Source organism: Eleutherodactylus coqui, chromosome 13 (assembly GCF_035609145.1).
Source record: "Eleutherodactylus coqui strain aEleCoq1 chromosome 13, aEleCoq1.hap1, whole genome shotgun sequence".
Taxonomy (NCBI): Eukaryota; Metazoa; Chordata; class Amphibia; order Anura; family Eleutherodactylidae; genus Eleutherodactylus; species Eleutherodactylus coqui.
This window is the reverse complement of record NC_089849.1, coordinates 34,466,141-34,610,319: the sequence shown is the minus strand read 5'-3', so window position 1 is coordinate 34,610,319 and position 144,179 is coordinate 34,466,141. Positions and strand designations below refer to the sequence as shown.

Sequence of the window (144,179 nt, the reverse complement as noted above, 5' to 3'; positions counted from 1 at the left end):
TAGCTCTGCTAAGCTGTCTCTCCCTTCCCTTCCCCTCACCTTCTCTCGGCAAGGGGAGGAGTGTGCTAAGCTCCACCCCCCCCCCTTTTCGCTCCTTGTCGCAGTCACGCTGCTAAACTCCCTCCCTACTCTGGCAGCTGTCATAAGCTCCCATAGGAGTCTATGCAGCCGCCGCCGACATAAAAGCACCTGGCTGAAATGCACTATGTTGGCCGGCACTTTTACGCCGTGAAAATACGCCCATGTGCACTGATGCATTGTAAACCAATGCATCAGAGGAGCAGCGTATATCAGCCGGGCGTGAAAACCAGGCTGTTATATGTCCATGGGAATCCGGCCTTAGGGCTTATTCACAGGAGCGTATATCGGCTGCTGTTTTCACTGCCGGCCGGTGCACGCTACCATCTGAGCTGTCTTCCCCCTTCCCTCACCCTTGCCGACTCTCTGCCTCTCTCCCCCCCCCCCCCCCCCCTCTGCTTGTTTGCAATGGGAGGCGCCCATTGTCCACAGCCAGCAATAGGAGGGGGTGGTACGGGGCAGAACTTAGCACTGCTCCATCCCGTCCCCACCCATTGCAAACAGAATGAGGGGAGGAGAGCGGCAGAGAGCTGCTTAGGGGCAGAGAGCCGCTGAGGGGCAGAGACTGGGTAAGACAGCTCAGATGGTAGCGCATATCGCTCCTGTCAATAAGCCCTTAAAACTAGAACTCCTGCAAAGCACAAGGTGTCACACAGCTGCATTGGTGAAAAAATAAAAAAGTTATGACAACTGGAACAAAAATGCGAAACAACTTACTAGTTCTTAAGGTTAAAATAAGGTATGTTACTAAGGGGTTAAAAATGCACCTAAGACGATTAAGGACAGTTTCTCATTTGCATCAGAACCTTCAGCCAAAGCTTCCGCTGCAGATCCGGCTGAAAATATCGGAAGAAAAAGCCCTTTTTCTTTTGTCCCAAACCCAAGCAGAAAGCAGGCAGTCCCCATTCTAGTCAATAGGGGTCCGCCCATCTTCCATCCAGCTGCCCAGGCTTTTGGACCCCCTGCACACTGGTGGAAATTCTGCGGCTGCTTTTCCCACAGAATTTCCGCCCCTGCCCGCCTGCATAGGATTGCATTACAATACGCAATCCTATGCAGACGGACGCAATTTGTCTCGCAGAGCCCCGCACAGAAATGTCACTCCCGGGCCGCCGGCTTCGCTCTGCGCATGCGCCGGCTGGCCGGCAGCCGGCACATCAGAGAGTTGGAGCCGCGGGAGAGGTGAGAGCCACAACTGGTCCCTGCAGGGCCTCGGGTCTGGTCCCGCTGCGAGAATTCTCGCAGTGGGATCCGACCCGGCCGTCTGCAGGCGGCCTCAGATGGAAGAAAAAGTGCTGCTCCTCTGAACGGTGCAGGGAAGCGGAATCCCTTCTGCAGACGTGAAACCACCCTCAGGTCTGCGCCAAATATATTAACATGAGACATAGATTCAACATCTACAATAAAAAGAAAGACCTTTGCAGGCGGGTTTTTCCATTTTTAATGTGACTGTTAGGGGTTAATAATATTTCCTCTCTGGGTCATAATTAATAATAGTGAGATGATAAAATGTGTCTTCACACAAGTTCAGTTGTTCCTATCAACGAGGCTGAAATCAATTTTTTGTCGGATTTTTTTAATTATACTAATTACTTTTATAGACGAGCACTAACGAGGCTGAACTGGATGGATATGTGTCTTATTTCGCCTTACATACTATGTTACTATCTAGTGTCTTTTTAAAGGGGTTGTCCCGAGGCAGCAAGTGGGTCTATACACTTCTGCATGGCCATAATAATGCACTTTGTAATGTACATTGTGCATTAATTATGAGCCATACAGAAGTTATAAAAAGTTTTATACTTACCTGCTCCGTTGCTGGCGTCCTCGTCTCCATGGTGCCGACTAATTTTCGCCCTCCGATGGCCAAATTAGCCGCGCTTGCGCAGTCCGGGTCTTCTTCTTTTCTGAATGGGGCTCCGTGTAGCTCCGCCCCGTCACGTGCCGATTCCAGCCAATCAGGAGGCTGGAATCGGCAATGGACCGCACAGAAGCCCTGCGGTCCATGAAGACAGAGGATCCCGGCGGCCATCTTCAGCAGGTGAGTATGAAGACGCCGGACCGCCGGGATTCAGGTAAGCGCTGTGCGGGTGGTTTTTTTAACCCCTGCATCGGGGTTGTCTCGCGCCGAACGGGGGGGGGGGGTTTAAAAAAAAAAAAAACCCGTTTCGGCGCGGGACATCTCCTTTAAGTACTTCATGGGTAAATTTCCCCTTTTTGACGCTGATCTTGTTTCTGTAATGCTTTTCAGATATACAGTCCATGGTTTCCTCTCCTCGAAGAGCAGCGTGTTCACGTCCCGCTGTAGTTACATTAATGTTATTATTACCCTTCTTTCATATACTAACCCGTATAATGTATCGGCTATACATGGCTAGATTATGTATCTAACAGAGATGAACATGCTGATAGTAATACAGCAGAGTGCTGTAAAGGTCGGGGCTCAAACCTGAGTTGACCTTATGAAACAAGTCCTCACCCCTCTGACACCGATGACTCCCTGTTTAATGCTATCAGTGTTATGTTAAGCCCTGCCTAGTGCTAATGGCTCTCATAGAGCAAATGACTTGTGAAGGGCGGAGGTGACTGATTGCTATTCTTCAGGGTGGAGAGAGGAAGCTGCTGGGATTTTATTTACATTTTCCTACAAAACCTTCTTCCTTCTTGTGTCTTTATCACTGCAGTCAGCCCCTTCAAGCTCAATGACTTAAGGCCAGGACCGGCTTCCTCCACTCCCTTCTTTTGTGGGACTTTGATTAAACACTTCTGTAAATGACAGAGTAACCCTTTGAGTGCAACAAACCTCCAACAGAACTTTTAAAGGAGTCAAACACTTTTATTTGAGCACCTCAGATGTATCAGCTTTCGCTACAGTCAGTAGAGATGCATTTGCAAATACAGGTTTCTGAGCAATTTCTAAGCAGTTAGGCTAATATTAATCTAAATTTACGATTCAGGGCTGGAGACTTTGCTCCGTCCACTCAGTTCTTAGTGAGTTAGCTGCTTTGGGTCTTTAACTGAACTACGAGTTAGCTAGCAACTGCAGGTCATTTTACCATTGAGCATTGTCTCTATTCCTCTGTTAGGAGCATAGGGAACCATTTACTCTTCAATTAGATCGATGGTTGATTATTGGTGCTTCTTACAAAATTTTTTTCCCTACTAGTTATTGATAAGCAATAGTTTACTTTTGAGCATTGACTCAATCTCTCTAAGTACATTGAAAGGGTTATCATTCCACTTGTTAAAGGGGTTGTCCGGCCATAAACATTAGGTCTCATTACTTCTGTTTGCCCATTTCCATGCACTTTGTAATATACATTGTGCATGGAAAATGATGCAAACAGAAGTTATTGACTTACCTGAAGGGATGCCCCCCCCTGTGTTGCTCCTCCGTCGTCCCTGGTTACCACAAGAATCTTTTCTTCTTGTCGGCCCAGCTCTTGTCGGCGCGGGAACGAGCCCCTTCTCATCCGCGCATGCGCAGTTCTTCTCTCTGCAGCCGGGACCGATATACGATCTCCTTGTGTGCAGGGGGGGAGGATGGAAGAGCCTCAGAGCAGGAACTGAGCTCCCGCCCCCTCTCTGCCTCCTCTCCGCCCCTCTGCACTATTTGCAATGGGGAGAGCCGAGACGGGGGCGGGGCTAATTCTCGGACCTTAGCCCCGCCCCCCATCCCGCATCTCCTCATTGAAAGTAGTGCAGAGGGGCGGAGAAGAGGCAGAGAGGGGGCGGGAGCTCAGTTCCTGCTCTGAGGCTCTTCCATCCTCCCCCCTGCACACAAGGAGATCGTATATCGGTCTGGCTGCAGAGAGAAGAACTGCGCATGCGCGGATGAGAAGGGGCTCGTTCCCGCGCCGACAAGAGCTGCTGCGGCCCGACAAGAAGAAAAGATTCTTGTGGTAACCAGGGACGACGGAGGAGCAACACAGGGGGGGGGGTATCCCTTCAGGTAAGTCCAAAACTTCTGTTTGCTTCATTTTCCATGCACAATGTATATTACAAAGTGCATGGAAATTGGCAAACAGAAGTAATGAGACCTAATGTTTATGGCCGGACAACCCCTTTAATTCAGCCCATTCATCAGAGGCTGGGACAGTGGGATAACCTTTCCAAAGAACCTCTGTATATATCAGGGTATTTCGGGTCCCTGTTCATGTTCTCTTTTATTGGTTTAATGCCTTTTGTCCTATAGACGTTACCAATACTCCAGGGTATCGATCGCCCACAGTTTTGTGGACGCTGTGTTAAGGAATCACAACTGTATACATCGCTTTGGTTGTCTTCTTATATTTTTACAAAAAGCACTCCTTACGGGGTTTATGTAACTCATTATCCTCCTGGATACTTTAGCCAGGCCTTTATTTTCTATATGGGTCCCTGATGAGTTATTTATCTAACGGAAACGCGTCGGACCGATTATCATCTCAGATATTTGTATTTCATCATCAATACCTGCGAGTTACTCCTTTTTGTAGGATATTTAGTTATTTCCCACTACTTTCTGCTTATCATTAGAGTTCACTAGTGGTAATGCTGGGTACTGTTTCTTCAGCCACCATGTTTGTGTAACCAGCAGTGTACATATGAAGTAATAGAAAGTACACTGGAGGTCTCGTCCTCTCAATTTAGGCCAAGTGTACTTTAAAACGTATTGGTCATTTGCTCCACGCTATTAGGTGGAGGATATTGCTCCTTATCACAACACTTCAACAAGACTTTGAAACGTTGAATCATCAAATTCCGTCCAGAAGTAGTTGTGAATTACTTTGAGACTGGTGGTTATTTGATATCACATCATCCCAGCATCTTTTTCTGACCCTTTTGGGTCCCACGTTTTGTGCGTTGTTTGTCTCACTTATTGTTTGGAGGCCTCATTTATTTTAATTAGTTATCAATAAAGGTTATATTTTAAAAGGAACAACCCAATAAAATTATTTTCGGATCTTTTCTCTGATCCTTCTGCCTCAGTGACATTATGATTCAAATCTGTATTATCTACTAAAAAGGAATCTGACCTTAAGCTGGGTTCACATCTGTGCTGGAACATCCAGCGAAGCAGAAACCAAATGGACCCTATTATAGTCAATGGGGTCCGTTCAGCGGACAGAAACGTTTGGCCAGGGGATTCCCTGCTTCTTGAACAGAGCAGGAAAATGGAACCTCCACCACAGATGTGAAAGCAGCCTTAAGGCCTCCATCACACAGGCAACATGGCATCGCTGCGAGAAAATCACAGCGATATCGCATTACTGGTCCGTGTGATATTGCTGCGTCTTCTTGCGGCAACACCACAATTTTGTAGCGCTACAAAGTAGCATGACTTTGTAGCACCACATGCGAGGATTTTCAGGGGAGGGGGCTTGAAATATAGGCCCTACCCTGGAAATAAGCCCTAACTACAGAAAAAAAAGTATACTTCACCTAGAAGCGCTGTCCATGGCTCTGCTGCAGCTTCTTCCTGGTCCCTGCTACTGGTCTTCTTCATTTCTTCTGGCTGGGGATTAAAAAATCACCGCCTCCTGGAAGCGCTGGCTGTGATTGGCTGACGCTTAGCCAATAAGAGCCAGCGCTCGATGAATGGCAGTGATTGGTTCATCGAGCCCTGGCTGTGATTGGCTAAGCTTCGGACCAATCACGCAGCCGGCAGTGCACTGATAGACTGCACTTGTGACACCAATCACAACTGCAGTCTCACAGTGGAAGGGAGGAGTGCGCTGGGGAAGTCTGCAGCCTGAAATTTGCTGCTGGCTCACCCGGTAACGGCCTTCCCCTTCTTAAATGCAACCCACAGCTGGCCTGGCAGGGCGCCCACAGGCCAGGGCAGTGATACTTGATCTGGCAGGGGGCCCGCAGGCCCCTGTTTGCTAAGGGGATAGTTTACAATTACGACCCTTAGCCAGTACACCAGTGGGACCCATCCAATAAGGTTCGCCTGAATGTGGCACGTGGGCCTACATGTTTTGAGCAAAATGTGAGCTAAGAAACTTATATTTTTATGCAGCTAGTATATACATATACAAAAAAAAAGGATTTTTGCTCACTTCATCTCTTCCCACGATTACCACAGCATGATTTCACTTTTAGGCTTTTATTTTATTGTGCCATACTAACAGTGAAAACTTAAGGACGCGTTTCAGCTCCTTTGCGGAGTCTTGGTCACCTTTGAACAATACCAGTTTTTGTTTCCTCCTATATACATACATAATTAAAAGCAAGTGGTGTACGCCTGATAGTTAACCCTTTATGTTCTAAGGAGCTGTGTTATCTACATTTCTTTTTATGTTTACTTGTCCGTCTGATATTCTTTCTCATAACATCCTGCATGCACTTCCCAAAAATCTAGAATTTAAGCTGGGAGATTCTTTAAAGTAGCAGAGAATTACAGAGAGAGCACATAGCAATGCATTGTTAGATGATCGTGTGTGTGTGTGTGTATATATATATATATATATATTGGAGGCAGTTAAAGGGTGAAGTGGTAGATGGCGTATATCTCCCTCCCAGGCTCTTAGTCTGGACAGGGTGGCGGTCCAGTCCACAACTCCACCCTAGTTCTCAGGAAGCTCAGCTGTAGGCAATGACCCCGTTACTGGAGCATAAAAGACTGCAGCTCCAGGGAGTCAGTGTCCGACAAGCTGAGGAGAGAGCAACATCCTGCTGTGTGGACCTGAGCACCCTGCGTGGTGCACCTTTTTGTTTATTATGTTGAAATTGACTTTTTCTGTTTGTCTTCTGAAATTAACTGAAGTAAGTTTATCAACTGTCTAGTCCAGAGTGTCTGTGCCGCCCCCACCCCCTGAAGGACTGTCTCACACTATATATAAAGCATCTATGGTTTGAGAAATATCATAAAATCTTAATATTCTTTTCTTATCTCTGGATAGTTATACTCAAAATAAGATTTCATTAATATTAACTTAGGCTATAATGCAGCATTGTCTAGGGATGCATAAACATTCACCTTATGGAGTATATACCTGAAGACTTCATTATTGGGAACTCATATGTGCATTCATCACCTGTAATTTGGGAAGCTTTATGCACTCTTGCATACATTCTTTTTATTAAATTAATCACCAATTCAAGTTCCATTTGTGTTTTTTCGTTTATGTTCTCGACTTCCTCCATTTGTATATAATCCATAACTGATTAAAAATATGTAAGCACATAAACAGCAAAAAAAAAGGGGGGGGGGGGGGTTGGCTGTAAATATGTCTACACACCTGTACAAACCAATATCTGATAAATATACAATAAATCACTTCTTATATTCAAACCTTTGGGAAATCTTGTGTCTAGATCCAGCATCAAGTTAAAATCCAGTATGCTTTGTGTCTCAATACCGCATCCTGATTGATTTAAAATTTCCTTGTATTTGTTAAGGCTGATTTAGACACAACAATTTTCACTCACAATGAGCCTTATCAGGGATTCACAGCGGGATGCAGCTGATACTATTGTTTCAGCTGTATCCCGCTCACTGTGTTCTGCATACCCCGCTCAGAGTGCTTGGCTGTATAACAGCTGGGCACTCTGAGCAGAGAACAGCTGGATGCAGGAGACAAGCGGCCCCGCTTGTCTTCTGCATCCCCCGCTTGGAGCACTCAGCTGTATAACAGCTGGGCGCTCCAAGCAGAGAACAGCTAGATGCAGAAGACAAGCAGCCCCACTTGTCTTCTGCATCCTCCGCTCAGAGCGCTCAGCTATATAACAGCCGGGCGCTCTGAGCAGAAAACAGCTAGAAGCAGAAGACAAGCTGAGCACTCTGAGCAGAAAACAGCTGGATGCAGAAGACAAGCTGCCCTACTTTGATTTTAAATTTCCTTGTATTTGTTAAGGCCCATTTAGACACAACGATTTTCACTCAAAGCCGTCTTTTGACCGATAATCGTTGTGTGTAACTGCACTGACATGATGCAGTTTTCGTTAAGGAATCACCGATCATTCTCTTTCAGCATGCTGAAAGACAACGATGAGTCTTATCAGGGATTCACAGCGGGATACAGCTGGTACTATTGTTTCAGCTGTATCCCACTCACTGTGTTCTGCATACCCCGCTCAGAGTGCTTGGCTGTATAACAGCTGGGCACTCTGAGCAGAGAACAGCTGGATGCAGGAGACAAGCGGCCCCGCTTGTCTTCTGCATCCCCCGCTTGGAGCACTCAGCTGTATAACAGCTGGGCGCTCCAAGCAGAGAACAGCTAGATGCAGAAGACAAGCAGCCCCACTTGTCTTCTGCATCCTCCGCTCAGAGCGCTCAGCTATATAACAGCCGGGCGCTCTGAGCAGAAAACAGCTAGAAGCAGAAGACAAGCTGAGCACTCTGAGCAGAAAACAGCTGGATGCAGAAGACAAGCTGCCCTACTTTGATTTTAAATTTCCTTGTATTTGTTAAGGCCCATTTAGACACAACGATTTTCACTCAAAGCCGTCTTTTGACCGATAATCGTTGTGTGTAACTGCACTGACATCATGCAGTTTTCGTTAAGGAATCACCGATCATTCTCTTTCAGCATGCTGAAAGACAACGATGAGTCTTATCAGGGATTCAATGCGGGATACAGCTGATACTATTGTTTCAGCTGTATCCCGCTCACTGTGTTCTGCATCCTCCACTCGGAGCGCTCAGCTATATAACAGCCGGGCGCTCCGAGCAGAGAACAGCTGGATGCAGAAGACGAACGGCCCTGCTTGTCTTCTACATTCCCCGCTCGGAGCGCAAAATGATCGCTTAACGTTTTAACCATCACCTTGCGCTTAAAGGGCACACAACGATTATCGTTTAAAAGACATCTTTTGAGCAATAATCGTTGTGTCTACACCAGGCTTTACCTTTCTATCCCATAAACCATCAGGCTGTCGTTACTTCCTTCATGCTTTTCAACAAAATGCTTGGCTGCACCTGAACTACCAGGGTTAGCATTCTTAATGCGTCTCAAATGTTCTCCTCTCCGTGCTTTTAGCTTCCTAGTGGTTCATCCCACATTTTGTACAAGTGATGATAAAAGTAACATTACAGGTTTGACAGCTGATGTAATTTTTAAAGTGTAACTTTTTGTACCTTCACTGTTATTAAAGTCATTCTTCTTTTTGCCCAAATTACACACTCCACAGCGCTGTTTGCCGCATTTGAATAATCCCTTATAATCTAACCATTGTGATTTATTTCCTTCAGATGTCATTAAGGCTGGAGATAATATATCTCCTAAGCTTTTGTTCCTCCTAGCTACACAAGGTGCCCCTTCTTCCATAATGCGATGTAAACCATCCTCCTGTCTCAGTATGGGCAGGAATTCATAAAACAACTTTTTAATACCATAACAATCATCACCGAGGGGCGTGGAAGATACAATTCTAGCATTTTTGATGTTTCTGTCCAAGTTAACCTTATCTACTAATAGATCTTGTCTCTGGCGGCTATCCACTTTTCTTATTGCTTTATCCAAAGTGAATTTCTTGTGGCCCCGTTTTTTTCAACCTCTTAAAGATAGTTTCTTTAGATGCTGAAAATGTGTGTTCTTTTTTTTTTTTGCTGTTTATGTGCTTACATGTTTTTATTCTTTTATGGATTATATACAAATGGAGGAAGCTGAGAACATAAACGAAAAAAACACAAATGGAACTTGAATTGGTGATTAATTTAATAAAAAGAATGTATGTAAGACAGCATAAAGCTTCCCAAATTACAGGTCTGAGGATAATGTATCTGGCTGCTTGGTTTAGCCTGGAAGTTTATTTCAATGAAAAGATGGCAGCTTATCTGCTTAAAGATCAGAAAAATGGAAATTCAGCAAAAACGAGCTTGACAAAGACGGCAGCAGCCGTCGAAACATCGCCATGCTGTTTTACTTCTGTATTCACCAATAAAGGATGATATATCAGCAATACCTTCTGTCTCTTGACTGATCTTCCCTGGAACAGTGCTGCCTTCCAAAAACAACTTGCTTCCAGGGACTTACAGTATGTATAGATGTGGAGACCTAAACATTGTTTTGTTGAGCACATTTCCTCAGGTGTGGCATGATTATGCTGGCTGGGTGTGGTGTTCTCCAGCCAGCCAATCCCCTCTAGTCTGCTGCACTTAAATACTAGCCTCATTCCCCCTTGTATTTGCTTTCATACTTGGTGTTCTGTGGGTGTGAGCTGCTAGCTCTCCTGTGTGTCTCTCTGCTGGTTGCCAGATATGTGGTGTGAACTGTGTCCCGCGCTGCTTGGCTCTTTACCATCTAGGATGAATTAGGTCCTTAGGTTCCAGTGTGGGTCCGTCCCTATCAGGACGATCACCCTGCATGCAGGCAGGATTCATGGGGGTTAGTTGTCTCATTAGAGTAGGGACACTTGAAGTGGGCTTGTGGGCTTAAGTGACTTGGCCAATCCACGAACCAATTACTTGTAACTAAGTTATTCCATCTGGCTATGCGTGCAGGTATGCTTGGTGTGTGTCTTTCAGCATTTGTTAGTTTTGGTTTATGTCTGTATTCCGTCCTATGTCTGATCCACCTGTCCACAGGTTGGTGGACGCTCAGTTCTTCTTTGTTTGTCCTACCTGTCTGTTGTTGGGCGGACACCTGAGACTTATAGCGTCCCCTTCATCTGTTGGTAGCCGGATGCTAGGGCCTGTTTGTCTGGCTGTGCCTGCATCTAGCCACACGTAAAGCAAGCTGGCTCCTCCGCCCTGACTACATTAGTATGATGTGATCCCAGAGTCCTGTTGGCAGTTCAAGACGAACATAACATCTGCTGTATGAAATGTCTTAGGCATTTATTTGGGCTCCTTTTATCAAATGCTGGAGCAGATATTTCAAGGTCTGTGCTACTAGTTATATACTGCAGAACCAATAAAGCGGTTTCCAGCTTTAAAATATTGATGACCTATCTTTTGGACAGGCCATCAATAGTGAGATCTGTAGAGATCTGTTGCCTGGGACCTCTGCCAAACAGCTGTTTGCCAAGCTGGTGTACTCATGTATGGAGTTGGTTTCTGCAGGAAGAGGACAGCTCCGTTTCCACTGCATGGCACGGCTTGGTCTTACAGCCAAGGTTCCCATTGAAAGGAATAGCCTGCAATACCAAGTCTGACTATTGTAGTGAGAATAGAACTGTCTGCTTCCTGCAGAAATCAGCTCCATGCACAAGTTCACCAAAATGGTGAACCTTTGATCAGATGGGCCTCAGGTGATGGACTTCCGCCAATCTACAGTTGGTGAACTATCCTGAGGATAGGCCTTCAGTAGTTTAAAGCGGGACAACCGCTTTAAGGATCTTTATATTTAAAGGGGTTGTCCCGCGACAGCAAGTGGGGTTATACACTTCTGTATGGCCATATTAATGCACTTTGTAATATACATCGTGCATTAAATATGAGCCATACAGAAGTTATACACTTACCCCCTCCGGTGCTGGCGTCCCCATCTCCATGGCGACGATGAAGCATCTTCTCTGGTCGCACGAACAGTCGCGCTTGCTCAGAGTGAAATCCTCCGCTGGATGTGTCCGGGCTCACGAGCTGTGTCCTGGCTCCTCCCTCTTCTCCGCGTCATCATAGCTCCGCCTCTGTCACGTGGTGCCGATCAGCCAATGAGGTGGCTGTAATCGGCAGTGGAACGCAAGACTGGAGAAGAACATCCACGGTGCACCATGGGAGAAGACCCGCGGTGCACCGTGGGAGAAGACCAGTGGCGCCATCTTTGAAAGAAAAATCTTTAAAGCTGCAGAACGGGGATCCAGGTAAGCGAATTTTTATTTTTTTTTTAAATAACAAATGGATTCGTTTTTACTGTGCACAATGTGGGGGTCTGTTTAAAAAAAAAATTTAGGTTTCTGCGCGGGACAACCCCTTTAAGGTTTATAGACTTGTATCTTGATATCAGATATATCTTATGTCTGGCAGCAGCTGTATCTTCATACCTGACCCTCATAGTTTACAATAGTCATTGTTTACAATAGTCATTTTTGGTGTCTATGTGTCTTTCTTCCCCCACACATTAAGTTCTGATGGTTTTAACAGCTAAGTGGGTCACTGGGTTAAGAGCAGCAGTTATTATAATCCTTTATGTCACCTTCTGAGGCATAACCACTGTAAACAGCAATTGGCATTCATACTCACACATAGACTTATTCACTCTCATGCGATACTATGTGAGGACTGTCGATAACACTATATGAGGGTCTTGTGACAAGGATACCAAGCCACCAAGAAAAATAATTATTTATAGTTGTCCCACCATGTTGGGAATGATGCATATTCCAGACACTCTTACATGTAACGACCAGCGGGTGTGGACCCATTGTGCCAAATAACTGGTTTAGCTTTGGGCTAAACCTGAGAGCATTATCCTGGCAGTTTCCCAGTATTCAGCCTTTAATCCCTTACAGGGATCTGGCCTTTGCTGAGGGGAACCGGCCAGACGTCTACCTCGTGGAGAAGTCCCAGTGTAGTTGGCGGCTAACCCACGGGAGTCGGCGACACTGGTGCAACAGGTCAAAGTGCAGAGTCTGGATACGGACCTTTTGTTGGATCAGGCGGTATACAAATGAAATCCACGTCCAAAGTCCGAGGGTCAAGACAGGTGGAGCTCAAGCAAGTCCAGGTCACAATTCTAAGGGTCAAGGCAGGCAGAGTTCAGGCAAGTCCAGTAAACAGGTCAAACTGTCAATACATGGTAGATCATGATCTAAATAGCTAGCTGGGAACAGGATGCAAACAACACCAATACTTTGGCAAGGAGAAAGTTCCCCAGCTCAGCTTAAATACCGCGTTTCCCCGAAAATAAGACCCTTTTTATGTAGTGTAGCTAGGGCTTATTTTCAATGTAAGTCTTATTTTTGGAGAAATAGGGTAGGAGAGTAATTGCCCATTCACCCTGCAGCTGGGCAGAGAGCATGGAGAAGGTTTAACTCCTGCAGTGCTGGTGGAAAGCACACAGCAATGTGGAGGATTCGCTCCAGCAGTGCTGATAGAAAGTAAAAGAGCTATTCACGTAGAAGAAGCAGAACACAATAGCAGGAGGCCGACAGACCCGGGCAGCTGACCTAACACTACCTGATTGTGAAAAGGCTTTTACATGAACTGATAGTCTGTATAACTAAGATCCAATTTCCCAGAAGACAGTCACCCATTCAAGTCAATGGATACATGAAACAAATTGCACATGGTGTGTTCATTTTTTCACAGATCATTGCTAAGCAATGCTAGAAAAAAACTGCCTCCTTTAAAAAAAAAAAAAAAAAATGATGACACATTTAAGTAAAAATGGAACGCATAACACAGAGGTGCAAAAAGAACATTCACGTGGATTAAAATCCATCTATTCTTCGGATGCACTCATATGAAGAAACCCAGATAGATTACACTGTAGTTTGGATTTTCCGTGATGAAACCATGCTTGAAAATCTGCTGAAAATCATCCCATCTAACTGGTCAATCTATTGATTAACTTGTTCATATATGCTGGGAATACTGTCACGGCCCGACAGGGTCGTAGTATACTGGCCACGAGGCAGAATCGGACTGGTGGTACTAGGTCAATCTGAGCTACGTTATGATACTTTTCTGGTTTACGTTTGTTATCCCCTTGGGTTCCCCCATCATGGTTAAAAGTTCATTGGAGTCGTATGTTAAAATTCAACTAGGTGGTTAGTGTTTGCTTGGACAGGCCAATCTCTTTGAGAAGGGGCTTATATATTTCAACCCCTGCTCTCACTATTGGATGATTATTCACCTTTTATGGGTGAAGTTGATCTAGTCATTTTTCCTTGTTGCTGCCATCCGGATTAAACTAAGTAGTTGGTGCTACGTTCATCCTGGATTGCCAACAGAAACCTGAGGTTTCTTGGTGGAAGAGCAGCCAGAATGGACGTGTAAGTTTGCTATACTGGTGGCTAGACGCAGGATGAACAGGAATGAGAGGGAATGAACAGAGCAGGGCACTCTGAACCCTTCAGACTGAACCCACCTCACAGTGGAGCACTCATTCTGAAAGGGAAGATCCCACTTCTTCTATGAGAACAGGTCGGGGGTCCAAGGGGAACCAGAGTACTGACAACCAAGGAACCAACAATAACTAATAGATAAGAAGAACAGAATACCAGACAAACAGACACAAACAGAGAACAAACCCGAACACAGTAGCCAGACACACAGGAGCACTGAGCAGGATGACTGCACAGGGAACACTGAAAATAACCAGCAACTTCCAGCCAGGGAGAGCTGGATTATATAGGGAAAAGGGAGAAGCGGACTGGTTCGGAGAACTGTCAATCACCAGCCACATCTTAACAGCTGCAGGACTAATTAAGCTGAACAAGTAAGCACAGGAGATGTTAACCCTAACTAGTAAGGTTAGAACCCACAGAAACAAAGATGTGCTGGCAAAGACTTGACCATGTGCTGGCTGTAACGTGACAGCTGGTATATTATTTGTGTCTTTGAGTTGCTTCTGTCATTGCTCCTACTGCCATTAGATGTTACCACCTTATTATTAACCTTTTTCTTTATCTTCCCAGGGTCAGTATAGTAAACCTGGGTTCGAGACATGGGGTTGTCCTTATCGAGACGATTGCCCCACTTTGGGGAAGGACATTTTTCTCACTTTGGCTGGTAGGGCTTGATTCCCCATCTTTTCCCCTTGTTTGTGTTGGGTGGTGGTTTTAGTGTTTTACATGGGAATTTCCGGAGTTTATTTATCCCACGTGAACACTGTCTTGCGTCCTTGCTGGGCATGGTGTGTAAACACTCAGCACAGACATAACAGATATCTCTTACTTAAAAGGAACCTGTCATCAACTATAAGCATTATAAACTGATTTATGATGCTTATAATTTAGGAAATGTGGAGTCCGGGGAGCCTCTCTTCATACTTATCCGGTCCTTCGTTCCTGCGGTGTCCCCTGGCAGAGTCAACAAATGCACAGCCAGCATGACTCTCTTCAGAAAGCTGCGCAGGCATACTTCCATAGAGATGAATGGGAGCGTGCGCACAGCTGAAAAGAGTCAAGCTGATGTGCGCATGCTGACTTTCCTGGGAGACACTGCAAGGAATGGGAGTCCAAGTGAGTATGAAATGAAGCTCCACGTCACCTAAACTAAGAGCATCATAACCTACTTTTTGGTACTTATAGTTGATGACAAGTTCCCATTAAAATGGCATTCACACGGTACCAATATAACATCTGGTGTCGGATAATTAAGTACATAAGTGTTTTGAAGAAATGCCATGATTGTTTACTACAGTAGGCCAGATTCTTAGAAAAACTGTAACCAGGCAACAATTATTTGTTAATACATACTTTATCAATTAAAGTAGATTTCCACCCAGAATGTAGACTTGGCGAAATATTAGCAAATCACACGTTAGAGCAGTTGTAATAGTTTGGTAATGTTTTATTTACTTAGAGAAATATAGGCAAGTTTTATGTTGTTCTAGCAGCCATTTTTATAAAGATAACATCAAGAATTGCAGCCATATTAGTTGTCACATTTGACAATGATCAAACATGAGCCCTGAGCCCATTTAATTAATCAAATGTGATGCTTTCTCTTTAATTCCTTAATGTGCTGCCCCTTTTTTTTTCATTTTTGGTGTTTCCTCCCCAATTTAAAGAAATGCTACCACTTTCATTTTACTATTGACGTAGTTGACTTGTTTTTGCAGGATGAGTTGTGCTTTTCAATGGTGCTAGTTAATGTACCAATGAGAAAAAAACGCAATTCCACCATCTTTGGGGAAGGTCTTACTTTTCATAGCATACACGTTGCAGCAAAAATGACATTATGCTGATACCAAATTTATATAATTTCTGTACTACTTTTAAAGAATAAAATATCTTTGGAAAAAACTTTATTTTTTCTTCGCTATAGTTGTGTGAGGGCTCCTGCTTTGTGGGGCTTTGAATTGGAGTATGTGAGTTTTTGATCGTTTTTTTGTAAATTTTTTTTTTCTTGGAGACGGGGTGACTAAAGAAAAAACGCAATTCCGGCTTTGTGTATTTTATTTATGGATGCGGTAATACATGCTTTTTTATTTTTATTTTGTTGTTTATTAGAAATATGTGAGGTTTTTTTTTAAACTTTATCTTTTATTCTAACAATCAATAATACTTTTTAAAACTCATTTAGACTTTTTTTTAAGTTCCCATATTACTGTAGCCTCTGCCAGGACTTATTTCAGCAGCATTAATATAGCAGTTGCCATCCCTCTACAGATAGACATGAGAGCGCCAAGACTTTAAATGAGGGCAGAATCTCGTGGGGTGGCCACATCCTACGGGGATGATATCTGTGCCCCGATCAGGTAAGGATGGGGTAGGAGGATGCCGACAAGCATTACTCTGGGAAAAGGTTAACAGATTTTCTTTACTGAACATTCTTTGTAACATTACAACATTCTTGCGACTAAACTACAAATACATAAAACCCCAAACAGGTGGACTGCATGCGTAGTACAATTTCTAAGGGTCCAATCTACGGTGCAGATTTTGTTCTTGCTGTTCCCGGTGTCACCTAGTCCAGTGTACAGGGTCTTTGTCTCAGGTGTCTCCATTTGTATATGTATTTTTATGTGTGTTATGCTCTGGTACGCCTCATTCTCTCTCTTTATTTCATTTCAGGGATAAAAAGACTTTTCAAAACAGAACTTTGACTCTAAAAACAAAATTCAAGAGATTCGTAATGCATGACTTGGTGAGTCCGTTATGTACTTCATGCATTGACCAAATTCTTTGTGATATTAAATGGTCTACATCATAATAATGGCAGGAACTCCCATTTTTTTTATAGGAATGCATATTTTTAATTGATGATATAATATCTATTGTTAGGGAAGAATTTCAGTCCTCCATGATAGAAAAAGCCTGTGTTGCCTATACTAGCAGCTCCCCCAATGAAACATACCAGAACTAGACAAATTTCATCTTCTGACTCCAAAATCCAGTCTCTGGTTGATTCAGATAAGAGTAATACAGTAAACTGTATTATCTAAACCTGAGGATGATGATATAAATAGTATACTTAAAGTGATCTATAGCTGTGGAAGAGGTTAAGAAATCAAGATCCATCTAGGAGGAGACGTTTGATGGTCTTGGAGCAAAGAAAAGGAGAGCTTCCTGTTCATTCCAATTTAAAAAAAACTCATTTTGGAAGAATGGAGGAATGCCAAAAAGTGACTTGAGGGTTTCTAGGAAATTTAAAAACAGATTAAGGGAAAAGACATTAAGCTGTGGAAAGAAACTCCAGAAATAGATATACAAGTGGCAAAAGTGGTCAAGTGTGCTACAATCCTGTTTGAGGATTCATTTCAGTTGTGCAACCCATTGGATAATAAGGTAGATAAACTTCTTAAGAAGGCCTAGGAAACTTCCTCTAATCAAATCAGGACTAATGTTGCAGCTACGCCCTTCGTAACTTCCATAGTAATATGAATAATCCAGTTAGAAATCAATTTGAAGAAAAAACTTTAAAGGAACAGATAATTGAATCCATTTTCCCTACTTCCCTACTGCCAGGTTTTCTGGCAGATGCCTTGTGAAATCATTGAGATTTTCTACAAGAAGTGGTGTCTTCTGAAATTCCACTCAAAGAGCCCTATGGTGAAAGTTGTGGTCCGGTGACACTGTCAAAGAATAAGCTTTGCTCCCTTCCGTTCCAGGGCCAACACATCTTTGGGCCCGAGCTCGATAAAATTCTGGAAAGGGTGGAAGATGAGAAGAAATGTTTTCCAGAAAACCAACAAATAATAAACAGAAATTGTTTCATAAGAATATAGAGGAAAAAGAAAAACTGGCTGCTGGAGTTACCCCACTGTCACGATCTGGTGCCAGACTGGTGTCACTTCTTGTAGCCACCATGCATGGGAAGTGTGGTCAAGGAGGCAGCTGGGGTCTGGTACACAAGATGGACGATGCAGCACTTTTACAGCGCAGCACTAAATGCTGTGCAACGCTCCCATTCATTTCAATGGGGCTGCCTACACAAGCGTCAAAACGCAGCGTCAAAACGCTGCACTTTGACAACGATGCATGTTCTATCTTTGTCCGTTTTCGGCTCTGTGTTGCCCATTAAAATGAATGGGCAGTGGTTTCAGTGCTGCCGAAAACGTGGCACAACTTGGTACCGCATTTTTGGCAGCGCTAAACGCCCTAGCTACACTACCTGAGGGGTAAAAAATGCATACTCACCTAGCAGGTGCCGTTGGGGTCCCCACCTGTGTTCTTCGCAGTTTCAGGCTGGCTGCTGGGCACTTGTCAAGCCGGTAAAGCATCTATTGCTAGTGACGGGGATTGAAATCCTCTCCTCCCAGCGAGATATTGCTCTAATTGGCTAAGCCGGCTGAGTGACAGCCGACTTAGCCAATCACAGCCATTCAATGAATAGCCGTGATTGGTGCATCCAGCGCTGGCTGTGACTGGCTGAGACGGCTGTCACTTAGCCAACTCAGCTTATCAGAGCGATCTCTTGCTGGAGGCGGGGTCTTCAAACCTGGTCATTAGCAAAAGATCCTCTGTCGGCTTGACAAGTGCCCGGCAGTTGGCGCGTAACGATGGAGAACAGTGGCAGGGATCCCGACAGTACCTGGTAGGTGAGTATGGATTTTTTTGTTTTCAGCATCCTTGGCTGCATCTTCAGCTGTGCTGAAAACGCAGCCAAAACACGGGCATAATGCAAGCCAGCGCTGCTGAAACAGCAGTAAACGCAGCGTTGAAAAATGCTGCGTTTCTGCAAAAGCCTGTGTGAGGGAGGCCTAAGTGATTTTCAGAAAGCTTCTGCAGAGATTAGGCTGGATTGTAAATCTTGAAAATTCAGATCTTCATTTATCAAAACATAAGATCTTTCTAGGAGTGCTTCCAGATTCAAATCTTCAGATCTCTTGCCTTCCAGAGGAGGGGAAATAAAAACTAATAACAAAGATTTATTCCACTCAACAGAAAAACTTTGCCTTAATCAGGGAATGCATGAAATTTCTGGGCCTAATGGCTTCTTATATTCAGTCTGCGGCTTGGAGCCAGGCACATTCAGAACATCTAAAAAATGTATCCTAAATTTATTGGGACAAGAGTCCTCTTTCCCTAAACAGGAAAATAAAGATCTTCTAGAAAAGGAAAATATTTTTCACCCATGGTGAAGTGCCCATACCTCTCTCGAAGTGGATCCAAGAACCCTTAAGAATTCTAAAAGCAGATGCAAGTGAAACCAGCTGGAGTGCCCGCCTAGCAGACTTCTCTGTTCAGGGACTTTGAACTCAAGAGATCAGCAACATGTCTTTAAACTAAAAGGAATTTAGGGCAGTATGGGAAGCTTGAACTATGGTAGAGGATTGGATCAGAGGCATCTACATAAAATTTTCTCAGATAATGTGAAAACTGTCACCCTTCTGCCATCCCCAGGATGGAAACAGAGACGTTGTTAATCCGGGTTTACAGGCAGGTTGGAACTATTAGGGGTTGATGCAGGGAACAGTCTGATAGCCATTAGGGAGTTGGGAAGGAATTTTTTCCCCAAAAGGACTAATTGGCTCCTGCTCTTGGTTTTTTTTTGCCTTCCTCTGGATCAACAACACAGGAGGATAGACAGGCTGGACTAAATGGACATTGTCTTCATTCGGCCTTACGAACTATGTTACTATGGTTGGCAGAAGGCTTAGTCATCCATTTAAAAGGTTTGGAGAACTTTGCAGCAGATTTTCTGAGCCATCAGAAGATAGAGCCCATTCTTCTGGCTCAAAATGGGTAGAGCTTCTAACTACTGGCAACTAAATGGGTATCGTAATTTGCTTCCCGGAAGAATGCAAAGTCATGTCTCTTTGAACATGCATTTCCTCTATTTCCATTAATCCCTCACATACTTAAACAGGAAGATAATATTATTAGTAGTCCCAATCGGGCTCAAATGAAATTGGTTTCCTCTGGTAAAGGAGGTGCTCCACTTATCCTCTCAAATACCTTCTACATCAGGGTCCAGTTCTATACCCTGATATGAAAATTGATAGCTTTAGACTTTCATCTTAAAGAAGGAAGAGTGACTCAGATAATTAACGTCAACCATTCAGCAGTGCACAAAGAAAGTCAACCCAGCAATTTATCAAATATATTGCTCCTGGTATTATCAGAATATGCATACGTAGATAACCCTAATATCATCTATCCCAGTGGCTCTCAACATAGGCGGTATTCTCTCCTGGGGGGCATTTTTATTTCTCATGGGGTTGGTGGAATGAAAAGGAGTGGCAGGGGGGCATTGGAACATAAAGTGGGCAGTAGGGGGGGCATTCTATGTTTGCTTTGTTGATTTTTTTTTTTTTTTGTCTAATAACATTTTTCTAAAAATTAGTAGTGATACCTCAGTTTTTGTTGATAATCCGTCCAAAAACAATAAGTGAAATCCAAAACTGACGAAAACGGAGGCAATTATTTCCATATGAATCATTTACATGTAATGGGGGTTGTGTGCAGCCTGCATGCAACTATCACATAATGTATGACTTTTATAACTCCATGTCTCCACTACAGATCAATCACACTTCATAACACTGGATAACCTACAGCACAACCTAACCCGTTGTATTCCGTAATGCCGCTGATTGGCTGGAACCGCTTCAAACTTTCACTTGCGTGGGTCTCTGGGAGTTGTACTCTTAGTCGACGCCAAGTGTCTTTTCAGAACACTGATGTAAACTACAACCCCCAGAGACCCACACAATTGAAAGCTCCAGCCAATCAGCAGCATTATGGAATGCAGCGGGTTAGGTTGTTCCTTAGGTTATCCAGTGTGATTGATCTGTAGCGGAGTCATGGAGTTATAAAAGCCATACATCATTATATGATAAGGCGACATAAGCAGTGTATTCTTGAAGCATAGTTTAGAAAAATGGCTGAGAAGAAATGCCATCAATATTCAAGTGAACAGTTGAAATACAGATTTATCCCTTCTCCTACAAACGGACAGCTTGCCTTGTGCTTCATTTGTGAAAAGTCATTTTCGAATGTAGCTATGAAGCCTTTGAGAATGAGTGATCACCTTGCAAAAATGCATTCAGACAAAGTGGGTAAACCTATTTCATTTTTCCAAGGTTTAAAGTCAAAGTTTGAGAACCGCAGCACTGTAGGCAAGCTGTTTGGAAAATCTGCTCTCAATGCTGTCAAAGGCTTCATTGCTTCCTATAAAGTCTCTTTATTAATATTGCAATGTGGCAAATCACATACTATTGGGGGGGGGGGTGATTGTTCTCAGTGAGAGAATCCAAGTAATCTTGTAGATATGATACCTTTTAATGTCTAACAAAAATACATGATGTTACAGCAAGCTTTCGGGGATATCTTGCCCGCTTCATTAGGCTATTGAATGAAACTAGTTTGGATAGAACATAATTATAACATACAGATGCAGAGGGGAGTGGGGACACACTCCTGTTGATCTAAATAAATGTTCACACACAAAAATTTGAGACTTAAAAAAACACAAGACAGTCTGAGCAGAGAGACAAACACTAAATCAGTTCACTAAGCTGAGGAATGCGACAGTTTTATGATGTCTCTTATCACTTATGCACACATAAGAAGATAGACTCTTGGACTTGATACTGGAGAATCCCAGGGTCGGAGTATTCTATATGCTTCCCAAACTACACAAAGCAGGCAGCCCAGGGAGGCCAATTATCTAAGGTGTGGGAACCCTCACGGAAAAAATTTCATAATGGGTGGAAGGTGTCCTCAAACCACTGGTGAGGAACACAACTAGCTACTTGCAGGACACCACGGACCTATTGAACAAACTGTCAACCATAGGTCTCCTCCTGATGGCGCAATCCTGGCCACCATGGATGTGGAGTCCTTATACTCCAACATCCCACACGAAGATGGACTGACCGCCTGCCAGGCGCACCTTCAGGCCAATGGGTTTGCCTCTGAATCCATGTTACAACTCACAAGGTTCATCCCCACACACAATTATTTCTCCTTTGGTAAAAAGATATTCCTGCAATTCACTGGAACTGCGATGGACAGTAAAATGGCACCGCAATATGCCAACCTTTTGCTGGCAAATCTGGAGAGTGACTTTCTGGCCTCCTGCTCCAGCAAACCATTGGCCTACTTCCGCTACATTGATGACATCATAATCATCTGGATCAACACCGAACAAGATTTAATAAAATTCCATGAAAGATTCAATGCATTCCATCCCACCATAAACCTGGCATTAAGCTACTCGTATACCGAAATCAGCTTTTTGAACACCACCATAAAAATTTCAAACAACTCAATACAGACATCGCTATACCGAAAACTGATTGATCGGCCTACATACCTCAGATGGGGCAGTTTCCATCCTAAACACATCAAAAAGTCCATAATCCACAGCCAGGCCATCAGATACAACCAGATCTGCTCCAACCCAACAGACAGAGGAGCATCTATACCATTTTAAAAGGACATTTTTAAATCAGGGCTACCATCCCACCTCAATTGATGAGCAAATCAACAGAGCCACCAGGATACCCAGGAATCAACTACTCCGATACACAGAGCAGGAAAGAAACAATTGTGTACCTCTAGTAGTGACCCACAATCCGCAACTAGAGATACTAACGAAAACTGCAAAGAAACTCCACCATACCCTACACAAGGATGGCTGTCTGAAAACCATCCCAGACCCTCCGCTTCTGTGTTACAGGCAACCTCCAAATTTGAGGAACCTTATAATGAGGAGTGCATTGCCCTCTGACACACAAAAAGGAACTTCTCCCTGTTATGTAAGGAGCTGCAAGACCTGCTCACATGTACTGACTGAGGACAGGATCCCCAACACGCAGCAGTGAAGAAAATGAAGACCCGGGCGGGTAAGTAGAAGTCCCGCAGTGTCCTTGGCTGTGAGCAGGATCGGATTCTGCGGCCTTCTGCATGTGGAATCCGATCTGCCAGTGGACATGAGGCCTTAGGAGTCATACTTTTTTTATGTTGATGAAACTGCATCAGGGCTTGTTTTTAACAGGATGAGTTGTATTTTTCAATGGCATCTTTTTGCAGTGCAGGTATTTTTCGGGTGACTAGAACCCTTTTGTTACGTTTAACATATGCTCTGGGAGCTATGCCAGTGTATATGTGCAATGTAAAGCCTGCATACAATTTGCATTGAGCCTAAAATATGACATTTACCGATACGCGTTAAACTACTGATATGCTGTTATGAATAGAGGCCTTTTTGGGGGGGGAACATTCAATTTTTATTGAAAAAGTTCTTTTCAACACAGTTACAGAATTTAACAGTAAACACATACAATAACCTCATTGGTTTGATCATCGAAGAATCTCTTTCAAGGAAGTTGTAATATGAAATTTAAACTAAAACTTGTGGATCAAGTCATCCAACTAATACTAAAATTGAGCAGTTAAAGCTGGTAGGATTTTGGCATGTGGCAAAAATTACTTTGTATCCAAACTTCCCAATTTTTCATAAATTTTCCCTTTTTTTATTTGAAGCAAAGAATGCATGTATTCAAGCCAGCTGTTGCTATTCACAGCTTTGATTATATTGGTTATGGAAGGAATAGAATTCCCATTCCAGAACTGAGCGATAGAAATTCTGGTAGCTATCAGAATATGCAACAAGAGGATACGAATATTGTAGGGTAAGAGGACAGAGTCTAGGTTTAATTGGGCTGAGGCTGGATTCAGGGTTATCTGTATATCACATACCATGGACATTAATTGGAAAGTCTAGGTCTACAAACTCGAAATATATGGACAATTCCACCACAGATTTACTAAAGTTCCTTCTGGTGAACCACATCTCCAACAGCTTTCAGAATAACGAGGAGATATTTTGTTGTTTCTGGGGAGTGAGATACCATCGGTAAAGTAGCTTACATAGATTTTCCATATAGTTTGTGCATCCGGATATGGGTGAGATGGAGAAAAACTATTTAGCCATTGTTCGTCCGATATTAGGATTTGCAAATCTACTTCCCATTTCTCTTTTATAGGTGCTAACGCTCTTGTGTGTAAGCAGTTAGAATTTGGTAGCATACCGAAATTCCTTTATTGGATCCTTGAGTGGAATGCAACCAGGCCTCTAATTTCGATGGAACATTAACTCTCTTGGGGAAGGGAGTTTTTGTAATAGGTGACGAATTTGAAAGTATTTGAATAAATCTGTTCTAGGGATTTTGAAGATAGATACAAGATCTGGAAAGTAAATGAAACCTTGGTCTGTTGAAAAATGATGAATCTGGGGAATTCCCAGTCTTTTCTAGTTGGAGAGGTCAAGGTCTTCAATTGCAATAGAGAGAATATCAGTACTTGAATTATGCATGGGGAATGCGATTAGTCCTTTTTTGACAGTTATCATATTCCAAGCATTTGTAACAGCCTGGAATGTGGACAAGCAGAAGAATCACCCAAATCCTGGCATTTTCAAGTGGAAGCCATAGAGATCTGAGTTGCTCTAGGATAGAAGCTTGATAATATTGTATGATTTGAAGGAAGACTAAGTCCCCCCTTTCTTTGGTGCTTGAATAGAATATCCGATTTAGTTTTAAGTTTTTTATTTCTTCAGATAAAAGATTGAATGAGGGTCTGAATTTTTTTTAAAGAAGGAGATTGGTAAATGGAGTGGAACATTGCAGAAAAAATAAAGGATTTTGGGAAGAATTATCATTTTAACTGTAGCAATTCTACCCCGGCCAGGAAATGCCGTGTGTTTTTAGTTTTTCTAAATCCTCTTTGATTGAGGGAATTGAAGGTTTAAAATTAGCTTTGAACAATTTTGATGTGGAGGAGGTTACCTAGGTACGATATGGAGGTTTTAGTCCAGGTAAATGTATGTGTTTGTAAGATGGGTAATTAAAGACCTTTTGATTCCCAGGTTGAGTATTTGTGATTTTGAAGTATGAAATTCTGGAGAAATTGTCAATTATTTTAGAGACAGTAGGTAGGGAGGTGGCTGGGTTTGAGAGCGCTAGTATCACATCATCTGCAAAAGGCCTATTCTTAGATCCTTTTCTCTGCTTTGATTCAGTTTATATTTTGTGATAATCTAATATGGGCTGCAAATGGTAATGGAGACATGGGGCATCCCTTGTCTAGTACCGTTGCTCATTATGAATGGTTTAGATAGGAAACCTGAGGAGTATACTGAAGCGTTGGGAGATGAGTAGAGGGACATGACTGCAGATCTAAAATTGCCTTTAAATCCTAATTTTTTAAGGACAGAATGTAAATACCCCCAGTGGATTTTATCCAATGCTTTTTCAGCATCTAGAGATTGCAGCATATTCAATTAGGTTGATGGTCTGGTGGCATTGGATATTTCTCTATTTTTGATAAAACCCACCTAATCATTTAAAATTAACGATGGGAGAATATTTTGCATTCTGGAAGCTAAAATTTTCGCAAAGATTTTTTACATCTCTGTTTAATAGAGAGATGGGTCTATAGTTAGAGGGAGAATTAAGGGGTTTTATGGAGGCAATTTTTTGTGTGTGCTTGAGATATATTGGTTGTAATCCAAGCTGTGCGGTACGCTTAATACCCATTTACACAGCCCAATTATCAAGCATAAATCTTTTGTTAGGGCTCTGGGTGTAAACCCACTGTGCTAACCAACCAAACCTGGCTTTTAGACCAGACCTGGTATGGCTGGCAGCTGACCCCAGTGGTCGGAGGTATTGAAGCAGGGAAAACTCAGATGGGTAACTTGCCCTTAGCTAAGCAGGAAGATGGGAAGAGTTCTGCTTATAAGCAGGGTAAGGTGTCCTGATAAGAACGTTCCCACGCTGGAACCTTGGGGCTGACTATCTCTGACAGGAAACAGGGACATTGTACACACAGCACAGAACAGGACTGACTACCACAAAAAGCTGAATGATGCACAGACTGGACAGAAATGGACAGACGCACACAGGCTAAAGCATAAGGCAAAGAACATACAAAATAAACAGACGCCAGTCTTAAGACAGGTGACCTAGATGTGCTGGGTGTCTGAAGCAAACACACATCAATTCTGAGGCAAGGAAGGCGAGTTCCCAGCTCACATAAATAGAGTATTTGCTATTAAGCTGCAGCTGTGCTGTAAACATTGAGAGGGGTTAACTCCCTCATTGCTGGTAGAAAACAGAACAAACAGTACATTCAAACCAGAATAGTAAGAGAGCATCGAACACAGGTAGCAAACCTAGCAGCATTCACCAAAACATTTGCCATTATCAGGTCATGTAAAAGGTACAACGATCAGCTGACAAAAGGGCAAACACTGTAATTCCTTTTTAGCAAGCACAAAAATGCTCTCTGGTCAGCTGAACATCTTCCCATGCTATTGGACACCTATACAGCCAATCACTGACAGCTCTATGGGAAAAAAACGATTGTAGTGATAATTGTTTGTCACCATACTAGCCATTCTCGACCCGTATAAAAGAGATCTAAGTAAGGGCTGATGAACAGGCTTTGTCAATTGGCATTCATTACCCCGAGCTGCTGCCCATGTAACAGGATCATTAGTATTTGAATATTAATGGTTGAGTAGAAATTTTAAAAAACTATGTAATAAAGATGTTGGGAGTATAGGGGAATAATAGAAAGGGTCACACCATAGTAAACAGATACAACAATGAATGGGGTTGCTCAGGAGTGTTATATATTGATAAGCTATTGGTGAAAATCTAATGTAGATGGGTGCTGTCACAATGAAAGAATAGGAAAATGAATGTAAAGTACAGTATTAAAGGGGAGTAACTTGAGTTCAGGAAACTGAAGCTCAACAGTAAGGTCGGTGTGGGGGGATGTTGTGATGGTTGTATTGGGTAGGTCAAGCAGATGCTGAGTTAGAAGCTTCCTGTTTCCATTCCTGGTGCATGTGGATATTGGATACTCTTTCATTGTAGAATCCTCTTTTCCCACCCCTTGCTGACACAACAGCAGGATGAAGATGGGTCAACTCTTTGTCATTGATGTCAAATACCCACAATTTACCGCTGTCATATAGTTTCTGAAGCCTAAACATGTTGGTTTTTTATATGTACTCAAGAAGAGCGAGTAACCTGGAGAAATGTACTTATATGTTCAGTGAATTTGGTTATCAGTGGATATTTAATTCTAACCCCTTCGGAACATATGCCGTATATAGGTGACAGATGTGCACAGGGCTTGTCCATACAAGTGGAGTCGGAGGCCTACAACATACCTAGTGGGTGCCGGCTGTGTTATACAACTGATGCTCAGCTGTAACGACTGGGACTGGCGATAACTCCAATCCTGGCCATTAAACTCCTTAAGGTACTTTTACATGGGCCTTTTACTTCACCCGAATAATTGCTGAAATGAACCATTTTGGGTGACTGTTGGCTTGTGTACACATGGCAGCAGACAGGGCACTGAGCGAGAAGCTGCTCACTTGTCGCTAGTCGTTCCTTTTCAGCTCACTGACTGCTGAGCGGCTTCTTTTTAGAAGTCACTCAATGTTTGAACAACTATTGCTTCTGTGTAAAGAACAGGAGTTATAGTCGCTGGATTGGCTGTTAGGTGCTTATGTTTCTGATAGTCGTCCAGAGTAAAGGGGGCTATAGATGGTACTTTCAGTGCAGCATCTAAGTGGTTAGCAGAAGGAGGGGACTGACTCCGCTGTTCGGCTGCCTCATAATCACAGGGTACCAAATGGGTGGCACAGCACTCGGAGGCTTAAGGAAGACCTCCAGACCTGCCATGGTAGTCCAAGGCACAATATAGTCAAGGCATAGTACAGTGCAATAAAGAAGTTTTGCACAGTTTTGTACAAGCAATCAAGAAAGCGCATGTCCTACACACGAAAAACAATACATAATCATCAGTATATAAACATAAAATCAGATCTAAGCATAAGACCATGTGGAAATCTGCTTTTAACTGCATGATCCAATAAACCATTTTTTAAACCAATCTCCACCTCTTGTGGGAGGAACACCCTTTCAATGCCGGTGACTTTAAATGAGGATATATATTCCCTTGGTGGATTTCCAAAAAATGTCGGGATGCTGCAGACAGGGAACGCCTCAATATACCCGAGGAGAGATCAGAGCCAGATATATGCTCAGCAATACGTGATGCATATCTGACGTATTACTTAGAACAGATAGTACATTCAGTAACATAAATGACAGGAGTGGCGGTACAATGTATAAATGAATTAATGTAAAAAGTCTGGGATGTCATAGAGGAAGAAAACGTGTATTTTTGCTTTAATAAACAGCACAGACCACGCCTTGATTGGACACATCTGAAAAACCTTTAGGTCGGATTTACACGGACGAGAAAATCACGCGAGATTTGTGCGTTGCGAGGTACACAAAAATGAACCCCATTCTTTTGAATGGGGTCATACACATTGCGGACCGTCGTATTTTTGTGCGTGCTCTTGCAATTCCCATTGTTTTTAATGGGGCCACTTGCTGGGTTTACGCAGTGCGATGCAAGGTTTCCCCATTGAAAGCAATGGGAGAAACTCAGTGATCCTCAAAGTAGAATTGTTGTATAAAGGCGGCTTCACACAAGGCTGTGCGCAAAAACATTCACGGCAGAGCAGCGTATTTGTGCAGGAACGAGGTTTGAAGGGGTACACCACCTGTGTGTTGCGGGCATGTCTGTGCAGAGTGCTGTACTTTTGCTAGTTCACCTGTGTACGTGCCCCCCCCCTTTTCTGTGGATTTAATGGCTACTTAAAGACTAATGAAGTCCAGATGTTTTTTTTCCCCTGCGTTTTGCGCATTGTCACACCCTGCCCCTGGCGTATTTTTGTACTCCTCATAGACTTCTTCAGGATTTTAGGTACATAAAGTAGAGCAGGTCCTACATTTTTTGTGCAAGTGAAATGAGTGCGCAAAATGTGGTTATTAGAATTAACCCATTGAAATCAATGGTTTCCATTCTCTGTGTTTTTATACAGGCTATATGCTATGGTTGAGGACTCATTCACACAAGCATAGCGATTTTTGGTCGGCTGTGTCACGGTCACAGCGCGACTGAAAATCCCGTGAGCAGGCGCATAAATCTGCCGTTTATGCACCTGTTCAGACGGCCCGGGTCTGGCGCATATACGCCGAGCCCGGATTGCTGTTGGGCGGGTAGAGACAGTATAGCTCTGCTAAGCTCCCACCTCCTCTCCGCCTCTGTCGGCTAACAGCAATGGGAGGGGGCGGGACGGGGCAGGAGCTTGGCAACTAGCTCCCTTTCCACCTCCTGCCATCGCAGACAAACGACAAGGGGCGGAGAAAATAGGTAAAATATGGATATATTCTTTTTTTAAGCGCTGGTGCGATGTACATCGTTTTTTCCACATTGCCAGAATTTTCTTTTCACCTCAGTTCCACTAAAAAAATGTAATAAATGGAGAAGTAAAAAAAAGTTTTGGGTATCAGAATAGTGTGAGACCGAGCAATTTCATTATGTTTTTTTTTAATTTATAAAAGTAGTAAAATACAATAAAACGTGCGTAAATTTGGTCTCACCGTGATCATACTAATCTTAAAGCTAAAGTTAATATGTAACTGTTATAGCATAGTGAAAAACAAAACCTAAAGAACAATGGTTCAATTTTTTTCTATTCAACCTTCCTTAAAACTTCTCAAAAAATTATATAGTACATTAAATTGTAATGTACCATGAACAATATGATTCATCCCACAAAAAACAAGCCCTCTTACAGCCATCTTAACCCCTTAAGGACCAGGCTGTTTTTGTACCTAAAGGACCAGACACTTTTTAGGGATTTTACCCATGTGGCGGTTTTACTGCCCTATTTTTTTCCTTTAGCTACCAAAATTATTTTTCCGTGACATATAGGGCTATTTTCACTGACTTTTTTTGTCCCGTTTTTTAGTAATATTGGTAAATAGCGAAAAAAAAAAAGATTTTTCTAACATTTCTAGTTGTTTTAATTTGTATATTTACACTAAAATAAAGTACGGGAATGGGTTCCTCATTTTGTTTTGGACGTTTTGATATATAATATGTATGGTTTTGGTTTACAGGGCCCATATGGCGACGGTTTTGGTTGGCGTCGGCTTTGGGTTATTTTCTTTTTTATGTAGATATTGTTGTTTTATTCTGTATTCTGTTTTATTTGTGTATGTAATCATGTTTTTTTACTATCTATGTCCTTCATGACGTCATATAAGACCTCTGGGGGACATTCACATGTTTTGTTTTTTATTTGATATTTTTCCACTGTAGCTGGGGTATCCATAGGAGCCCTAGTTACAGGGGAAAGCAACCCCTGTGCTGACATTAGTCCCTGGCAGAGCTGATCAGGGTCTACTACGACCCTACAGCTCTGCTATAGCAGGGAAACCCCGGCAGTCACGTGACCCCACGGCTCCCGTAGGGGAAGTTACAATGTAACTTTTTAGTACACAGCGCTCATTGAGCGCTGTGTACTCGGGCAAGGAGAGGGCAGAAAGGGTTAAAAAACCCTCCTGCTTTCTCCTCTGGGTTATCAGCTGTTAGTGACAGCTGACAACCCGTCCTGCTTTTGATCAATTACAGAAGCAGGAGGCTTCAATCCTCGCCATAATTTTACATACGGCTGGGCTTAAAGCCCAGAACCAGGAGCTGTATATTTACAGTGCTTGGTCCTAAACGGGTTAAAGGGAAAATAAAGTAACACGGAAGGTGGAGATAAAAAAATGTGTCCTAAAAAGTTAATTGAAAGCTTATTTTATTCCATATGCCCCATATTTTAATGTTGCCTTTTCATTCACATTGTATGAGGTGTCATTAGTTTATTTTATCCCATCACATCATAATCTTACTCCGTCAGATAGCGTTTATTGGATCAAGTATGAATCTTAGGCCAGTGTCACACAGACGTAAGCGCATCTGGACAATGGGCGTTGCGTGTTTGCATGCGCATCTACATCTCTTACTGTACTTTTTGCACGCACAAATCTTGCGCATTTGTGCGTGCAGAAAAAAAAAAGAACCACACAACCATGCTCCCATTCATTGAAATGCGCAATTAGTGTAACTCGTTTAATATGTGCTCTTTCCCTGTGCAAATGAACAGGAAAATAGAGCATGCTGCGTATTCTTTTGCACGAACGACGCAAAATACGCTTATGTGAACGAACCCATTGAAATCACCGGGTTCTAATCACAGTGTATTGCATGCACAAAGTTTGTGTGCGCAAAACGCTGCACCAATACGTTCGAGGGACACGGGCCCTAATGGTAAATTCTACGTGCGAATGGACCCTTGTCTCACAGATCTGGTTCTACCTGTCACACATTAATCAGCCTGTTATCCTCCATAAGCATATATATATGTATGTATATATATGTGTGTAGGGGGTGAAGGTTACGTTTGCCCTAATAATCATTTTCTTCTGCAATTTCTCTATCTGCAGGCTATTTGTGACAAAGCAGCGAGCGGCAGGAAGTTCTGTGCAATGTCCCAGACACATCTGGTAGGTGAAGGAAATGTAAATATTTGGAGGAACTTGGGGGTCATTGATGGGTAAAAAGGTAAGAAAGAAGCGTCCAGTTTAACGATAAATTATTAGATATTGCACATATCCGCAATGCAAATCCGCCCGTGTGCAGGAGGCCTAAATAAAAGGGTGCTGTGGCTGAAATATCCAAAAGTATTATGGTCTCAGTGTATTAATTGGTGGGCATACAGTGATATAGTGGGATGGGGCACAGCGGATGTGACCCTAGCATACCCGGGTCATGTTTACTTCCGCTCCGGTGCCCAGCATTTTACCGATATAAAAGGCGCTGCGCGGACCGCAGGTTCCAACGCAGATGTGAAAGCAGATTTATACGGAACAATTATCGTTCAGTTAATTGATGAATCGTGTGAAACTGAACGATACTTTGTTCGCTTATTGTTCGTCGGACCCTTGTTCTACATTCCTGATCCCTTCATCTCACAGGATCCCCCACACCCCATAATGCACTTCATATCTGTATATATACCAGCTGGTTACGGGCTCACATAGCTTTATATATATTACCCTATTCAGTTAAAGCAACCCTCCGGATAAAAGTCAGTCCTGGGACTGGAGGAGGGGGTATATTACCTGCAGTTGTTCTTCTCTGTTACCCCTCCGATCCACATGTTCCAAGCCCCAGGCAACAATTTACTAACTACCTAATGTACACTGTGCACCGCTCTCCAATTGGCCAGTACTGATCACGTGAGCACCTCTGGCCAATCAGAGAGCAGATACATTGGTAGTCTAGCATTAGTGAGGGCATTAGGTAGTCAGAAGATTGCATAGAGCGTCTTAGAAAATGTGACCTGGAATTGGCGGATTGCATGGAGTGCAGAGAGTCATCCATGCAATGTCGGGATGGGCTGGGTCCTCCAGCGCTAGTGATGCTTTTTTAGCTCGACAACAATTGTTAATACGAAAAGAATTATTGAAATGTTTGTTGGAGCTGTGAATTTACAGAGGAAATATACCATGAAAGAGGTAATGTGGCTGTATATACCGGTAACTGGCCACAACAGGGTTAATTTCTTGAGTAAAGCCAATAAACCTATGGAATTAGCCAGAGCATTCAGAATATTCCGTGTAGTTCTACATGTACCTGGCCAGGGATTAAAGCAGGGATCTGGGGCTTAGGGGCTGTCACTTGGAGAAGACGTAGTGGCACCTCCTAATACCCAGGCCAGGTCTGTGCAGACATCAAAAGATGGGCAAATTCATATTTTTCCATCCCAGGCTATGGAATCATAGTCAGGAGAATAAAAGGACAACTATCTTCTTTGTTATAAAGTAAACAGTTTTACTGGAATTCACACTATATAGCAAAATAAAACCCTCCTTCTTAAGGGCTCATGTCCACGGGCAAAATGTGATTTAAAATCCGCAGCGGATCTCCCGCGCGCGGATCCGCACCCCATAGGGATGCATTGACCACCCGCGGGTAGATAAATACCCGCGGATCGTCAATAAAAGGCATTTAAAAAAAAATGGAGCATGAAAAAATCTGGACCATGCTCCATTTTCGTGCGGGTCTCCCGCGGGGACGGCTCCCGCGGGCTTCTATTGAAGCCTATGGAAGCCGTCCGGATCCGCGGGAGACCTAAAATAGGAATTTAAAGCATTTACTCACCCGCAGCGGGCCGCGAAGCTCTGCTCTTCCTCACGGCCGCATCTCCCTTGCTTCGGCACGGCGGATGTGCCCGGCGCATGCGCGCGGCACGTCGACGACGTGCCGGCGACGTGCCGCCGGCGTCAGGAATTCATCCGCCGGCCGAAGATCCGGCCGTGAGGAACAGCTGACCTTCGCCGCCCGCTACGGATAGGTAAATGCTTTTAAATTTCTATTTTCAGCGCTCATGTCCGCGGGGCAGGAGGGACCCGCTGCAGATTCTACATGTAGAATCTGCAGCGGATCTGATTTTCCCCGTGGACATGAGGCCTTATGTAACGAGATTTTCTGTGCAATTACTGTTAAACTTTCACTATGCACTGCATAATCCTGGGCCAAGTAGTCCCATTCTACGCATAGAACAGAAATGTTTCCCTGTAAATAAGCCCTACACCGATAATAAGTCCTACCTGATAATTAGCCCTACCCCGATTTTCAGGGGGAGGCTTGAAATATAAGCCTCCCACCAAAAATAAGCCCTAGCTAAACTAAATGAAAAAAACCCACAATACTCACCTAGCTGGCGGTGTCCGAGTTCCTCGCGCTGGTCTCCGGCGCTGCGGCAGGCTGCCATGTCCTCAGTGTTGACACAGCCAGGGTAAATGGTTTACCATGGCCAGGGAGAAATAGCTTCACAGATGCTGTGTGAAAATAGGAGTCTCAACTGAAATAACTTAGTCTTGCAGGAACTTCGGTTAATGAAATGACTCAGTTTGCTAACTGAAATATGAAGTCACTGTCCCCTAAACAAATTATTAGCACAGTACCTTTGGGGAGGTTGTACAGTGATGATGTCAAAATAATCAATTTTACTGGTGATAAGCCTTGGTGATGATACTCACGATTACACATCACTGAAACCTGAATACCTGGACACTCGCTGTCAATCTGTCTGCTCTCACTGGCTGTCTCTTTCCTGGTCATGGCTCAGCACTTGCAGTCGGTAATTGCAGCTGACATTTCCTTGGACGATCAGCAGACCTCTCGCTGTCACTCACATTGCAACAGCTGGGTAATGCCACTCCAGGAATCTAAGTTGCATGCTCTCTGGTACAAAAAAAACAGCTCTCCAGTAGCACTGGGGCTGCTCATTCCTCACAAGGCTCTCTGCAAAAATCCTGGGACCAACACCTATATTTTATACCTACCCCTTCAACAAATCAACGAGCATCTCAGGTCCTATTAATCCACAGCAGCAAAGTTACAGAAAAAAATTGTCATGTGACCTCTCTAAAGGTCCTAGAAGGAATATATATATAAAGTTCAACAATAATATACATAGATATATATGCACAGATTTTGAAATCCTTACAGTACTACCCGCCCACAACTGCAAAAATGAAGGGGAACAAGGAAAGCAACAAAACAATGTAATGGCGGATTCACACGGGCAAGCCAGAGTCGCCGCCGACTTGCATCTCACAGGGCATGGACACTCCATCCGAAAACCGCACATATGCATGTTCTATTCTCACGCAAGACGGAAATAGAACAGGCAGCGGTTGTTCCGTTTCGCAGCATCGCTGCAAGAGAAAAATCGCCCATGTAAATAGACCCATTGAAAAGAATGGATTCTGTTTTCATGCGAATTTTGCACATCTTGCAATGCACAAAACTTTTGTGATTTTATCATCCCCGTGTGAGCGTAGCTGAGAAAAGCAGCGGAATACGCTTTTAAATGTAAAAATTCAATTTTTCTTTCATATTCTAGTATTCTGAAGTTCCCTCTCTTTCCCGATGGCAATCAGTATTGCAGTTTATAGTTTCTTTGAACTCCATTTCAGCACTGAAGAGTTATTACCTTTAAGCGAATGGAATGGGGCAGAAGGTCACTTCAGGGTTTAAGAATGAAAGTCAATATCAATTTAGGAAGAGAGAAAAAAAAAACGTGCCCTGAACAACTTTCTTACTGACCCAATGAAAAGCTGTCCATGCACTTTCTCACAGCCCGCGCCAGGCTTTTACCTGCAGCCCAGCTTTATATCATTATGGCTTCCTATCATTTTGATTATGTTGATGCAAAGCCCCCAAACCAGATGTGGAAGCCTCCTGCGCCAGATGTGTGTTCTTAGGCCGGATCTGCTTGGTGCTGCTGATGAGTGGTGTAAAGGTCTGGTTTGACTTGGCTATCCTTCAAACAGGTTTTCATTTCGCACATGTGCCTCCTCCCTATAGACACCCCTAATCTATTTCCTGCTGCTATTGGGTGACTCTTTCTGTTGAGGCTTATGTGTATTAATGCAACAAAACGTGCAAGAAAGCCTCTTTTTAAGTGCTCTCTCTGTATAATTTATATGTTTCTTTTCGGAGGTGAGAGAGAAAAAGGGTTGAAATTGAGCCTAAAGTCTGATAAAACAGCACTCACAAAACAAATGAGGGATCTTTATGTGGATACAAGCTCAAATGCATTTTTTGGCCCGTACTTCAGATTTGCAAACCCAATACTCTTCAGTATGATAAACACATAAAATGTTGAGAGTCCCACTGATATATGTCATGAAAGTAATCATAAACTTAGTGATGCATATCATACATAGCCTTTTTTTATTAAATCATACACTATTGTGAGGTCATCATTTCAGACTTGACCAGTGCAGCATCTGCATAGGACTCAGGGGCGTAACTATAGGGGATGCAGCGGATGCGGTTGCACCCGGGCCCAGGACCCTTGGGGGGCCCATAAGGCCTCTCTTCTCCATGTAGGGAGCCCAGTACTATGAATAAAGCATTATAGTTTGGGGGCCCTGTTACAGGTTTTGCATTGGGGCCCTGAATCTTCAAGTTACGACTCTGGGTATGGGTACAGAAGGAGGGAGTGGGGCCCAGCTTAACTTTTGCACCCGGGCCCCTGAGCCTTTAGTTACGCCCCTGATAGGACTCCTTGGAGTGTTCTCGTTTCCACCCCCTACTCTTAAAATATGCTAAACTGTATTGATTGATTAGTTATCTTAAAGTCTTATTTGGTCTTGCCATAACACGCTCTACTCCCAAATGCCTGTAAACCACCCCCTAGGATCTGTGGGTCAGTAATCTGCAGTGGCCCAGGTTGTTGCCATAACACTTTAATTAAACTGGATGGGTAGATGATAATGCAGTCACGGGTCATTATGTAGATGTCTCAGGGTGTTCCATAGCCTCATTTGGCCCAGCTCACGGGATACATCAGCCAACCACCAAAGTCCAACAGGACCCTGAACAACTGCATTACCAGTTCCTGCTATGGTGGAGCAGTGGTGGCAATCAGGAGGAAGTATTTTGCTGTAGAGCACTCCATTCCTCCTTCACCCCATTCGGTATGATGCCTGCCCCATAGGAGCTCCATCCTTTCAGACACACAGGACACTAGAAACGCCAGAAGCGCCATTTGTTGTTCGCACCCTCCCACTGCGATCACTACTGCTACTACACTGTGGTCTTAGGCTACAGCTCTTATAACCTCCGCCTATGTGGCACACACACCTTGCAACGCAGGAAATGGCATTGCAAACTGTCAAGGACTGGGTCTGGGCAGTGGGCAATCCCTAGTTCTACCCGCAACCCTTGTCCCTACCTACTTGCCCCCCTGGGCTATCTCCCAGGGCGACAGTAAGGCTGCGGACCCTACACTGGCTAGGGAAGCGTGGCACAGGGACAGGAACGGACAAACACTAAGACAAAACAAACACAGAGGAGAGTCAGATGGTCTGAGTCGGCAACAAGCGGGTACACGGTACAAAAGGGTCAGGCAGAGGCAAAGTCCGTGACTAGAAAAAGTTAATACTGGGAAAACAGGCAAATTCCAAGAGATGCGAGTATAGCTGATAACAAACTAACACTGGCACAGTGAACAGACACACAGGAGTTTAAAAGCTGTCAGAGCTCCCGCCCCAGCAGCTGATAGGAGCGGGGAGACTGACAGCCACAGCATGTAATCACTGAGACGCTGGGGAACCCGCCCCCAGCCCTGCGGGACAGGCGGAGACCCGGGACGTGCACCTGGTTGCCATGGAAAGAAGGACGTGGCACGGGGCGGCACCCGTTGCGTCCTTAGCACCCCGGCGGCGAGGACGAACGCGGCAGCCAGGGGAGGTTGCCAGGACTGGAGCTCCAACAGGAGGCTGGTTGGCAGGATCGGCGGCACGGAAACCCTGTGCACTGCTGGTTCTGACACAAACGCTTAAAAGGGACAACACTTACAAAACTTTATAAAAATTAAACATAATAGTACAAGCATGCTCAACACTCCGCAGTCTTTGTAATGAGGGTGCAGTCACCCCCATTATATGCCTACGGACATTCGCACTCGACTCAACACTACCTATGCTAGATTTCTCATTTTCCAAGATTATATTTACCTTCTTCCTTATGATTTCTTAAAGGTACCTTTAGACAGGACGACTGTCATGTGCATAAGTGCCCAACAACTGTCCAATCGTCTATCGCCTCTGTGCTTTCACATAGGAGCAATAGTCATTCATTAACTATTGCAGATGGGGCGCGCCGGAGATCTCTTCTGGCCACCGGCTTCCATTTACAGTGAACAGTCATCCATGGATTGAACGACTTCTGATCCTTTACCACATGTGAATGGCAACAATGAGTGCTGATCGGCAGGCTTTTTGTGCTACACTCATTAAACAGGCAATCGGGCTGTATAAAAGGGCCCTTACTTAACTTCGTTAAAGGTGTTACACTAAGGGCCCATTTACACATGACGATCATCGTTCAGAGTTGTTCAAATCCCCGCGCTCCCGCAGGTTTTGTATGATAGTCATCCCATGTAAATGCATACAAAAACCTGAACGACTAGCCGTTCAGTGTAAACAGCAGTCATTCAGTACTGAACGACTGCTTGCTTACCCTGATTGGAGGTGGGCGGGGGGAGAGCACGCTCCGGCCACCGCGCCTCCATGCCGGCAGTGCTTTCAGTCATGCTCGCTCCTGTGTAACTGCAGGCCTCCCTCACACAGGCGTTTTTGTACAGTGTTAGCGCTGCCTTTGACAGCGATATATGTTCTATCTTTGGCCATTTTCAGCCCTGCATCGCCCACTGAAATGAATGGGCAGCTGTTTCAGCACTGTTGAAAACATGGCACATCTTGGTGCTGCGTTTTTAACAGTGCTAAACGCATGCGCTAGCTGCACTACCTAAAAAAAAATCACTACTCACCTAGCTGGCGCCGTCCGGGTCCCTGCCGCTGCTCTCCAGAGCTCCAGGCACTTGTCATCGCCGACAGAGCATCTTTTGCTAGTGGCAGGATTTGAAGACCCCACCTCCAGCAAGAGATTGCTCTGGTTGGCTGAGCTAGCACAGCCAGCGCTGAATGCATTAATCACAGCATAAATGGCTGTGATTGCTGCATCCAGCGCTGGCTGTTATTGGCTGAGCCATATGACTTAGCCAATCAGAGCAATCTCTTGCTGAAGGCGAGGTCTGTCAAGGCTGACAAGTGCCAGGAGCTCCGAAGAGCAGCAGCAGGGACCTGGACGGCGCCAGCTAGGTGAATATTGTTTTTTTTTTTTCGTTCAGCTTCCTTGGCTGCATTTTCAGCTGTGTTGAAAACGCAGACAAAATGTTGTCAAAAACGTACGACAACGCGGCTGAAATCACAGTAAACGCAGCATTGAAAAACGTTTCTGCAAATGCCTGTGTGAGGGAGGCGTTCGTGAAGCATGCCCAATAGTTCATCCCATGTAAATGAGGCTTAAATTCTTATGTTATACCCTATCCACAGGATAGGGAATAACTTTATGATTGGTGAGGATCCAACTGCTGGGACCCCTGCTGATCCTGGCAATCGGTCCGGTTGGTCCTGAGTGATTGGAGCAGAGGTCACGCAGGCACATTGCTGCTCCATTCACTTCAATAGCAGTGCCAGAGATTGCTGCAGTGCTTGAACTCGGTAATCTCTGGCTCTGTTATTTCAGTGTAGTGGCAGCACCCTATGTACAACCTTTGCTCCACTCACTGGTGGACTGACTGAACCCCCTCTCTCGGAATTGATGGGGGAGTTGGACCTTTACCGTTCATGATGTTAGCTGATGGCCTTCGGATAGGGATAACATAATAACTTAGCACAACCCCTTTTAATGTAGTAAGCCTTTTCACATTGTTTGGGTTTGACAAGATGAAATGAACGAATAGGCGACTTTACTTGTAGGGTGGGCTTTAAAGTAGTCTCGAAAGTACTACCCAAATTAGCTTGTGTAGTATCTGCTCCTAAGGTCTTGCAAAAGTTCTTGCTAAACATTCCCAAAAACATAAACATAAGAAGAACAAATAAGTACAGTATAAAAACATTGATACAAAACTGAGTACTTACACAAATTTGTAATCTGGAATATAGTAGGTAAGGCCGTGACGGACTCCGCCAGTGAAATATCGCAGCGTGAACCCAGCCTTACTGTCTATGACATATCAAGAAGTGTATCAAGACTATCTTCTCCTACATATGAATGCATGAAGGACGCCTGGTTAAAGAGATTGACATCTGTTCGTTTTATACATAACCAAAATTGAATGATAGTGGATGAGAGTCAATTGCGTTTCTTAGAGGAATAGTATGAAGGTAAATGCTGGCCACATCGGCTCTTGGATTATTTTTACAGGTTTGTGAGGAAATTAGCTTATTGTTTCAATATGGCTTTATTATCACTATTATACTTCAGTGATCTCATATTTTACCATATCAATATGTTCCAGAACCAGTGAAAATGTCATAAAAAGTTAGACTGTAACGTTGTGGAGAGATGTTCATTCATTCTAAAGTCCCCAAGAAGTTAGCCCAAAGTAAGAGAAAGTGAAAGTTTCCTTAGCTGTAAGAGACTGAGTAACTTCCTCAACCGCGCAGGACAACTTCTTAGACATTATCACTGTTGGATGATTAATGATCATTTGTAGAATAAAGGATACCTCCCAACTTTTGAACAATGAAAAAAGGGACAATTTTAGTGGCGCACGTACTGTGCCGCAGTACACTTTTAGGATAGGCCACACCCTTGTATACTAAGCCACACCTTCCGTATCCCGTAATAGTTCCCTTGAGTGACGACCTCACAGTATTCAAGATTTCCCACCAGCTGCTCCTCCGCGCTTCTACCTGACATAACTACCTGTGTACCGACCTCTGGCTTCCCTGACTACGCTACCCACCTTTTGTACTGCAACTGATATCTACCTGTGTAGCGACCTCTGGCTTCCCTGACCACACTACCGATCTGCACCAGTTACAACAAAGGGACTCCAGCCCTGATTCAGATTGTTACACGGGAGCCTGTATGCTTGGGTGCCTGACGTAATCTCATCATGTATCCAGGCTAGAGGCGACCCAACAGGGTACTGGAGCCTCCTCTGAATTGCACAGTTTTCCCCAATATACCTATCCTCTCGCTCTAATATTGTAATCACTTCCACATATCATCATTATGTTCGCACATATAAAGTTTTAATCAATTCCAACAATTCCTTCTTGGTGCATTATTTTTTTTGTCAATGAGTGTATATGAAGTGTAACAGGAGACAACTTTAACCTAAAGTGTAGCCTCCATGATTAGCAATCTGTAAAGTTTTAGACTGCAAGCAATTCAGATTTCATTGGATTTTTGCTGGTTGGCGGGGCTGTTTATAGCAGGTCTCTCTTACCAAGAGTTGAATGAAATGTATAATATCTTGAGCAAGCCTTCATCCACAGAAGATCTGTGGTTAGTTCTTCAAGATGGTTGGAACAACCTCCCTGCCCAGTTCCTTCAAAAATTGTGTGCAAGTGTACCCAGAAGAATTGATGCTGTTTTGAAGGCAAAGGATGGTCACACCAAATATTGATTGGATTTAGATTTCTCTGTTTTGTGTTTACGTTAATTGACCTAAGAAACTATAAGTTTGGGTTCACATGGGGCAGTATTTCCGTACGGAGTTTTGCTGCGGCAAATCAGCCTGCAGACGCTAATCCCGGGATTAGCCAGCCATGTGGACAATATTTGTCAAAAATCCCGTCCACACGGGGCGGACAATCCATCGCGGCAAAGCCGGCGCTGCTGCACAGATTCCTGGGGCGCAGCATGTCAATTCTTTTTTGTTTTTTCTGTTGCGGCCTTGCTTCTCTTTATGGGAGAGCTGGCCGCAATGGTAAAGCATGCGGTGAAGCCACTCCAAAACCCGCGGCTAAGTGCCACAGGTTTTGAAGCTGCTCTTATCCCGAGGAAATCTCGCAATTTTTTGCTGCGGCAAAACCGCAAGATTTCTGCGGAAAATCTGCCCTGTGTGAATTTTTTTAAAGCATTCTTTCTTTGCAGAATTTTCTCCACATCTGCCTAAAACTTTTGCACAGTACAGTATGTCTTGATAGGAACGCTGTGTACAAACCTGTAAGAGATTTTCCTCATTGAGACTATTAGAAAAGTTGCTTTTATGCAGTGCAGTGCTTGTATCACAGACACAATGAAGCAATAAGAAAGCATTGCTTGTAAAGCGATACATACTGTAACTCTGGATGACATATCTTTAAAGAGGATTATGGTATGCTCCGAGATGGGTGGTCTCAGACAGATTTTGAGTTTTGTCTTATTGTTCCATTTGCTTTATAATGTCTTCCAAAACTTAGTAGGATAAACAATGGCTTCATTTTTCTGCCTCGAGTAGTCCGTTTGGACACCTCTTGAGATCTGTATTATTCTGACATCAGCGGGATACATTACAACATGCAGAGAATGTAACATGTTCTGTTTTCACTTTTCTAGGCTTCAAAAATATCAAGGAAGGGTGAACTTTTGCTCATGGGGCAACCTGCTGTTCAGCGACTTCTTCAAATGTCTCTTCAAGTCCCGTAAGGCTTATGGTCCAGCCGGATACAGGAGAGGGCGGATGACCAAGCCAAGGAGTATGTTATATGTATGTAGGGTAGCACAGTTTGATGCTCCTTGATTGTCCCCCTTGGGTTAGTAGAGGAGACTAGCTGTGAGATATGAAGTCATATGTATGCATTTATCTTTTTCCCTCTTACTCTATATGTACATGATGATTTCAACGACCTAAAACCTTCTTTACTTCCTTAATGTCTTTGGCCTCATGTCCACAGGCGTTTTTTTCACAGTGTATTACGCGTGCGACGCACGGACGAGTGATCCATTGATCCATTGGCATGAGCATTTAAAGACTGCATGTAGATACGCGCGAGAAATAGATCACAGCAGACACTATTTCTTGGCGTACCACACAGCGTGAGCCGTATACTTTTGTATGGCAGTGTAAGCAACACAGTCCATATGCAATGAATTGCAAATGGGTGGGGGTTCATACGCAACGCCGCTTAGAAACACAGCAGGGAATTCCAAAAAAAGACAGTCAAACTGCGCATGACCACGTGAGATATGCAGGCATGCGCAGTGCACTTGCTGCCCATATGCAGTCTCCTCCAGCTCTATGCTGGCAGAGCCAACATCACAAACACCGGTAGAACACTGGAGGGACACCCGCAGTGTTTTAGCCTATTCCCATGGACATGAGCCCTTTCAGGTTTGCTTTCTCTGATTAATGCTGTTTGTGCAACAGATTGTAAAATGGTTATGTTTATTACTACCTCCTTTATATTCGTATATGCTGTCAGAGAAGTGCTGGTCCACACATGTGTATGGTAAAGTGCTGGCTTTAGGTTAGATGGCACTATGTAAAAAAATTTACCCCCTCCCAGTCATAAGAAAAAAATAGCTCTGATATACACTACCGGTCAAAAGTTTTAGAACACCTCAAGTTTTCCAGTTATTTTTGACATTAATACAGTTCAAAGAGAGCAAATACATAAAATGGTTCAAAGGTTCAAAAGTAAGTTAAAATCTAAAAATATTATGGCATTTTAACCTGGAACACGTTAGTCTGAATGTATGAGTTTAACCAAAAGGCTTTTTTCAGGAAACACATAAAGGACAGCTAGCTGTAGCACAGAAAGCAAATTATAGTTTGAAATTGGATGCAAACTATTCCTACAGCTGTCTCAACTTTTGTAGATTACTTTCAAACCCTGTGATTCTATATAACCAGTATTGGAACAGACTGCTTTACAACACCCTCTAGGGCACGATTTGGACATTTTTGCTCTTCAGGACAGCAGAACACATTGCTGCCATAATGACAAGAAAAAGGCAATTAACTAGGAAGGCAGGCGGACAATTATAAGTGTATGTCTACACTACAAGATTTTATGATGAGTGATGCGTGGATGACCCCAACTATGTAATCCACATCACAGAGGACAGAAGAGGCAGCTAGGTGAGACAGTCCGGCCCGCTCACCCAACCGCTTGGCTGCATTTTCATACCTCACTGGAGAGTTTCAGACAACAAATATACAGGAATGCTTTAATTAACATTGATAACAAAGGCAGTCTGGGAAAGCCTGCAACATCACTATTGCAGCCCTAGTATTGGTTTAATGTACAGAAAACTGGTGACAGCTTCACTTTAAGATGGAAAGTGTTAGCCCTTTAAAAAATAATGTAGGAAAAATTGTATAGGGCGATGACGAGAAAGCTCTTAGCCAGTAAGGTAATAGGGATAATAGCAGCAGCAGCTACAAATGACACAGTACAAGGGGCAGCAGGCACAATACAAGAACTTGTGGTGCAGAGGAAAGATAAAGAAGACATCAGGGGGAGGAAGCTAATCGACTTAGTATATGGCCCTGTGATATTTTTATGACTCTGTTTGCAGGGTAATCATTAAGATTAGTTAGCTCCACAGCCCTTGTTGATCACGAGGCAGGACAGTTTTATGTCTGACCCTACTGGAAAGATTAGCAATGGTTTGGTATGAAATCATTGTCTGGAGACTGAATGTTTTCCTTTATGGTTGATATATAGCACTTATTTTCACAAACTGTATTGCAGAATCATTTAATAGTATGTGACCTGTAAGCAGCCAATTTGGAAATACAGATGAGGCGCTCCGGCTGCACTGATTTATTTCAAGCAGCACATCATATATTAAAAACCATGAGAAGTGAAGAGGAGAAGAAGCATCTGTGACCCTGCACTTCTATCATTAATGCATACATTACAATTAATGATGACTTGGAGGTTACTCCGGAGCATCCATCACCATTCCATGTGGTACATGTGCACTCAGCAGAAGTAGTCCTGCTGGAGAACACAATACTTCAAAGAATGTTTTCTCTGATAACTGAACAAATAAAACAAAGCAGAGAATAAATCAAGACATCCACATCATGTCACTGGCAGGAAGAAGGGTCTCAGCCTGATTAACAAATGCTTTGAAGCCAGTAATGGTTTTGTGTTAGCGTCCAGCCATCAGCCTTGTAACGGCTTGAAAAACATGTCTGTTGTGTGAAATTCCCAACTTTGTAAGCCTTGGAAGTTACTTGATACTGCATCCTTTGTATATTTATAAGACGGATAGGATGTCAGCACCCATGTAACCCCTTAAGTTAGCATTAAGTTAGGCACCCGGGCCTGTAAACCAAAATGATTACATAATGACCATTATTTTTTTGCTGGGTGGGAGTTGCTCACAGCATTTATTAACTTTATAACTGAACATAAACATACTTTTAATTGCAGAAACTTCCATTTTTCTCAGAAGCGAAATGCTGATCAGAGGGTGGACCCCCGGAAAGACTGCCTTCCGAACTCTGCTATGGAGGAGGCCATGTAACCCTACACAGCACTCCGACCCCCAGCCAGCAAAAACAGGGCTTGCTCCAACCATCCTGAAGACTGGACAGAAATACACTACCGTTCAAAAGTTTGGGGTCACATTGAAATGTCCTTATTTTTGAAGGAAAAGCACTGTACTTTTCAATGAAGATAACTTTAAACTAGTCCTAACTTTAAACAAATGCACTCTATACATTGCTAATGTGGTAAATGACTATTCTAGCTGCAAATGTCTGTTTTTTTGTGCAATATCTACAAAGGTGTATAGAGGCCCATTTCCAGCAACTATCACTCCAGTGTTCTAATGGTACAACGTGTTTGCTCATTGGCTCAGAAGGCTAATTGATGATTAGAAAACCCTTGTGCAATCATGTTCACACATCTGAAAACAGTCTAGCTCGTTACAGAAGCTACAAAACTGACCTTCCTGTGAGCAGATTGAGTTTCTGGAGCATCACATTTGTGGGGTCAATTAAACGCTCAAAATGGCCAGAAAAAGAGAACTTTCATCTGAAACTCGACAGTCTATTCTTGTTCTTAGAAATGAAGGCTATCCCATGCGAGAAATTGCTAAGAAATTGAAGATTTCCTACAACGGTGTGTACTACTCCCTTCAGAGGACAGCACAAACAGGCTCTAACCAGAGTAGAAAAAGAAGTGGGAGGCCGCGTTGCACAACTAAGCAAGAAGATAAGCACATTAGAGTCTCTAGTTTGAGAAACAGACGCCTCACAGGTATCCAACTGGCATCTTCATTAAATAGTACCCGCAAAACACCAGTGTCAACATCTACAGTGAAGAGGCGGCTGCGGGATTTTGGGCTTCAGGGCAGAGTGGCAAAGAAAAAGCCATATCTGAGACTGGCCAATAAAAGAAAAAGATTAAGATGGGCAAAAGAACACAGACATTGGACAGAGGAAGACTGGAAAAAAGTGTTGTGGACGGATGAATCCAAGTTTGAGGTGTTTGGATCACAAAGAAGAACGTTTGTGAGACGCAGAACCAATGAAAAGATGCTGGAAGAATGCCTGACGCCATCTGTTAAGCATGGTGGAGGTAATGGGATGGTCTGGGGTTGCTTTGGTGCTGGTAAGGTGGGAGATTTGTACAGGGTAAAAGGGATTCTGAATAAGGAAGGCTATCACTCCATTTTGCAATGCCATGCCATACCCAGTGGACAGCGCTTGATTGGAACCAATTTCATCCTACAACAGGACAATGACCCTAAACACACCTCCAAATTGTGCAAGAACTATTTACAGCAGAAGCAGGCAGCTGGTATTCTATCGGTAATGGAGTGGCCAGCGCAGTCACCAGATCTGAACCCCATTGAGCTGTTGTGGGAGCAGCTTGACCGTATGGTACGCCAGAAGTGCCCATCCAACCAATCCAACTTGTGGGAGATGCTTCTAGAAGCGTGGGGTGCAATTTCACAAGCTTACATCAACAAATTAACAGCTAGAATGTCAAAGGTGTGCAATGCTGTAATTGCTGCAAAAGGAGGATTCTTTGACGAAAGCAAAGTTTGATGTAAAAACAATGTTATTTCAAATACAAATCATTATTTCTAACCTTGTCAATGTCTTGACTCAATTTTCTATTCATTTCACAACGCATGGTGGTGAATAAGTGTGACTTTTCATGGAAAACACAAAATTGTTTGGGTGACCCCAAACTTTTGAACGGTAGTGTATGTCCAAGCCTATGTCATTTAAATGGACACCATCTGAGCGCACTAAATTGGAGTCGTCACTCTCTAGTAAATGGTGCCATGCCACTACTCTGGAACTATGCAAATAAGGGAGATGGAATAATACCTCCGCGGCACCACCTATTGGTAGGCAGCATTCCTTCAAATCGAGATAAGACTCTTTTTACAAGCCTTGTAACAATATGTAACAATGACTAGGAATTGAAAGCCAAGCCAGAATCCATACACAGACAGCTATTTCGGGGTGTTTGCCCCTCATCAGTGTGCAGTAGGTTTCTGGCTTTGCTAGTGACAGGCCTGTGATGTGGGCCAGAAACTCTATCTTTTCTCCTTAGGGAGAGCAGTGAGTGAGGAGATGTAAAAGGCCATTCATTCTCCTCTGGGTAATATGCAAATAAGGGAGATGAAACAATACCTCCGCAGCGCCACCTATTGGAAGGCAGCATTCCTTTAAATCAATGTTAGACGGCTGAAATGTTTCAAAAAAGCCTTAAAAACATAAAGCATCTCTGACAATGTTCTATCTTCCCTATTTGCATATTTCCCTGAGGAGTATTAATGGCCTTATAAGTCTCCTCATGCCTACTAGGTGCTCTCCCTAAGGAGAAACGATACCCTTCCTGATCCTACAACTTTAAGTAAACTTGTTACATATGGAAAGACCCTCTTACACTTATATCATATACAGTAAGCTTCACAGCTTGCAGGGACTGCAGGCACCCAGAATTAGGCAGTGTAACTTTATGACTATGCAGGGGGCTATGAGTCTCTGTATCAGAAAATGGAGCCCTAATCAATCAAATGGGGGTTTCTGGAACTTTTAAGAAACAGTCTAAGGCTTCTTTCACATGAGCGCATATCGGCCGGCCATTTCACGGCCGGCCGATATGCGCTGTGATCTGATGCAATGGATTCCAATGCATCAGATCACATGGGCGTATTTGCGAGACGTAAAAACGCCCGGCCGGCCAATATAGCGTCGGGCGTTTTTACGTCGAGCCCAAAACATAATTCTGGAACTATGTTTGGGCCGGAAGATGTCGGGCTGCTGTATGGGCTCCTATGGGAGCCCATGGCAGCAGCCATAGGTGGGAGGAAGTTTAGCAGCGTGGCTGCTAAACTACTTCCCTCTGTTCTCCTCCCCTTCCCTGTGCAGGCTCCCCGCTCAGTCTCTGCAATGGGGGGCTGAGCTAAATGCTGATCTGCCCCGCCTCCTCCCATTGATTGCTATGGCAAGAGATGGGATGTGGGTGGAGCTAAGCAACTGCCTTGTCCCAGCTCCTTGTTTAAAGCCATCAATGGGAGGAGGCTGGGCTGACCGGCACTTAGCCCCACCCCTGTCCCGCCCCCTCCCATAGTACAGACGGAGCAGGGAGGAAGACAGGTAAGCCTGTGATGGGGAGGGAGGGGAAATGGGCAATGGCCTGGTGAGGTCAGCGCATTTGCGCCGGCCTCACCAGGCCATAAGAAAGGGCGCACAAACGTTCGATCTGTGCGCCCATCCGATCCGCAGCTCATCCGCAAAGTCAATTGCATATTTCACGGGAAAGCAGAAGTTTAAAAAAGAAAAAATAAGTACTGCACACGTGCACTTGTGTGTCGGCCGGCACTTCCACACACATCCGCAGTACAGAAAAAAGAGACACAGACAAGTACGTAGGTTCGCCGGCCGCGGGCATGGGCAGATTCCATGCGGGATTCCCCATGCGGAATCCGTGCATGTCTGTGGACATGAGGCCTAAAGAAGGGGGTCCACGACTGGGACAAAATGACAAACCATGCAATGCTCGGCCACTAGATGTCCCACTGGTCGCGCAGCCACTATAGTTATTGCCCCTCCGTTCCCGGAAGCCCTCGCAGTAGTTTATGTGCCATTCGTCATTTACATGGCTGCTGCATTCAATCACTGGCTTCCGCATGCAACCGCCAAGGCCAGTATCTGGCTGTAGTGGACACATGAATGATGAATGGCACGTGTCTGCTGTAGAAGCTTCTGGATCCAGAGAGGCAAAAACTAGACCTTTTAAGCTGATTTTTTTATAAAGTACTGGAAAACCCCTTTAATCCCCTGTGATTAAATTCTGAAATACATGACCCGGCCCTTCAGTTCCAAACTTTCCAACTGCATGTTTTCTGTCACCTTCATCCAAATTCAGTGAAGGATACAAACATGTGTCAGTCGTCAAATCTGCATGTAAATTGTTAATAATTGTAAAAACCTAAGTATGAAACAATCTGCCATAAGTTAAGTCGAGCAGTAAAAGACAAGCTGTTGCTCTGGAATGTAGTGGATTCAAAGGCAGGAAGAATTAACCCTAAATCTTATTGTTCACATCTTACTTCAAAGGATAATTTACAATGGCCTTCCACTTGCAGGTACTGGAGCTTCAATGTGTCAGGATCAGCAGATGTGGACCTGCTGTGCCACACACTGGGTTGACTTCTGGCCAAATCCAGAGGCAGCACCTCAGGAAACCTGCTCTTCACCCTTTTGCCCTATCAATCAGGATGGGGGCTTTGCTGTTGGGTCACCAGGCTATTACATTGGAAGTGGTCCCAGTAATGTAGCAGCTGGCACTACAATAGACCAGGATGTGGTACCTGAACGTGTGAACAGAGGCAGATCAACCCAGGATGGTGCAAACAGCATAACTGCAGAACGAGGAATAGGTTGGAGGTCAGGACACGCAAAACCGATTCAGCGCAGCACAGAAGGCCAGAGGTTGGGGTAGATAAAGCATGGTCAATACAAAAAGCCAAGGTCAGGAGCAGAGAGTGCAGTGAAGCCAGGAACCAGAAAGTCAAAGCGTACGAGATAGGACCTTAAGCTGGACTAAAACACCAAAAACATGGGCAGTTTTCTTAGGGGGAGGGTGCTTGATATAGTCCAGAATCAGGGGTGTAGCTAAAGGCTCATGGGCCTGGGTGCAAAAGTTTATCTTGGGGCCCCCCAACTTCTCTTAACCCCTTAAGCAGAGGTATAACTTGAAGTTCCTGGGCCCAATGCAAAATCTGTAACAGGGGCCCCAACTATAATGCTTTATTCATAGTACTGGGCTTCCTATATGGAGAAGAGAGGCCTTATGGGCCCCCTAAGGCTCCTAGGCCCGGGTGCAACCGCATCCCCTGCATCCCCTATAGTTACGCCAGTGCCAGGAATCTTTCGTGATTGGCAGCAAAGGATTTACTATGGTGCATGCTGGCCCTTTATGAGGGCGGATGTGTGCATGCCCTCCGAGCCACTGACAGAGCAGATACCAGAGAAGGATGTATGCCGCGACCGCCAGCAGGGAAAGGAGATGTAAGTTAACAAATGCGAACTGTAACAGGTCAGGGGGAAGAACTTATTTTTAAAAATGTATACACCCCTTACCTGATCCCCTCCCGCTGAAATTCTCTGATGGTGCCCAGTTCCCCGCTGCACTCCTCTTCTGGCTACAGTAATGTCATCCAGGCTAAGGGTCATGTGACCACTGCAGCTAATTGCCAGCTGTATGCAACTCAGGATCAGCTGCATTGGTCCCATGACTCTGTGACAAGCCGTCATCACTGCAGCAGGAAAAAGAGTGTAATGGGGGGCACAGGCTCTGTCAGAACATGAGACGAATATGATTTGGTATGTTTTTATACAGTGCTGAGCTGGATTCAATTAATGTTTTTCTCCCCAGACCGCCCCTTTAATTCAGTATGTTACAATGCAATGTAATACTCAGCTTGTTTATTGTTTTTAGCATGCAAAAATGAAATATATTTCGTAACGGTCGATTCACTCACTACAAACAACACTCGTTTGGCTGATTATTTGATGAAGTATGGGATAAGATCTTTTGGTGCTCAAAGCAAAGCTAGAAAATTAATTCATGCCTGATCAAAAGTACCGTATATACTCGAGTATAAGCCTGGTTTTTCAGCACATTATTGTATGCTGAAAAAGCCCCCCTCGGCTTATACTCGAGTGAGGTAAAAAAAACAACAACAAATAACCCGTAATACTCTCCTCCCAGCCTGTGTCTGTGTCCCCGGCGCGATGGTCTCCCCGGCTGTGCGGCAAGCTGCTTGAGAATTCTCCTCGCTGTCGTCGCCCTGCTTAGTTTTGAATTCCTCCGCCATCAGCACTGTGTAGGTAAGCGCTGTGATTGGATCGAGTACCAGCCAATCACAGCTGGCGCTCGATCATTCACAGCCATTCAGTGGATGACATCGCTTAATCCCTGTGATTGGTTTATCGAGTGCCAGCTGTGATTGGCTGGTGCTCGATCCAATCACAGCGCTTACTTACACGTGCTGATGGCGGAGGAATTCAAAGCCGAGCAGGGGGATGACAGCAGGGAGAATTCTACAGCAGCTTGCCGCACCGTCAGGGAAACCATCGCGCCAGGGACACAGACGCCAGCTGGGAGGTGAGTATTGCATTTTTCTTTACATAGTATATACTTGAGTATAGCTCGGCTTATAGTCGAGTCAATAAGTTTTACCAGTTTTTTGTGGTAAAACGTATTGACTTGGTTTATACTCGGGTCGGCTAATACTCGAGTATATACGGTAATCTTTTGGAGAAACGTATTTAGATTCCCACCTACCATGTGAAATTTATTATACCAGTGTCTACGTTTGTAGCAGAGGGGAAAATTGGGTCTATTTGGACACCAAGGCCTGAGTATGTCTATTACCTTTGAGCCCCCTATAGCTCGACCCCTTGATTTTCTATACTTATTAACTTAGTTGGCCAGCAGATGTTCCAGGATATTGGATCCAAGCCTAGAACATTTATCTTCCCTTTGAGCAGCCTTTGATGAAAGTGTAATATGGACCGCTGGGAAAAAAAACGGCCATTGACTACAGTCCTTCATAATCTCAATATACACAAGGACAAATTAACCATATTCTATTTTTATAATAAACCTCCTATAAACATGGTGTCAAGAGTGACAAGAAAAATTAGTTTAAGCTAATTTTAGTTCAGGGTAGATTTCGGTTAATCTCACGACTGTCCAGATCCCCCTCTTCACGATTTAGAAAGTCTCTGATGTGACATACTGGGTATAAAGCCTCATGATTAATAGACGACACTGCTTATCCTCTCTGTCTCAGGAATATTCTTCCGCACATTTCTTTACGTGTCTATTTGCACATCTGTGCGGCTCGTACCCATATACTGAGTGATTTTCTGCTGATATCTTATATAGTCTAATGAGCTCAAAAAACACATCTTGCAAAGAAATTGGGGGGTAGTCATAAATCAGATTTAATGTAGGTGCAGAAAGCCTATGGGCAATGTCAACCAGCTACTATACATAGAAACTAGTTACGTGATAATTACAAGTTAATGAAGATTTATGTAACTGTAAGAGGTTGTAAGAGTTGATGTACTTTACAGTGTAATGTTATGTTAATTTGTTGGCTGTATCTTTAAGAGGAGGCGGGAACAGAGGAAGTGAGCTGAGCGAGAAAGAACTGGAAGTAAAGTAGTGAGAGAGCAGACGGAAGGGGAAAAGAGTCTCTCCTGATTTGCGCTAGAGAGTTGTAGTAGCTATCCTACGGATGGTTCCCACTGGAAAGAAAATAGGCTGATCGGGATAAGTAAGGACGTTGGAAAGCCAAAGGGCAAGTGGTTCCTCTGTTCCTGCCTTTTTGACTACTGTGAACCCGTAATGCGCATTGAACTAAATAACTCTGTCAACTGGGTATATGACTTTTATTGTTAACCCGTGTTTACGGATCTCTGGACTTCCCTAATAGACAGAGTTATCCCGGGTTACCAGGTGACAAGTTCTTCTTCTGTTGCTAATAACAACTCGTTTGTTCAGCAGTGGCGACTCCCACATGTTATGTCAGCTACCCATGGAGCCTCCGGGCCATGGCCACCAATAGGCCCTACTTCAAAACCCAACCCTCACTCAAATCAGTTTGACTGGAACTGGGCTATGACTCCCTGGTGGTCATATGCAGCCTATGCAGATAAAGGGACCATGACCTGCCTAGCTCTTCCTGTCCCAGAATTCATCCAGTCCAATATCAGAAGGGCTCGTACTGACCTGGAAGACCAAGATAGTACAGATGCCATGGCCTGTGGTTCCTTACATTTGTATATGTTACTACTAACGTGTTTCCCCAAAAATAATACTTACCCCTAAAATACGCCCTACCCTGATAGGTCCTAGCTACACTACATTAAAAAAAAGCATTACATTACCTAGCAGGCGCTATCCGGGTTCCTTCCGCTGGTCTCCCAAGTTTCGTCATCTTGCTTGCAGTCCTCAGACACCGACACAAGATCGCTGGCTGGTAACTGGGTTCATAAACCCCGCCTCCAGCAAGCAATGGCTCTGATTGGTTCTCGAGTGCTGCGGCTAAGCTAATCAAGGCAGCGCTCGATGAACCAATGCGAAGGCTGTGATTGGTTCTTAATCTAAGACAGGGTCTTAATTCTGGGGAAACACGGTAATAGGTTTATGTTAAAATATCTTCCTAAAGAGTGTAACCATGTGTAAGAGAGCTGGAAGAGACCTCCCTTGTAAGATATGTATGCTGTCACATTACAGGCCAGCACACCTTCGCTTCTGTGCGTTTTACTCAACTAGTTAGGGTTAACATCTCCTGTATTTACTAGTTAAGATTAATTAGTCCTGCAGCTGTCAGCTGAGGTGTGGCTGGTGATTGACAGTTCTGTCAACCAATCAGCTTCTCCCTCTTCCCTATATAATCCAGCTCTTCCTGGCTGGGAGTTGTCAATGATTTTCAGTGTTCCCTGTGCAGTCAGTTTGCGCACTGCTCCTGTGTTTGGGTTTGTTCTCTGTTTGTCTGGTATTCTGTTGTCTTTGAGTTATCGTCAGTCTCTGTTTGTTCCTTGGTTGTCTGTACTCTGGTTTCTCTCAGACCCCTGACCTGTCCTCGTGGAAGAAGTGGGGTTCTCCCTTTTGGGACGGGTGCTCCGCTGCAAAGTGGGTTCAGTCTGAGGGGTTCAGAATGCCTCACTCTGTTGATTCTCTCTCATTTCTGTTTGTCCTACATCTAGCCACCAGTATAGCAAGCTTGTCGTCTGTCCTGACTGCTCCTGTACCACATGATCCCAGAGTCCCGTTGGCAGTCCAGGATGAATGTAACATATGCTTTTTTTAATGTATGTTATTACGTACGGCTTATGGAAATTATTCTCTGTGAAGCAGTGGTATTATAAATCCTGTATAAGATATGGCTTGTTACCAGGAAAAAGACCAAATTTGGTTGGGCAGTGTGAAGGTGCAGATGACGACACATCATGCTACCCACATGACATTGGAGCACTTATATATACTGAGGGGTCCGGTTCTCCTCTGTGGTGGAGGCACAAAGTAGAGATCAGAAGTATTATGACAGGAGCCACTGAAGAGTGATTGAGACCAACATGGCCAGAAAAGTGAGCAGAGTGACACAATAAGTTAAGACTCCCATGAATATACATCTAATTAAGACACAAGGACCTGAGCAGTCCGCTGTTAAAGAACTGTCAGGTAAAAATTCCTTGTGTGTCTCACCGTGTTCATCTGGAGAAACTGACCGGTCATGTTACAGAATAATCTAAATCACTGAAAACCCTACAAACCACATATATTTACTATAAAATATTATATAGCAAAAATATCATGGTAATTAATGATCATATGAATTATGGAATATGTGCCAATGTACCAAACACAGATGGACCTAAAAAACCGACTGTGGAAACTGGCACAACTGAACTGTGACACATCCAACATCCACAAATATTCAACGTCTAGGGTACAACTGTCAATGGTCATTTTACATTAAGGTATCTCAAAGATGCACCAATAAGGGTGATCTAGAAGTCCAGCTGCATACAATAAAAGATCACCAATAGTTGATTAAGAGTTTTCAATGCTGCCGAATTTTGGTTGTAAAGGGCTAGAGGTTTTCATACTGGATATTAGGTATGTGTTCTAGGCTCTGTATACAGTACAGAGTACAGCTTTGTGTCCTTTAATGGTGTTCAATGTGGTATTGTCCCCCAAACGTCAAGAAATACGTCATGATGGAAAGAAGCTTAAACTCAGTCCCTCCTTTTGCACACCTACCATAGGCTACTAGCACAGAAAATTCCTTCTCTACATTCATTTCATTGAAGGTGATATCCAAGCACAGGATGTTGGGGAACATGCACTGAACGGCAATGACTTTATTAGAGACTCCAACCCTTTCAAGATTATAGCTTTCCTGCATGGAAATTAGATCCGTGACCCCGGAGTGAGTAAGTTTTCAGTAGGTCAATTTCAGTGTGAATCCACATTAGAATGGGAAAATTAAGCGATTTTGCAACATCTAACGAGGCGCGGTCTTCAGTGCTAGACTAGCCGGGGCCAGGATTTCCAAAACTGACAACCTTATGGGATTTTCTCATCCCATTGTGGGAGAGTATACTGAAAATGGTGTGATTTGAGAAAAAACATCTAGCGAAAGGGGATCTTGTAGACGTAAACAACTTGTCAACGAACGTGGTCAGAACAGGATGTCAAGAACCATTCTATTGAACAGGCAGCTCACAGTCAAGCAAATTGCAGCCAGATATAACACTGGTGCTCCAACTAATGTGTCTGAATGCATACTTGTTGTTCCTTAGCACAGATGGGCTATAACCGCAGACGACCAGTTCAAGTACCATCGCTGTCTAAGAAAACCAAAAAGACTCCAGTGGGCTAAAATTGGATGAACGAGCCGTGGGAATACATCTCTTGGTCAGATGAATTCTAGATTTCTGTTGCACCGTGCTGATGGGAGGTCAGAAATTGGTGCAAGCAGCATAAATCAATACATCCTTCTTGGTAGTTGTTCATAGCATGTCAGGACCTCCATCTAATTTGCAGCAACTACGCAAAGCTTCCTGTCCGCATGGGCCAATATTGCAGAACGAGTTTAACGTCTTGTAAAATCTGTGCCATGATGAATTGCTACGGTTCTGAAGGCCAAAGGAGATCCAACGTGCTACTCGATGGGAGGATTTAACAAAGAGGCCATTCAGTGTATATAACATTAAGGTAAAATGTGAAAAATAACTTGGAAATAGACTTAGCAGCCTTATATCCCTGGAAATCAAATTCTAGTGTTGACAGCCGTGCACCTAATTGGATGATTGATCAATAAGCAGTTACATGTTTTGGTATTACTTTCCGTGTTCTATTCCAGGAGATTCCACTCTCTTGGTACCAAATGTGTATATGTTTGTGACGGGTCATAAATCACCCGGTGGTGTAGAATGTCCCAGAATGTGTTGGGTTACAATGGATAGATTACTTACACACGGCATGTGGTATTTTTCTTCCAGAGATCCCATCAAGTTTAAGAAAGTAAACAAACGTAAATTTGCGCCACGGTCTTAATTCTGAGACATTTGATCTATCGAGCACCAGAGTTATACAAATTAAACTTCTTTCAGCAATTTAGAAACTCAATTCTTCATTTGTTTTGGCTCTGTCTGCTGGCTCTGTAGTCTTGATAGAGAAAACCTATTCATTTCCTCTACAATTACCAAGTCAAGGATTCAACAATAATTAATTCAACTCCCTAAGTACCACTTTCACTTTCCTCTACATATAAAATGCTAAAACAATATAAATGTAGATAATTGACCATTGTACAGCTAACGTCATGTATAACAAACATTTTCATCAACTCCTAGAGTGCCATTTCCAACTTCCTTATGTGAGTCTGTCCCACAGTGCTTCAATTAGTCAAAGACATCCCTACTAAATAACCCTGATGCTTATTCACGCACCATGAATCATAAGCTATGAACATAATGTTACCCTAGTTATTTCAAGGAAATAAGCTTAAAGTCACTCTATGGGGAAAAAAAGATGAAATGCTACTTTTTCCACGAGCAATGGAGCTCATTCATCCCCAAAGTTATACATGGGCTAGTCGCTGTAGATTCATGGGGGTCTTAACTTATTCAGCTTCTTCACCACAGCTGCCTGTTCGGGTTCTGAGCAGTACTTATCATGACAGGTCTCTAATTTCCAATGCCAACATACAAATTACATATAGAATTAATCTACATTAGTCATGAGCGGAGTTTTGAAAAGTTTGGTTGGTTTGCCAAATTTGGGCAAAAAGTTTGGTTCAGTCCAAACTAGTTTGAACTTGGCAGGACCATCACCAATACTCCGGTATAACACAGTTTAAAAGCCTTGTATAACACTCTTGGGTCACCTAGGAATGTATCTAAGTACTTTTGAACTGTTTTAAAGGCAAAGGTAATGAAGAAAAAGAAGGAAAAAGGGAGAAGAATGTGAAGAAAAAAGGAGGTAAAAGATCATTTTTCCTTCTTTTCCATTCTTTTTCCACATTTTTCCTTTTAAAATAAGGAAAAAGGAGGAAAAAGAGGAAGAAGAATTTTAACAGGTTTGCCCGAGACGGACTAAACCTTTAGCAAAGTTCTGCCCAAACACAACTGTTTCAGTTTGCTCAAAACTAATCTACATGTAAAGTTGTAGCTTTGTTTCCAATGGCTGATGGACCCAATTGACACTTTTTTTTCCTATGACATAAAGAGCTACCACCATTAATTTTTTTTAAAGGTATATAGCGAAAACACGCCTTTCCTGTCCTTGGTTTTTGCGATTGTTTCACAGTCCCATCTCGTGACACATCCAGGACTAACTATTGTATTTCTTTAATTCAATTACTACAAACCAGAAAACCACAATTCTTTCTGTATAGCAAACATCTTCCTGGATGTTTAGCAGGGATTTATGCCCAACCTCCTGCTCTCAAAGGCCAGTCATTCACAAATGCACACACCCTGCGATGAAAACAATCGTCCTGTAGCTTTACATGTAAAGACTAGCAAGCGTCAGACAGAGATTGAAAAGGCGACCGAAAATCGTTAGGTTTAAACGCTCATCTTTCAATTAAAAAAAACAGTCGCTCACTTTTTGGTGGGTCTAGCGAACTTTAAGCGAAATTCGTTGTGTGTAAAAGTACCCTTAGATCAGGCAATGTAAAAATCTGTCAGATTTATCACATTGGCTCATGCTGTATGATAAATTTTGATTGATTGGCTTAGTTTGCTCCAAAACGTGGCACAGTTTTTGCGTGCACTGTCATTTTTTTCCAGATAAGCCATTCTCTGTTACCACTAAGCCCTGCCACCTTGTGAGCAAGACTTTAAAAGTGACTAAAACACTTAATAAATGTGGTGCAAGACTTCGACGCCCGTTATTTCAACGTAAATTGCAACAGAACACTGTCTGCCTTAGGACAGATGGCATCCTGTGCGAAATTTTTATTTTTGCACCCCCACCATAAGAAAAAAAATGAGATTGCCTATTTGTTCCATATATATATATATATATATATATATATATATATATATGTCTGTATTCTGCTTGGGCAGAAAGTAGCAAGATAGTAGCAAACCCATAACAGAACAGCTAAGTGAATAAATAATGTGCAAGAACGAAGCTCATAACATAAATACAGCACTAGAACCAACCTCAGTATATAGGTACCATACCAGAACCAAGCTCATAAGGAATACAGTCACAGAATCAGGCTCATAATATAAATGATAATGATGATTATCCGTTCAGTCGCATACGACCCTCGGTCACTCCATGGATCAATGTTCTCCACACATTCCTATCTTTCACCCCTTCTTTTAGTTCCGCTACTGAAATGTTGGTGGTGGCCTTAATTGTATCCGGCCATCTTGTTCTTTGTCGTCCTGATCTCTTTCCACTGACCTTGCCGAGCATCAGTACTGTTCCCAGTGAGTTAGCATGCATCACGTGGCCAAAACAAGAGAGCCGCCGTTTGATGATTTTGGCCTCTAGTGATATTTTTGGTTTGACGCGATCTAACACTACCTTGTTCGTTGTCATGGCAGTCCAAGGTATCCGTAGCAATATCCTCCAGCACCATAGTTCAAAAGTATCAATTTTCCTTCTGTCTGTTATCCCGAGCAACCAACCTTTACAACCATACGTCGTTATGGGGAAGACGATTGCATCGACCAGTCTGGTTTTTGTTGCAATGCTAATATCCTTGCTTTTCCAGTTCTTCTCCATTCCTTGCATTGCATTCCTACCAAGTATAATCCGCCTCCTGATCTCGGGTCCAGGTTGTCCATTGCAATCGATTTTGGATCCAAGGAAGATGAAATCTTAGACCGACTTGACTGCTTAGTTGTTGATTTTTATGTTCACCTTACTGTTGCCTCCCGCGGTCTTGACTTTTGTTCTCTTGCTGTTGAGGTACAGTTCCATGCGTTCGCATTCCTTTTGCACTCATTGGATAAGGTATTCCAGGTCCCTTGCACTTTCCGCAAGTAGGGTGGAGTCATCTGCATATCGGAGGTTGTTGACATGTCTGCTACTGATTTTGACTATATTTCGTCCAGATTGCATTGCCTCGTGATCGTTTCTGCGTACAGATTGAAAAAGACTGGTGATATGATAGGATCATATCCATGCACATCAATAGGAATCCTCGCTCAATCACAATTCTGCAAGTTTATGCACCCACAACTGATGCAACAGATGAGGACATTGAAAAATTCTATGCCGATCTCCAGCAAGCAATCAATCAGACCCCTGCCAAGGATAACACTTTTATAATAGGGCATTTCAATGCAAAAATCGGCTCTGGAGAAGACCTACCTGTCGTTGGCAAATTTGGATTGGGTGAGCTGAATAATGCAGGTGACCGTATGGTCCAATATTGCACGTAAAACTGCCTATCGATCATGAACACATGGTTTGAGCAACCAAAATGCCGTTTGCACACATGGACGGCCTTAAATGGCGTGCACCGAAACCAAATCGACTACTACTTATGTCAAATGCGTTGGAAAAGCTCAATTCTGACCGTGAGAACACTTCCGGGTGCACACTGTGGCTCCAATCATCAGCTCCTAGTTGCAAAAATCAAGCTCATATTCAGCAACATCAAAAGGTCACCCGCAATATGCCATTTTGATGTAGACAACATCCCTTCATGATACACAATCGAAGTGAATAACCCATTTGAAGTGCTCAGCACCATCGGAAACGACCCTGATGGATTATGGGAGGAAATCAAATCCATCACATGGAACACAGCTGAACAAATCATCCCCTTCAAAAATCAGCAAAACAACCGCAATGGATCTCGGATGAATCCATTAGAATTGCCAACAAGCGCCAAACAGCTAAAGCAGCGGGCGCCAACATTGAATTCAGACAGCTAAATGTCGAATTTCAAAGAAAAGTCAGATGGGACAAGGAGCGTTCATGGAATGACCATTGCGCGAAAATGGAAGAAGCAAACCAACAAGGCCAAACCCCAGCTCTCTTCGCCCATGTGAAGCAGAACCGGGCAACGTTCGCACCACGCAAGGCAGCAACCATCAAAGACTGGGATGGCAAATTATTACAAAAAGAAGATCAAATCAAGCGTAGGTAGCGAGAATATACAGCAGAGAATATGCAGACAATCAGACAGACAACCCGTTGGATCATGTACATCAAGTAGAACAAGAACCGGGCACTCTGGAGGAAAAAGTCACATGGGCCCTGAAACAACTACCAAACAGGAAAGCTCCAGGCGTTGATCACATACCGGCCGAACTGCTCACACCAGTGTCAGTTAAGATCTTAACCAACCATAACATAAATACAGTAGCAGAGCTAAGAACTGGTGTTGTGAGGGCACTGGTCAGCTGACAACATTGCCTTGGAACATCAGAGGGGAGGAGAAAGAGCCAGGAGGAGAATGATCACATAGCTCCAGAAGACCGTTACGCGTGGAATAAGAGGGTCATCTGGCTGGGCGGACTTAAAGGGGTTGTCTCGCGGGAGCAAGTGGGGTTATACACTTCTGTATGGCCATATTAATGCACTTTGTAATATACATCGTGCATTAAATATGAGCCATACAGAAGTTATAAACTTACCTGCTCCGGTGCTGGCGTCCCTGTCTCCATGGTTCCATCTAACGCTGTCTTCTCCTCCCATTTAGACGCGCTTGCGCTGTGCGGTCTTCTGCTGTGTTCAATGGAGCCGCTCCGGCGTGCTTGCGCCGGAGAGCTGGTCTGCGCATGCGCAGAAGACCTCGGCGGTGCGAGCACGCCGGAGCGGCTCCATTGCACACAGCAGAAGACCGCACAGCGCAAGCGCGTCTAAATGGAAGGAGAATACAGCGTTAGACGGAACCATGGAGACGAGGACGCCAGCAACGGAACAGGTAAGTGAATAACTTCTGTATGGCTCATATTTAATGCACAATGTACATTACAAAGTGCATTAATATGGCCATACAGAAGTGTATAACCCCACTTGCTGCCGCGAGACAACCCCTTTAAGGGGGCCCTAACCCCCAGCTTACATCTGCCTTGTGGCCTCTAAAAGCTGGGCTCTAAGAGCTCCGAGAGACCCCACAAGTGACAGAGCTAAGGCTTGCCATGTACCTGAATTCTGGCACATTTTGATCTCCCTAATTATCCCTTGGAAACAATGCTTCTAGAGGAGAATACCTCCATAACATAGCATCCAATGCAGTATGCCATAAATTATAAATCAGATGTATACAGACTTCTTTGAATGCCATACTTTAGCTGCATTCCACTCACAGCTTATACAGCTTGTAATATGGTTGTGTGCTGTCTAATACTGAATACTACTGTACATATGTGTTTTACTAATACATTTAATCCCATCTATCTGGATGTGAGTGCTGTTGCATCAAGCCTTATTTTTGATAACACAACTGAATTGGGGATTGTCCAAGGAACAAATGTGACACATTGATACATTTTTTTGTGTGACTCTATCCATAGGGTAATGTTGAGTTTATGATATTTTACCATGCCAATGTTGCTGGGGAGCCTTAGCCTAAAGCCGTAGCCTAAAGTTGCCCATTAACCTGTTAGCTGAACCTCTCATACAGGGGAACACTTGATTGGGCCAAGCATCCATCCGATTTCAATGGGCAGAGGGGAGCAAACCGCTGCCATACATCTCTAGTGGCGGCTTATCTCCAGGGAGAACAAAAAGGATAGGGCGTTGAAATTCCACATGACTAGTCATAAGTGAACTTTTGAAAACTTTTATGCCTCTTAGAAAGTGTTATACACCAATGTTCAGGACTAGTGTTGAGTGAACCCTGAGTAGAACCCTGTTTTGGGTAGAACTTTGATAAAATCTCTGTTCGGGTTTCTGCCAAACCAAATTTTTAGCAAAGTTCGACACGAAATGGGGTTCTACTAGTTCAATTTGCTCAACACTATAAATGAGTGATCCTTGTCAGGAAAGGCTCTGGACGCCTCTCCTACACATACTTTAGTGGGCCGTTCTCAGTGAAATCGGCAAGTTTACATAACTTTTCCCTGATGTGTATGGGGGCATTTACTGATGCTGTGGCACTATTTAGATTACCTCTGAAATGTTATGGACATGACCTAAAGGGGGTTAATTTATCATTGTTCTATAATTAAACACTTTTACTATATTGCCATTTGCTAAGACCTTTCACTAGTAATGACCTGATCCCTATCTGCCATTGTGTAGCGAGCTCCCTCTTAAAATTTCATCACCATCAGTCATTTTAGACCAAACAAACACAGGATTTTCCTTTTCATATGGTGCCAGCCCTATCATTGCTGGAATCGGTGTACCCCTAATGACTGGCCAAAGAGATTATCTTAGAGTTTCTTTAAGTGGTATTTACGTTTCCTTTCTGGTTTGTAGGTGATTGTTGCATTCATAGATGCTATTAGATCAGTTTACTTTAAGAGGCTCATTGAAGTTGATTATGTAAAGCAACTATTAAAGGGAAGCTGTCAGCTTGAATATATCATCCAATCTGCAGGCATCATGTTATAGAGCAGGAGGAGCCGAGCAGATTGATATATAGTTTTATGGGGAAAGTTTTAGTATAACTTGTATTTTATTCATTTATATCTCTGCACATTCTGAGCTGAGCAGTCCTGTGGGCGGAGCGATCAGTGATTGACAGCTGCCTCTGCATGTAGTGTCAAACACAGCTGTCAATCACTGATAGCTCCGCCCATTGGACTGTTCAGCTCAGAATGAGCAGAGATATAAATGAATAAAATACAAGTTATTCTGAAACTTTCCCCACAAAACTATATATCAATCTGCTCGGCTCCTCCTGCTCTATAACATGATGCCGGCGGTTTGGATAGCATGCTCAAGCTGACAGATTCCCTTTAAGATCTCTATCTATATATTTAGTTATGCACTCTATAGTATCTGCTCCCACAGCCTTCTCCATACCTTTGCTTATAGTATGAATTTAAAGGGAATGTTTTTTTCACCTAGATTTTAACTAATTAAAACCAGACAGTGAAATATATTTCGTTTTCTAATCTGCTTTTTTATTTGTTTGATGGTAGATTCTCTTAAAATTCTATTTGCTGCACATGACTATGTGGTCAGCCATCTTGCCTAAGCTGCTGTGAACTGCATTTATTGATATATTGTAGAGTAGCCGCGTACACCATAGACACAACGGACAGGAGGAGACCCACTGACATCTTATGGAAGAGTGAAATGGGAATGTTCTATACTCTATACAGAGGTCACTGTGCAGGGAAGGGAGGAGGTGAGTATAATAGTCCAATACTTCCAGAACAGGAAGTATTGAACTATTATTAGGCCTAGTGGTCAGTGTGAAAACTGCAGGATTTTCCTAAAATATATATTGTGACATTGAAAATTTAAAAAACACCAGAATTCTTTAAAACATAAAAATTGATTTACACATTAGGTCATTTTCCAATTACACATCAAACACTCTGTTCACAACATGGAAAGTTTCTGGTGCTCCATAGGGCCCTGTTGACCCAACATTTGCAAAAAGCGCGTCCTTTGTTTTGTTTTTACTGTATGGAATAGTGTATTTGCCAATATTATTCACTACAGAAGCATCCAGGAAAAAAAAAACTGTACAGGATGTGTCTGTATTTCAGCAATGTGACCCTATAGATAATGTATACCACTTGATGCCTATAGGGTGTCATACATTAGAGCCCTCTGTCGGAGGTAAGCACCGGTAAATACTACCAACACTTAGGCAGCCTGCACACAGGCGGATTTGCATTGCGGTATCCGGAGCGGGCATTCGCCTTTTGATTCCGCAGCAAATACCGCCCATAGCATGCTATGGCAAAACGCGATTTGTTCAAACACAAGCGGAAATCTATTGCAATTTTCCGCCTGCGGAATTCGCATGGATGGCTTCCATTGAAGTCAGTGGAAGCTGTCTGATCCACAGCCCTTCCGCAATGACACAGACGCTAGTGACACCGCGAGAAAAGCCGGAATTTAAAAAGAACCAAACTCTACTGTGTGTATCCGAAGGCTCGCCATGCGGACCATCCGCAGTACAGGAAAAGTAAAGAAAAAGGTACATGCGGCTGTCGGCTAGGCACAGGGTCGGATTTCCCTGCTGGATTCCGCATGTGGAATCTGACCCGCCCGTGTTTACTTGTGGAAGAACGTAAATGACTTTCCTATGCCCCTTTTACATGGGACAAGAATCTCATGACGTCATCACCAGCTCGTTTGCACTTGGGCAGCGTATTTAGATTGCAGGATTCTCATCGAGAATCGTGCAGTTCTTGGTCACTAATCGTTCAGGGTTTCACATTACTATGTGAAACCCTGAACGATCAGTGTTTAAACTGTACGTGACGCTGAATTTTATGCTAGCTGAAACTGAACCACAAACAAGAACCTGACAATTCTTGGTTGTCGTTGGCTGCATTTAGATAGCAGAAATACGTGCGGTATTAAAGCCTGTGCTCCTGCAATAAAGCAGGAGCAGGTCGGGTTCTCAGCTGTCAGACACAGCCGAGAAACCAAAGGAGAAGGGAGAAGCAGTTTCTAACCACTTCTGCCTTCACCTTTCCTGGGTTCATAGTGCTCAATGAGTGCTATGTACTAAAAAGTGACCGCTGGGTGCCCCCTGTTACAACAGAGCTGCAGCATCTTAGCAGACCTTGATCAGCTCTGTTAGTCACTGATGTCACTACAGGGGGATGTTTTCCCTGTAACTGGGGCTTCTATGGATGCCCCAGCTACAGTGAAAAAGTGTGAAAAAAAATACAATGTGAATGACCCCAAGAGGTCTTATATGATCATGGAAGATATAGCTGGTGCTGCACCCATAAGCCGACAGGCTGCGGAGGGGTTCGGGTGTCTCCTCCCCCTCTCTCCTTTTATCTCAATACTCTCAATCAACTCATGCAGAGGACTAATCCTCCAATCCGAGGCTCACCCTTAGACTAATACCTGGCTAACCACTCCCCTGACAACTGTTGCTAAGGGACATAGAACCCAATGGAAATGGGGAACTAGTCTAAGGCCTCCTTCCCACGAACGGATTTACGCCGCGTAATTCGCGGCGAAAATCCGCTGCGTTGCCCGCAGCTATTAGGTTCTATTGAACCTAATAGCACAATGCTCACGATGCGGAATTCCACCGCGGAATTCCGCACCGTGAAATCTCCCGTCCTCACCCGCGGCATGCTCTATTTGCCGCGGGTGTACGCGCTGACGGCTTCCATTGCAGTCAATGGAAGCCGTCCGTTCACGCTATCTCCCGCTGTAACACAGCGGAAGATAGCGTGAAAAAGCTTTCCCGCCTACCGCCGCCGCGTCATATGACGCGGCCGGCGCGTCACGTGACACGGCCGGCCGCGTCATGTGACGCGGTGGGCGTGTCACATGACGCGGCGGCGGTGGGCGGGGAAGCGTCTTCACGCTATCTTCCGCTGGTAAGTATGGGGTCTCTGGGGGGCGCCGTGACGGGCTTCGCTGCGGAATATTCCGCGGCGGAGCCCGTCACGCTCGTGTGAAGCCGGCCTTAGAATAGAGCATAGTGGTATAAAGAAGGCAAATATAAGTGTAAAATAACACATTTACACCAGAAATGACCATAAAAAGTGCTGCAGTGTCCCTAATTCAGGACACTACAATGGTAAAAAAAAACTAAGTAAAAAAAAAATTAACGAATTAAAAAAAAACATATAAGTAAAAAAAGAAAATGACCCAAAGCTGACGCCAACCAAAACTGTTGCTTATGCGCCCTGTAATCCAAAACTGTATATATTATATATCAAAATGTCCGAAACAAAATGAAGAATCCATTCGCATACTTTATTTCAGCAAAAATATTATACTTATTAAAAAAAATAACAAACATATGAAAAAATTATTCTTTTTAGCTTTTTACCCCTAATAAAACTAAAATACGGGGGGGGAAAAGTCAGTGAAAAAAGATCTTAAAAATTAGCACCGTATGTCATGGGGAAAAATGCAAAAATAATTTTGGTAGCTGAAGGAAAAAGAATAGGGCAGTAAAACCGCCACATGGGGAAAATCCCTAAAAAGTGTCTGGTTCTTTAGGGCAAAAACTGCCTGGTCCTCAAGGGGTTAAACTGAATAATTATTGTTCAGTTTCGCTCATTTGAACAATTTTCTAAACGAATCGTTCCACGTAAACACAGCATTAAGAATTTTGGCTATGTGCTGGTAGCAACTGGTAACCTCTTTATCTTACACAACGTAGTGAAGTGAAATAGGCAGCCTTGTCAGGATTCATGCACACGGTTGTACAATGGCTCAGTATATAAGTCACGGTTGTACAATGGCTCGGTATATAAGTCCCGGTTGTACAATGGCTCGGTATATAAGTCACGGTTGTACAATGGCTCGGTATATAAGTCACGGTTGTACAATGGCTCAGTATATAAGTCACGGTTGTACAATGGCTCAGTATATAAGTCACGGTTGTACAATGGCTCAGTATATAAGTCACGGTTGTACAATGGCTCGGTATATAAGTCCCGGTTGTACAATGGCTCGGTATATAAGTCACGGTTGTACAATGGCTCGGTATATAAGTCACGGTTGTACAATGGCTCAGTATATAAGTCACGGTTGTACAATGGCTCAGTATATAAGTCACGGTTGTACAATGGCTCAGTATATAAGTCACGGTGGTACAATGGCTCGGTATATAAGTCACGGTTGTACAATGGCTCGGTATATAAGTCACGGTTGTACAATGGCTCGGTATATAAGTCACGGTTGTACAATGGCTCGGTATATAAGTCACGGTTGTACAATGGCTCGGTATATAAGTCACGGTGGTACAATGGCTCAGTATATAAGTCACGGTTGTACAATGGCTCAGTATATAAGTCACGGTTGTACAATGGCTCAGTATATAAGTCACGGTTGTACAATGGCTCAGTGTATAAGTCACGGTTGTACAATGGCTAAGTGTATAAGTCACGGTTGTACAATGGCTCAGTGTATAAGTCACAGTTGTACAATGGCTCAGTGTATAAGTCACAGTTGTACAATGGCTCAGTGTATATGTCACGGTTGTACAATGGCTCAGTGTATATGTCACGGTTGTACAATGGCTCAGTGTATAAGTCACGGTTGTACAATGGCTCAGTGTATAAGTCACGGTTGTACAATGGCTCAGTGTATAAGTCACGGTTGTACAATGGCTCAGTATATAAGTCACGGTTGTACAATGGCTCAGTATATAAGTCACGGTTGTACAATGGCTCAGTATATAAGTCACGGTTGTACAATGGCTCAGTATATAAGTCACGGTTGTACAATGGCTCAGTATATATGTCACGGTTGTACAATGGCTCAGTGTATAAGTCACGGTTGTACAATGGCTCAGTGTATAAGTCACGGTTGTACAATGGCTCAGTGTATAAGTCACGGTTGTACAATGGCTCAGTGTATAAGTCACGGTTGTACAATGGCTCAGTGTATAAGTCACGGTTGTACAATGGCTCAGTGTATATGTCACGGTTGTACAATGGCTCAGTATATAAGTCACGGTTGTACAATGGCTCAGTATATAAGTCATGGTTGTACAATGGCTCAGTATATAAGTCACGGTTGTACAATGGCTCAGTATATAAGTCATGGTTGTATAATGGCTCAGTATATAAGTCACGTATTAAGTTCCATGGATAAGATTGTACTCGTATATTTTCCCTGTATATAGTTCAAATGTTGCATTTTCCACCGCAGGCCCTATATATTACAATTTTGAATTATTCCCTATTGACTTCAATGGTGATAATGCCCTGCATTAAAAACAAGAGCCCCAATTAGATTTTCCATAGAAGCTGTCTACAAACTGTTTAAAGGAAACCTGTCATCACCTTTGAACCCAATAAACGACATTATAGGGCTGTAAGGTGAGGGAACGGGGAGTGTGGGGCGCTGTTTTCATACTCCTCTGATGCCCGTTGCTGCACTATGGTCCCAGGATGTTGACGTACACACCACGTGACTTTTCGGAAGGCTCTTTGCACATGTTCTCCCATTCATCTCTAAGGCCTCGGTCAGATGAGCGTTTTTTTGCACACCTATATGTGCAAAAAAAAATGCACTCCACAAATGTGCGAAATGCACGTGACCGCAGCGCCGTGCTACTGGAGCAGCTGTGCTAGTCACTGAATTCAATGAATGGCTGAACACTGCCTCTGATTGGCTCAGCACTCAGCCAATCAGAGGCAGCGCTTTCTGGAGGCAGGGATTTTTCAATCCCCGGTCACCAGAATACAGATGAAGACTGCCGTGGACGGGGAGAAGAGCGGGACAGCGCTACTAGGTGAGTTAATTATTTATTTTTTTAACAGCTAAGGAGTAGGTAGGCTTTTTGGGTAGGCTTTATATTTCAAGAACCCCCCCCCCCCCGCAAAAAAAAAATCATTGCTGTATGGGCTGCCTTCATCCCATTGCTTTCAATGGAGTGGCAGCGGAGGGGTCTGGCCCTATTGAAAGCAATGGGATAGCACAACGGTCCTCTGCCACAGCTCTGACAGGAGATTCCTTCTTCCCCGCGGGGAGTTCCCTTATCACAGCCTGTCGCAGCTGTCACAGTGTTCAGTGATGAGGGGATTCCCCATGGGGATTAACGGACATCACACAATGTCTTTACGCGTAGCACGGACCTTACCAGTGCGCATTCTAGGCACGCATGTCCTCTCTTTTGCTGGTGCAAGTATTTTGCGCCTCTAAAAAATGGACATGTGAGCCCTGCATAGGAAACCAATAGTTCTAATAGACACAATTTTTTTTTTTGCACACATAGGCGCGCAAAAAAAAACCCGCTCGTTTGACCGCGACCTGTGGGAGAGCGAACGCACAGAGCTTTGTCCTAAACTCACGGGGACACAGCACAGAAAGGAGGCACCCATGAAAGGAGTCATATGTGATTAAAAAAAACCTAACAAAACATGTTAGAGTGCTCTTCTAGCAACAGCGCCACTCTCGTTCATGGGCTATTTGTGGTATTACAGCTTAGTCTCATGGTGTGGTGCAGTTTTTGGAAGAATGCAGCCATGTTTTTCTATTTTCATACAAGCCCTTTAAGAAAAACTGTCCTAACGTGGTTTTACATCATTCTTCTTGTACTTTCATTGTAAGCACTTGTATCAACTAACCCTCAGTTTACACAGATCGGAGTAGGAGAATTAGGAGAACTTGTAAGGTCGCCATTGTCTTCTGCTGTTTATCGCTTCTGTTATCTGGTTCCACCAGTCTAGAGGGCTGTTTATCTTACAATTGTTCAGAGGCCGCATATCTCCAGCGTTGGCGCTCATATACCTCACCCATCCTGCTGTTTCTTATCACTTAGACCTCCTACATTGGCAGAGCACTGGCCTGCTGCCCAAATGCTCCTTGTGCTACATCAGGCACATCGTAGACCCCAACGTCCCCGGGAGGCTGGTCGGTATTAATAGTCGTTACTTTAAATGGATTTATCTAAATGCACATGTACACCATTTTATATACATTTAGGCCCCCTCACACAGGCGCTTTTTATCGCAATTAGCAGCGTTAATCGCGGTACAACGCTCCCATTTTTTTTAATGGAACCGCTCACACAGGCGCAGACAGCAGCTCAATCGCGGCACTTTTTAACGTTGAGATTTTTCGAGCGGTGTGTTCTATTTTTGAGTGTTTCAGTGTTTTTAGCCCCTTATTGATGCGGCCCCTTTTTTATATCGATTTTTCATTTTTTCCTCCCCCCTTTTTAAAAATCGTAAATCCTTTATTTATCCATCAACGTAGCCATCTGAGGGCTTGTTTTTTGCAGGATGAGTTGTATTTTTCAATGGTACTGCTTAATGTACCATATAATGTACTGAAAAACTTTTAAAAATTTCCGGTACAATGAAAAAAAAAAAAAAGACATTTCACCATCTATTGGTGTATCTTGTTTCTACAGTGCACAGAACTTTATTCTATGGGTCAGTATGATTACTATGATACCAAACGTATATAGTTTTTTTTTTTTGCTGTACAACTTTTATTTTTTTTTTCAAAGATATTAAATTTTTTTACATTATTTTCTGCGCGCAATAACATTTTACTTTTCTGTCGACATAGTTGTGCGAGGGGTCATTTTTTGCGGGATGCAGTATAATTTACGTTGGTACCATTTTTTTTTAATACATATGACTTTTTGATCGCCTTATTCACACTAGCGTATATTGGCCAGCCATGAAAACGGCCGGCCGCTATACTCTACCGTGTGGTGATGTACAGGGCCGCGTATATGCCGTTGGGCAGGGGAAGACAGCCCTTTCCTTCCCCTCGTTGGCTCTCTGCAAGAGGAGGAGGCAGGGTGGGGCGGGAGCTAGTGTGCTGAGCTCCCACCCCTTGCCGCTGTTTGCAATCGGAGGGGCAGGATGGGGCATGGCTTAGCTCTGCCCCTGTCCCGCCCCTCCCATTGCTAACAAAGGCAAGGGTCGGAGAGGAGAAGAGAAGGGGATGGAGTTTAGCAGTCACGCTGCTAAACTCCCTACACCTCGCTTCTCCAGCAGCTGTCATTGGCTCCCAAAGTCAATGCAGCTCCCGCCACTGACGTGAATGCGCAAAGGGGGAGGGGGGCTGTACTTTTATTACTTTTTTTAAATATTTTGTAAAACTTGATCTTATTTTTACTTTTTTTTTTCTTTTTAGTCCCCACAGTGCAAAACAACTAGCGATGCTTTGATCACTCCTGCAGTATGATGTAATGTCACAGCACTTTATCATAATGCGATCTGACAGGCAATCTATCAAACCAACCCCCGAGGATGGCTTAAAAGGCATTCTGCTAAGACAGCCCTGGGGCCTTTCAGTAGGCCCTCGGCTGCCAGGACACCTGCACAGCTCCCTGCGATCTCATCGCGGGGGGCCATGCGGGACCCTCCAAACATCGTTCGGTGGATTTAAATGCCACTTTCAGAATTGACAGCGGCATTTAAAGGGTTAATAGTGCCAATCAGCTGGCTGGGCGCTGCCTCTGATTGGTCACATCGCTCAGCCAATCAGAGGCAGCGCTTTCTGGAGGTGGGAATTTTTCAATCCCCTGCCTCCGGAAGACAGAAGACGACTGCCGGGGCTGGAGAAAAGAGCCGGACTATGTGTTATTTTTTTTTTTTTACAGCTAGGGCCGATTTTCAGGGAAGGGCTTATATTTCAAGCCCTTCCCCAAAAATCATCACTGCAGGGGTTCCCTGCAACCTATTGCTTTCAATGGGGCGGCAGTAGTGTTGGCCCATTGAAAGTAATGGGAAAGCCTCACTGACCTTTGCCACAGCTGTGGCAGAGTATTCCTGCATCCCCGCGATCCCCGTAGGGATGGAGGAATCCCCTGCCATAGCTGTCACAGCTGTGTCAAGGGAGCACAATGTACTGCCTATGTTTTCAATGTGGCTAGCGCTGCTGCCACCGGCCCAATTGCACACAATGGGCGATAGCGCAGATTTTTCTTAGAACTGCAAAGCTTCAGTGAAAACGGCAAATGAGTATGAAACCATTGAAAATCATTGGTTTCATAATCATGCATTTTCACTCAGTCTCGTATTGCAAGACAACCTATCGCTAGTGGGTAGGAGCCCTAAGACTGATAGTCTGAGTAAAACAAAATTGCAGCATGTCCTATGCCTGTCCCATTTCCGGACGAGTATAGCAGTCAGTGTGCGGCGTACAGCACAGATGATACAAGTTGCGCCCAAGAACCTCGGATGCAACTTTTAAATTGCCCATGTGCAAATAGCCTTATCTGTAAACATTAGTGATAGTATAGAAACGTGTTAGACTGACCTCTAGTGGTAATACAGTATAACGCTAGCCAAGCTGCGCAGAGGGCTTCGGTAAGTCATACGCCTGATTTGGTTGCTAGCCAATCATAATTGGATATCAATTGACTTGTAATGTGTATGTTGGCAGTGAGCGGTTCATTGTGTAATCCTCTTCCTCTTCTTTCCTTCGTGTTGATAAGTTACATTAACTCTCCTGTTACAGACAGATATGGCTGCTGATATCCCCAAAGGCTCCCGCAGTCACTTTAGATCACATTTGGGGACATTTTGTTGCCAACGTGTTGCATTTTAGCAAAACTATCGTCATTGTGTTTAATCCAAAAAGCTACAAACGTAATCAAGACTTGTCATTTTTGTACTCTGTTCACTTAATATTACAGGACTTTTTGTGCTTTTTTTGTGTTAGAGCTTTTTCAGCTTTTACCAGGAATTTGGCATGTTAGCGTTGGGGGGTATGCTTTAAATTATCTACAATATCTGTAAAAAGCGGTTTCCTGTGTTCACAGTATATTTGCTGTACTGCGATAAAATGTAAGGGGATGAAAAGGTTAAAGGGGTTGTCCCGCGGCAGCAAGTGGGTCTATACACTTCTGTATGGCCATATTAATGCACTTTGTAATGTACATTGTGCATTAATTATGAGCCATACAGAAGTTATAAAAAGTTTTTTACTTACCTGCTCCGTTGCTGGCGTCCTCGTTCCCATGAAGCCGACTAATTTTCGCCCTCCGATGGCCAAATTAGCCGCGCTTGCGCAGTCCGGGTCTTCTGCTCTCTTCAATGGAGCCGCTCGTGCAGAATGCCGGCTCCGTGTAGCTCCGCCCCGTCACGTGCCGATTCCAGCCAATCAGGAGGCTGGAATCGGCAATGGACCGCACAGAAGAGCTGCGGTCCACGGAGGGAGCAGACCCCGGCGGCCATCTTCAGCAGGTAAGTATGAAGACGCCGGACCGCCGGGATTCAGGTAAGCACTCTCCATTTGTTTTTTTTAACCCCTGCATCGGGGTTGTCTCGTGCCGAACGGGGGGGGGGGGGGGGGGGGGGGGGTAAAAAAAAAAAAAAAAACGTTTCGGCGCGGGACAACCCCTTTAACTTTCTGTAGTTGGGTTAATGCTATAATTGCTGAAGTTTGTTGCACAACTGCTGATGTATACTATGCAAATGGGTGGTCTGGTTTATGTCATGGCCCCCGTGGACATCCTGTGATCCCAGTCACGGTGGCCATTCTGAGGTTTGCATAAATGGTCACTGTGTGTTGGATAAGGGTATATTCCGTAAGACCACCTGATGGGCTCAGATACGGCAGGTTTAGATACAGCAGTCACCATGTAATAATTAGATAACAGCTCTACACAGTGATAGTGATTACAGTGCGGTTACCTCCAGTGATGTTTCATCTGGTGACGTCCGCTTTTGTTTTTCTCAGCCACTATGAAGACTACATGCAGCCACAACTCACACCTTCCCGTTCTGCCACTACCCCCTTCCCCCAATGAACCTCTCAGTAATCAGACAATAATACTAGTAACCTTCTGTGGCCTCACAAAGTTATAATACCCCAACTAGTAAAAGTGCCCGTTATGTGGCTTCAGTAATAACAGTAGCAGGGAAGGGCGGCAAATTTTAGCTGGGGTGGGGCAAGCTAAAATAGAAAAGCGTCAGAGTCAATTGGGCTTTAAGTCATTAAGACACTGCTGCTGGTGGCGTTGCTTTCATGTTGTTCACAAGTCCAGATACATAATCCAGCTGGTAGTCACCGCTCAATCATTTAGCTAGAACTGGAACTAAGAACTAAAACCCGACTCTGCAGTCAAATGAGCTTCCTGCCCCCCCCCCCCCCCCCCACAGAACTTTATATACTTTATATATTGGGTCAAAAAACAGGCCTGAACGTTCACGGACCCCACACATGTCCATGAAAACAGACCGGAAGAGGACATGCAATAATGTTTTTTACGCAGACAAATTGGCCATCTGCATAGCCTCACACTGCGCCATAATAGCCCATCTGTGATACATGGGCACCTGTGCGAACATATACAGCTGTGGGAATGAGCCATCAGGCAGACTAGAAGGCTCAGCTACATCGATACTCACTCTGTCCAAGGACTAATGTCCATGGGGGGATTTTCAACGCATATTATGCGCGTGTTGCACGCACACAGATGGTACGCGGTAAATGGAGGCAATGAAAGTCAATGGACTTTCGTTCTTCCATGCGCAGCGGCGTGTGGACACGGGGTTTACATATGCAAGAGAAATAAAACGCAGCACGCTCTATTTCTCTGCGTATGATACGGAGCTCTACTTTGGGCTCCGTATCAAAATGCTGTCCCTACGCAGGCATTGCGAGAGGGCAGCATTTCAATATGCATCGCCGCGCTAATGAATTAGAATCAAAAAATCATACTGTGATTCACGGACATGCGCAGTGCATACTCAGCCCATACGTGGTCTCGGTATTATTGTATCTTGACGCCACCAGGAAGTACTGGTGGAGACAAGGCTGAGTGCCTGGTGGCGCCCCCTGAAGCTAATTGGCTGCAGGTCCTGCCAGGTAATTATCCCTTCCCCTGTGAATACTGGTTAATGCTCCAGCTGTGTCATCCCTGGGCCTGTAATCCGTGCTCCTGGTCTCCCCTCCCGCCTCCCCAGCTCTTAATAGTGCTCCCCACGCCCGGCTCCCCGCCTGTTAATAGTGCTCCCCGTGGCAGCTTCTCCCCTCCTGCCTCCCCGGCTGCTAAAACTGCTCCCCGCACTTGCACTTTGGGCCAGCCCCTGTAATCCTCGCTGCTGCAGTTTGGTGTCCGGCACTGTGGTCCCCACTGCTGCTCTTTAGTCCCCGTGCCTATGCTCCCCGCTGCAGCAGTTTCTCTCACCGGCTCTTCCCCTGTCAAACCCCTAGCTTCCTGGTGGCGTCAAAATACAATAATACCCGTGGTCTCTGCCGGCAGAGCGAAAGACATAGACAAGCTGGAGCAATTTCAGAGAAGAGCTACCAAGATGGTGAGCGGTCTGCAAATCATGTCCTATGAGGAACGATTAAAGGATCTGGGAATGTTTAGCTTGCAAAAAAGAAGGCTGGGAGGAGACTTAATAGCTGTCTACAAAGTTTGTCTATGTCTTTTTTAAAGTGGGGTGACCAGAACTGGACACAGTATTCCAGATGAGGTCTGACTAAGGAAGAGTAGAGGGGGGCATAATGACCTCACATGATCTAGACCCTATGCCTCTCTTAATACATCCCAGAATTGTGTTTGCCTTTTTGGCTGCTGCATCATGCCTTCCTCAACCTAGCCCCGCATTTTCACTGTTAAATGCAGGTGGTAATCGTGTTTTCTTTTTAAGTATTTCACTTCATTATTACTAGAGTTGCAGTAGTTCGATTTACTGAACACACTTTATTGCAGGCTATGCCCACATTTTTATGGGATCTCCACAGTGGAGATCTGCTTTTAAATACTCCAAATGCCTCTATCTTCTCTACCAAGAGCACATGACGGAGAGACTGTCGTATGTACGTACTTAAATATATCTCTCTATGATATGAGTATGCATACTAGATTCAATGTTTTAAAAAAGAAGGTGATCCATGGGCTGGATCCCACACCCCAATAACTCACTAGACAATACCCTCAATTAGAATTGACAGATCTACCTAATCAAACTACCTAGGAACTTATTTCTATTTTATTACTGGAGTCTACACACAGGTATGCAACAACCAACTACAAACTTCCAGACTGAGTACTGCTGTATGCATAGCCACTGAGGCCGCAGGGGTTTGTGGGGAATGCAGTCCACCCATAATCCCTCATTCAGTGCACAAGGATAAGGGACCCGTGATGACGTCACCATCATGTGATCAGGGGGTGAAGCTAAGAGCCAGTATTACATGTTGGTGACATCATCACAGATGCCGTCAGGCTCTGCATGTATCTCACACAGCACACACGAACTCACGGACAAGTGGCCATTAGCACTTTGATTTGAATGGGTTGGTAAAAGAGGAACTTGTTTAGCAGCCTGTAATGTTGTAGTTGAGGTTTTTGCTAGTTCAGCAGAAGGATTTTTGTTAATGAAATCATCAATACTACCAAATTTGGACATTAAGGTAGAGTCTCTTGATTTGTTGAGGCCTATTTTGATCATCTTGTTTAAAGGAAATAAGTCCCCAGGTAGTTTGATTAGGTAGATCTGTCAATTCTAATTGAGGGTATTGTCTAGTGAGTTATTGGGGTGTGGGATCCAGCCCATGGATCACAGTCTTTTTTTAAACATTGAATCTAGTATGCATACTCATATCATAGAGAGGTATATTTAAATACGTACATACGACAGTCTCTCAGTCATGTGCTCTTGGTAGAGAAGATAGAGGCATTTGGAGTATTTAAAAGCAGATCTCCACTGTGGAGATCCTATAAAAATTTGGGCTTAGCCTGCAATAAAGTGTGTTCAGTAAATCGAACTACAGCAACTCTAGTAATAATGAAGTGAAATAAATGACACCTCACAAATGTACACATACATATCTCGTGTGCTGATAGGACCTGTGATGATGTCACCTTCATGTGATCAGTCACATAGTCTCTGAGCTGAATGAGGGATTACAGGCAGACTACATCCCCCACAAACCCCGCGGCCTCAATTGCTATGGATACAGCAGTACTCAGTCTGGCAGTTTGTAGCTGGTTGTGAGACAGCTGCACACCTGTGTGTAGACTCCAATAAATGACACCTCACATATTTACACATACATAGCTGGCAGTGCATACTGACCAACAACATTGAAGCATAGTCCTTTACCACTACAGGTAGTCCCCGACTTACGAACAGGTTCCGTTCCAGGAGCCTGTTCGTAAGTCCATTTTGTTAGTATGTCGGATTCTACTACTTGAATGCACATTCAAGTAATAGAATCGTTGGGTGTAAAAATAGTAACAAAAATAGGATTTTACCTTGATAAGGTGACACAGCTGGAGTATGTGGACTGGCTTTCTGTGGGAAATTACTGACTGGAAGTGGAGGAGACGTTGGGCGATGGTGGAGCAGCAGAAATGGGAGACAATGATGCATCAAGAATTGGAGAGGATGAGTCATCAGCACTCAGTGGTAATGGGACATCAACATTAGAGGGAGGGTGAGAAGATGTTGGCATGCATGCTGTAACACCTGACGTCGATGGCACTGGTTCAGTGTCATGATGAGACTCATCGCACCTTTCTATCCTCCTTAAGAACCGGTCTAAGGATGCCTGGGTGGTAGCCGCCTTTTTTTCATCGTATATGGCCCGGTAGCAATGAAGTGCATCATGGACAGATGCTGCAACCTTGGTGTACCGTGCCACATTTGGGTCCTGTGATTCAAAGAGTGCCAGAGAGTCTTCAATCATTTGAAATGCCTTTGCCATCATCTTGGTCTGGAAATGCTTCGGTGCTGGTTCCACTTCCAGTTCGTCCTCTTTTTCTTCCTCCTTCCTCTGGTTTTCCAGTTCCATGAGATCTTCATTTGTCAGCTCCTGGTTGTGCACAGCAAAATATTCATGGAAGTCCTGTTCCTCAAGATGAAGGTCAAGCTTCTCGCTGATGCTCACTAAGTTGTCGACTACATTTTGTTCTTCTGCCTATAGCTTCGCTAAACTAGGGGAATCGTGGACAAACATGGGGCACAGTTTCTTCCAAACCCCATTCATGGTGGCCGTGGTAATTTCACGTCATGAAGCATCAATGTTTTTTATGGCATTATAGATAGTGAAGTTCTTCCATAATTCACGCAATGTCATCCCAGACTCACCCTCAGTTGCCTTCAGTGCCTGACGAAACGTGCGATGGAGATAGTATTTCTTGAAGGTTGCAATGGCCCCCTGGTCCATTGGCTGGAGTAAGGAGGTAGTGTTGGGTGGCAGGAAAACTACCTTCACATTTGCATGAAAGTCATCTAGGAAAGGAGGGTGGCCTGGTGCATTATCTAAAAGGAGAAGAATATTGAAGGGAATGTTCTTATCCCGGCAGTACCGTTCCACCTCGGGGATGAAATGGTGATAAAACCAGTCTTGAAACATAGCAAAAGTGACCCAGGCTTTTTGGTTACTCTTCCACACAACAGGAAGTGAGGCCTTAGCTATATTTTTCAGGGCTCTTGGGTTTTCAGCATGATACACTAACAATGGCTTGATCTTCATATTGTTGGGGGTCTGTCAACGGAGACCAAATGCGAATGTTGCCTGAGTCCAAATTAAGAGGAAATATTATATTGAGTACTCATAGGTGAGAACCATAATAAGCCACTACACACAGTCTAGTGTATCAGAATGAGTTCTAGTTTATTTTCAAACATTTGCTACTTTTTATGCAAGATGGAAAGAAGGAGTTTCCAAATGTTACCTGATACCAAGTTTCAATCTACTTTGGTGACCAAGTCTACATTCCAACAGATTATAATATGGCTGTAAATCAAAAGCCTTCTAAACAAAAGGTATCAGCAAAACTGTTTGAAGTGGACATAAAACAGTTACATACAGATGACTCCATACTGTCTGAGTACATTTTTAATTACACTTCTTCCCAAACCAGAATGTAATCTTAAAAGTCCATCAACAATTTGTACATCAAAAGAGAGGGCATTGTTTCTAGTTTACACATAAAAACTGGTTCAGCCACCTACTTAGTATTCAGTACCTGGTCAAGGGTTCAGACTTGTAAGATAGCTGAATAAAATCTAATTAATCATACATTTAGTATTTTAAAGTCATCATCCAAATAAACACTTGAATATACCTTTTTACATATGATTCTATATCCAAATTCTACTAGCAACTTCCGGAATGTTTCACATATTTTTCATTTCCATAATACATAACATTATATAACCAAATAACTAATGTCACATTTATTACACTGTTTCCTTATCTTTCTTATGTTAGGTTATTAAAAATATGATTGACCCCTATCAATCCCCCATTTGGACATCAGAGCCACCATTATCTCCTGGTTCTGTCACCCGTAGGTGCCGGTTCCAGCCGGGTCCCCAGGTAGGAATGGTGCACTCTATGTCCATCTAGGATATCAAGACATTTAAACACATGACATAATATCAGATATTGCAAGTCAATCAAGTTTACAATACAGTAATCTTAGATTTATCAACATCAATATCATCATCGTCATATTAGACATTTAAATGGGTGTAGAAAATCGGCATTCAGTACATTTAGCTATGCATGAAATTATTACCTTAATTGCAATATATATATATATATATATATATATATATATATATATATATACACATAAGATTATACTAGTCGGACGATTGCAGAGTATTTGAGAATCTTTAGTAGCTGTTACTTCTGTTGCCTTAATTTGTTGACATTTCCCGATTTCATTAGGGTCACAAGTAAAATTATAACACACTTCAGCTAATGCAACATTTCTCACCTGAAACCGAGTCATATTCGTCCAATGTGTATGTTCAACGGTATTGCAATGGGGACAATATTCATATATATTAAGGAAGGTGTTTTCCTGAACAACATTGTCATGTACTACATCACTATCATTGTGTACTTTTGAGCATATGTCTCGAAGAGTCTCTACAGGTGTGGGGACAGATAATAGACAAGTCCTCAAAATGTCCTCTCCACTCCTGAGGATCCGGGATCCCACCCATCACTTTTCCTCTGGCTCGGGAACTTTCTTGCAGTGGGAGGCGTGTATCCACTTTTACAGAAGTAGGCGTTGACAACAGAACTTGGTATGGTCTGTCAAACCTTGGGTCCAAGGCCTTTCTTTTTGCGACCACCCAGTCTCCAGGCTGCAAGAAATGAGTCCCCTCTAGGTTGTGAGGGTCTGGAATTGGAGAAAACACTAGATCGTGTGTTATTTTCAGTTTACAACATAGTTCTTGTACATATTCAATAACCTTATCACACCCCTGCTGTAGGGCCTGTGGATGATACAGGCCTAATCTTGGCATAGAGCCAAACAACACTTCTTTTAACTTAAGCGTACCATTTTAGTTCTTTCAACTCTGCGGGTGGTATGGAGTGTGAAACGCTTGTTCCACTCCAAGGGCTGACATCACCTCTCGCATCACTTCACCTGTAAATTGTGTACCTCTGTCACTCTCAATTGTCTCTAGTACCCCAAATCTACATACAAGTTCTGACACAAGTTTAGTCGCTGTACATTGTGCGGTGGCTTTAAACAGGTCCACGCACACAAGGACGTACTCATACCTGCCTGATTTGGGAAGCTGGATGTAATCGATTTGTAATCTCTGAATAGGATACAGTGGTCTGGGGGTGCACTTCAAATGCCTTCACATATGCCTTCGCCAACCTGTCGAACCCTGGAGCATACCATACCTTGTCCACAGCAGAAACCATGGCATTCCCGAGAGGCATGCACTTTCCCGTGAGCTAGGACGGCGAGGTGGGTGTAGGCAGCCGCTGGTACATCATCTACGTCCTGTAGGACGCCAAATCCCAAATCAACAAGAGCGGTGGGACCAAGATCCAACTTACAGCACAAGGGGTCTTGCGTCCTGTCCTAAGAGAGCTGCAGCCTTGGCTACCCTATCCCTTGCTCTCTGGTGACTGCCCCTGCGTGTGTGCTTTAACCTTTATTATGGCCACCTGTTCTGCCTTGTGCCGTGAAAAAGCTCCTGGACCGCCAGATGGGTCCATTATCGTGTGCAGTACAAAAGGCGTACCTGGAATCAGTGTAGATGTTAGCAGTGGTACCTTTCGCAATCGTACAGGCCTCAGTTGGAGCACGGAGCTCAGCCTCCTGCGCTGACATGTATGGCGGCAGTGGTTTTTGTACAAGCATCTCATTCAGTGTGACTACTTCAAAACCTGTTACAAACCTTCCTTTTCCATTTTGATCTGTCTAGCAAGGGACAGATGTCTACGGCTTACCTGTGTCAGGATACCATGTATGTCATGTGGGGTGTAGATCACCATGGTGTGATCTAGGACAACGTCAGAACTTTTGTCCAGTAGTGCCTGAACTGCTAGAACCGCTCAGACGCATGATGGAGACCCTCTAACCACCGCGTCAAGATGTGTACTGTAGTATGCTACAGGTCGCTTTTTGTCACCATGCATTTGTGTCAGTACAGCGGTGGCGTGTCCCTCCATCTCAGTGACGTACATTTGGAAAGGTTTGTCATAGTCTGGCAGCCCCAGTGCACCCGGTTACCTGTACTTTCAACTGATAGAAGGCTGACTCGGCCTGCGGGGTCAGGGCAAATGGCCTTGAACCCAAACAGTCGTACAGAGGCTGCATGGTCATGGAGGCAGAGCGTCCATGGCCAATAGTATGAAACCAGTCCCAAGAAGGTACGCAACTGGGCATGGGAGGTGGGAAGTTGTATGTCACTTACCACCTTCGTGCGTTCCAGCGTCAGGTGCTTAGTACCTGGACCTAGGCAGTGGCCCAGGAACACTACGTGAGATTTGCAGAACTGAAGTTTCTCTTTGCTGGCTTTGCAGCCATTCTACTCTGATGAAGGAAACACAAAAGGCTTAGTGATGCATTGAGGTAACTATTTGTGTCAGCAGTACATAAAATAAAATTAAAAAAAAAAAAAAATCAGCAACATATTACAAGAGGGCGGTGCCCTCGGGAATTGGCCAGGTGTCTGATACCAGCTTCATGCATCTGGTGAACTGGTTTTGGGCTATTCTGTGCCCCTTGTGGCAGCTCTATCCAACAGTACTGCTTTCCTCTGAAATTAAATGCAAACAAATACTGACAGTCTGTCGAGGTCCGTCTGACTGGTAGCCCAAAGGCTCGAAGGAACGACACTAAGAACTTGTTTCTCTGCGTGCGTAAGAGTGAAGACAGGGAGAGGTGTCGCTAGGTCTGCTGCCATCCGACAGAAGGTCGGGTGACTTTCAGACCTGGGGTGTATACGAGCCTCACCGGACAGGTGAAGTTCGATACAACATCCCAAGGGTCCCATCACTTCGGTTCCCAATATGCTTTCAGGACTTTCCAGCACAAGGAAGCGCATGAGGCATCGTGACCCTTTAAACATTACCTCTAGCGGTTCAGTTTCTGCCAGCTGAATCGGCACTCCTGAAACCCCTTGCACCGATTACTGCTAGACAATCAGGCTGGTATTCTATTTAAAATAGATCAGAACCTTGTTGCAAAAAAAAAAAATTAAAAATTTAGAAATTGCTGACCTGCAATACCTGGATCACCTATGTCAGATGTCCAGTTCCTTGGGCTAAGCAATGACCCAGGAGAACAACCTTTGTTTTGCAGAATTGGAGTTTGTCTTGGAGGTGGCTTGCTATTTGTCAGGACCTGCGGAAAGCTGAGTTTCTGCAGTAGCTATCAAGACAAACACATGAGCCAGATCTACCAAGAGAGCAGTTAGTTTACAAACCTCCTCTGAACTGTCACTTGAGGTCTCAACCCGTACCGATCCATCCGGTGAGAATTTGATGGATGCAGATAAGGCTTGTAAGATATTAGTACAAATAACAGAGACATGAATTACAACAAGGCAGAATAATCCACAAACATCTAGCCACATTGAAATATGATATTCTTTAAGCAAATTCATTATTAATCTGATCCTGCCTGCAATGTCTCATTAAATTTGAGAAGGAAAAAAAAAAACTTTTCCTAACTGCCCAAGCTCCTCACCCCCCTCCCCTCCTTTGTAGACAAAAGAGGGATGCAACATTACATACTTTTACATCATCTAGCTCCACCCCTTCGATGCTCGTCATTTGCATGTCTCTCCTACAGAACATTCTCTCAGAGACAGTACAGTACTAACAGCATTTAGCAGTGATATAGACGTCCAACCAATCACAGAACTGACATTTACACAAAAAGCAAAGATATATACCTTAAAATCCCTATATGTTTTCTATTTTTAAGACCGTATAATTCACGTAATTCATTACAAGTTTCTTATTTCATCAGCGTCTGTCTTCCTTTCTATGACACTGAATTTTATCTCTCTATGAAACAGAACAATAACTAAGATATTAATAAGCAGCCAGAACATTCAGACTTTAAACAACATTAATCATTAGTAATGACAAGAGGTATATTTCTCTGAGGATATGAATAGTTAAACACATAGAAAAGAAAACCTGCTAAGCGCTTCTAACAGCGCAACATTTTCTGCATTTTTAACCCTTATATCCTTAAAAGCCCCCACAGATGTGAGTGGGGTATAACTTTCTTACACTTAGAAATTAGACATTACAAGAAGACTAAGACGTACAACAAAGATTAGTTTACATAACAACAAGACATACAAGACAAACAATAGTGGTTATTTGTCACATAATTGTCCACAGATTTTGCATGAACTTGCTTTATGTCCCAGAGGAACACAAACTATAAGAGAATTCCCTTTCTCTGATAACCCCTTCTTCCCACAGCTAACGTGCCTTCTTTGTCTTTCTCTAGCTGATTTCCATATAGGCATACTGCTTGCCCTGTACGTTTCCCATATTGTCTGTTCTCAGAGCCCTTTTATCCCTTCTCTGACTCTATTTTTCCTCTTTTACAAAAGAAGATTTCCCCAGGAGTTACTATTTAAAGTTAGTCCTGTTCTACCCAGGCTTCTCGCAACCCAAAAGTTGTACCTGTATAGAGGTCAGTAGGTGGATTCCAGGGCTCACCACTGCCCCTTTAGACGCTTTCTGCAAACCTGTTCCTCTTTCTAAACTGGCGTCTCTGATATCTTTCATGCTTTTTCCCGTACTGTTACCAGAACTCATAGTTAAAGGTTCCCGCTTTTCTAAGTCCTATCTTTCTATATTTTATATGCTTGTCTGCATACGTCTCCCCCTTCCCTTTCTCTTATGGACTTACCTCTTGATTTACCACTATCACACAGTATTGAGGATGCATACAGCTTCCTCGGATAAATCTGGCGGTCCCTTCTTACCAAGCCCGCAGCTGGCAGGACAACTATGGACTTGTTCCTCTGTTTTTACCTCAATCACACAGTATAAGGATGCATACAGCTACCTTCGGGTAAATCAGGCCAGTCCCTTCTGCCAAGTCCGTAACTGGCAGGATAATTATTTCTCACACAAACCTCTATTTCCCACTATTCATCACTAAGTATACAGGATCTTATTTCACACAGTACACTAAGGACCCCTGGTCCCTGGTCCTGGAATAGTTTTACGGAACTACTACAGCAGTCTCTTAGACTACTTAGGGGGGTTTAGGGGAGACCAGACCTCTCCTCTAAGGGAACTTCTGGTGATATTATAACAGATCCAGTAAAAGCAAATTATGGCTAAAATGACACAGACTATCAACGTACAGGTTTCAACAATTACTACAGGCAACATGGCAATATACACACAAGGGTTCTTCCGTCTAGCACGGTTACTAAGAACACCGTAAATAACAGGCAGAAGCGTCCTATATAACATGCAGCAACTCACCCCCTGTCGACATGAGACTGAAGTCAGGAGAGCCCAGAGCTTGAGTGGCAAGTCAAGGGCTTACCGTACACCGGTGTTTTGTAGATCTGGGGTCCCGTGGCCTCTGGTCCGGCTGGTCGGCAGGTAGTGTCGTCAGGTATCGGCTGCAGGTAAGGAGTTAGCCTCTGCCCCACATGTCGGGCGCCAAATAAACTGTTGGGGGTCTGTCAACGGAGACCAAATGCGAATGTTGCCTGAGTCCAAATTAAGAGGAAATATTATATTGAGTACTCATAGGTGAGAACCATAATAAGCCACTACACACAGTCTAGTGTATCAGAATGAGTTCTAGTTTATTTTCAAACATTTGCTACTTTTTATGCAAGATGGAAAGAAGGAGTTTCCAAATGTTACCTGATACCAAGTTTCAATCTACTTTGGTGACCAAGTCTACATTCCAACAGATTATAATATGGCTGTAAATCAAAAGCCTTCTAAACAAAAGGTATCAGCAAAACTGTTTGAAGTGGACATAAAACAGTTACATACAGATGACTCCATACTGTCTGAGTACATTTTTAATTACACTTCTTCCCAAACCAGAATGTAATCTTAAAAGTCCATCAACAATTTGTACATCAAAAGAGAGGGCATTGTTTCTAGTTTACACATAAAAACTGGTTCAGCCACCTACTTAGTATTCAGTACCTGGTCAAGGGTTCAGACTTGTAAGATAGCTGAATAAAATCTAATTAATAGAGATGAGCGAACACGTTCGGCCCCGCCCCTTTTTCGCCCGAACACCGAACTTTGCGAACACCTCGGTGTTCGGGCGAAAAAGTTCGGGGGCCGCCGTGGCAGCGCGGGGGGGTGCGGCGGGGAGCGGGGGGGAGAGGGAGAGAGAGAGGGCTCCCCCCTGTTCCCCGCTACTGCCGCCCGCGCCGCCGCGCATCTCCCCGCCCCCCGGCGGCACCCGGACACTTACGCGCGAACACTCCAGTGTTCGCTAAAGCCGGTGTCCGGGTGCGGATGTGTCCGTTACGGACACGTTCGCTCATCTCTACTAATTAATCATACATTTAGTATTTTAAAGTCATCATCCAAATAAACGCTTGAATATACCTTTTTACATATGATTCTATATCCAAATTCTACTAGCAACTTCCAGAATGTTTCACATATTTTTCATTTCCATAATACATAACATTATATAACCAAATAACTAATGTCACATTTATTACACTGTTTCCTTATCTTTCTTATGTTAGGTTATTAAAAATATGATTGACCCCTATCAATATCTCCTGTGGTATTTCCGCCAAGCAGTAGCGTCAGTCTGTCCTTTGCGGGTTTGAAGCCAGGCATAGACTTCTCTTCCTTACTGATGTAGGTTCTGTCTGGCATCTTTTTCCAATAAAGGCCTGTTTTGTCAACATTAAATATTTGCTGAGGTGAAAACGCACCTTCTTTGATAATTTCCTTAAAGGGGTTGTCCCGCGAAACAAAGTGGGTCTATACACTTCTGTATGGCCATATTAATGCACTTTGTAATGTACATTGTGCATTAATTATGAGCCATACAGAAGTTATCAAAAGTTTTATACTTACCTGCTCCGTTGCTGGCGTCCTCGTCTCCATGGTGCCGACTAATTTTCGGCCTCTAATGGCCAAATTAGCCGCGCTTGCGCAGTCCGGGTCTTCTGCTGTCTTCAATGGGGCCACTCGTGCAGAATGCCGGCTCCGTGTAGCTCCGCCCCGTCACGTGCCGATTCCAGCCAATCAGGAGGCTGGAATCGGCAATGGACCGCACAGAAGCCCTGCGGTCCACAGAGAGAGAGGATCCCAGCGGCCATCTTCAGCAGGTGAGTATGAACACGCCGGACCGCCGGGATTCGGGTAAGTACTACCCGGTTTGGTTTTTTAACCCCTGCATCGGGGTTGTCTCGCGCCGAACGGGGGGGGGTTAAAAAAAACAAAAAAACGTTTCGGCGCGGGACAACCCCTTTAAGTGTAGCGGGGAACTCCTGGGCTACTACCGTATCTGCACTTGCCGCCTCTCCTGTCACCTTTATGTTATGGAGGTTATTACGTGCCTTGAGGCGGTTAAACCATCCATGACTTGCAGTAAAGGTCACATCTGCTGCTTCTTCCCCATATTTTTTCTTTACATCTTCAAAAAGACTTAAAGCCTTATCTTGAATCAGCATTAAGCGTAGTGGCTTTCTTTTCTGATGACAATCCTCCATCCAAATGCTCAGAAAATTTTCAAGTTCTTCTATCACTTTTCCACATTTCTTACTAATAATAGTAGAGTGCATAGGCACTGAACTTCTCACATGTTCCATGATCCTATCCTTGCTCTTCAGAATGGTACCGATGGTAGAACGATTCATCTGGTATGAGCGAGCAACATCAGACATCTCACCCCGCTCCACTCTTTTTATGTCAGCCTTTTTTTGCATCGTGATGGCCTGGCGTTTTTTAGAAATTCCAGCATCACCACTTCCTTTGCGCTTGGCACCCGACATGTTTGGAGTTCACAACACACATTGTACTGAAATCACGTGGGTACAGTACAAAAGAGCTACTGTTTGCGGCAGGCGCGGCTCCTGCTCGCTGCTGCCACCACTCTGCCGCCATGCGAATTAGCCTTAGGCGCTTGAGGACGACCTTGTTCGTATGTACCGAAATTCGTAACTCGAATGTTCGTATGTCGGGGACTATCTGTATCTTCACATCTCCTGAACATGATATCATGTCATCTCAAGTGCTAATGCCGCCAACACCAGTCCAGCCTTTATCTAATCGTCAACCATTGTCCAGTGTTGAAACAATCCCTTTCACTATATATTATATCAGTAAGTGGTGCACTGCGCAACCAGAAACACGGGTACTATAAATAATACTAATAACTAGTATGGGTAAAGAAAGTAGTGACGAGGAAGATACTTCAATTAGCAGAGATCTGCCTATCTCTACATTTTCAGTCAACAGAGCCCTAGCTAAAGTCCTAATCTTAAAAAGATCTACAAGACATTAAACAAGACGTGAGACAAATAGAAGGAAGAGTGGACTCAAAACCCCAGAGTACCGGTCCAGATGGTTTTTATCTGTGCTGCGGATGTGCCAGTCGGCGCACATGCGCAGTACAGATGTGACCGTGCCATCGCTAGGTGGTGACGCGGATCCCACGGCCTTTCCGCAATGATGATTGCAAAACGGCCATGGGACGGACTGCTTCCATTGATATCAATGGAAGCCGTTCGCACAGAATCCAGTTCAAAATAGCGCATGCTACGATTTTCCTCCCGCGAGTGGAAATTCGCAATTGATTTCCGCTCATGAGCATGGAAACCCGCTTTTACATTGCATGCTATGGCAGGTACTTGTTGCGGAATCCGGAGGCGGACTCTAGCTCTGGATTCCGCAATGCAAATCCGGCCGTGTGCATTGGGCGTTAGCATCTAACATTGGTGAGTAAAATAAATAAACTAGACCTCCGTGCCGTGCGGCGCACCACAACACAAGCCTACTGCAAATATGCCACAACATTCGTGAGCATGATTCCTCTTGGGTTTTGCTATTGCGTATTTTTGCGTCACGTGTAAATCCACACTTATGGGGACACCGTGGCTGGCATTTGTAAATACACTAATGGTGACTGCGCCCATCCAGATGGAAGTACTGCGGTCTCTTCTTGGCGCTGTCTATATTATGTGGCGCTGCTGTTTCCACTATTACGGCTGAACACAAAAAAAGGACCATTTGCAAACTCTGCCACAACATGTAACCGAATTCTATCTTAATTTCCTTTAACAGCAATCCATTTTTATCTTCTTTTAAACGAACAGAAGTCATTTTCTTTAGTTATCACCATGGCAACCGTTCGCCATCTTATTTAAATAGCAGCAAAACAGCTGTCAGATCTCCAGCGCGAGAGCCGGAAGTGAGGCTTGGAACGCAAACTTCCGGATTCTCTCACTAGTTGTTGTGATCGGCTTATCCCTAGGTTAGCCACGCCCCGTTTCCAAGCTACGGTCTTCTGATTGGCTAAGCTGCGCTGGGCTCTCTCTACGCTCTATTCCACCAGCAAGATGGCGTCTGCTGTCAGCGAGCTCCAGTGCCTGACAACCACGCAGTTAGGAATGAGACAACATGGCGGCCGTGCCCTGGTCAGCCTGACAGACTGGAGGAACAGAGTCTGAAGCCGACGAGGAGAGGAGGGCCAGGTGAGGACTGTGCGGTGATGGGTGCCGGCAGGGGAGGGGCTAGGGGCACGCCCCCTGGATGTAAACATGTGTGCATGTATGATGCTGCTGCCCATGTATGTGCCCACCACATGCCAGCACAGTAGTGTAGTTTAGGTCTTGCTGCATGTGCCGTGATGTCTCCAACATGTAAAGGGCCGCCTCCCCAGTGGAGCGCGACAGATGGCGATTAGCGCCAATAAATCGGGCAAATATATATATTTTTTTTTTGTTAAAGGAAATATAGAAAAATGTGATTAAGAGCAAAAATGTTCTAAAACAGCAAAATGCACCATAATCCTCCGTCCGACCCGAGCTAGCACATAGTACTGCGCGTGTGCGGCGGCGCGTCCGCAGCGAAGACCTGGACAGGGGAGCGCAGTCTTCAGCCGTGGGACGGTCGGATTCTGCTGCGACTATATACTGCATAGGGCCAATGCCCACGGACGGATTATCTCTGCGGAGTCCACAGTCAGACCCCCACCGCGTATTCCGCAGCAATGTCCGCCCATAGACATGCTAGGTTAAAAGAGTCTCCCCCGCCCACGAGCGGAAATCGACTGCGCTCGTCCGCTCGCGGGGTTTTGTCCTGTGCGGAAAATCGCATCAATGCCTTCCATTGGAGTCAATAGAAGCCGTCCATCCCGCGATATTCAGCGCAGTGGGCACTGCGGAAGTACCGCGAGAATCCGCATCACAGCGCCGGTGCAACACTCGCAGCAGATCCGGACAGGTGAGTACGTGTCTCTAGGGGGCGCCGGGTCTGATTCTGCTGCGATATTTCCCAGTGTGAACCGGACCCGGCCGCGGGCAGAAGGCCCAGGTATTGCAAAAATAACAAGATCTCACCTAGCTGCACTGGGCGGGACGGGGGCAGAGCTAGGTAAGGGAACTTAGCTACGCCCCGCCCCCTCTCATTGCAAATAGTGGCGAGGGGCGGAGAGGGGGCGGGGCCTCAGAGCACTGCTCCTCCCCCTGCAGAGAGAGATGCCGTATATTGGCTGGCGTGAATACGCGGCCGATATACGGTCGTCTAAAGCCGCCCTAAGAAAGCTTTCATGTAGATTCTGCAAAAACAAAACACCAAAACGAAATTTCTGGATTTTTTTTTTTTATTCTCCAGAATGTTTTTCTTACTTTTAAAAAATTAAGAAAAATGTTTCTTAAAGGGCCCCGCCCCGCCTGAGGCCGGCCTCTCACCTGAGTGGGCTTGAATGGTGGATCCCGTGGTAGCTGTCCGCACGGGGGACACGTGGGCGTTGACAGGGCATCGGCTTATGAAGTTTCGCTCAGACTTGCGGGGAAGAATTGCGGATTCCGCTCATGTTTCGCAGAATGTTCTGTAGTCTTTATTGGGAACATTTTGGAGAACTTACATTGTTTTAATTACTTTTTATTAAAAGTTTTTGGAAGACGGGATAACAGACGAAGAAAAAAAAAAGTGCAATTCTGTTACTCCATGATTATTTTCTCCTAGCCTCCAGGGTGCGGGATACGGACTGTGATGTCAGCGGTGCAGGCGTTTACACCCATCACTGTACACTGCAATACCTGGGCCTTCTGCCCGCTGCCGCTTCACACTGGGAAATATCGCAGCAGAATCAGACCCGGCGCCCCCCAGAGACACGTACTCACCTGTCCGGATCCGCCGCGAGTGTTGCGCCGGCGCTGTGACGCGGATTCTCGCTGTACTTCCGCAGTGCCCACTGCGCTGAATATCGCGGGACGGACGGCTTCTATTGACTGCAATGGAAGCCGTCCGTGCGATTTGCCGCACAGAATAAAACATGCTGCGATTCTCCCCCGCGAGCGGAAAGCGCAGTTAATTTCCACTCGTGGGCGGGGGAGACTCTTTTAACCAAGCATGTTTATGGGCGGACATTGCTGCGGAATTTGCGGTGGGGGTCTGACCGTGGACTCCGCAGAGATAATCCGTCCGTGGGCATTGGGCCTTATGCAGTATATAGTCGCAGCAGAATCCGACCCTCCCGCGGCTGAAGACAGCGCTCACCTGCTGCTGCCACCCCATTGAAAGCAATGGGATGAAGGGATTCCCCGCAGTGATGCGAGGCTGTTGCCACATGAGTACGCCTTGCATCTATGGGGCTTTCACATGGTGGAAAGTGCAATATCGCATCGTCTTTGTGAAACTAGCCGACGGGGTTATAGGAGTTTTCCAAGACATACAAGAAAAAAAATGATACGCATACTCTCCTATTCTGGAGGCTCTTGATCCGGCACGGATTCCCTGTGCTTGCCGCTCAGAACCCGGCTGCAGCCGCGTGCCGTTCAGCTTACATGTGACCACTCAGTCGCAGGCCTCAGCGGTGGCTCTTTCATAACCACTGAAGCCCATGATTGTCTTGGTGGCTGTGTGGAGATGGCCAAGCTCATGACTGCAGCCAGCTTCTTCAGGGTTCTGATCGGCTGCCATCGGGGCTTCAACACTTTCTTTTTTTTTTTAAGTGTCCGGGAAAATCCCTTTAAAATTCGAGTACTGTTCTTTTTTTTTTTCTTCACTTTTACACATATTTTAAAATGGCTCAGAAAGCTGCTTTTAATAACAGCGGGCCAAATCATTATTTTTTTTTTTTTCAAAATGTGATTGCCCTCAGTAAGAGAAACCAAGTCATCTTGTAGATATCACAAGAAGATGTAGCCAGATAGCGCCTCAGGTTGTCATTCAGTGGAAAACGACACTATTCTAATCCTCCAATGCAAGGGGGAGAGCTGCAGAAATAATTGAGGTCTCTCATAAGAGAGTGATCCCAAAGGAATAAAATGCAAAAAAGCTATCAGCAAACAAAAATATTTTCTGCGCTCACAGAATAGTGCGCATCCACAAATAGTATTCTGTCAAAGAAAAATACATAGGAGTTACACTTACTGGGGAGGAGGGGGGTATGATGACCATGAGCCCCCTCCTTGAAGTGATGTCTCCAAATAGATGTTTCCACACGTATACGAGATGAAATAATAACACCTTTTATTCTCAGATTTCACTAAAATAACGGGCAACGCGTTTCAGTGCGCACAGGCACCTTTCTCAAGCCATAATAAAACAGTATGATCATTACATATATATAGTACAAGAGTCACTTACATTGCATGCTGCTGGTGTCTCTCAGTGGCCGCAGCCATATTGGAGGTGTGTCTCAATTTACCAGCGTCATCATGCCGGTCACATGACGTTCTATCAGTGCTGATGGGACCCGGTGTCAGCGGCCATCTTGGGGGCGTGTTCTAGCAAGCCCACGTCATCGCGCCGGTCACATGACCAGCGTTCCGACGTGCCTCATTATTAATGTCTCCCAAGGGTTGTGGTCATATTTAGAGGCGTGTTTTCATCGAACGTCATCCCGCCGATCATGTAGTCGGCGCGAATGACGTTCTGCCTCTGCCGGTAGGGCCTAGTGATAACGGCCATATTAGGGGCGTGTTGTAACAAGACTAATTTGCATTTACAACAATACCAGACAAGATGAGCTGAGAAGTAAATACTTGAAGGGGTTTTACGGTCCAAAATACTGTTGATGACCTATCATCAGCATAGGTCATCAATAGTTCATTGGCAGGGTCAGTCGACCGGGACTCCGACTGATCAGCTGTGCGGGTGCAAGCTGGCAGCACCGCAATAACAAAGGTCAGAATGAAATCAAGGAGAGCTGTGCCTGTAGTTACAAGCACCGGCCACTACGTGGGAGGTCGGAGCGGAAGCCCCTGCGCCGGCCACTACATAGGAGTAACCTCACCCACTCGCCCCCCAGATGTCTCTACACACCCCTGGGGAGCTCTCTTTAAGGACATCCCTCTTGACCTCTTTCAGACCTTTCATATTCTCCACTGATGCAAGGACCCCGCTCCGAGGTTCATTCCAGGGTATCAAAAATGGCCATAAATTTATACTCCTGAATTCTTCTGTGACGCTGCGACCTGAAGATGCCCTTCAGTATGATAACCCTCATCTGTTCCATGTCCGTGACTGGAAAAATGTTTAGCCACAGGTAATTCCGTCTTTGCCTCTCTAATTGTGTGGCGATGAGATCTCATCCTCGCTCTCAGTTTTTGCCCTGTTTCCCCAATATAAAGCCTCCCCATTCACCGCCCAGGATGGGCCCAGGTGACAAAACCTTTTTGGCAACAGCGTGGCCGGGTAGCGCATCATTTATAGACAACATGAACCTCGGAGCGGGGTTCTTGCATCAGTGGAGAATATGAAAGGTTTGTAGGAGGTCAAGAGGGGTGAGTGGGCCGGGGGATGGCATCATCTCTCCCCAAGAAAAGCACCCAGAAGGGGTGCTATTCCCAATCATTGTTTTACAGACTTGGTAAAAACTCACACATTGATTTGAAGCAATGCTGCCATCCAATAGGTGGCGCTGCAGCGGTATTGTTTCATCATCCTTATTTGCAGGTCTGTAGGAGAAATAACACCCAGGCCTGTGAGCCCCCCACCAACATCAATTGAGAGACCATGAAGCTGTCCCAGTCCTTACCAGAGGATTTACCTTCTCGGCTCATCTTGTCTTCAGTGCAGCTTAGTCTCGCCATGTCTGTGCCTTTTACATATGTGTACAGATCTGTTTCGTTATGCCTGAGGAAGGACCTTGAGAGGTCTGAAAGCTCACTATGACATCATGTATTTTTGTTGGCCATTAAAAGGTATCCTATCTACAAGATTACTTGGTTTCTCTTACTGAGAACAATCACACTTTGCTCTGCTGGCTAACACCATATCAAACCTTTTTTTTTCATTGTCCTAGTCCCCAAATAACGTGCCTAAAAATCCTTCCTAAAATGCCATATCAGTGCCCACAGAGGGACAATGCCCACAAAGTGCTGGCGTCACAGTACCACATCATGACGTTATCATCATCTATCAGCACAGAGAAACATTGGCGCATCCTGGTACCCAAAGCTTAACCCAGCGATTCCCAAATTTTTTCAGGGAACCCCAAACCAATTAGAAACCCCATTGTAGAATGCTAGCGCAGCAGACCGCAGCAGTCATGGCATCCGTGGCCGCGTAATCTGCTGTTGATCAGTGTGACTGGGTAGCGCATCATGTAAAGGCAACTTTTTTTATATGGGTATCGACCGTATGATTGTTTTTTTCTTTATACGCACCCCAATTTGTCTCCCGAACGGCGCATGCGACCTGGTCATCAGACCCCAAAAAGTAAACTTCGCTGAGTTTGTATGTTGTACACACACCGCAGTTTGCCCCTCACCTTGAACAAGGGGGACGCTCTTCTCGTGAACGCAGCGGGCTCTTATCCAGGAGTCTGCCGTATGCTTTCAGCGTTAAAGTGTAACTGCACTTTTTGAAGACTGTCGGCCTGAGACCCCCGCCGATCGCTAGATGAGCCTGTGGTGGCGGTCGTCAGAGCGCTGTCACTGCTTGCTAGTTGAAGACGGCGCAGTAGAACGTATACGGGCCCGCCTTCAGCTAGCGAGCAGTGACAGCATTCGAATGGCCGCTACAACTCGCTCGTTCTTGGGATCGGTGACCCAGCGATCAGAAGTTTTGGCATGCCAATGGTTTTCCCGTCCGCGCAGCGCTCATAGTACTGATTGATCACCTGCATGGTTGCTTATACTCATCTCTTCTTCCAGGTTTGGGTAATTGCCAGAAAAACTCTGCGTCCTCTGTGCGTTAGGAAGTACTTACTGTCTGGAAAATGAGATCCATAACCCTCAAGGACTCGACCAGCTCCTTATCGAGGTACAGATACATTTTTCTATCCCTGCACCCCTCATCTGATTGGGAACTCCTCTGTGTATTGCAGTCACTTGCATGCAGCACAGCCTTCTGTCTGATACTTATCAGTCACCATCTTGATGTTTATATTTCTCCCTGCTTTTTCTTCCTTTGTTCTATGCTAACAATCCCATGATGCATCAGCACAGCACCACATGACTAGTTGCGGCCTGTACCAACTCTGCCAATAACTATCATTACCCTCATGTATGTAGTAAGCCACATATCATAAGTATAGAGTCAGGAGGATGAGCTGTAATCTCCTTCATTATAACTGTGTAACAAGAGGCTCTAATCATCAATCAGATTACGGCATGTAAAGGGTGCTCCCTCTGTGACATCATCGGACCCCCACAATGTAATCGCAAAGAGCCAACGGCTTGCCATGGCACCCGGATGCCAGATACTGATGTCCAAGCTTGCCATTGGCTATGATCACTATTACAAGCGATAAGGCGTTACAGTACATAAGTCCTGCAATGCTTTATCACAGCTGTTATGGTTCGGGTCCCCTTCAGGGACATAAAGAGCTAAGAAAACAAAACAGTGTAAAAAAAATTAAAAAACTTAAAGAAAATAGCAAAAAAAAACCCTTTTTAGGTAATTTTCCTCTATTTGTATAGACAAAAGTAAAAATTTAAGAAAGGCCTCACATGTTTGGTATCATGTATGTAGTAAGCTACATATCATAATTATAGAGTCAGGAAGATGAGCTGTAATCTCCTTCATTATAACTGTGTGACAGGAGGCTCTAATCATCCATCATCAGTAACTGTGATAAGAGTTTCTGTCCCTCCCCTGTGAAGAGCCTATTCGGTACAGTCCATGAAGTGTCATCAAACAAGAAGTTCTGGTGACTCAAAGAGTGACTTCTTTAGAGAACAGAGAGGCATGTAATTCCCAGGCAGTCCCAATGAGATCACATGACCCACCTGAGAAGGACTCTTCAAACTTCTAGATAGAAAGGAATAATGAAAAAACAAGATGCTAGACATTAGAGATGAGCGAACGTGCTCGGCCCCGCCCCTTTTTCGCCCGAATACCGCGATTTTCGAGTACTTCCGTACTCGGGCGAAAAAATTCGGGGGTCGCCGTGGCGGCGCGGGGGGTTGCAGCGGGGAGTGGGGGGGAGAGGGAGAGAGGTCTCCCCCCTGTTCCCCGCTGCTACCCCCCGCTCCACCACGCCTCCCCCCGCCCCTCGGCGCACCCGAGTACTTTTCACCCGAGTAGTGAAGTACTCGAAAATCGCGGTATTCGGGCGAAAAAGGGGCGGGGCCGAGCACGTTCGCTCATCTCTACTAGACATGTATAATTATTTTTTTATTATATTCTTGAAGACCCTTTCTCTGTCCATGGTACTGAATCATTGTCTAGTTTTCACTATGTGTTACTTTGGAAACTTTCCCAAATACTTGATATTACCAGTTATCAGAGCCTTTAACTTTACAGCATATGCGTATAAGATGCCCTTAACGCCACAGGACATAAGGTTACGTCATGGCAGTGGGATACTTGACGTGACAGGAGGTAACCTTACATCATGTGGATGGCACGGGATCAGAAGTGAGCGCCATCTGGCAGCGGGAGCTGGCTGTTACTGATAGCCAGCCTCCTGCTGTAAAAGTGGGGTTACATGAGGAGAGCGACCCCCGCTGTTAATCCCCTACATGTAAAGGGTTCACAGAGCGGGGGGGGGGGTGCTCCCTCTGTGACGTCATCGGACCTCCACGATGTAATCGCAAAGGACCGACGGGTTGCCATGGCACCCGGACGCCAGATACTGATGTTCCGACTTGTCATTGCCTATGATCGCTATTACAAGTGATAAGGCATTGCAGTACATTAATCCTACAATGCCTTATCATAGCGATCATAGCTGCTATGGTTCAGGTCCCCTTCAGGGACATAATAGTAGAAGTAAACAAAATTGTGTAAAACAAAAAAAAAACCAAACCTTTTTTGCTCATTTTCCCCTATTTGTATAAACAAAAGTAAAAATTTAAGAAAGACCTCACATATTTGGTATCATCGTGTCCGTAATGAACTCTACTATCATTTGAACTGTTTATACTGCGCAGCAAAAAATTGTCCAGAAAAATGGAGGCAAAATCCTTATTTTGTTCGTTTTACTTCCCAGAAAGCGCAATAAAAGTGAGCAAAAAAGCCATATGTACCCCAAAATGGTACAACTAAAAACTGCAGCTCATAACGCAAAAAAAGCCCTCCCAGAGCTCTGTCCATTAAAAATAAAAAAGTTATCGGACTTTGATAGCAGTGATGTAAAAAAAAAGGGGTTTTCATTGTGCAAAAGTGGAAAAAACCTAAAAAAAATTATAATATTTTTGGTATCCTTGTAATCGTACCGGCCCGCAGAAAAAATGTATTGTGTCATTTATGCTGCATGATTAACGCTGTAAAAAAAAAACAAAAAAACACTTGTAGAATTGATGCGTTTTCTCTAGAGATGAGCGAGCGTACTCGGTAAGGACAGTGAGTATCGTCCTTACCGAGTACCTGCCTGCTTGCCCGCAAAGATTCGAGTGCTGGCACGGGGTGAGCGCTGTGTTACGGGAGTGAGCAGGAGGGGACGGGGGGAGAGAGAGATCTCCCTCCCTTTCTCCCTGGCCGCTCCCCGCCCCCACTGGCACCCGAAACATTACATGCACCCAAAAATGGTGCCAATAAAAACTACAGTTCGCCATGCAAAAAAACAAGCCGTTATACGACCGCGGGGACGGAAAAATAAAAACGTTATAGCTTTTGAAAAGTGGAGATCAAAATCCCCCAAAAATTGTTGCATCCTTATGACCAAAATAGGCCATGTCCTTAAGGGGTTAAAAACGTACGAGAGGGTGCGTCTAAAAGAGCTGTAACGTGTGCGTGTGTGTGTGTGTGTGAGAACAGCATGGAGGAGCGTCACCTCTTCTACAACAATGCTGGGACATTGCTGGGATCCTTAACGCATAGTGATGGCATTAAACATCTCTCCATTTCACCATCTAGCACAATGGAGCCTCCGAATCCGCAGTACAACAAGTCTCTTCTGTACTGGAAGAAGAAGGTCCGGCTGGAGTATATGCGCCTGCAGCAGCTGAAGAGGTTACAGGTCAACCAGTCTGCCGGGGTGAGTAGAAGGGACCACTGATGGAACTATAGGGGATGCAGGGGCCCAGGAGGCCTTCCTCTCCATATAGGGAGCCCAGTACTATGAATAAAGCATTACAGTTGGGGGCCCTGTTACAGGTTTTGCATTGGGGCCCGGGAGCTTCCAGTTACGCCTCTGCGTTAGGGGGTTAAGAGTAGATAAACTTTTGCACCCGCCCGGCCCATAAGCTTCCAGCTACACCCTAGAAGGGCCGACGCATTCTAGTGTGATGTGAGATTCTAGCAGAAGCAGGGACTGTCTTACTGGATCTTGCACTCTAACTATTTACATCCCCTTATTACTGTTTGTCCCGGAGGATCCGCTGTCGGCTCCGAGGGTAGAAGAGTTATTATGTCATTATGCATTATGTTTCAAGCGGAAAAAGTAACAAAAGTCCATCTGGAAATGCATCATTCCAAACCTCACCACACTTGTAGTAGTAGGCTGTTTAATCGCTTGGCGACATCTGACGGGCATCAGTCTCCCTGGCCGTACCCCCACAACGATATTGCGAGGTGCTGTTTTTGCCATGGCAGCTTGGGACCTTGTGATCGTCCCCAGGGCTGCCATGGATGCTTTACCTATCAATGGGGATGTCCAGGGACTCAACCCAGTGATCACCGTCCATGCTGCCAGTGGATGGGAGAATGCATCTCTAGAGCAGAAGGGAACGGGACGAGGCCGCCGGCGGAGCCTAACGTTGCTCTTTATTTCTCTTAGGCCAGTCTTACACGACCAGATTTGAATAGCGGATTCTGCGAGCTCGCAGGAAATCCATTGCCATAGCAGTTCTGATTACTATCGCATGTGAGAATTGCATAATCCGCAAGCAAAAAATAAAACGCAGCATGTTCGATTTTGCCGCGGATATCCGTGACTTAGAGCCCATTGTTCTCTATGGCTGTGTATATACCCGCAGCCCATACACAATTACACTGCATAAGGGCTGCGGGTATCTGCGTCGCCACTAAACAGGTGTCTATCGCATGACAACTTCACAGCGTTGCGCAGGGTCATGGCCGGCTCACAGCTGTTACTTGCTGCACAGCTGATTTTGCTTACGGCCGTGTGAGCCTGGCCTTAATCGGAGTGGTAAGCCTGACCGTCACGAACAGTGTGACGCTAGGCTCCACCCCCTTTCCGGTCATCTGATGCGTTCTCACGGCCTAGGACAGATTTGTTAACCCTGCAAAAATGCAACCCTGAAGTTTTGCAGTATATTGCTGAAACCATCAAAAGGCTACAAGTTTGGGGACTAAGAAAATAGTAAAAATCAGTTATTTTAAATTAGAAAAAAAACCACATTTATTGCATTTTTTAAAAACCTTTTGGTATCGCCGTGTCCGTAAAGTCCGATATATAAACATAATGCATTATTTCTCTTGCATTCTGAGCGCTATCTAAGAAAAAATAAAAAAAAAGGAAGCACAACGCCAAAATTGGACTTTTTTTGGTTACCCCGCCTCCAAGAAATAAATGTAATAAAAAGTGATCAAACCGTCGTGTCTACCCCAAACTGGTCCCAATAGACACTACAGGTCCTCATGGGCATAAAGAGACCCTCTCAGCTATCCTGATGTGCAAGTACTTACTAAAACAGACATTTCCTGTAACACAACCGTCCAGGAGCGCCAATTGTCAGAACTCTGCAGCGGGCATGTCTCTACACAGTCTGTTACCACGTGGGCACAAGGGGAACAGTAATACTTACTTGTCAGTGTACTCATAGAGTTTTGCTGGAGGAGCAACAGAGGAACGGCCCAGTGCAGAGCTCTGGAAAAAGCTGATCTAGATGTAATATTTCATAGGGATTACAAATATACTACAACGGAGAAATTAACATGTTGTTTTTATAGGTTTTATCTGCAAAGAGATGCCTAAGCGATTCAGTATGGGTCATGTGGCATAAGGCTCCTCCCCCTTCTTGGTGGCAGTGACATCATCCATAACTAAGCCAGCCCCCTTCTGTCCCATGGCCAATGCAAAAACAGAAAGGGGCTGGTTTAGTTATTGGATTGAGCCAGCCAACCCCCCTGAGATGACTTAACGGACACTGAGAAGGTGGAGCCATCTCTAGATCACATGACTCATGTCTTAACCGGGCCGCAAGCGTAGGTGCCGGCACCTCTGCACCCAAACTGTCAGTATCTCTTTCTCCAGATAAACCCTTTTAAAAGGGAGAATGCTGGATTTTTTTTCATTTACGGGCGGATCTGACCCGCACGGAAGATCCGCAGATCAAGCCACCCATAGGGATACATGGGCGTCCGCGAGTGAAATAAAGCATGCAGATTTGATTTGCTGACTTTTTGGCCCATTTCACTGCGGATCTCGCACGGACGGCTTCCATTGAAGTCAATGGAAGCCATCCGATCCACGGCCAGTCCGCAATTGGCAGAACCTTATCTAGCTTGCGGTGCCTATAGTGTAGGGGACAGTCGTGCTTGAAACGCATTGAATTAGTACGGGTTAGCGCTGCGGTAGTGAGTGATTTGTAGAACGGCTTCTCCTCCATTATGTCCCTGTAATATCTGCTAATGCTTCTACGTTCCTCCCATCAGGCTGAGTATGTGAACAACCTGGGGAAAATCGACAAGAAAACAAATCTTCTAAATGAAGAGTGGAAAAATCTCCGACTGCAGCCGGTTCAGAGAACAGATCCATCAAATACACTTCCTTTTCTGAAACAGGTAACCTTCTGCCAGTAGACGCCAATAGTGCTGCTGTAAGCCGTGTAACAATAAACCTGCTTCATTCTCTTCTCAGTCCACCGTTGAAAGTTCCTTCCCTGATTTTGCCGTCCAGACCGTATGTACGAGGTCTCTGAACACGGTAGCGCTCGTTCCCGTCATGTATTCTTGGTCTCCCCTCCAGCAAAACTTTATGGTACGTTCCGTTACATCTCATCAGTGTCCTAATAAGTTATTGCTTGTGGCTGGGATCTTATCATGTCTTGGGCCGATTCTTCTAACTGAAGATCACAACTACAAGTCGAGGCAATTCCCGCTCCGCGCAGTCAATCGGGATGTAACTTGGGGCATGTTCACACAGCGTAGAATTCTCCATGTGGATTCTGCCTCTAAAACCGCAGCAGACATCTACAGCTAAACAAAAGGGGGGCTGCTCATATTTTGGTATGGATTGGCATGTAGAAGTAACCCTTTCAGTTGGCAAAGTCCAGTTGCAGAAATTGAAATGCCTTTTCGCATGGAGAAACGACATGTCACCTTGGAAGTTTCACACACAGATTTTGCCCATTGCCAGGGCTATGTTCACATGCAGATCTGCGGCAGAATAGATAAGGATTTCTACTGCAGTTTTAGAGACTGAATCCGCATAGAACATTCTGCAATGTGAACATACCCCTAGGATTAGTTTTCAGTCAATTGCCGCTATTGAAATTAACCCAGCATTAGAATAATTGTCTCATGTTAAACATTACATCATGGGAAATTTAAAGTGAAGCTCCCTCTTGTATCGTGTTGAAATTCTGTGCTGATAAATTTCTTGATTTTTGGCCCTATGATTGAGAAAAATAAAGCTTTGACCAACAAGCCAAGTTCCCTGCATAGGTATTAATTTAATAGATGCCATTTAAATGCTGCAGTCCACCGTTAGAGGGTGCTTGCTGCATCTCTATTATGGAGTTTAAGATAGAGCTGTATGCAATTAGCTGCTGAGCTCCCTCTAGTGGTGGCTTAACCTGTTAAATGGACACTAATGTTTCACACAACTTTCACTCATCTCCCAGCCTGTGTGTGTATCATTAGTCTTCTAGTATACAGTGGTATCTTGGGATGCGAGCGCCTCAGATTGCGAGTTTTTTGACTTGTAAGCAGGCTCTCTCCTGAATTTTTGCTCTGATTTACAAGCAAAAACTCGGAGTACGAGCCTGCTTGAAAGGCAAAAAACTCACAAGCTGAGGCTCAGGGTGAAGTGTATACTCGCCTTTCACTGGCATTTCGTCCTCGCAATGGTCTGCGGCACTGCTGCAGGCTGTCACTCCCTCCTCCACGCTGACAGAGCATTGCTATCTGGATGCGGGGCTTGAATATCCCGCCTCCAGCAAATTAATGCTCTGATTGGTTAACTCAGCACCGCGTCAGCCAATGAAAGCCAGTGCTGGGTTAACCATTCAGTCATTCAATGAAATCATTGAATGGCTGTGATTGGTTAACCCAGTGCCGGCTTTCATTGCCTGGCGCGGCGCCACTACTGCGCCACACAGCTCTGCTACATGCACATCAGGCACACACACAGCTGTGGTACATCGGCATGTGACAGACACACACAGCTGAGCTACATGCCATGCACCTGACAGACACAGCTCTGCTACATGACATGCTCCTGACAGACATGACATGCAGATGGTACAAACACAGCTCAACTACATTATATGCGCATGACAGACACAGCTGTGCCACATCACATGCACGTTACAAACTCAGCTCTGCTTTATGACATGCGCGTCACAAACACAACTGGACTACGTGACATGCGCATGCTACAAACAGCTCTGCTACATGATATACATCCATGCTGTCTATACACATTACACGTGCAGCACATTAGACAAACAGCCACTCGCAGCTCTACTACATTTATGCTGACTGCACACATGACACACACAGCTCCTGGATACAGTGATGAGCCCCTAGTCATGTGATCCCTTACTCCACCCACACAGGTGATCACATGTCCTGGTACTTTCTGTTGGCTTATCCAGTATACAGTACTAGCAAACTCCAAAATGGTTCCTCCCACAGCAGTCACCACCACAGGTCCTACAGCCCGCCAGATCTCTGTGATGGCGGTAGGTCGGTGTCTACTGTCAGGACCGCTGATCTCTGGTGGCTGTAGGTCGGTGTCTTCTGTCAGGACTGCTGATCTCTGGTGGCAAGTTGTGTCTGACATAATAATGGCTTAGTTGTATTCTCAGTGTGTTAGGATCAGCTATGACCTCACCGGGGGCAGAGCTATGATGTCGCCAAGGGCAGAGCATGAGAATTGCTCACTCATATACTTACATACTAACGGACAAGTGGTTGTTAGCACTTAGATATATGTATGTGCGTGTATTATAATCTATCTCTGTGTGTGTATAAAATACAAGTTTATTTCAGCTACCCGTTTCGGCACCATTACATGCCTTTTCCAGCTGAAAATACAAGTATTACATACAGACATTTATACGAATGAGTTACTTACACCGAGGCGTCCATCAGCGGCATCATGTGGTGTCTTCTGACGTCATCATTTGGGAGGGATTCCATTCCCTCTAACTTGTTACAATCGCCTGACCTCGTTTAAAACGCAACATGCGTTCCAATATATAAACAAACTTTATCGTTCTTCTCTAGGTTGACAAAGACGCATTAGCTGTTTTGCAGCTTTTTGTGAATAATCATATACTATTCTCATTCATATATATTACCAGGTTCATTAATATAGTGACCTTAAAATGTATAACGATTAATACCTGGTTACATTAATGAACCTGGTAACATATGATGACGTCAGGAGACACCACATGATGCCGCTGATGGACGCCTCGCTGTGAGTAACTCATTCGTATAAATGTCCATGTAAGGGCTCCTGCACACTGGCGTTTTTTTCTCCACTGCGCTGTGAGAGCAAAGGTGAAGTCTCGCAGCGCAGTGTGAGAAAAAAAACGGCATCACGCCGGGATATCTCCAGTCTTTTTCAATGGGGCCAGCGGCAGCAGCGCTAGCCCCATTTAAAAGAAAAGGAGAATGCCGCGGACTTCTGCCACAGCTGTCACAGCTGTGGCAGAGGATTCCTTCATCCCCGTGGTCCCTATGTTTTCAATCGGGCTAGCGCTGCTGCCCCCCCCCCCCCCCCCCCCACATGGGAATGGAAATATATACTTGCAGGACTTGAGAACAATCTATCAACATCTCTTTTCTGCGTGAATTTTAGGTGGAAGATGAAACTATCCTGTGTAACATCCCTTACATGGGAGACCAGGCTAAAGAGGAGGATGAAATGTTTTTAGAGGAACTGGTCAGTAACTATGACGGGAAGGTCCACGGAGAGGAAGGTGCGTTTTTAGTATCGGACCTTCGTTGGGTTTTTCAATTACAAGCGAGTTTCATTGTAATGATTATTGCTTTGGTCATAATGCATTGATTTTATTTTCCATTCACAGAGGTGGATGTTCCATCCGCGATGAGCTCTAATCAACGCTTACACGACCGTGAACGTCTCTTTATGTATGGTCGCTCTTTCTCAGATGGACGCCATAGCACATCGAAAACGGGTATGCAAGAAGCCAAAAGGGTCATGCTGATTTAATTTAAAGGTTTTTTTCTCGCGCGGACGATCCGCTCTGTATCCGTGCGGAAAAACTATTGAATCAACGATCTCCCGCAAGCATTTAAAATTCATTTACGTAATGACTCACAGGTCATCCGCATCAGAAATCTGCATGTGCCGTGCGCATGAGGCCTTAAGTTTGTTTTGAGTGGGGCTGACCTGCAGTACCAGACAAAGGTCATAGGAAGGAGTGGCGCTATTTTTGTAAGAAGCTGCCATGTTTTTCTAATTCGCAACAATCTTTTTTAAGGAAAAAAAAACTCCACTTGGGTTCTGCAATGAAGTATGTAAGAAAAATTTGAAGGACAGCTACCCAACTTCTCACAGTGCCTTTTTATATTCTGCCCCTCACTCTTTCAAAGCCTTACATATTCACTTTATGTAAGTGGAGCTCCAGTCCTTGATACAGTCTACATTTATACAGAACACCATGCTGGCCTTGACAAAGAGAATATCTGCCTCTTCTCCCCATCTTCTGCTTTCCAGTAGATGGATGGACACACGGTTGGCCTCCCCCGGATTTATGTTGAAAAGTGTCCGTTTAATATAATATTTCAATGTAATCTACATATTAGTTTACAGTTTATTTTAATGGAATTAAACGGGTTTTCCAAGACTACAATATTTATGATCTGTCCTCAGGATGGTTCATCAATAGTTGATCTGTGGAGGTCCAAAACTCGGCACCCTCACTGATCAACTGCAGTACTCGGGTGGGTACCATGAGCTGTTCGCAGGCGTGTGACATCCCATTTGTTGGTTACATGGCCTGAGAGCAGCTGAGTCCCATTCAAGAGAATAGAATGGAGTGCCGTAGCGGGCACAGCCACTATACAATGTACGGTGTTGTGCCTGGTATGGACTCCAGTGACAGTCACCCAGCTGATCGGTGGAAATCTCTTGTGATGGACGCCCACTGATCAACTATTGGTGGCCTATCCTTAGGACGGGTCATCTATACCGTACATGATTTGCTTCACTCTTTTAAGCCTTGAGTGATTCAGATGCACACATTTCTGTCTGAACTGCTGGCTTTCTTAGACTAGGGAAGACTCTTAAAGCTATGACTTGGTTCTGTGCAGGCGCTGGCTTTCTGGATGACACTAGCTTTCTGGAGCTGGTCAGTGCTCTTCTTCAGATTACAGATGAAGGGGACAGTGCGGAGAGTGAGTCTGTGGGAAGCAAGGGGGAAGAGGTGAAAGAAGAAGGACCCATGACTCGAAAACGAAAGAGAATTGCTGAGGAAGGTAGATATTCATTTTCTAGACCCTTTTTTGAAACGGGCGCCTTGTTTATTGACATACGACTAGTGGTCAATGCGTCTCTGGTTTACGATGACTGTAGTCGTATGCAACATTTTGCTTATTTTGCCACAAGTTTCTTCTTGTCAAATTGCCAAAAGTATTATATAAAAGTCAACATTAGAAATCTAAAGTTGCATTTTAGTTTTTTTTCCTAATGCATCTTTCTTTCAAATATACAGGTGAGATCCAGGCCGCCCCAGGAAATAATTCTGCTCCATCGAAGGGCCAGGCAGAAAGCAAAGCAGATGGAGAAGATAAAGTGTCTTCTCAGAGCAAGACAAGAGGTTAGGAGAGTTTTTAGAAGGCCTAATTCACAGTGCCGTTATGTTATTAGGCGGGGAACCGAGGTGTTTGGTTTAGGGGATATGGTATGCCTCCCTGAAGAGGTACAATGTCCCAGCGAGGTGTTTTTGTGTTAATGCCTCGCATCACTTCAGGGAAGTAGCAATCCTCTTAGCCGCGGTGGAGGATCGCATTGTTTTCAATGGGTAAACCTCCTATCGCACTCGTGTGCACTTCGTATACTGTGTGAAACTATGCCGGCCTCAATGAAAAAGATCAGACCTGCTGCAATTTTTTTTTTTAACCCCCCACCCCCCTTTCTCCTTCCTGCGCGATGTGATGGGGGAAAAAAGAATGGGGCTCATATTTGTGCATCTCAGAATGCGCAAATCTCACATGATTTTCTCGGCCGCGTGAAAACGGCCTGAAGCAAAGCGGCTACTGAACAGTTTCTCACTCGTCACCAGATTGGAACACCTGTTGCTTGTATTCACTGTCGAGCGACTATTGTCAGGGAGGCTTTACCTAGAAAACCATCATCAGTAGAAAAAAATTATATAATAATAATAATCTTTATTTATATAGCGCCAACATATTCCGCAGCGCTTACAATACAGGGGAAACAACACAAGATAACGGTTACATGAAGTAATCAATTGATGGATACAGTAGGGGTGAGGGTCCTGCTCCAACGAGCTTGCATACTACAGATAATGGGGTGATACAGAAGGTAAAGGGGCTGGAGATGTTCATGGTGTGGCGAGGTGGAGAGTGAGGGATGCTATACACACAGACAATGGTCAGGCCATATAGTGGTGGAATCGGTATGACTTCAGGGGGCGGTTGATTACGGCTCGCAGGGATTACAGTCAGTAAGATAGGGATGTTATTAGGCAGAGTACAGAGGGGTTTGGTTTAGGGGATATGGTGTGCCTCATATGGTATATAAACAATTGTATTAAATAAATCTTCCATGTAAGACAAGGAGGAAACAAGCAAAAACAGGAAGCTGTGCAAAAGCATAAGTGAAGAATCACCTCTTAAACATTTAATGCACATAAATAGAATGCCTGCCAGTTGCTGAGAAAAACCACATCAAACGATGGGACGATCCTGCGCAGTAGTTTATGTATGTGCAAAGTAATTCTCATTGCTATTTACGACTTATACGGTACATGCGCTGATTATTTATCCATGTACCACATCAGTACTTGGGACCATACTGCCCAATTGTCTATATATGTACAACCCCTTAATGTGGATTTCTCGCTCGTGTCATTGGGGGACACAGCCAAGACCGTGGGTATAGCTACTGCCACTAGGAGGTGACACTAAGCACAAAAAAGTGTTAACTCCTCCTGCAGGCTATATCCCCTCCTGCCCACATGAGGCTAATCAGTTTTTAGCTTAGTGTCGTAGGAGGCAGGTGGTCCCGACTTTTACCTTTTTTACTTTTTCTTTTTTTTTTCGTGGAATGACCAGGGAATAATGGGGGGGCAGGACTCTCCCCGTTAACCCACCGAGGACGGCGAACAGAGGTGAGCTACAACCTTCTGTTGTCTGCTGGGTCTCTCAGAAGGCAAGGAGGCACACTCGGCTCCCAAACCGAGTGTGACCCGCCAGCCATAGAGCCCCCCGATACTCCATGGTCCAACATCCCCTCCCCACAAAGGGACGACGATGGCAGGGAGGATGCTCTGCTGGAACCGGGCTACCACCCCTCGCACATCGGGAGGTAAGTATGTGCATTTATTGTTTTTAGCTGTCCCCCTGCTCCTGGCTACCTCTGAGATCACAGCTAACCTTCCCGCGGCCACTGGGCACTATGTGCTGACTCCCCCGGGCCCCTGGGTACCCCTCTCTCAGCCTCTTGACCCTCCGCCACCCTCCTCTCACCTGGCAGGCTCTCTCGCAGGTCGCGGCCTTCATCCGTGGATCGCGGCCTCCCCTTGCTTCCAGCGGCTTTTCCTTCTCTGCAGGTGGCCTCCGGGCCGCGGCCCGGCATTCCTCGGGCCGCGGTCTTGCGGAACTCGCACCCGCGCTATACGAGATCCGGCTAGGCCGCAGACCCCTCCCCACGACTCGGCGGTGCGGTGGATACTCCTCGCATACCCTACCCCGCAGGGCCCGCGACGCTGCGGCGGCGCCTTGGTCCTTCTGCCGCGGACTGCGGGGGGTAAGACTCTCCAGTGGGGTCTCGGCGTGCCTTCGGCGGTGCGGCGTTGGGCCCCGGGGATTGCCTCCGAAAATTCAGCTCCCGGCTCGGGCCTACTTAGGCACGCTCCTAAAGGGGTGGAGACTGGCTCAGCACGGGCTCTATTGGGCAATCATCGGCCAGCACGCCAAGGGGACTCCGACATTGCTGGTCAGCGCTTGGCTCCGCCCCCTGCACCTCCCAGAGCGGCCATCTTCTTCTCCTGGGACTTGTGGTGCCACAGCAGCGAGGGTGGACACAGCCTGGACAGCCCCAGAAAGCCCAGAACTCCTGTTGGACTGGGTAGGCTCTGCCCTGGTGGCAGCTCTCCTGCACTATCTCCCCTGCATATTTCATCAGCAGAGGCAGGTTGCATGTGCCATGCGCTGCACTATGTCTGACTCCAGAACTCAAGAGTCTAGACAGGGAGCAGCTAGAGCGACGCACTACGCTTGTTCTCGCTGTAACGCAAAATTTCCATGCGGGCAGGTAGAGCCGTGCTGACTGTATCGCTCCGAGGCAGGCGCCTGTACAACCTAAGGCAGGCGCCTGTACAACCTAATACAGGCCCCACACCCATGCAGCCCTCACCCTTAGCAGAACCGGAGTGGGCCCGCTCCCTGGCGCAGGCAGTCTCTAACCTTACGCTCGTGTCTACCGTGATCTTGGATAGGCTGGACTGCGCGGTTCCCCTCGGTCCAGACGTGTCAGGCGGAGATGACACGGTCAGGAGAGATTCCTCTCATGCTAGACCGCGGAAGCGCATTACATGGCCAGGCTCACGGGAATCCTCTAGGTCTCCGGCATCGCCGAGCCGTGCTGACTCTCCCGGGGCTACTTCCCTTCCGTCCTCCAGGGAGAACAGCGGCGCTGAGGCCGAGTTCTCAGGGTCTCTCTCTGACCCCGACATCGAGGACGAGCAGTTGCCCAACCTTTCCGAGATGGTAGACAGCCTGATAGTGGCTGTGAGGGACACTTTCCAGCTTCAAGAGCAGCCTTCTTCCGCGCCCGCGCCGTGCCTTTCCTTCCGGCGGCCCCAGCGGTTACTGAAGACATTTCCGCCTCATGATGACTTCGAGGCGGTTCTGGACAAGGAGTGGAAGTTTCCAGACAGGCGCTTCGTAAAGCTGAAGCGCCTGAACGTCCTCTACCCCTTCCCGGAGAATCTGACTAAAAGGTGGGCGACGCCGCTGACCGTTGACCCGCCGGTTTCCTGCCTGGCGAAGCACACTACCCTTCCCATGGCGGATGCGTCATCGCTATGGGATACACGTGACAGGAAGATTGACGCGCTTGCTAAATCATCCTTTGAGGCAGTGGGGTCTGCTCTTAGACTGACTTTCGCCTCTACCTGGGTTAGCAGGGCTACCGCCGAATGGGCTAAACAGCTGCACAGAGGCATACTAGCCGAGTCTGCTCCAGAAGAACTGGCGGACATCGCCCGCCAGATAGAACAGGCGGGCAGATTCATCTGTGAAGCTTCCTTGGATGCGGCGAGGTTCATGGCTCGAGCATCGGCGACGTCTGTAGCCACACGTCGAATCCTGTGGTTGAAGTCTTGGGACGCGGACGAATCCTCCAAGGGATCGCTGACTAACATTCCCTTCGTAGGACTGCGACTTTTTGGAGCCAGGCTGGACGAGATCATCTCGGAAGCCACGGGGGGTAAGAGCACGCACCTATCACAGAACCGTCGGAGACAACCGGCAGCCCCACGATGCTCCAGTTTTCAATTTCGTTCCTTTCGCCGTAGTAGCCCATGCGCGCTGGAGAATAAAGGGAACACCCAGGACCAGGCCCAGAAGAGAGGACCATCATTCAAGCCCAGGCCGTCATGGCGTACCAAGGGTCAGTCCCCAAAGGCCAGGAAGGACGGCTCCCGTACAAAGTCGTCCGCATAAAGGCCAGCCCCCACCCATGGTGGACAGGGTGGGGGGACGGCTTTCCCAATTCGCTACGGTCTGGCTGGCACAGGTCTCAGACACCTTGGTACAGAAAGTCATTTCGGAAGGCTACACGATAGAATTTGCCGAGTATTCTCTCGACCGCTTCTTCAGCTCCAGGATACCGGGGTCTCCGGTGAAGACCTCCGCATTTCTTCGGGCGGTCCAAGAACTTCTCAATCAAGGAGTCATAGTGCCGGTCCGGTTTTCTCAACGGTTCGCAGGTTTTTATTCAAACCTATTCGTTGTACCGAAGAAGGACGGATCCGTCAGGCCGGTCCTAGACCTGAAGAGGCTGAACCAATACGTGAAAGTGCGTCGCTTTCACATGGAGTCCATTCGGGCAGTAATCGCATCCATGGAACCGGGAGAATTCTTGTCCTCAATCGATATAAAGGATGCCTACCTCCACGTCCCCATCCGACAGGCGCATCAGAGATTCCTTCGGTTCATGGTCCAAGGCGAACACTTTCAGTTCACCGTGCTTCTATTCGGCCTGGCAACAGCCCCCAGGGTGTTCACAAAGATCTTGGTGGCAATGGTGTCCCTCCTCAATTCCCAGGAAATCGTTGCGATTCTATATCTGGACGACATAATGATAAAAGCCTCGACGTGGAGGGCCAATATGGAGAGTCTACGCAATACTATGGACACGCTGAACAGGTTCAGATGGATCGTCAACCGGCAGAAGTCGTCGCTATCACCGGCACAGAGCATGGAGTTCCTGGGACTCCATTTCAACACGGTCCTGAACCGGGTTCTGCTACCAGCACCGAAGCAATGCGTGCTTCAGAAGCAGGTTCGCTCCTTCCGCACCCGTCACGCGATGACTATCCGTCACTGCATGAGGGTGCTGGGACTGATGGTAGCGGCTTTTGAGGCAGTCCCATTTGCTCAATTCCATTCCCGGCCTCTGCAGTGGGCTATCCTGTCGAGGTGGGACAAGTCGGTGACGTCACTCGATAAGAGGATCTGGATTCCGCCGAAGACGCAACGCGCCCTACGGTGGTACAGATACATATGTGCCGATCCTTCCTACCCTTCCTGTGGCAGATCCTGACCACAGATGCCAGTCTCTTCATCTGGGGAAGGACCCTACGGAACCTGGTGGCCCAAGGAACCTGGACCTGGCAGGAAGCCTGGCTACCGATCAACGTCCTGGAACTTCGGGCCATATTCTGGTCACTGCAACACTTCTCCCCGCAGCTAAAGGGTCACCCAGTCCGGATCCAGACGGACAACGCGACAGCGGTCACGTACGTAAATCATCAGGATAACCCGCAGCAGAAGGGTCATGCAAGAAGTCGAGGGAATCTTAGCATTGGCCGAAACGCATGTTTCCGCATTGTCGGCAGTCCACATACCGGGGGTGGACAATTGGATTGCCGATTACCTCAGCAGGGAGACAGTCGACCTGGGCGATTGGGAACTGCACCCCGAGGTCTTTCAGGAGGTTTGCAAGCGGTGGGGACGACCGGATGTCGATCTCATGGCATCCAAGTTCAACCACAAACTTCCGAACTTCGTGGCAAGATCAAGGAATCCCAGGGCATGAGCTGTGGACTCACTGGTGGCTCCGTGGACGGGATTCCAGTTTCCGTACGTGTTTCCACCTTTCCCACTTATTCCCAAAATTCTCAGACGAATCAGGAGGGAAGAGCTTCCGGTAGCTCTCATAGCCCTGGACTGGCCACGTCGGATGTGGTACGCGGAACTCGTCGACCTACTGGCAGACGCCCCGTGGCCTCTTCCACTGCGAGAGGACCACTTCTTACAGGGACCCCTCTTCCACCACAGTTTATCCACGCTACATTTGACAGTGTGGCTATTAAGACCGAGGTCCTGAGAGCTCGCGGATTTTCGGAGCCGGTAATCCAGACTATGATTAAGGCCAGAAAACCATCTTCGGCCAAGGTGTACTACCGGCTGTGGAAAAACTTCCTCCTATGGTGCGAACAACGGGGATTCCACCCGATGCGCTTTTCCCTGGCTCGACTCTTGTCCTTTCTTCAAAACGGCCTGGAAATAGGACTCAGTTTCAGTTCCCTCAAGGGTCACATATCGGCGTTGTCCATCCTCTTTCAAAGACCATTGGCGGCTAGGTCGGCAGTACGCACTTTCCTACAGGGGGTTGCGCACGCCACTCCACCTTACCGATCCCCGATTCCTACCTGGGACTTGAACCTGGTGCTCGATGCACTGCAATCCCAACCGTTCGAGCCGATGAAAGAGGTTTTGGCAAGGATACTCACCTGGAAGGTGGCTCTGCTTGTTGCGATTACCTCCATTCGCCGAGTATCGGAGATTGCCGCCTTATCGGCAAAACCACCATTCACTGTCTTCCATCAAGATAAGGTGGTACTGCGCCCGATCCCTTCATTCCTGCCCAAGGTAGTCACGAATTTCCATCTAAACGACGATATCGTGCTTCCGTCTTTTCTGCCCATCCGCCGTCCACCTGAGAGAAAGGACTCTACACAGGTTGGACTTGGTAAGAGCCTTACGAATCTACTTGGAGCGGACAGCGTCGTTCCGACGGTCCGATTCCTTGTTCATCATTCCTGATGGCCCGAGGCTTGGTCTGGCGGCCTCTAAGGTGGTCATATCTTGCCGGATATGTCTGGCAGTGGTGGAAGCCTACCACTCCAAGGACAGGACGCCACCGTTCCGGGTGACAGCACACTCCTCAAGGGCAGTGGGAGCTTCATAGGCATTTTCCAATGGGGCATCAGCTTCCCAAGTATGCAAGGCGGCTATGTGGACGTCTTTACATACGTTCTCAAAATTTTATCGAGTGCATACCTATGCCTCGTCAGACGCCTCTCTCAGACGGCGAGTCTTACAGACGGTTATTAACTGACCGTATGGCTCATTTTCTCCCACCCCAAGAGGGACTGCTCTAGAACGTCCCACGGTCTTGGCTGTGTCCCCCAATGACACAAGCGAGAAAAAAGGATTTTTGGTACTTACCGTAAAATCTCTTTCTCATCTCCTTCATTGGGGGACACAGCACCCACCCAGATATTTACAGGTTGTATCCGGTTCAGATATTTGGTTCTGGTAAGTTGCACATGGTGCGGTTGTGGTTTACATTTGTAACCGTTATGCCTGTTGTGTTCTTGTTCTGATCCTGCGTGGCTGCTCCTACTGCTGATAGACAAACTGATTAGCCTAATGTCGGCAGGAGGGGGTATAGCCTGCAGGAGGAGTTATCACTTTTTTGTGCTTAGTGTCGCCTCCTAGTGGTAGTAGCTATACCCACGGTCTTGGCTGTGTCCCCCAATGAACGAGACGAGAAAGAGATTTTACGGTAAGTACCAAAAATCCTCTTTTTCCCAGAAACTGGCATGCATGCTATATATTTACGTTAATGTGTGGTGGTGATTATTTGAGTGTCTGCACAGCTTCCTGTTGTTACTTGTTTTTTCCTCCTTTTTATGCACTTTTTTACAGATTAAATTATATTGTTCTACTTAAAGGGCAACGCCCGTGAATAGTTATTTTTTGTTTTTTTTTCATTCGTTATGTAGCTAGCTCCCCTTGTATGTATGTCGGCTAGTATTACCTTGGTCAGTTAATCCTTTCTATCTGAAACTCCTGGCCTCTTTCTCGTCAGGTGATCTTAATTCTGACTAGTTGATAGTTACTTGGGTTTACGTCCTCTCATACTGGTCAGTTTTACAGTGAGCATAAATCCTGTGATTGACCCTACCACATATGCTCTTTATTGGGGAGCACAGACTATCCTATCGCCGTTACTAATGATGATCACACAGCTGATGTCAGTTATAATGAAGGAGATAGTTCAGCATCCTCACTGTATACTTATGGTCGGTAGCTGATTTGGAAGAATATAGACAGTAATGATAATTAAGCTGTCCCCACTGCAAGGCTGAGATGATACAGACACATAGGATTGATGGCACAGAACAGTGAAAATGAAAGCCGCATCAATATAGTGCCTGATATGCATCAGACAGGAGGCTGCACTGCATGGAAGTGACTGCAATATACAAAGAAGAACCTCCCAGAGTGTGGCAGGCAATCAGGTGAAGGGTGCAGGGATGGAAAAATAATTTGTAATCATATATTCTTTATCAGTTTGTTGATGGTAGTCTCTATGGACCGGTCGGCTAATGTGTTTCGGAAATGATTTTTTTTTTCTTTTGTCATTTCCCTGATCTGTACGGGGGTTCAGGTATTAGCGCTTTTGCCCAGGTGTCTGGTGAAAGGTGGCTGTTCCTGTTTTTAGTTTTCTGTGTGTGCAGTTTTACAGGTGGCTCTGACATCCAGCGGCTCGCAGCTCTGGAGGCGCCAGCGTCTGTTGGCATTTGTGTTTTCACCAGAGATGAGCGAGTATACTCGCTAAAGGCAATTGCTCGAGCGAGCATTGCCTTTAGCGAGTACCTGCCCGCTCTAGACAAAACGCTGTAGACAAAAGGTTCGGGTGCCGGCGGCGGGCAGGGAGCTGCGGAGGAGAGCAGGGCGGAACGGAGGGGAGATATCTCTCCCCCCCCCCCCCCCCCCCCCCCCCGCTCCCTCCTGCTGACTGCCGTTACTCACCGCTCCCCTGCTCCGGCACCCGAACCTTTCGTCTCGAGCGGGCAGGTACTCGCTGAAGGCAATGCCCGCTTGAGCAATTGCCTTTAGCGAGTATACTCGCTCATCTCTAGTTTTCACATTTGATTAAATTTCTTTGGGATGTTTTTGCTTTAGGAAACAAGAGAAACTCTAAAACCCATCTGCCAAGTGATCTCATCTTCAGTGCTATCTCTGCTATCTTTCCGGAGAGAGGCTTTCCAGAAGAGGTCAAGAAAAGGTAAATGATCCACAATTGGGCCCAGTGCACACGGGTGTATTTGCATTGCAGATTCCGGAGTGGGCGTCCGCCTCCGGATTACGCATAGATGTGCTATAGAAAATTGCTTTTTCCTGTATACGAGCGGAAATCAATGGTGATTTTTCCACTCACTGAGAGAAAATCGCAGAATGTTCTATTTCAGAGCAGATGGCTTCCATTGAAGTCAGTGGAGGCCGCCCGATCCGCGGAATCTGCATTATCGTGTAGCGACGGTACAGTGTCATCTGTTCTGCGAATGTGCTAGCCGGCACATCAGCAAGACCGATCCGGACGGGTATGCAGAGTTCGCCGGCCGGGCTCCGGGGCATATGCTGCTGCGAGATCCCGCATGCGCAATCCGACCCGGCCGTGTGCATTCGGCCTTACGGTTAAGCTTCTAAATGACTTAGAATATACTGTATATGTATCCCAAATCCAAAACGTGATTATTTGTGAAAAAGTATCTCCCACTAAAATAAAAATTGGACTGAATTGCAACTCGTACACAATGTGTTTTCAGGTACAAAGAACTGACTGCGGCACCGGACCACAACATACTTCCTCCTCAGTGCACTCCGAATATTGATGGACCCTTGGCTAGATCTGTGCCTCGAGAGCAGTCCTTGCACTCCTTTCATACTCTGTTCTGCCGCCGCTGTTTTAAGTATGACTGTTTCTTGCACCGTAAGTCGTGTGGATTCCGTATCTCCTCTTGCACATGTTATACCTTTAAGAGACACCATCTTGCACAAGTGATGCAAAAAGGACTGAATTGGTACAGTACACTATAGATTGCCAGATCCCCTTCATTCTTGGGGGGGGGGGGATCTTGTTGTCTATCAGTCTATGGAGTAGAACTTGTAGACTAGTGAAAGGCCTCGCTGAACAGATCACCTTCACTGTTGCTCATTATGTACAGGAAGCTGCAAAATCTAAGAGGGCAGGACAGGATAGGGTAGGGGATAGATGTGTGATCGAGGGAAGTTCTTACTGCAGGAACGCACAGTGATCGCGAGACCAGTGCATCCAAATAATAGACTGATATATAAAACGAGACAGCTTGGTCTGGGGAAAACGTGTATCTGGATAAAGAACTGAGACGGAGATAGAAAGCAGAGGGTGGTAATTAATGGTTCATATTCTGATTGGGCCACAGTCACTAGCGGGGTGCCACAGGACTCAGTACGAGGCCCCATTCTGTTCAATATATTTATCAATGACCCGATAGAGGGGCTGCACAGCAAAATATCAATATTTGCAGATGACACAAAATTATACAATATAATCAATGCAAGGGAGGACAATGTACGGCTACAAACGGACCTAGATAAGCTGCAGGTTTGGGCAGAAAAATGGCAAATGAAGTTCAGTGTTGATAAATGTAAGGTTATGCACATGGGCAGGAGAAACGGATGTCACCAATATACACTAAATGGGGTACAGCTAGGGAAAAGTGATATAGAAAAAGACCTGGGGGTACTAGTGGATTATAGATTAAACTGGAGTAACCAATGCCAATCTGCTGCTGCAAAAGCATATAAAGTCTTCGGGTGCAAAGAGTTATATGGGTGAGGAACGAGAACATTATCCTCCCACTATATAAGGCACTTGTCAGGCCTCACATGGAATACTGCGTACAGTTCTGGACACCGGTGCCCAGGAAGGATGTTACAGTGCTTGAGGTGGTTCAAAGAAGGGCGACTAAACTAATAAATGGAATGGGAGGACTGGAATACCCAGAGAGGCTATCCAAATTGGGAAAAAAGATGGCTAAGAGGCGATCAAATAAGTATGTATAAATACATGAGGGGACAATACAAGGATCTCTCCCAGGATCTGTTTATTACATTATATTACATTACATTATTATATTACAGGCTATAGACATTAGGTGACCTGCGGGGTTGTTGATCTGGGTCTTACAGTCAGGTAGCAACTATCAAATGTTGATCCAGAGATTATTCTGACTGCCATTATGGAGTTGGGATAGAATTTTTTTCCCCCAAAATGGGGTAAATTGGCTTCTGCCTCATTGGGTTTTTTTTTTTGCTTTCCTCTGGATCAACAAGTGAGGGTGGAAACAGGCTGAAGCAGATGGACATTGCCTCCCTTCAGTCTAACATACTATGTTACTACCCATTTAAATTGACCGGCAGTTTACACTGTTGACCACTGCTCCATTCACTTCTTTGGAATGGAGGGAGATTACCGAGCACCTCGATCTGCGTCTGTCCTATAAAAGTTAAAAGGTAGTTGAGCATGGGCACGGCTTCCCCATTCGCATAGGCCATTTGGGTGTATTGGTCTCTGCATTGCTGGGGCTCCCATTGGTTAGATCCCCAGCAATCATACATTTATCCCCTATCCTATGGAAAAGGTGTTAAATGTCTTAAATGTGAATACCTCTTTAGCCCCTTGGCGTAGGGCTTGTATGGAGTGGGCTTGGGAGTCTTTGACAGCTGAAACATGGCCACGAATGGAGATGACTACTATCGCAGCCATTATCAATTTAGATGCTGCTGTCAATTTGCACAGTGTCATTTAATTGTGCTCCCTCTGTCTTCCAACTCCTCCCGCAATGAGATTGTGAGGTGCTGTTCATGAGTCATGGTGGCCTAGGGCCTTGTGAAGGCCCCAAGGGCTAATTTGTATTTGTTTATTAAGCAGTGCTTGTGACATTGCTCAATAGACTGCCTAGAGAAATACCGTATATTGCAATACTGAAGTATTGCAGCATATTGTGTAAGCAGTCAAACAATCTAAAGTTCAAGTTCCCCCATAAGGATAAAAGGAGCAAAAATAAGTGAAATACTTAAAAAATATTGATTTAAAAGGTAAAAAAAAAAAAACTTTACCCATTTTTTAAAATAAGAAAATAAAGAAAAATTTAGCATTGCCTCGTCTAAGTCTGATTTATTAAAATGCAATTTATTCTGATATCGCCGTAATTGTACTGACCCACGAAATAAAGTGAACACGTCATTTTTGACAAAACAGTTGCGTTTTTCCCAATTGACCCAACTTAGAAATTTTTTTTTAGTACATTATATCAAAGAAACCTAGAATAGTATAGTTGGCCCTTCAGGGTCATCTGGTCCAACCCCTGCTTAATGCAGGATCACTAAATCATCCCAGACAGATATTTGTCCAGCCTTTGTTTGAACACTTCCATTGAAGGAGAACTCCCCACCTCCTGTGGTAACCTGTTCCACTCATTGATCCCCCTCATGGTCTAATATCTAATCTGCGTCTCCTCCCTTTCAGTTTCATCCCATTGCTTCTAGTCTTGTACAAATGAGAATAGAGCTGATCCCTCTGCACTGTGACAGCCCTCACATATTTGTAGACCGCTATTTAATCTCCTCTCAGCCTTCTTTATTGCAAGCTAAACATTCCCAGAGCCTTTAACTCCGTGTTCCCCAACTCCAGTCCTCGGGGACCGCCAACAGGTCTTGTTTTCAAGATTTCCTCAGTGTTGCACAGGTGATGTAATTATTGTCAGTGCCTCAGACATTGCCACAGGTGTTCTTACCATAGGATATCCTGAAAATATGACCTGTTGGTGGTCCCTGAGGACTGGAGTTGGGGACCCCTGCTTTAACTGTTCCTTATAGGAAATAATAGTCATACAGCATTGGACAGGAATCAAACCCTGGCCTCTTGCTTGTCAGGAGAGAATTGTAACCATGAACCACCAATGCTTGGCGATTGCCAGGCATACAGTACATTAACCCTTTCCAATCCATTTATTTTTTTCTCACCCATTTTCCCCAGCTCCAAATAAATTGGAGCTGGGGAGAATGGATGAGAAAAAATACATTTTCCCTGCACCCTCCTGAACTGACAAAGTTCAGGAGGGTGCAGGGAGGGACCTGCTTACCTGTCCGGCGTCTTCCGCATTCTCCTTCTGCCTCCCGGCTCGGCGATCATGTGACCACTGGGGTCAGGTGGCACCTGGCGGTCACATGATCGCCGGGCCGGTAGGCAGAAGGAGAATGTGCAAGACACCGGTCAGGTAAGCAGGTCCTCCCTCGGTGCAGGCTCCCGGCTCGGCGTTCATGTGACCGCTGGGGGTCAGGTAACACCGACGGTCACATGATCGCCGGCCGGAATCTCTATGCATTACATAGCGCTAATTGAGCGCTATGTAATGTGTAAAGGAGAAGGCAGAAAGGGTTAAAAACTAGAGATGAGCGAGTATACTCGCTAAGGCTAACTACTCGAGCGAGTAGTGCCTTAGCCGAGTATCCTCCCGCTAATCTGTAAAGATTCGGCTGCCGGTGCGGGTGACAGGTGAGTTGCGGCGGTGAGCAGTGGGGAGCGGGGGGGGAGAGAGGGAGAGAGAGATCTCCCCTCCGTTCCTCCCCGCCCGCCGCCAGCCCCCGAATCTTTAGAGACAAGCGGGAGGATACTTGGCTAAGGCACTACTCGCTCGAGTAGTTAGCCTTAGCGAGTATACTCGCTCATCTCTATTAAAAACCCTTTCTGCCTTCTCCTCGGGGGTCCTCGATGAGGACCAGTGCAGGAGTGTATCTGTACCCGATGTGTCTGATGATCGGGTGCAGATGCAGTCCTCCACTGCAGTGTCGGGCCTGCCCCGACATAGGAGCTGTGGAGGGAAATGATGATGTTGGGGCAGGCCCGACATTGGATTGGAAAGGGTTAAATGGTGCCATTGAAAAATATCACTTGTGCCCCAAAAAACAAGCCCTCAACATTGACTGAAAAATAAAAAGTTAGGATTTTTTTTTGGAAAGTGAGGCAGAGGGGAAAAAAAATGTCCATGTCCTCAAGTAACCCCTTGAGCTGTCCAAACACATAAGAGGAAAGTCAGTCAAAAACTCTAAATACTGATTAGATCAACTGAAATGTCTGGTGTTGGGTTGTTCCTCTTCCACCATTAAAATAACCATGCACACTCAGTAGACGGTTCTCTCGTGTATGACTGGCTGTACTGAGTGTTCTCACTGGGTATATTGAAGAAATTTCCTGAGAATTCTGCATGTTGTACTTTGTAAATAAAACTAACTATACACTTTAACCCCTTAGTGACCGCCAATACACCTTTTGATGGCCTGCATGAAGAGAGATCGTGCGATGATCTCCCTCCATACATCACGGGCGCCAGCAGTTTCTTACAGCCGACACCCGTCGGCAACAGCTCCGACGAGATGCGTGGCTCATCGTAGCTGTTAACCCTTTAAATGCCCCAAGCGATGTTCGGGAGTCCCGTACGGCCCCCCGGCGATGAGATCACAGGGAGCCGTATGGATGTCATTGCAGCCAGGGGCCTGCTGAAAGGCCCCAGGGCTGTCATGGCTTAATAGACTGCCTGCTCGACAGTTTGTGCGCCATAGGAACAAGACACACTGAAAGATGGCGGAATGCCGTTCTTTTCTTTATTTTTCTCCACTTAGATTTTTTAAAAAGTTTTTCAGTACATTATACGGTACTTTAAATAGTAGCATTGAAAAATACAACTCTTCCCGAAAAAAATAAGCCCTCATACAGCGACGTCGATGGATAAATAAAGGGGTTACGATTTTTTAAAAGGGGGGAGGAAAAAGAGAAAATGGAGAAAAGCAAAAAAGCTTGGTCCCTAATGTGTTAAATAAATATTGGCCAAGCCCACCAATTTCAGCAGGATTGGCAGACCATCTAATGTATATGGGGGTGTCCTGACTCTTGCCCTTGACTCCGATTGTTGAGGGAAAGGAGGTTCAGGCAGTTGGATTGCGATGTGCCTGATCCTTTGCTCTGGAGAGAAGCTGCTGCCAGAGATGTCTGCGGTTCATTTTCTCTTCCCACTGAGAACACATGGATGCTCAGCTGAACCAAATGTGCACGGGTATGGGGGCACCATGAGGAATAGCCGTCGGCCGAGTGCTGGGTCAGCTGACCGCTTTCTGAGGTGTGTGTACCGCTTTAGTCACACATACAGGAGTATTCCCATCTCTGGTTTTCATGGCCGAGATGGGAAAACCCAGCTCTGTTTCTGCCCCCTGTTGGAGACCGCCTAGCACTTCAGCCTGGTGCGTTTTCTGTAACTCTTATTGAAGTGAAAACTACAGCGGAAACGGCGTGAAACTCAGAGTTTTGGAAGCGACGTGCTACTGTTTCCGTAGCTCTCATTGCCTTCAATGAGAGCTTTGGAAGCGCCGCTGGGCTGATGCATTTGGCTGTATCACTAGTTGCCAGCCGGGTGGCTAGTAATTATAACAGCCGTTTTCTTCTCAAGCCAAGATGGGAATACTCGTTGAATCAAACTTCAGGGTGTTTGTGAATACATAGCATGTCTGTGATGATGATATGTGAGAAGAATAAGCATTTTATTCTTTTACCCTTCTAGCATTTCATGCAAGTCCGAATATGTGTCGGAGGAGGAATGGAGAAATCAAGATAGAACCGGAACCGTGTGGCAGCCAGTGCTTCCTGTGGCTGGTAGGGGCTTATTGCTTTACTCATTGAGCTTGTTAATATTTGATGATAGTTGGTGGCCATCCGTCCTGCAATCCATGATCTTTATCTTCATCCTGCTATACGTGGGGCGGTAGGTTCCCTTGTGTGTGTTTATGGGGTCTTGTGAGTGTTTATGGGGTCTTGTGAGTGTTTATGGGGTCTTGTGAGTGTTTATGGGGTCTTGAGAGTTCACTAAATTCATTCCTTTTTGTGTTGTTCGGTTTTAACATCTAAGGGTATGAAGTCACCCTTCACCTTACAACCCCTACCCATTGTAAAAGAAGGGTTGATCGCCACAAAACTGCTCGCAACTCCTGAAATTAACTCTTATCAATGCTTTAGGCCAGCTGCACACGGCCCAATTTGCATTGTGGAATCCGGATCGGGCATCCACCTCCGGATTCCACAGCGATTACCTGCCATAGCATGCTATGGAACAGCGTTTTTTCCTGCCCACAAGCAAAAATCAATTGCGATTCTTCTTCTTTTTTCCCCCACTTGCGGTGGAAAAATCGTGGCATGATTGAAGTCAGGCAGATTGAAGTCAATGGAAGCCATCCAACCCGCGGCCGTTCCTCAATCATCATTGCGCAAAGGTTGCGGGATCCCAGTCCTCATCTAGTGATGGCGCGGCATAATCTGTACTGTGCGTGTGTACTGGCTGGCACATTCGCAGTACAGAATATGAAGAATCCGTACATGGCGTCACCGGCCGGGCACGGGGTTGGATTCCGCAGTGGGATTCCGCATGTGGAATCGAACCCGGATGTGTGCAGGCGGCCTTAGATGGAATTTTCTTTGTATCTACAGAGAATGTCTATTTTATTAGGGACACTAATCTAGTAACTCGTTGGCTCTGCTTGCGCCTTTAGTACCGCAGCGTTTCATTAGGTCTGCTATCCACAGGTATCAGAGGATCCAGCATGTACCAAAAACCATCAGAGGATCCAGCATGTACCAAAAACCATTACTTCACCTCCCCTAGTCTCAACTATTGACACCTGATAGGAAGGATTCATCAATTTCTGCTCTCCTGTTTGCGCCAAATTCTGACCCTCCCATAAGCACGGAGCAGCTGGAAACTGGATTCTTCTGATGAGACAATATTTTTCACTGTCCGGTGATCCAATTTCTACATCCTTCTGCCCACTAGAGTCTCGCCTCTTTGTTTCTTTTAGACAGCAGTGCCCTGGAACTCCTGGTCATCTGCTGATGTTCTAGTCCATCCATACTTCGTGTGTTCAGTCAGTTGGTGCAACAGCGTTCTATTTGTCTACACCTTGTTTGATTGTGCACCGCCTGTTCCTCAGAACGATTCTTGACCTCCTCCTCTGACCCCTTTTATAGTAGTTTACATACACAGGATCCCCTTTCATTGGATGTTTTTCGTTGCTCACACCATTCTCGGTGTACCCTCCACACCACTGCGCGAGAAAGCACCACAAGGTTCGCAGTATGTGAAATCCTGGCCCTGACTAGTCTATCACCGATGACTAGACCTCGTTGGGCATCACTCAGATTGCTAGTTTTGGGGTTTTTTTTAACATCTTTTTTTTATTCTAATGTGGATTCACATTGAAACCAATCCATTTAAAGCTTGCTCACTTCATTACTGTATTTTTCACTTTATAAAACGCACTTTTCTTCCTCCCAAAGCGGGGGAAAAAAGTGGACGCCTTATAAAGTGAACGCGCCAAAATTTGCTGTATCAGCATTTGTGCACGCGATCGCGCGTCTAAACGCGCTAACTAAATCGTGGCTGCGCGAACAAATGTGAGATCACTTACCAGTTTTCTCTACTCTCCACTGTCGCCAATACGTGCTGCTAATTGGTGGTGGGCGCCGACGGGAAAATGCTGCTGCTTCCTCGCCTCTACCAATCGGCTTTTTGCCTTCATTCTGGCGTACGGAAGCGCCGCTGTGACACTGAGCTGGCTGCAGAAAACCCTTATGAGCTGCTATGGGCCACGTATAGCATTGCAGAATACCCATTTACATGAATGGATGACCTTTTTAGTTCATGGCCACACTGAACCCTCTGGATTGGGAGCTGTTCTCTGCCCACTAGAGGGGATGCTAAAAGGTCACATGTATGAGGGTTGACTTATTTAATAGTTTTCTGTATAAAATAATAGCAATTATCACCTGGACTTTTTGGGTAATTCATGGTAATCTCCAGTTCTTTCCACTTGGTAATGTCTTGCCTGTTTGGCTTCCAGCCTTACAGTTGATTTCTCTCTCCATATAATGGTATCAGCTCATCAATCGCTTATAAGATGCTTCTTTTAGCCTTCCACTCTCAATCCTTCAGGATGGAGCCAAGGAGTACGCTATGATGAACAACCCCAAATTCAAGTGCTTGGGGAAGCGGAGGAAGAAAACCCCAACCGCTGCTTCTTCCAGTGCAAGTGCTTCCACCTCATCAGTGACCGAGGCCAAAGAAGCCGACAGTGATCGGGACACGGGGAACGAATGCGCTTCCAGCTCTTCAGGTAAGTACCTGCTCTCCCGTTGTGCTCTTCAATAGGAAGTCCGGAAACTTAGGACTCATTCACGGGAGCGTAAATATGCATCGCATGGTATGATTGTTCTCAGTAAGAGAAGCCAAGTAATCTTGTAGATATGATGCCTTTTACTGGCTAACAAAAATACATGATGTTATAGCGAGCTTTCAGCAGGACCCTGAGAGGTTGGAAAGCTCGCTATAACATCATGTAGTTTTGTTAGCCATTAAAAGGCATCATATCTACAAGATTACTTGGTTTCTCTCACTGAGAACAATCACACTTTGCTCTCCTGGCTAACACCGTACCAAACGTTTTTTTTTGTTTTATGCACCATATTACACATGTAATACGCAGTGAATAGAGCCCAATGATTTAAATAGTTTAATTCACAGCTGCATATTTTTCATGTGACTTTCAGTCCTGTTTAGGTCCATTTTATGCAGACTGCACAGTTCTTGGGCACGTAAGCGCCTGACAGTCGTCCCAACAATTCTCCTTCCTGTCGTTACACACAGGAGCAATAATTGTGAATGGAGGAGGAACCACCAGAGATCGTTTCTGGCCACTCATGACCATTTACCGTAAACTGGCAGTCGCTCATGGATAATTAATTCCATATTTACAGGGGCCGATCATAGTTTGTTACACATTTTAGGCAGGCCTAAAAAATAAACTAAATTGTGTATTGTTCAAGTTTCTGGCATCGTTCATGTTCACGGGCTGATCGGATTCTGCATGCAGGAGCCCGCAGCGGAATCCGACCTGCCAGTGGCCAAGGACACTGCGGGATTCTACTTACCCATCCGGGTCTTCTGCAGGTCTTTTTTTTTTTTCTTCACTGCGGATGTGTGCAAATGTGCCAGCTGGCGTGCCGCCGCACATGCGCAGTGCAGTTTGTTTGTTTTTTTTAAACTCCTGCGAAATCTGCAGCCCGTCCACAACTCAAATCATATTTACAAGTTAAATTGAAAATATATAGGTGCTCTTTAAGGAATTGGACTATTATACATGTATATGTCATTTCTATACAGAAGGGAATTCACGCTGCCAAACCCCCACGAGGCAGAGGCAGGGAAGCATGAGCGGGGACTTGTCGGAGGGTTCAGAAACCAGCGAACCGGTGGAATGGTCTGGAGCCGAAGAATCTCTCTTCAGAGTCTTCCATGGAACCTACTTCAACAACTTCTGCTCCATTGCCCGTCTAATGGGCACCAAGACATGCAAGCAGGTATGAAATGGAAGCCTAGAAGTGTTTAACCTAATCTCTGTTGCCTTGGACCTGGGAATCCGGGCTTGTAATTGAAATGTTAACAGCAGATTAGTTAAAGGACAACCTGCATTCGTTACTTGGACTTTGTTTATAATACATAATTGTAACACTGCCTATTGGTGATCATGGATGATATGCAGTCGGCCTTTAGGTTTGGTCACCTGCTGCTTTAATCACTTAAATTCTAGGTCTAAAACTAGAATTGTAAAGATGTCGTTCGCTTGTCAGACAATTTTAAGTATAGCTGCAGATGTGTTAAAATAACAAAAGCAAGGGGTACTTCCCTGTCCTCCCGGTCTTTAGGAACAGCTACCACCTGACTGTTGCAGCCAATCATGGACTGCAGGGGTCATGTGCTGTGCTCCTGGCTTTTTGGCTCACTTGATGGAAGCCATATTGCTAGGAGAACGACACGTGATCACTGAGGTCAATGATTGGCTGCAACAGTCAGGTGGTTGTGATTCCTAAACAAAGGTCGGGAGGACCGTGGGGCTGGAGAGAGGGTGGTGGAAGTACCCCTGCTTGTGTTTTAGCACATCTACAGCTATTCTTAAACTTGGCAGACAACCCCTTTAATGTAGGCTGAAACAGGCAAAGTTAATGTTTGCCAGCACTGAAGAGGCTTTGATTTGCTCCATTGCTGCCAATTGTGCAGGCGCATGGTTTATTCCCCCCTATGTTGGGACTGCATATTTTATTAGGCTATTTTCCTGATATTCTAAGGCATACTTTGTGTCTATATTTTTTACGGACTGACTACGGTACCAGTGAATTAAATTGGTATATTCTAATGCGCCATTTTCATGTAAAAAATATAACTCTGTCCTGTTTTACTCCATATCACCGGCCAAACTAACCCATGAAAGTTTATGTGAGTGCGATAACAGTACATTAAAAACTGATGCTACGTGCACATTCACCGCGGTTTTTACGTATGTTGTCAGGAGGGAAAAACTGGCATCAATTGGGCCACCTTGTGTTTTTTTTGGCCACATGAAAAACACAGTGAATGTGCACTAAAAATGTACATATATATGCAGTGAAAACGGTGCGTTTTTCCGACCAGAATTGCGCAGACCAGTGTGAATGAGGCCTACTTGTGTTATTCTGTATAGAGAGCAATAGGCAGAGTCTGCATCATTTATTGTCATAACTTTCTGTAAAGGTTTTTCAGTTTGCTGTGAAAGATTCACTTATCCTGAAAGTGCCAGCCAAAGAACTGATGAGTACTGCACAGAAGAAGAAGAGGAAGCACAGGTATAGTCCATCAATTTGGTGTCATTCAAAGAGCTTATACAATGGTGTCCGTACATCGGCTCAACTGGACCTGGATGGCTGCTGATTGCGTGGTGGCACCTGGACTTGTTTCAGTCAACATGTGGTTACTGGCCGAGTGGCACCTGCTTGGGTATTTCCTCCAGCTCCATTAAAATGAATGGAGCGCCAACCGCACATGCACTCCATTGATTCTGACGTCACTGCGGGGGAAGAGGTGACCCCTGCAGTGATAGGCAGAATGGGACACAGGAATCCTGTTTTTGATTGGCAGGCATTTCAGCAGTGAGACCCCCTCCGATCAGCAGGCAAATTGCCCATAACGAGTGCTAATTTACAATATAACAAGTTGATCTGCACTTGTTACACTGGGCAATTGTCAGGGATTTATCAGCTGCAGATATGATCATTCATGACTGCTGCCCGTTCCCATTATTGTCAGCAAGACATCCCTTGTTTATAGGGGATTCTCTTATCCACACTGCCTGCCTCACAGCAATCTATAGAGCGGTGTCCACAGCTCCAAATGACAATTCTATAGATGTCTGCCGATAGATATGCATAGATAGGGGACGGATGGATAGGGGACGGATGGATGGGGGACGGATGGATGGGGGACGGATGGATGGGGGACGGATGGATGGGGGACGGATGGATGGGGGACGGATGGATGGGGGACGGATGGATGGGGGACGGATGGATGGGGGACGGATGGATGGGGGACGGATGGATGGGGGACGGATGGATGGGGGACGGATGGATGGGGGACGGATGGATGGGGGACGGATGGATGGGGGACGGATGGATGGGGGACGGATGGATGGGGGACGGATGGATGGGGGACGGATGGATGGGGGACGGATGGATGGGGGACGGATGGATGGGGGACGGATGGATGGGGGACGGATGGATGGGGGACGGATGGATGGGGGACGGATGGATGGGGGACGGATGGATGGGGGACGGATGGATGGGGGACGGATGGATGGGGGACGGATGGATGGGGGACGGATGGATGGGGGACGGATGGATGGGGGACGGATGGATGGGGGACGGATGGATAGGAGACGGATGGACGGATGGATAGGAGACGGATGGACGGATGGATATGAGATGGATAGATAGATAGATAGACACTGAGGAAATGTTATTGGAAGTAAAAATATCATGTGATAAATACTTTTAGTCAGGAATTAAGAGGGCATAGTGATACATTCCCTTTAAATATTGCTTTTATAGGGCAGTCATCAATCCCATTACTGACATAAATTGGTTAGAATGTGTGTTTTATTTAGTTTTAAGTATCTTCTTCTGTTTGCATTGTAGACTTTGGGCCGCACACTGCAGGAAAATCCAACTTAAAAAGGGTAAGTTGTGAACAACAGATCTGCTTGTACATAAAATGCCGTATTTATTTTAGCAGAATGGCAGTCCCTAAACTAATGCCCTCCCACCCCCCACCCCAGTTTGTGTACATCATAGGAAGTAATAGTAGATTATTTTACATAATTTTCCCACACAGTGGGGCACAAGGTGTATGTAATACTCATTGCTTTAGTCTGTGCAGTTAGCTTAGGAAACCATAAATTCAAAAAGCTCCTTTTCTGATTCCTTGCATTGGGGACACAGCTTAGACCATGGATATAGCTGCTGCCACTAGGAGGCGGACACTGAGCAAAAAAGTGTTAGCTGCTCCTACCAGCTATACCCCTCCTACAGACACCAAGGTAATCAGTTCCTGAATTTGGGAATACAGGGGTGTCACTAGACTCTCCGTTTTACCCCACCGAGGCGGGCGAACAGACTGGCATTAACCACTCTGTTGCCAGCCTGACCCTCAGACAAGGAGGCACGGTCAAGGGTAGTTTGACCCTAGTCTCCTCTTCTCTTTATACCCTTCTTCTCTTGCTGCAGCTACATCCTTCTTTAAGCCTATTCCCACACCCACAGACGGGACATCTATTTCCCTGTTCACTGAGGCTTTCTCTTCCTCTCAAGGCCTGCACTCGGGTCCTCCTGCGTTGTGTATTTGGTTCCAGCGGCATGCTAAGACCAGTGGTGCCTCGAAGTGCTTCTTGCTTAGTCGTTATCTCAACTCTTCTGCAAAACCTGCTCCGGACTGTGTAAGCATGCCTGGCGGCCAACTCCCATTCATTGCTACTTCTGCAGTGCCCGCAGCAGTAGGCCTATATGACAGTGCGCTAACTACTGCTAGCCATGGCCATGGCATCATGTCCAACTCCAGAGCTGAAGGCTCCAGACAAGACCCAGCCAGAGCCACATATTTTGCGTTCTCTTGCGTCAGTACCGAATTCCCATGCGGTCAGTCTGAGCCGTTGTACTGCAACGGTTTTCTCTCTAACAGCTGCCGGCAAACCGCTCACGATGCTACTCCTGTCAAGCCCTTGGGCACACTTTCTCTCTCAAGTGGTGTCGGACCTTACTAAAGTCTCCACCATCATAGACCGGCTGGACCAATCTATCCGTCAACTGCCTCTAAGTGTGTCTGATGATGATATATTTGCTACGCTCGATGACTCTTGTAGTATGTCCCAGAAACGGGCTAGGGCTCTTCATTCGAGGCAATCTTATAGCTCCCCTGCATCGATGCATCTTCCAGTCCCTGTGACAACATGTTTGGAGCCTTGTCCCGGAGACTAAAGTCACTCTGAAGGTGAACTCTCAGACTTTTTCTTGGATTTTGACCTGGATGAGAAACAGGCATTAAAGCTTTCCTCTCTGGTCTATAGCCTAATAGTCGCTGTGAAAGAGACCCTTTAGGCAAATGCTCAAAGCGTTTTCCGAAGGATTTACCTCTCAGTCAGAATTTGAGGAGGTGTTGGTCAAAGAATAGAACCTTTCCAACAAACTTTTCTCCAAACCAAGGTTTTGGACATCACGTACCCTTTTCCAGAAGACCTAGTTGAGAAGTGGTTGTTTTCCTCTATAGTGGACCTCCCAGTGTCCCATTTATCAAAAAACACCACCCTGCCTGTGGCATACTCCTCGTTCTAATCCAACAAAGGCAGCTGTGTGAGATCTAAACAGAAAAAGAGGCCCCAGTTTAGTTCCTTTCGTCCCTCAAGCTCCCGGTCCTCTGATGATAAAAAAAGATACTCGCAGGACCAAATATGGAGGCCCCCCCTGCAAAGCGCGACCTTCCTGGCGTCACTAGTCATAATCCTCCAAGTCCACCTCTAGTAAATCCTCCTCATGAAGGGCGGCCCCACCCCAGCCATCTCAGATGCCTGGGTTTGGGAGGCCATCTCTTTGGGCTACGCCATGGTTTTCTGCTGGTGGTGCTCTGGTTGTTTGACTCTACAGGTCCACCTGGGGCACTTCTTTTTGACGCTCCACTGGCAGGTACTCGCCACAGACGTCAGCCTAATTGGCGTAAGTGGTATGCTGCAGAAGCTCACTTGGACAGTAAGGGAGTCAACTCCTATGATAAACGTGTTGGAACTATGGGCCATTCTCCCATCTCTTCAACACTTCACTCCCCAGTTAGCAGGTCTACCTGTTCAGGTCTAAACCCAACAACATGATAGTCGCGTTCCTTAAATAATCAAGGCGGCACCCATGGCAAAGGCAGTAAAAATCCTGACATAGACCGAAGATCACCTCTCAGTGTTCTTGAAATGGACAACTGGATAGCAGATTTACTCAACAGAAAGACAGTCAACTCAGAAGAATGAGAGTTACATTCTCAAGTGTACCAAACACTTTGTCAGATATTGGGTCACTCGGACATTGATCTCATAGCGTCCAGAATCAACCGCAAACTCAAAAACTTTGTGTCCAGGTCTCAGGATCGCCAGGCTTGAGCAGTGGATGCCCTCGTAATTCCCTGGACCGACTTCCAGTTCCCATTCTTTTTTTCCTCCATTTCTTCTCATTCCTTGACTTCTCAAGAAGATCAAGATGGAAGGCCTCCGGGTGATTCTCATCGCTCCAGGCTGGCCTTGATGTGCACGGTACGCAGATGTATTCTCTCTCCCATCCTACTTGGCTGCTCCTACTGCTTGCATACAAACTGATCACCACCTTGTTGCCTGCAGGAAGAGCTAACCTTTTTTTGCTTAGTGCCCACCTCCTAGTGGCAGTAGCTATACCCACAGTCTAGCTTGTGACCCCTCCCCCCACACCCTCAAAAAAAAAAAAGAGCGTAGCGAGAAGGACTTTAAATGGCAAGAAGGATACAAATCCTATTTATTGTGGCTCGAATGTCTAGAATGTGGGTGCCGTTTTTAACACTATTGGGAACCTCACAATGACATACATGGTGTAGTGCCTTTCTTCTGCTCAAATGCTTTATTTAAAAGGATTGTCTAAAATGAGAATAAACATGGCTCCTTTAAAAAAAAGTTGACACCTCTCCTGTCCACTGGTCTATTCACTTCAACTGAGGTGCGTTCCAATGCCACACATGACCTGTGAAAGGGAGTTGCATGCGTCTTTGGAAGAAAGCAGCCATTTTTATCGGTCAATGCAGTCCTGACATAAAGGTATAATTACAACTAGTACTAACTGATCTTGTGTTTTCTTTGAAATAGATAATTCCGCAAACCAGGTCTATAACTATCAGCCGTGTGACCACCCAGATCATCCGTGTGACAGCACTTGTCCCTGCATCATGACACAGAACTTCTGTGAAAAATTCTGCCAGTGCAACCCTGATTGTGAGTAATACCATGTCTTTTATTACTTTTTATTTTTTAGTAACTGCTCTTAAAGGTAGTCTTAGTACCCTTAGTACCCTTAGGATAGGCAATCAATATCAGATCGGTGGGCATCCAGCTCCCAGTAATCATCTGTTTTAAGAGGCTGCAACCTCTACTTTTTATACCAGATACAGCACTGTTCATTTTGTAGTGGTTGTGCCTGGTATTACAGCTATGTCTCTTGGACTTGAATGTGACTGAGCTGTAAAAGGTCAGCTGCATATGGTCAATGAATGACACGTCCCGAGAGACTGCAGCACTCGCTCAAAGCCTCTGTAAACAGCTAATCTACAGGGGTCTGGCACCCTACTGATCTGTTATTCATAACCTATCGGTCATCAACATTGAAGTCCCAGAAAACCCCTTGTGGATAGAGGCTAACTTGGCAGAAGCCCTTTAATTTAAACCGTAGTGCCGTCATTTATTGGGGTTTATATTTGAGTGATCTTCTGTTGTTGCTCCGCAGGTCAGAACCGCTTCCCTGGTTGCAGGTGTAAGACCCAGTGTAACACCAAGCAATGCCCCTGCTATCTGGCTGTACGGGAATGTGATCCGGATCTCTGTTTGACGTGCGGTGCTTCTGAGCACTGGGACTCTAAAATTGTGTCCTGCAAGAACTGCAGCATCCAGCGTGGCCTGAAGAAGGCAAGTCAGACGGTTGTAGTCTTCTGTATCTGCGGGGACCCCTGTTCTCTCGATTAATCCACTAATCTTCATTTCTATATATATTTTGCTTCTGTAGCACTTGCTCTTGGCCCCCTCAGATGTTGCTGGATGGGGAACTTTCATCAAAGAGTCTGTCCAGAAGAACGAGTTCATCTCTGAATATTGTGGAGAGGTTAGTATCCTGACTGTACATAAGTCAGAGTATTCCATACACGCTCAAGCAGTAATCATTGAAAATGGTATATAGTACTTACTGGGGAGGGGGAGATTCCCCTTACAGCTGAAAGACAGGGCAGACCTTCTCCCTTGGGACCAGGAGTTTGTTGTTCAATAACTTCCAGCAGCTAGTAGAAGTTTTCCCTTTTCTTTATTTCACACATACAGGTCAGCAAGGGTTAATAGCCACACACACAGGTCAGGAGGGGTTAATAGCCACATACACAGATCAGGAAGGGTTAATAGCAATGTGTTTCAACGTAGATAACACGCCTTTTTCAAAAAACCCCATCCTTTTTGCCGGGGGTTTTCTTCTCTTTACATAAGCTGCTCTTCATATCTGTGGATTTAATGCGGGGTTAAAAGGAATTTTTTAAAAAAGGACTAACTTTGTATTGTTTTTGCCAATTTTTCATCTTTTCAAGGCGCTGTCAGATTCTGGTTTTATTTCTCCATTTGACTGTACATAAGGGAATTCTACACTAATCAGATGTGCATTTTTCTATTATTTAGCTAATTTCCCAGGATGAAGCCGATAGAAGAGGAAAAGTCTATGATAAATACATGTCAAGCTTTCTATTCAACCTCAACAATGGTGAGTTCTGTGTTCCCTGCAGTAGTAGCAATCGTACAAACACTTGGCTGTTCTTATCTGGTTAGTGCCACAGTGTCATTGTCTTGTAGTATTTCCTTAAAAGGGTTTTCCAACTCTCCCCCCCCCCCCCCCTCAATTGTACCCAGTCGTGTCCCGACCAGCACTGGTAACCCCCAAAAGCAAGCTTTGTACCCTTTTTTTTAATTTTATTTATTTAAGGGTTTTCCCATAGCTTAAAATTGACTCCCATCCATACTGTCCTTCCTGGTTGCTGTAGAACGGGACATGTGACTGCTCCAGCCAATCACTGGCCACAGCAGTGGTGATCTTCTATAGTCAGTAATTGGCTGAAGAAGTCACATGTTCTGGTTGGCAGCAGCCAGGAAGGACAGCGTGGTTGTGAAGCAATTTTAAGCAACGGGAAAACCTTTTTCATTTCGTTACACCCCTAACTCCACATCTCAGTAATTAGGAGGGAAATTGATTTTATTAAAGGGAACTTGTACCAAGGTTTAAACTTGCCCCCTATCCACAGAATTCAAGACAAGTATCTGACAGTGGGTGTCCAACGACTTGGACCCTCACCAATCCCGAGGGTCCTGTGAACCCTTAAATGGATCAGCATTCAAGCATGTCCGTTGCCATCTCATTTATCTTTATAGGACAGCTGGCGACAGTTGAGTGCTGCCCTTGGTAGTCTCCAACACGCCCGTAAAGATGAATGGAAGGGCAGCTGACATGTGTGACTGCCTGCTATATCCACTCAGGAGTGCAAGGGACTCCTGTTTTCTTCATTTGCGGTGGTCCTAGTATTTGGACCCCAGCAGTTCGTTATTTATCTCCTATCCTGTAGATAGGAGGCTTATTTTAAACTTGGCGCAACATCTGAGGACTTTTTCTTTTCATACACAAATTTCTTGTTGCCTAATGTATGAGACCCAACAGTCCTCCATTAATCAGCATGCTCTAGGTCAGGGGTCCCCAACTCCAGTCCTCAGGGACCACCAACAGGTCATGTTTTCAGGATCTCCTATGGTAAGAACACCTGTGGCAATGTCACCTGTGCAACACTGAGGAAATCCTGAAAACATGATCTGTTGGTGGTCCCTGAGGACTGGAGTTGGGGAGCACTGTTCTAGGTCATATTCCCCAACTTTGCAAAGTAGGGCTGTGTCCGCTTGTTGTCAGCCGAAGCACTACACTTTCAGGCAGTGTAGTAAAGCAGAGCTCTATGGAGTTTGATTAAAAAACTTTTGATTTTAAATAATCATGGTGGCAAAGTTGGTGCTTCCCTCCAATGGTAAGGATCGTCATGGTGCAAATGAACAGATCCTTGGCCGTGACTTCTGGAATCACCGATGGCCACAGCTTTGTTTACATAGGCTTTTAGTTTTGTATTCTGTTGTTCAGATTGTTTTCTGCAAATCTCTTCTCCCTTCACTTTATCTCCTGGAGAGCTCGCTATGCCGAGAGATGATCAATGGAAGTCACAGTCCACAGTCAAAGTCCAGTTGTGGTTTCTCTCAAGTGCAGTGATGTCATGGAGGCCTAGTATTTTAATTTATACTTAAATTAAACTATACCCCATAAACTAGAAAGTATGAGGAAAAACCCTAGACTACGTCATTGAGTACGTGTGGCTGTCTATTATCCTCACACAGTCATGTACTGGTTCAGGTAACCGGCTCAAGGCAGACGCAGCCTTCCATCCTACCGAGGTCGGTAAAAGGAGTACCCAGCTTGGTGGGGCGTGGTAAATAAATTACCTGAAAGTGCAGCGGCATAAGTTGGCGCTATACAAATGGCAAGATTTATTTATCAATTCACTGATCTCCACCTTTTCTTTTTCCTGGACAGATTTTGTTGTGGACGCCACAAGAAAGGGAAATAAAATCCGATTTGCAAACCACTCAGTGAATCCTAATTGCTACGCTAAGGGTGAGTATCAAGCTGGACAGAAAATGGGGCAGTCGTTTTGCATGTTACAGGTAAAAAAAAAGTTCCCTCTGTTTTAGGCCGGCCTCAGAATACCCACGGCCATTTTTGAGGGGTTAATTTTTTTCATTTGGGCTACGCCCATTAAAAAAAAATTGTTCTAAAATGGCACGTAGGCATTATAGTGCAGAGCAGGCCTACGCTCTGTTGTGTTCTAGCAGTTCGGGTAGTGATACCAAAACTGTGTCGGAAGAAGACCTACATTCAAACAGTAAAGACTTCTACTGCTAGCCCTGTGGAGGTTGAAACAAAAGTACTGCGGTGCGTCCCGCAATGTGGGATTCCGCAAAATTATTTTCACCCCAATTTGCAGCAACTCCGGGTGTAAATGTTGTGAATTTTGCCCCCTTTAATGTTTTTAATGTATTTATTAGTGATAACGTCCTGGAATTGTCCAGCAGACCAACATCTATGCCGGACAATTTATTATAGAGCACCCCACCTCTGTCTATTCCAGACCATGGACCCCCACGAGCGTCCCAGAAATAAAAAAAACATTTGGGAAGCTTATTAATGGGATTAGTAAAAAAAATCCTCCATCCGCTCGTACTGGTCTACCAACGCTGTAGACGCAACCCCTGTATTGGCGTCTGTCATGCCTGACACTGCTTTGAAAACCCATTGTCCCCACAACAGATGACTCTGCTGATGACCGGTTATATAAATTGAGGCTCCTAATCCACCTGCTAAAAGAATCTTTTATACACCCCTGATAAAAATCTGTCCGTTTGACGAGTCCCTGATGAGTTTCCATGGTCGTCTCTTATTCCGCCAGTTAATCCCCTCTAAACGCGCCAGGTATGGCGTGAAGGTATATAAGCGTGTGAGAGTACAGCAGGCGATACCTGTGATTTCTTCATGTATAAAGGCAGCGACCGCCACCTTCATCCCCCAGATTGCCCAGATAACATCGGCATAAATGGGGAAAATTAGTTGGGGAGTTCCTGAGCCCATTTTTACACAAGGGGTAGCATGTGTATACGGATAACTACTATACTAGTGTCCCACTATATAAGTCCCTCCATGACGCAAATACAGTTCCAGGAGCAGCTTGTTGAGCACCTTCTGTTCAAGACCACTGCACCCCAGCAAGCTTATGAGTCTGAGGAGGTGCGAATGCTCTCAGAGCGCTACTTTCTACACCCCAATTATTCTAGAATAAAGTAAACAGATGGAATTATATATCTTATCACAAATGTGTTCAGTATGTTTGCATATATTTGACATTGCAGTTGAAAATGTGAAAAAAAAATTTTTTTCAAAATGTTCCCAATTTTGGCACTTGTAATAAATATATACAAATTCTATTGGTCTATTTTTACCACCCAAATGAAGTACAACATGTGGCGAAAAAACAGTGTCAGATTTACCTGTACATGCAAAATGTTTACAGAGTTAAGGCCCATTTAGACTCGTCCCCGCACATACTGCGTGCTGCTGCACGGGAACTAGTATCGCTGGCTCACCGCGGGACGGCTGTAGGAGATTTCCTTGCTCTCCCCCGCCCCTCTCCATTCACTTAACACATCGGCCGTTCAGTACTGAACGGCTGCTATTTACACTGAGCGATCAGCTCATCGCCCATCGTTTAGGCTGCATGGACGATCAGCTGAACGATGATCATTCAGTGTAAATAAATGTTATGTTAAGTCAATGGAAAGGGGCGGGGGAGCGCGAAGAGAGAAATCTCCTCCAGCCGCCCCACTGTGAGTCAGCGATACTAGCTCCCGTGCAGGTGCATAAGAGCGAGTATGCGCGAGGACGAGTGTCGGGCATCGTTTGCCGGACACATGTCCCGTCTAAATAGGCCTTTATTCTATGTTAAAGTGACACATGTCAGATTTCCAAAATTTGGCCCGGCGCAAACCAGCTTGGTCGCTAAGGGGTTAACCATATATCCGCTTTCAAATTTGGTAACTGTTGTCTTTTTGTGCCTCGCAGTGGTTATGGTGAATGGAGACCACCGCATTGGAATATTTGCCAATCGAGGAATCCAAGCTGGTGAAGAATTGTTTTTCGACTATCGGTAAGAATTGTGATTGCAGCGGTTGTCCAGATGTGAGACTGTTTGTGCGTGTTTTTTTTTTTTTTGTTTGTTTGGTTTGGTTTTTTTAATAGATTCAAATCTGTGAAAATGATAAAAGCAGCGGTACTTAACCGTCGCCTCCCCAGTGATTCAGCACTTCAGCTCCAAGGTTCTCCAGGTCTCTGCATAGGAATGACTACCGCCAGACCACTGCAGCCAGCCAGAAGCTGCAATGGTCAGGTGCCATTCTTCTCGCATCGTGGCTCCCAGCATCTGAGCGGTAATGCCAGGAGAGTGGCACACGACCACTCCAGCCTCCGATTGGATGCAGTGGTCAGGTGGTCGCTGTTCTTAAACAAAGACCAGAAGGACTGCAGTGATGGATTGTCGGGGAAGAGGAGGGGTAAGTACAGCTGCTTTTATTGTTTTAATAGATTTAGATCTAGTGCCACCAGTGATAACCCTGAATTAGTCCAAATTTCAATGCTCACTAACCTTTCAAAAAACTATGCATAAATGTACAATACATGTGAATATAAGAAACTTTGCAATATATCTTATGAGAGAAAAATTCTTCCTCCTCCACTTATCAGGCTCCTCTCCGCCCCCTCCTAAACTGTTCACTGATTTAAAAAAAAAACTGCAAAAATCTATCTTGATAGAGAAGACAGGCCAACAACTCACTGAGGGATCAGATTACATGTTGCCGTAAAGCCCCTTTTACATGGAACAACTGTCAGACACTTCAGTGCCCAACAGCCTTCCCAGCGATGATCGCTCCTGTGCTTCTACACAGGAGCAACCATTACTCAGTGACTAGAGTGGCGGAGCGAGCCGGTGAACGTTCTGGCCCGTTCGCCTCCATTCACAGTAAACAGGCCGTCGTTCATAGATGAACAACAACCTGTTTAGATGGAACAATGCAGCAGCAGACTAACAATGATTTTTAGGTCTGCATGAAAGATCCGGTCAATCAGTGATTGTTTTTTTTCACTGCATGTGTTTACACAGCGCAATTATCATGCAAACCTCTCAAACGAACCATTTGCATGATAAGTGTGTCCTGTAAAAGTGGCTTAACGGTCAACGGGGATAAAAGAGGAGCTAAGTCAGAGGGAAGCCAAGAAACAGACATGCAGTCATGCTGCTGCAGCTCAGAGGGATTTGTTTTTTGCTGTCTCCATGCTCTTGGAATCATGTCTACACTGTTTGGTACTACTGTATAATGTCCTCCATGCTGCTGCTTCTTTGTATGTAAAAGACAGAGATATGGGAGCAAGATCTCTGTGTGTTCTGTGTATGGGAGACATCATAGTAGCTAGTCTCCACCCACTAGCTCAGAGAAAACTGAGAATCAGAGATGTAGTTGCAGAGTGAAAAATTGGTAAACACTGCAGAATGCAATTCATATATTGGCCAGATATAATGTTATTTCTCATGCACACACACAAGTCAGCTTATTCTGAAAAGTCAAATGAAATTTTAAGTTGGTTTTCAATGTCTTTTTCAGATACAGCCAGGCGGATGCTCTGAAATATGTGGGAATAGAAAGGGAGACGGATGTCCTCTAATATCCTTCCCAGCCACGTCATCGGACCTTGTGGCCATCCAAGGCAATAACCTTTTTTGCACTTGTCCGTTTGTCCTGACACTCCATTGGGATCTACTGCTCCTTTCTTAAAGTGTTGGTAAGACCGATCATGGAAGGATTCTACTTGCCTACATTTGGTGCGGGTATTGATGTCCTCTCTATAGATGTGACTTTACCTACAGCCTCCTGTATAATCGGTCCCCTATTATTGGCGTTATCGATTGTTTTGGTTTTTTCTTGGATGCCCGTTCCGTTACGCGCGTCACGTAAAACCTGTCTTGGGAACTTACGGTTTAAAGCACAAACTCTTTAAAATGATCTTTCTTTCAGTTTGCTTTGCGCATATGGAAGTGAATCTGTCAAAAGCACAAAGTGGTACCATCAGATCTACGGGCAGTACCAATCATGCTCCTTGATCAGTTTGCTAGCAACCGGTGAGGCACTTATTCATGTTCTTAAAGGGGTATTCCCAAAAACTTAGAAGAGTTCTTCATGTCATTCGGTGAATGTCAGTTCATGTATGCCGCCTTGTTTTTGAATCGCCCTGGACTCCTTTCATAAAAGTTTCTGTATTATGTCCGATTCTAGGTGTATTAATGTCAATTGTACAGATATTATTTCTACAGATATATTTATAGATGTACTCTTTCTGTAATATGGAAGTTTTATTACACATCGCCAGGGGGCTTTAAGGCCATAAACCCAATGATTTTATGCATTTAACATGGGGGATGTGTTATTCCTTTATACTAGAGTGATTCATTAGGAACTCCAATTTCAGTTAATGCAAATATTATATACAGGATCTTACGTATCAGTCTTGTACTCTGCATTCCTGACAGTACTCACACTATATGAACACTTGCAGATGCACTTTAAAAGAATGGATATGCACCCGCTGGCTCGTAAATTAGTATTCTACATTGTATTATGCATTGGTACATTTTGACTTTTTAAAACCATTTTACAGCTTATATATAGGTATTGAGTAAATGTTTAGTTTTAGTTGCTTGTACTGATCTAGTTGTTACCGAATTGGTGTGTATGGCTCATCCTCAGAATTATGAAAGCTTCCGAGCTTAGCATTTCTTTCTGGCTCATTGTCTTGTCATACGGAACGTGTAAGTCTTTACTGCAGCCATTGAACAGTAACCCGACCCTTACTCTTCCATAATATAGTGCAGTACTTAGCACTGTAAGATACACTGAACAGCCACTTTATTAGAAATGCCCATCAGAGGCGTAACTTGAAGCTCCTGGGCCCCAATGCAAAACCTGGAACGGGGCCCCCAGCTATAATGCGTTATTCATAGTACTGGACTCCCTATATGGAGAAGAGAGGCCTTATGGGCCCCCTAAGACTCCTGGGCCCGGGTGCAACCGCATCCCCTGCACCCTCTATAGTTACGCCCCTGATGCCCATCTAGTAGCACGTTGCATCTCCTGTGGCCTTTAGAACCGCAGCAATCCATCATGGCATCCATGTACAGGTATAAGAAGACCCAGGATGTGTCAAGAAAACATTCCCCACACCAGTACTTTACCTCCACCAGCCTGAACTGTTGACACCTGACAGGGAGGGTTCATCAATTCATGCAGCTTGTGCCAAATTCTGACTCGACCGGCAGCATGGTGCAACAGGAATCCGGTTTCATCTGAGCAGGTAGTCCAGTTTTTCTGCTCCGCCTTTTGTATTTTTCTTCAACAACCATGGTGGTGCTGTAGAGGTGTAACTTGAAGCTCCTGGGCCCCAATGCAAAACCTGTAACAGGGCCCCCAACTATAATGCTTTATTCATAGTACTGGGTTCCCTATATGGAGAAGAGAGGCCTTATAGGCCCCCTAAGGCTCCTGGGCCCGGGTGCAACCGCATCCCCTATAGTTACGCCAGTGCGATGCTGTTTATAACCCATCCATGTTAAGGGACAGCGAGTTGTGCATTTGGACTATCTTAGTTGAAGCACCAGCGTTTTATACAGTTGCAGTTTGCTTGACTGTGCACCGCCTGTTCATCAGATTGATTCTTAACATCCGCCCCTGACCTTTCTTGTTGACATCCACAGAAAACCCTTTCGCTGGATGATTTTCTTCAATCACATCATTCTTGTTATACTCTCTCCACACCATTGTAAGATAAAACCCTAGCGGAGTGGGCAAATCCCAGCGGGGGAAGTGTATGAAATCCTGGCCTCTGGAAGTCTAACCCCGATGATCAGACTTTATTAAAAGTCGCTCAGATCGCTCAATTTTGCGGATTCGCACTGAAATTGATTCTTGCAAAAATTGTCACATGATTTTATGCTGCACTCCTCCGGGGTCACGTGTCTAATTTCTATACAAGGAAGCTCTAATGAAAGGGCCAGGGTCTCTAATAAAGTGACCATTCAGTGTTGGAGTCATGTCTACAGGCATTGATTCAGTAGGGAACGCTGCTGTCAAGTCTTCAAAATTTCGAATGCAGCCGAAGATGACCATGGGCTGCGATACAAGAGCCGTCATTAAGGATCAGTGCATTTGCAAAGCTATATATAAACTGTAAAGTAACACATTGACTCTCGAAAATCCAACAGGGTAGTCTTACTGGAAGTGGCAGCATGAATATATCACAGTGCTCTGGTGCTTCTTGCATGATGCTAATACTTGGGAAGCTTTATTCTTCCTGCGATTGTATACCGCAATGTATAAGCACCACCGCTTCTTTAATATGATGTAGACCGCATTACGCTTCATGCCTAAATACAGGCTTGCAGCGTCATAACTGTTTCTGTAGATATATATTATTACATGGTGAGGCAGGGGTTACATTGTGTTACTATATAATTATAATGATGTATATTGTTAGAATAGTGGATTTAACAGCGTAAGACAGTCAAAATATTACCTAAACTTCTAGAAGACCACCACTCTGTGCATCTCATTTCCTAAGGCTTTCAGCTTTTTTTCTGTTAAGAGAAGTCGCACTGTCTAGTTGCTGTGCCGTATTTATCACCAGATGTGCTCAGTTACTGGGAACGCTACACAAGAATCTCGCCTCTACAAGCCACGGACTGTACACCAGTGTTGGTGAATACTGCCTTGTAAGTCTGACAGAACAAGACCGTTCTAGGTGTAGATGAAAAGAAAGTTTCTCTGTTGCTTTTTTCTTGTTTTGGTAGCTTATAAACTATGACTTGTAGGTCAGCTTTCTTTGTTCACATCTAAATAACATCAGATCATGGCTGGAATTTTTTTTATTTTTGCTCCTGTTCAGTCTTGCCCCAACGTAGTTGCCATTTCTATTGTGCAGGCAGGTTGGCATCACACCCTGGCCGCTATGGTTGAACCTTTACAGCTTGTAGCTATTGCACTGAAATGACACTTTTTAGGATTTTATTATGTGCCCTTTGCCTCTCTTGTGGTGTTTGTGCTCTTTTATGATCAAAGACACTTGGAGAAATATCCGCTTTATCCCATTTTACTATAAAACAAGCATCTAATAATGACTCCAAGACTGTTGACCACGTAAGGTGAATCTTTGTAACCTGTCCGAGATGCAAATAGTGTGTGTCTTTCCTGTTTTTCATATGTTTTTAGAAAATGAAGGATGTTTTAAAGGAAGTCTGTCACATTATTTTTCTCCTATTAACATAATCTGCCTATGCAAGGGCATCGCAACGAGAAATGCGCGTTAACGTTATTTTTCTTTTTTTCAAATGAGGCTCCAATCTTGAAATATCACTAACAGAGTTCTTTCTATGCCGTATGCAAATTATCGGACTGTCCGATGGGCGGTCCACCTCTCTCCCTGCCTCTTCAACTAGAACATGCCTGCTTCTCTGCTGAATGGTGTCTCCAGCTCTACCTACTGGAGAAGTCATGTGCTCCACCAAACGTGCCTACGCCGCACTGCGGGATTGGGCACATGTGCTGTGACCTCTCCAAGCAGTAATGACGTAATGCGCATGCTCCTGATCTCCTCAATGCGAAGCAGGTGTGTTCGGTGAACGTATGACTTCTCCTGCGGGCACAGATAGAGACGTCCTTCAGTAAGCTGGTGTATTTGAGTTGAAAAGGAAGGAGAGATGCCGGACTGTTTGGAGGGGCGGATCACCCATGGGATGGTCTACAGACAGCTTATTTGCATACAATGCAGGAAGAGCTTTGGTGGGGATATCTCAGTTGAAAAGAAATAAAGGTACCGTTGCATTCTTCGTTCAAGTTCACATGTATAGGTATATTGCGTTACCAGGACAAAAATAACGTGTCCGACTTCCTTTAACTCTTGGATACGGTCACGTAATCAAACCTCTGTAGGCTTTGCAATGTTTGGAGCAACACAATAATGGCCTTCGTTGTACTTTAAACTGTTAATGCATATACATTTCACAGAGTTAGGGAGATAAGTAATAACTTAAAGGGGGATTCCCAAGATAGACTCATCACCTATTCATAGTCTGATCGGTGGGGTCTTCCTGCTGAGACCCCCACAAATGCCAAGGACAAGAGTCCCTTGTTCTCCTCCTCTCATCACTGGACTTTCTGCACCCACCTGCAGTGACGTTGGACTGAATGAAGCAGCGGTCGCACTTCATTCATTTCACTGAGGCTGACTGAAGGAGCCGAGGACAAGTACTCTGCTATACCGAAGCTGAATGAATGGAGCGGTGGTGGAGCATGTGCGATGCCACTCCACTCTCCTCCTCACTGTACGTGGTGCCTCGAGCCCGCAGTGCGGCAGGAAGGGTGTGGGGTCTCAGTTTGAGACTCTGACCAATCAGGACTTTTATCAACTATCTTGGAATAACCCTTTTAATCCATACAGGGCCTCCCCATCTGCAGACATTGAGAGCCCCCTAATGTTATAGCACTACTTTTTGTCTTGAGCCTTGGATTTGTTAAACGTAATGTTTTTATTTTTTTATGTTTCGAATAGAAGTTTCTATATAATGATATTAATATGCATGATTGTTACCATCCGTGTATGCAAAGTCATGTTATATCTAACACGTTTATGCACATTTTAAGAAATTATATGTACAGTAAAGAAGTATTGTGAAAAGTCTTTTATACTGTTGGTGTGGGATGTTGGGCGGACTGCACTTTTGTGAAGATTTGTGGCATTCATATATAAAAAAAAATAAACAGTGCCTCTGCATGTACGGAGCAGCTTGTGTCCATGCTTTGCGTTGTATATAACTATAAGGTGGTGGTAATGTTACTAAATGTTCATTCAGTAGAAGGTAAGTTACTACTAATTCCCTTTCTATAGACACATATAGACAATATGTAGGAGTAACATAGTATGTTAGGCTGAATGAAGACAATGTCCAATCCATCTAGTTCAACCTGTTTCATAGAATGGTAGATTTGGAAGGGACCTCCAGGCTCATCGGGTCCAACCCCCTGCTCAGTGCAGGATTCACTAAACCATTCCAGACAGATATTCGTCCAGCCTTTGTTTGCAGACTTCCATTGAAGGAGAACTCGCCACCTCCCATGGTAACCTGTTCCACTCATTGATCCCCCTGACGGTCTAATATCTAATTTGTGTCTTCTCCCTTTCAGTTTCATCCCATTGCTTCTAGTCTTTCCTTGTGCAAATGAGAATATGGCTGATCCCTCTGCACTGTGACAGCCCTTCAGATATTTGTAGACAGCTATTAAGTCTCCTCTCAGCCTTCTTTTTTGCAAGCTAAACATTCCCAGACCCTTTAACCGTTCCTCATAGGACATGATTTGCAGACCGCTCATCATCTTGGTAACTCTTCTCTGAACTTGCTCCAGTTTGTCTATGTCTTATTTTTTTACCCCTCCCCCTGTTGATCCAGAGGAAGGCAAAAAAAAAAAAAACCAACGAGCCAATTTAACTAATTTGCGGGGAAAGAAATTCCTTCCTGACTCCATAATGGCAGCCAGAGTAATCCCTGAATCAACGTTTGAGATCAAACAACCACGCTGGTCACCTAATGTCTATATCCACCACCACTGATGAAAGATGGAATCGGTAGTCATAAGCAGGACTGTATTTAATGGGTTACAGATTTCAGTGTCTGACAAATGTCTGTCCAACACGGAAAGAGGTTCTTCTTACAGCTAGCGGTTGAATCTCATTCATCAGCGGAGGAAAACTACATCTGCCTGTTCTTCGTGTGGCTCCTGCGGCGGGTTGTGAGACACCTCTTCATACGCCAACTCCAGTGTTGTGCCTGCCAAACCACAACCCCATCAGGTGAACCTATTGCCCTCTAGTGCCGCTTCATATTGTGTCCGGGGGTTTTTGCACTACACTGTACTGTTTTGTTTTTCTTTTTACTTATTTAGAGCACTTTGACTTTTGTATCTTTACACCCCCTAAGGAATGTGAAACAATGAGATATCCTGGCCGTAAAAGCTGTACGATGTGTAGAGTATGCTATAAAACCTTATTTCTTGTTTGTCTTTATGTGTGTTATATAAGAGGTTATATGTAGAGATGAGCGAGTATACGCGCTAAGGCTAACTAGTGCCTTAGCCGAGTATCCTTCTGCTCGTCTGTAAAGATTCGGCTGCCGGCGCGGGTGACAGGTGAGTTGCGGCGGTGAGCAGGAGGGAGCGGGGGGGGGGGGGGGGGGAGAGGGAGAGATCTCCCCTCCGTTCCTCCCCGCCCGCCGCCGGCCCCCGAGCGGGGAGATACTCGGCTAAGGCACTACTCGCTCGAGTAGTTAGCCTTAGCGGGTATAC

The 144,179-nt window shown here is 45.1% G+C and overlaps 1 protein-coding gene and 1 pseudogene across 1 annotated transcript; one reads left to right on the top strand and one right to left on the bottom strand.

The window, feature by feature from the left end:
* Positions 1-76,697: 76,697 nt before the first annotated feature.
* On the bottom strand, positions 76,698-86,635 carry LOC136587350 (tigger transposable element-derived protein 1-like; annotated as a pseudogene).
* Positions 86,636-88,134: 1,499 nt separating this feature from the next.
* On the top strand, positions 88,135-142,618 carry EZH1 (enhancer of zeste 1 polycomb repressive complex 2 subunit). The gene is made up of 23 exons (XM_066587343.1): positions 88,135-88,336; positions 93,971-94,079; positions 97,119-97,239; positions 99,822-99,950; positions 100,027-100,146; positions 103,201-103,321; positions 103,430-103,540; positions 104,679-104,843; positions 105,080-105,184; positions 114,036-114,138; positions 114,680-114,843; positions 120,509-120,600; positions 122,930-123,110; positions 124,157-124,353; positions 125,561-125,652; positions 126,997-127,037; positions 130,224-130,349; positions 130,858-131,036; positions 131,134-131,229; positions 131,787-131,868; positions 133,726-133,806; positions 135,805-135,889; positions 137,400-142,618. The coding sequence occupies exons 2-23, from the start codon at positions 94,036-94,038 to the stop codon at positions 137,458-137,460; spliced, it is 2,496 nt and encodes an 831-aa protein (XP_066443440.1). The 5' UTR covers positions 88,135-88,336; positions 93,971-94,035; the 3' UTR covers positions 137,461-142,618.
* The last annotated feature ends 1,561 nt before the right edge of the window (positions 142,619-144,179 follow it).

Excerpts from the sequence above, each read along its gene's own strand:
- EZH1 (XM_066587343.1), top strand. The coding sequence starts at position 94,036 with ATGAGATCCATAACCCTCAAGGACTCGACCAGCTCCTTATCGAG. Across the intron at positions 100,147-103,200 it reads CCCTCCAGCAAAACTTTATG|GTGGAAGATGAAACTATCCT; the intron begins GTACGTTCCGTT and ends CGTGAATTTTAG. Across the intron at positions 125,653-126,996 it reads AAGAAGAAGAGGAAGCACAG|ACTTTGGGCCGCACACTGCA; the intron begins GTATAGTCCATC and ends TTTGCATTGTAG.